This window comes from Carassius gibelio, chromosome A16 (genome assembly GCF_023724105.1).
Source record: "Carassius gibelio isolate Cgi1373 ecotype wild population from Czech Republic chromosome A16, carGib1.2-hapl.c, whole genome shotgun sequence".
NCBI lineage: Eukaryota > Metazoa > Chordata > Actinopteri > Cypriniformes > Cyprinidae > Carassius > Carassius gibelio.
The window spans coordinates 19,151,037-19,295,215 of NC_068386.1; the positions used below are offsets into that span (position 1 = coordinate 19,151,037).

General features: G+C 37.6%; 6 protein-coding genes and 1 pseudogene across 11 annotated transcripts; 4 read left to right on the forward strand and 3 right to left on the reverse strand.

Annotated features, from left to right (window-relative positions):
• Nucleotides 1-1,245: 1,245 nt before the first annotated feature.
• On the forward strand, nt 1,246-10,891 carry LOC128029991 (extracellular matrix protein 1). Its single transcript, XM_052617442.1, has 9 exons — nt 1,246-1,477; nt 1,782-1,826; nt 2,718-2,753; nt 2,897-2,953; nt 3,068-3,127; nt 3,285-3,541; nt 4,242-4,474; nt 10,017-10,278; nt 10,580-10,891. The coding sequence occupies exons 1-9, from the start codon at nt 1,408-1,410 to the stop codon at nt 10,718-10,720; spliced, it is 1,161 nt and encodes a 386-aa protein (XP_052473402.1). The 5' UTR covers nt 1,246-1,407; the 3' UTR covers nt 10,721-10,891.
• Nucleotides 10,892-12,478: 1,587 nt separating this feature from the next.
• Nucleotides 12,479-29,350, forward strand: LOC128030846 (phosphatidylinositol 4-phosphate 5-kinase type-1 alpha). 3 transcript variants are annotated; one of them, XM_052618890.1, is made up of 17 exons: nt 12,479-12,796; nt 14,736-14,777; nt 16,657-16,691; nt 17,821-17,901; nt 19,419-19,549; nt 19,779-19,896; nt 20,177-20,329; nt 21,338-21,637; nt 22,493-22,719; nt 22,879-22,962; nt 23,048-23,096; nt 23,193-23,274; nt 24,338-24,505; nt 25,078-25,126; nt 25,160-25,207; nt 25,320-25,382; nt 25,570-29,350. In XM_052618890.1, exons 1-17 carry the CDS (start codon nt 12,751-12,753, stop codon nt 25,652-25,654), a joined length of 1,761 nt encoding a protein of 586 aa, XP_052474850.1. In that variant the 5' UTR covers nt 12,479-12,750; the 3' UTR covers nt 25,655-29,350. The 3 variants fall into 3 exon arrangements, with proteins under 3 accessions (XP_052474850.1, XP_052474849.1, XP_052474851.1); XM_052618889.1 differs by having other exon boundaries at nt 12,481-12,796; nt 25,078-25,207; XM_052618891.1 differs by lacking the exon at nt 14,736-14,777 and having other exon boundaries at nt 12,482-12,796; nt 25,078-25,207.
• Nucleotides 29,351-29,496: 146 nt separating this feature from the next.
• Nucleotides 29,497-35,924, forward strand: LOC128030847 (26S proteasome non-ATPase regulatory subunit 4-like). Its single transcript, XM_052618892.1, has 10 exons — nt 29,497-29,607; nt 30,124-30,264; nt 30,362-30,476; nt 32,187-32,273; nt 32,396-32,464; nt 32,581-32,796; nt 32,875-32,983; nt 33,415-33,528; nt 33,611-33,675; nt 35,358-35,924. The coding sequence occupies exons 1-10, from the start codon at nt 29,582-29,584 to the stop codon at nt 35,529-35,531; spliced, it is 1,116 nt and encodes a 371-aa protein (XP_052474852.1). The 5' UTR covers nt 29,497-29,581; the 3' UTR covers nt 35,532-35,924.
• Nucleotides 35,925-37,398: 1,474 nt separating this feature from the next.
• On the forward strand, nt 37,399-40,888 carry LOC128030223 (synaptobrevin-like; annotated as a pseudogene).
• Nucleotides 40,889-42,589: 1,701 nt separating this feature from the next.
• LOC128031152 (tapasin-related protein) lies at nt 42,590-47,857 on the reverse strand. Its single transcript, XM_052619390.1, has 9 exons — nt 47,625-47,857; nt 47,205-47,417; nt 46,830-47,108; nt 44,941-45,141; nt 44,695-44,862; nt 43,817-43,920; nt 43,510-43,738; nt 43,229-43,309; nt 42,590-42,857 (listed from the first exon to the last, which is right to left on the reverse strand). Exons 1-9 carry the CDS (start codon nt 47,659-47,661, stop codon nt 42,850-42,852), a joined length of 1,320 nt encoding a protein of 439 aa, XP_052475350.1. The 5' UTR covers nt 47,662-47,857; the 3' UTR covers nt 42,590-42,849.
• A 2,674-nt stretch (nt 47,858-50,531) lies between these two features.
• Nucleotides 50,532-61,057, reverse strand: LOC128030850 (grainyhead-like protein 2 homolog). 3 transcript variants are annotated; one of them, XM_052618903.1, is made up of 17 exons: nt 60,918-61,057; nt 60,641-60,801; nt 59,622-59,808; nt 58,772-58,830; nt 58,127-58,472; nt 57,974-58,032; nt 57,252-57,408; nt 57,044-57,155; nt 55,419-55,513; nt 53,266-53,424; nt 52,912-52,999; nt 52,501-52,637; nt 52,244-52,281; nt 51,829-51,908; nt 51,657-51,745; nt 51,381-51,445; nt 50,532-51,296 (listed from the first exon to the last, which is right to left on the reverse strand). In XM_052618903.1, the coding sequence occupies exons 2-17, from the start codon at nt 60,655-60,657 to the stop codon at nt 51,182-51,184; spliced, it is 1,803 nt and encodes a 600-aa protein (XP_052474863.1). In that variant the 5' UTR covers nt 60,658-60,801; nt 60,918-61,057; the 3' UTR covers nt 50,532-51,181. The 3 variants fall into 3 exon arrangements, with proteins under 3 accessions (XP_052474863.1, XP_052474864.1, XP_052474862.1); XM_052618904.1 differs by lacking the exon at nt 60,918-61,057 and having other exon boundaries at nt 51,657-51,742; nt 60,641-60,900; XM_052618902.1 differs by lacking the exon at nt 60,918-61,057 and having other exon boundaries at nt 60,641-60,899.
• Nucleotides 61,058-63,746: 2,689 nt separating this feature from the next.
• On the reverse strand, nt 63,747-112,238 carry LOC128030854 (neurocalcin-delta A). Of its 2 annotated transcripts, XM_052618912.1 has the most exons (5): nt 112,036-112,238; nt 109,004-109,074; nt 67,588-67,987; nt 67,016-67,121; nt 63,747-65,953 (listed from the first exon to the last, which is right to left on the reverse strand). In XM_052618912.1, the coding sequence occupies exons 3-5, from the start codon at nt 67,963-67,965 to the stop codon at nt 65,856-65,858; spliced, it is 582 nt and encodes a 193-aa protein (XP_052474872.1). In that variant the 5' UTR covers nt 67,966-67,987; nt 109,004-109,074; nt 112,036-112,238; the 3' UTR covers nt 63,747-65,855. The 2 variants fall into 2 exon arrangements, with proteins under 2 accessions (XP_052474872.1, XP_052474873.1); XM_052618913.1 differs by lacking the exons at nt 109,004-109,074; nt 112,036-112,238 and adding an exon at nt 82,873-83,056.
• Nucleotides 112,239-144,179: the final 31,941 nt, after the last annotated feature.

The following is a 144,179-nucleotide window of genomic DNA, read 5'->3' on the forward strand; positions in this document are numbered from 1 at the left end:
TAATCTTCTATTCTACTTGACATTGGTTTAAATCAATCAATTATTGCATAATGTTTAAACTTGTTAGACAGGAATTCAATGTATTATAGAGACAGAAACATTCACATTATCACACCACCCAAAATACATTCAAGACCTGACAACCCAACCCTGCTGATGTCGTATGTGAAACGTGTTGTGTCTCGAAACTAGCAGTCAACAGATCTTCACTGATTGACACTGATACAATAACTAGAGTGTGGGGTGGCTGATGATGACCAGCAGGAAGAGAAAGGCTATAGTTGTTATTTGTCACATTCACAAGATCATCCAGTATCTACAGTAGATTATGAGTAGATTATCAAAGGTCCAGTTACACAGATGTGCTCTTTTTCTCTAGTTTTGTATGTCAGCTTTAAACTCCTTTTCAAAAATAAAATTACCACTTATTAGCTATTGAAAAAAAAAAAAAACTAACAATCAAATTAAGTGTATGACGGAGGTTGATTTTAATGGAAATGTATGAAACTATGGTTCATAAATTTTTCTTAAAGTTTCACATTTTGTTTAATTTATTAATTAGTTGGTAGTGTATAGTCACCTTTAACATGTTTACTGTTATATTAAAATGTTTTTGTGTTTCAGCATGTTGTAGAACAGACTAACAGCCTGATTTTATGTTGTCACAGGACATCAATGTGTGTTCAATAAGCTACTTCTTATTCTGTGGGGAAAAAATGGAAATGACAGGCATATATATATATATATATATATATATATATATATATATATATATATATATATATATATACTTTTTTTTGTAGAAAATAGATATATGCATGAACAAAAATATTGGGTAAATTTTTGAGAGGCCTATAGTAAATAATCAATTAATTGATGACTTTTTGGTGAACTTACCAAGAAAGGCTAGCAGGTAAAAAAAAACAAAAAAAAACAAAAAAAAAACTCATAAGCGTCATGGCCATCATAAGCGATTCCTAGAAAGTAATCTAGATTTCTAGAAAGGCAACTTTAAATCAAATTTGTTAAAATAAATTACATGGAAATTAATGTATTTCTGCCCTCCTTACCGCCTTTTCGTCCTCACCCATTATTTTGTTTGGCCCGGGAGTTAGGCTGGTAGAGGATAGGACGGGGCACGTAGGGTAGACTACTTGAAAATAAAAAATATAAAACACGGAAGCAAACTCCTGTGAAAGGAGCTAAAGTGTCAGCAAGTTTGAGGGAGAAAGGAGAACATCCTCCTCCTCCACCGTAGGATCTCCTGAACTTGGCGCGTTCTGGCTCATGGACAGGAGGCTCTGCCTTTAAAAGCGGACAGGTGAACACAGTCAGAGCAGAGGGCTTCCCGTCTGAAACACGTTAACTTCAACCGAGAAGCGTTTGACTGAGGGCACATCACCGACCATGAGTTCTTCACGCGGCGTGGGATGTTGTTTGATGCTTTTATTCGCTCTTCTGTGCGATGCGTCGGATGGTAACGTTAAATGCAACTTTTCAGGCGTGCGTCACGCTAATGTTTTCGTGTCGCAATTAGTCAGACACGAATCACTTTTGCATATTATATATCTTCTGATCAAGAATTAAACGAAAAAATATAAGTTATTGGGGCATTCACGACAGATGTGTTGTTTATTTAGCATATGGCATGTTCTGTAAGTGTTTGTGAACCGAGTTACATCAAAACATGTGCAGATGATCTGGATCCTCGCCAGTTTTTTTTTTTTTTTTTTATCCTTTATTTTCCTATTGACTAATGCTAATGTGTCCTACTTTTCCAGACCCTACTGTCCAAAAGGACGTTACTGACAAGGTGGTTCATAAAGGTCTGTTTGATTTTATATTTTCAGCTTTATACCTAGGGACCCTCAAATCTGGCCCACGAGATCCACTTTCCTAAACTTAGCTCCAACTCTAATCAAATACACCTGAGCATGCTAATCAATGTCTTGAGGATCATAAGAAAACCACAGGTAGGTGAGTTTGATCAGGGTTGGAGTAAACTCTTGGCCCTTCAGGGAAAGATTTGAGGAGCCATGCAAGCACTCAGCGATTAATCTGCAAATGTTTAGTTAAGCATGATAGAGAGTATGATATAAGCCTATCTGTTAAAAACAATATAAGTGGGCAGTTACTATTAAATGATCTTAGTTAAAGCCTACGATTCAGACAAAAATGGCCATTAACATTGTTTTGTTCCTAAAAAGCATCAAATTTAGCTGTTGCGAGTCCCCAACGCAACAGATTGAAAGCTGGTGTCAAGTGGATGTTTGTCTAATGTATTAACTGTGCTTCATACATAGCCTTTTATTTTTTTTTTTTTTTGTCAGTAGTAGACCGAGAAACTTTATTGCTAATGAAGTTTCGGTTGTTTTAATTCACCCTTCAAGCAAACTATTTCGTGGTCTCCTCAAAAACCATTCTGTTATCACTTGTTCCTGGCTCTGTTTTGGGGTTTCTAGTTCTCCAGGTGATAAAAAGGATTGAAAATCTCCCAACACTCATCCAATCCAACTTCACCACCAGAAGTGTTGTATAAAGTTTATTTTAATCAGATGAATCATATCCGCTATACTGTGAAGTAAAAAATGGTCAGATTTTGTCCAAAATAATTATTTTTACTAATGCAAAACCATGCGGTGTCAGAAGCCTGACCTGATTGTGTGTGTGTGGTGGGGTGTTTGTTGTTGGGTTTTTATCAGTTTATTTTTTTGCAGATGGCCTTCAGCGAGAGTTGCCACCTAACCCTGATGGTAAGGCCATGCAGTGATTGATTTCTCCTGTTGATCAATTAATTGGTTTATATTTCTAATGGATATATTTTGTTAAAATGTTAGCATCAGTAGCTGTTAATTGTTTCACACAATCCAATTTAAAAGTTTTTGTTTTATTTCAGGGCTGAACGTTGTGATTATGCAGGGACTTTTTGTACCTGAACTTTCCCATGTGATTGGTGAGCGATTGCAAGCTGTTTTCTTTGCTGTTTCTTAATGAAAAATCTATTTTAATTAGTCGCATGGTGTTTTACGTCCTTCCCCCGGGTTTCTTTGTGTGTATTTGGTTGCAGGCTCTTCAGACGTGACCCAGGAAGAAGTCCCGAACGTTCACTCGGAGACCGTCCCAATAGGTGCAGTTGCATGCTATGTGTTTGGAGTTGCCAGTGTGTCTCAAAATTTGAGGAAGAAATTAGAGTGGTCTTGAAATGAACTTTTTTTTTTTTATATTTTCCTGTCAAAATCTTGGGTGGGATTTGGTGTTTATAAATTTTAAAAATCTCTCATCAGATCACCCAGTGTTTGGTCCTCGCTTCATAGCACCAGTGGTTGATTTCCCCCCAGCCTTTCCAAATACCGGCAACCTGCAAGATATCTGTCAGTTCAGTAAAGCTCCGGTCCGGTACCCTAAGGACATGTTTCCTCTGGATGGCTTTGGCTATGAGACTCGACAGGCTGATGCTATCAATCAACTCCAGTCCTGGTACGGTGTCTGCTGTGGCGTTAATGGAACACCGGAAGAGAAAATCTGTTGTGCTGAGCAAGCGGTGAGTCTTGACATTTATTATACTTTCTCATGATCTGCTTCCAGCTTTCAAAGGACCTTCTATCCAAGCCCATTTGTACCTCTGGTACTTCTGTTGTAGTATAAATTAAATGCTAAAACTTATTTCTAGAGGTAACATGTCATTCCTGAAGCACTCTGTTGCCTGTTTCCCAAATATGCCTTTTTTTTTTTTTTTTTTTTTTTTTTTTGTCAATCCAGCACCAAACTACTGTTATTGTTTGAAGCAGCGTTACCCCTCTCAAACAATGTTTTAATGTTACAATGTTGGTTTACACTTACATCTGGTTTAAATCTTCTGACTTCGGTTACCCTGCTTTATATTAATTTAGTAAAATACTGCAACAACGTGTGGCTTTTTTTTTTTTTCTTAGTTCTATTGTGTACTTTGTCTTTTTATGTGGACATCGGGTGCACCAGGGAAATACCTGTGCTTTCGAGTACATTCAGAGTCTTTAGACAAATCTTTTTGTTTTCCTTTCACCATTTAGTCTTTGAGAAGGTATCCAAAAAATTGGGGGTCTGAAATGGACCAATGTCAAAGTAAACTGATGTTTGTGGATGTATAATTCTCTCATGACTACTGCAGTCCTTTTTTTTTTTTCCCCGTGTGTTTCATTGCAGATGTACTTCATTGCAATCACTGAGTTTTTACTTTTTCTGCTTATTGTCTTTTCAATCAGTGGAAGAAGAGTCTGGCTGCCTACTGTTTTCATGAATTCTCTGTTAAGACCAGTCACTACGTCTGCTGCAAGATGAGCGAGATGGCCAGATGGAGCTGTTTTGATAAAAGGGCTTCAAATGCTTCATATAACATCTCCTCCGTGGTCTCCTATAACGTCTCCTCCGTGGTCTCAAATGGCAACAGTCCACAAAAGAGTCAAGACTTCAAATATAACTCCAGCGCTTGCAAAGGGTAGGTTTCTACTGGAGTACATGCAGTGTGACTTCAGTTTAGTGGGGGGTGTTTTTTTTTTTTTTTTTTTTCTCTACATATCTTTACCATGCTTGAGGTTTTGATGTGAGGTGAAGATGTTAAGACCTTTTTAACATTTTATTTTATGTCTATATATTTCTGTAAACCATATTGGTTTCATAATGGCTCCCTTTTTGTGTAGTTTACAGATCTGAAAGTCTAAAAAATGAAACGGTTTTAAATGGGTTTTTTATGCCATTTAATGCAGGAATTAAATGTGGTGTTGATATGATGTACCATTTTAAGCTTTAACTTTAAAATGCACATACAGTATTTAGTAATGTTCAAGCTTTTTCATAGATATTGACTGCGAATATGGTCATAAATGCATGAAAATGGTTTACTTGTATAAAAAAAAAAAAAAAAAAAAAAAAAAGGTACTACTAGGAAAAATGCATTTAAATACGAATTATACGAAGGGGAACAAGTGTCAAAGCAGTGTCCTTTTAGGGAGGCTTCAACCTGTGCGGTGATTCACCGCAGGCTGCGTCTAGTTTTAAAGGGGTCACATGATGCGTTTATTTTATTTTCCTTTTTCTTCAGAGTATTACAAGATCTTGGTGCATAGAGAAGATCTGTAAACTTGTAAAGACTAAAGTCTTAAATTCTAAGATTCTTTATTAAAGTTAAGTCCTCCACGCCCTCCTAAAACACCTGGTTTAAACATGTCCCCACATGTCCACGTCACGATGTGGGAAGACGGCGCCAAAATGTTCAGACAAAAAAAGATATGACTCTTTTTTTTTTTTTTTTTTTTTATTTTTTTTTTTTTTTTATTCTTGCTGCTGCCGCCATGTCATGGAGACACACTTTTTAGTGAAAGCGAAACTTTGTTTGGCCTTACAACTTTACCGTGGATTTCTAGTTGTATTTACAACACTTCCAGAATCGTTCAACCCAAATATTCGGGTGTGTGCAGCGCACTTGACAGAGGACAAGGACTGTTTCCTGGGAGAGCAGCCTACAATACGGTGTCTATTTCTGTACAGTTGCGCTATTGCAACTTTGCAAGAAAAGTCTGGTGCTTCTGACTAAGTTTTCATATTAAAAAAAAAAAAAAAAAAAAAATTGCCACTGATTTAAACATGAGTTTGAGTGGTGTAGAGTAGGCTACTGCTTGTTTTGGTTCTCAGATCACAAATGTAAAAACCCGTCGGACGTTGCGTACGCTGGGACGTTTTCAGAATTCGAAAAATAGGTTGTATGTAGTGGGGTTTTTGTCAAAATTCGGGCTTCATTCAATTATTATTCTATAACATCTTGTCTAACATCTCTGAAATATCTTGGCAAAATTCGCTTGTTTAGTACAGTAAAATGGTGATTTTATTGCCGTAAGCAATGTTCTTTCAAGTTAAGAACATGCTGCAGAGGTGCTTTACAGCAAGCGTCATAATGGACTTTCACATCCAGAGATGAAGGATCGGATTAAATTACTTAAACGTGTAGTATGTAATTTTTGGCCACCAGGGGTCACTCAATCAAAATAATAACATAAGACGTACTTTGATGACGTCGGGAAAGAGCGTAAGGCTCATGGGAGTTGTTGTTGTTCATTGGAACACGTGCTCTGTCAAAATACTAAGTTAGAATGAGTGAGGAATGATAGGGAGCGACAATCACGTCTTTTCGAACGGAGAGATATAGACTGTTTCAACGGCAACAACATAAACAAACGTTACTGCGCATGAGCGCTTTTGTGGACATAACTTAACTTCCGGTAGACTTTCAAATAGAATCAATAACAACAGCAAAGTCCCTCTAGAGTAGATATTTTTTGACTAACAAACAAAATGTTTGCTGCGTGGATCAGGCGGACTTAATGAAAATGCAAATTCATTATTTGCCAACAGGAGATGTTTTAAAGCACAGACATAAAGCGCCAGAAATAGAGGTTTCCCCAGTAACAGCTGTAAACAAAGCAGAGCTGGTACGCTCACACGCTGCTATCAGGCATATAAGTCTTCAGAAATACAGTGATATAAAAACACCTGTGCCTCGTTTTGATATTTAAACATAAATGTAAGGAATTATTATTATTAAACGTGCGGTACGCAACGTTACTCAATGAAGCCTTTTTGAAAAAAGATCAGTTTTAAAATTGTGGCGAGTCTCAAATGTATGGGAAACACATCCTGCAGCAACAAACACCTAAGCCCAACTTCAGTCTACTCATAACCTTGCCTTTAACTGCGTTTGTAGAAGGCACCGCAGCCAGACCGATATACACGACCGTGCGCCCGATGAAACCGTCTATATGACTTATGAGACCCCTATCAAATCAATATTCCATCTAGCTAGTAGTAATATGTTAAAAAACACGGCCGCCTTTCGTTAATAATTAGAATTACGTTATACTATGAAATCGAACAAGTTAGAGAACTGCATTTGAAGCTACTTTATTCAGCTAGATATAGAACAAATGTAGATTTACATGAGAGCTAGTCCGTCTGCGTTTTACACAAGACATCATCGTTTCACAAAATATACGGATAGATACAGTTAGCTGAATGGATGCATACCTGTTTATCAGAATGCAAGCGAGTTCGGCATCTCTCTGTAGTTTCAGCTTGTCACGAAGCTCTCTCGATCTTGGAAATGCAACTCCAATATTTACCCGTGTCTTGTTGCTTCTCTTGTCCCAAAACCATCTCGGGTCACTTATTTCACCCGTGCGTTTGCGCTTCACAGAACGTGCAGGCAAAGCATAATCATGATCCATAACTAAGTTATTGATTGAGGTTTAAATATGAATATAAATATAAAATATAATAGTCTCGATAAAGGCTACTACTTTTTCTTCTGCGTCTCGTCTTTTGTTTCTGTTCACCTTTGTATTTGGCGGTTCCGCAGGAAGTTAGATAAACTAGAGGGGTCAAAGTTTATATGACGGCACGTTTCTTTATTTCCGTTTTGTCGCCCGTCTATGACGTGTCTTCGAATTAAACTAATTTTCTCCGGATTTGAAAGTCCGTGGAAACTGTCGGGATGATGTAAGTACACAACTAAAAAATATATATAACATAGATATAGTGATTTCTGCTATTTTTAAAGCAGAAAAATTACATATTGCGCCTTTAAGCGGAGGAGTCCAATGATTGTCTGTTATATGCACCGGTGCACTGCGCTCACTTTTCTAACTACAAGGTAGCCTACACTATTCTTGCAATCCAAACATACAAGGGTTGACCAAAAGTTCAGAGACTTTGCCCATCATGATAAACAATGAAAAACTGTCCTCTTCAGGGTAATATTAGTCGGTTTGTATAATGAAGCAGTAAAGCGCTTCTGATAGACCGTGATCCGTAAGTAGAAGTGAAATCAGTCTCCCTTTGAATCCGTTTTTCAAAATTAATTCCAGAAAATCATAGCTATTAGCCAACATCAGATGTAGTGACCCATGAAAAGCATTATGTCCCCACTGGATGCATCCAATTCCTCGTTCATAATGGTTTTGTTTTTGTCTCGTCATGCCAGGACATTGCATCACATTATGGTAAGAGCGTAACATTTGTCACATGCTTGAGGTATTCACCCAATCACAATGCACTGGATAGCTGGCCAATCAGAGCACACCTCACTTTTCAGAACGATGAACTTTGTAAAAATCGCGTTTCAGAAAGGCGGGCCATAGAGGAGCAACAATAATGAACAGCATGTGGAAAATGTTTAAGTCTTAAACCACACAAACGCATTGCATTACACCAAATACCGTATTTTCGGCACTATAAGGCGCACTTAAAAGCCTTTAATTTTCTCAAACTACTTCTAATCCGGAGCGCCTTTATATATGGATCAAGGTTTTGTTGACATTCCCTTTAGCACAGCTCCATCTAGTGGATGCATAACGCAAACCCAGTCAAACGTTTGACTGCAGTATCTTCTATTCTATGCGTTTTATAATCCGGTGTGCCCTAGATATGAAAACGGTTCTAAAATAGGCCATTCATTGAAGGAGCGCCTTATAATCCGGTGCGCCTTATAGTGCAGAAAATACGGTACTCAATGTTACTTTAAGCAGTGGGATGTAAGAAAATATTGATTACATGTGAGTATTGCGATTTCATTTTGTTTGCCGATACTACTGGATTAAATAGAATATATCTAAAAATTAAATCCTACAAGATTCATGGCAGTTTTTTTTTTTTTTTTTTTTTTCTTCCTGACTGCTAGATGGGAGTCTTCATCTCTGAACTAATTTTGAGTAACAGGAAATGCAAGCATTAGGATTCAGCTTTCTCTCATTTTGGGGCATTTTGTGCAATTGAGGTGGTGCTTGCGTTGTGGTTTTGGTGATTCCATGCGGAACACAAAAACTGAAAAAATGGTGAAATCCAAGTGGAAAGGCTTGGGTTTGGGGAGGAGAGAGAGATTTATTTGTTTGTTTGTTTCACATAGGTTACAATTATGGCACTTCAAAAGATTTTTTTTTTAGTCGCTATAATAAACTTTACATTTCAAAGAAAAATTCCCACCCGGCAGCACCCTATTAGTAGGTCTATATATGCATGCAAAATACTTTAATGTATATTCAATGTCAAAACTAATAAAATCATCTGGTCATGAGTAATCGCCTCCGTGGAAGAGCGCTTTTCGCTGCTTGGAGACCATGGCGCCCATGGTATTTGGATTTTATATGACATCGCATCTCTCAAAGAAAAGGAGAATACAATAGTTCTTCAGCATTGCTTGGGACTGGAAAAGGCCCTGACTCATGGAGACTCGTGGGATGTTGATGGGCATGAATGCCTGCTTTGGGCAGACGCCTGGTTGCTGGATCTAAACCACTGGATGCGCTTAAATTCATCTGTGAAAAAGGGATGGAAAACAATTTTCCAAATGTTTTTGTAGCATTGAGCGTGCTTCTCACTCTCCCCATCACTGTGAGCTCTGGAGAACGCAGTTTCTCAAAGCTTAAACTGATACAAATTATCTCCGAAGTACAAGTTCAACTCGAGAACGCAATCAAAGCGTTTGTCGCTGCGAAAGCCCGACGCGCACGCTTCTGAAATGTAGGTGTGTGTTTCAGTCAAGAAAAAATCGAAACCTCCAGTTTTGTGAGCTAAAGAGTTGTGTGCATATGTTTAGTTTAATTTAATTATTAGCCTATAAAACAGATTATACGCAGCTGTTGCATTGTGTCCCTTCTCACCTTTTTGCAGAATGAAGAAAAAAAAAAAACTCAAACATGCTCGCACGTTTTTATTTGTGTAATTTCATAGATAAAAAAAAAAAAAAAAAAGTTTCTTACATGCATCTTAAGGATCCCTAATTGTGAATGTGAGGTGGGGGTGGCACGATTGTGCTCTGCCTAGAGCAGCATTTGAGCTTGCGCTGGCCCTGGTTGTAGTTGATGTAACCAATACTAAAATACTTTATCCCACCAGAAGCATTTATAGGGTTGCAAATTGGATAAAAAGAAAAATGAATGGAGAATGAATGAATACTTAAACATGCTCAACTTCCTCTCTCGTTAATCCTCCAGCTCATCTGAGGCTTCTCCAGGAGCACTTCCGCAGCAGACCGAAGCTCTGAACATCAGCTTTCCACCTGGCCGTCCTGATTCCTCCAACATCGCCCAAATCTGTGCTCCACACAAGACCCGACCACGATACATGCCCAAGCATCTTCCTAACACTGGCTATGACTGGCTGATCCGTCAGTCGAACGCCATCAATGTCCTGGAGAGAGAATATAACCAGTGCTGTGAGGAGGAAAAGGGCAAGCAACTCTGCGCTGAGAAGAAGGTGAAGACGAAAAGAATAAGAAATGGTTTACGGTTTAATTCTGAACTCATAAAAACACTTCCAGATTAACTATTTTAATATAAGGTACCTAAAATATAAAGCATAAGCTACTTATAAATATGAATATACAAATATTATTCAGCAGAACTATGCCGTAAATCTAACCATTACTTTAAGCTGATAAGAGAGGGGAAAAAACTGGCATTACCTTTTCTTGTTTAATGGTTGATTTTTGTCACTCCATAAATGGTTATATTATCTCTTCTTTAAATGATAACGTTTCTCTTTTTATCTATTTCAGTGGAAGATGATGGTTGATGAGTTTTGTAAGGATGAGAAGAAAGCCGAAGGACAGCAGTTTGAGTGTTGTGCAAAGAATAAGGAAGAAGAGCAGTACTCCTGTTTTGCAACTTCTGCACCAGATCCAGAATATGTCCACTGATGAAGCACACCGCCCTTCTGCTCCTCCTCCAGCCCCCCCAGACATCACGTGATCCACATACAACTGTCCAGGGCATGGAAGACCCGCTTCACTCAAACTTGCACTTGCATGTGGTTTGTGTGAACGTACAGTAAAATACAATAAAAACCACTTAAACTCTTTCCATTTTAATACATTTTGAAGTTTGTTTTATTTATTTTTTCTGTAATAACACAGCTAAACTGTCAGCAGGCATTGCTCTAGTCTTCAGTGTCACATAACTATGACCGTAATACGATTTTTAGGTAACTTTTTCTTTAAATATTGAGATGATACAGTGCTGTTTTTGTGCTTTTATTATCCAAGTTTAGGTTTATCCATTTCCCTTCAGACATCAGTGACCATGAAAGCCAGTCAAAATAAGGATAGTTAAAAATAAGCAGAGCGTGTGATATGGTTAGCCGTGTGCATGGCAAAACATTGATTCAGGACCATGAAAATCCAAATATATATTTAACTAAAAGCTTTTATTTAATTCTAAGATGGCTCATTTTAGTTTTTACTAACATGCAGCAAACTGTAGGCTCTGGGAAATTGAAATATTTCAATAATTAACTGAAATCGAATTATCCCCACAGGAAGGGTTTCTCCTTTTCTGTAGATCAAATAGTGGAACTGTGCTGCCCTCCAGTGTTACAAGAAAGACCTGCATGTATACAGGCTGAAGCAAGGCCGACCTCGTTGGTTAATTTTCTCCATATATTGATAATTTACACATGATAAAATCGGTTTAATCTTATTGTAACTTTTTAAGTGGTCTCTTTTTTTAAAAAAAGTGAATGACTAAAAGATTAACGCCACAAAAATGCGAATTTTCTTCAACTTTTTACATCAAAACGGTCTTTTTTTTTTTTTTTTTTGTAGCTTGACAGCCGCCTGAATGAGAGTTGCAAAGCCAAGGAGCTGCTGACGCCTCATTGTTGCGCACCCAAAATCAAAAACAGTGTCAAAACTGTTCCTGCACTACATGAGCAAGACAAAGAATGACAGTGGGAGGAAGAACTGCCCCCAGCTTCTGTTGGTCGTGGATCATTATTTGCAGAGCGCACATATTATCAGTATGAGTTGAACCAAACCTCTACCAGTTCTTGTTTGTGTCTTTAAAAATGAATGTTTTATGCAATTTTCCTGCAAAATGTTATCGAGAGACGTTTTGAGCATTTTTCATAAAAGTTGAACTGCTTGGACCGTTCAGAATGTTTGGTTCCCTCCCGACAATATAACACATTCTATATTAGTATAAATATAAAGTCTTAGGATTGTTGTTCCCCCACAGCATCATTTACATTCTTCTGTATTATATACAGGTTGTCCACTGTTATTCAAACAACAAAATATATAGAGAAAGCGAGCAAAGAACACCACAAGCTTTTTGAAACTCCGAATATCAGTTAAAATATTGCGTCGCAAAGCGATTCACTGTTTCGAAGCGCTCTAATCGGATCGTGTATCACGAGTCATTTGTTTCAGATCGGGACTTCAAAGTGTGTATCGCGAATCATTTGATTCATTATATATATATATATATATATATATATATATATATATATATATATATATATATAGACAATTTTTACCCCCAGTGTGACTCAATGATGACTTTTAAATAGTAATGCATGCTCAACCTGTGCAAGATGTTATCTGTTCTGTGAACAGTTTTGTTATTTTTAGCTCTGTACATAAAGGCTTGGTTCACAAACTAATAATGGGTCGTTGACAAGGCAAAACTGTCGCGGAGAATATCACATTATATTATTTGGATTATAAATTATTATTTGGATATAAATTAGATCATCGTATGTAATATAAGGTAAAATATCAAATGGTAGCTTATATTGTGGTCAGAAACGCTTTTTGCATTATTAAATGAGTGGTTCAGTCTCGGATAGGTCAGTGACAGTGAAGGGCGCTAGAGAGTCGGTCCGGGCGGAACCGGACACTGTGTGTCGCTCGGGTTCCGGTCAGGATCGGTCCAGTAAACCCGAATAACCATGGCGTCCGCCGGTCCACCCGACACGGGCTTATCCGCCCCTCCAGGTAAATTAAATCATCATGTTTTTATAGTGATATTGAGTCATCTGTGTTTTAATGTTGATCTGTTGCCATGGATCCACTGTTTTCTGACCAGCTCTGGATTGATTCAACATGTTTACTGACTTCAAGCCTTTCGTTCAACAAACAACAAAATACATTTCATATATTATAGTTATTACTTAGTAATATCAGATAAGACTCATATATCTGTTACTTATTAGATATGTGTATGTGTCATTTATTGAATTCAGTTGGTGTATGAAGTGAAGGTTTTACTGAATTGATCCAGAAAGATGATGTGGCTAACATGCTATAAGCGACCTAGCCCAGTCTTATCAAGCATGTAACTGAGCTAATATTAAAAATTAATAACTTTCATTAACAAATACAATTCAGTTACAAAGCGTTTTGGATTTATTGTTTAGAATGAACCCTTCTCTATGGATTTCTCTTTACAAATCTTGTCGAGTTTCAATAACCGCACAGGACGATCATTTATCACTTTATTGACTCTGTTTTTATCTTTATCTTTTTTGTGTGTGTGTGTCGGTGTGTGTTTTGAGAACTTTTTAGAATTATAGAGAAGGTTTGTAGGAATTTATGTAAACATAAATTTGTAAAAAAAAAAAATGTATGTCGTTTTTGGAGCTTAAAGTTATTTTGTCACTGATTAAATCATGGCAAACATGATCTAAATATTCATTACACTGACTGTGTGAGAATGCTATTATATTTCAGCTGTTTGTAACAAGTCCGAATGCATTCATCTCATTGACACTTCAAACGGTTTCTGTTTGTGCATTAGCTAATTGGTGTTTGGGATGTAAATGGCATTAACAGTGCTTGTCCTCTTTGACTCTCTGTCTGTCTTCATTGACCACTGAGTAAAAATATCATCCCTTGGGAAATTAAGTGGATATTCACTAGTCTGAGGTGCTGAAGTCAGTCAGGAGGTCATTATTTGGGTGGTTTTGTCTGTTAGCTCAGAATATCATTGGTTGTTGTGTGGGTAACGCACATTAGGATGTAGTTAGTGCACTATTTGGAAGTATTTTTAGTGCTCTCAGACACATGCACGCTGTCTTGATGATGGCCCAGGCTGTTCATTTGCTCTAAATATAAATGTGAAAATAGGACAGAAACCACCGCGCTCACCAAGATGAAATGGGACAGACTGGTGGACATCTAAACCTCAAATCGCATCTCACAGACAGCACATCATCTTCCCACAGTTCATGACCTCAAAAGTGTGTTTGTTTCCGTGTGCACGAGGTACAAGATTTGGTGCCTACTTTTCTCGAGAGAAAAAAGCTTGACCTAAATATAGACTAGCTCAAGAGATGAGCCATGTGTTCTCTCTTAGTGGACATTTCACTTGCTTTGTGGTTTAAGGATGTAATGCACAACAAAGCCGTAATTTTTATGGAATTTAGCCAACTGAATTTTTAAAATATGTTTTGATAAATCAAATTATGCACTTATAGTTAAGTTTTAATTTTATGATGTGCTATTTAAAATTGTGTTTTATAATTGTTGTTTGGTGTCACTCGTGTCATTACTATGAGACAACCTAAATTTCCCACTGGGAAAACATTAATCTGTCCATTCACTTGTTCATTAATCCCTGCACTCAACTGTGCATCCATCCATCCAGTACTCACTCATCTATCTGTCCATCTTCCCATTCTTCCATCCTTGTACCCATCTGCCCATCCAAACCAACAAGACAACACCCATCCATTCAAATGGACAAACAAACCAACACCCACTCATCCAAATAAAGACCCACCCATCCAGACGAACAACAACCACTCACCCATCCGAACAGACAAACAACAAATACCCATCCAAATAAACCTCCATCCTGTTTCTCATCCATTCAGAGAGTTCATTTTGGGTCACACTGGTTTAAGCCATTAAAATAACTTTCTTACCCCTACAGATCTGAGGACTCCTTTTTGGAGGCTGTTGGCCTCACGGAGAGGTACATGCACGACTCTGTTGTGCCAAATAACCAGAATGGCTTGTCTCTTGCATGGTTTCATTTGCAGTGGTGTTTTAAGCTTGATGACTGGGGGATCAGTGGAATGTAATGAAAGTTAAAGCTGTAACTGTGACTCATCTGTTTATGTTATTAAGACAGATGGGAATTGGAATTGATATTTCAGACTGCTGATGATCAAAGGGCCCAGCAATCTGTAGGAACAAGTAAAAATGTATCGCAGTTTACTGGACACTTTAACACTGGACATAGGCCAAGTACATGTCTTTCAGGCGTGACAGCCGAATTCAGATATTGGAGTAGATCCCCTAATTTATAGTTTTGTGTGTGTATGGAACATAACTTACTCTTGAAACTGGAATGACTGAAACTATGATAACCAAATTTAGCTGCACTGGCCATGAACATTTGGTCATCAGTTCACCTTTTTGTGCTTAATCCTGTTCTTTAGACACACAGTTCAATCATTTATGTGAGCATCAGCCAGATTCTTCAACCGAACTGACTCCTGAATAAATTCAGAATTCACCATTTGCAGAAATTCTGCAGGGTGTACAGAACTGAAATGAACAACTGGTTGTTAATGTAGGAAGGATAGTGCTCATACTCTGTGACGCAACTGCTGACACTGCTGGCAGGGAGTTGCTACAGTCGCAAAGCCTGCGTGTCTCCTGCTCCCCAGATCAACTGAGAAGGGAACGAGACGTTGTGTTCATACCGTGTTACGCTCAAGTCTTATTCACGGCGAAAGATTCTGAGGAAAGTGTTTCCCCAATGCATCAGCATAGCTGCACGCAAGATCTCGTTCCCTTCTCAGGGAACCGAGGTTAGGTTCTGTAACCAGAGACGTTACTATTTCTGTAGGTTGGATTCTAATCCAGATTGTTTAATAATATCAAACTCTTGGCAGGTTGAAGTTGCTATGCTGGTGCATCTCAGTCTGTTTGTGTTGACAACAGACAGACAAGGTTTGTTGTATAACTTCTGTCTCGCCTGAAGACATGCAGTCAATTTGAATCAATGCAAAAAAAGTATACAATTTGAGGCCTCCGGGTGTTTTAGACTGTGATCCTGTCCTGTGTTGTTTATTGAGTAAGTGTCCGGAAAGCATCTGGTGTGACAGTCTGCTGATCGTCTGGCACCCCTGCTGTTCATGACAGATTTTGCCCCCCCGTGACATTGTCAGGTTGTAAGAACTTTAGCTTGTTTTTCCAGAGGAGCAGAGATGAATGACACATTTTGAATGTGAGACCTGAGACGCTTTCTAGTTTTCATTATTAAAGGATGTACAGACTGCATGCATCTTTTAAAAGTTTTGGTTTGGCAAAATTTTTATTTTGTATTTTCGCCAAGGCTGCAAATATTTGATCCAAAAGAAAATGATAATACTGTAAAACAAGCAATGTTGTGAATTTTTTTTAACAGTTTCAAATGTTTTTGATTTTAATATATTAAAATGTCATTTATTGCTTTGATAGCAAAGCTGAATTTTCATCAGACATTATTTTAGTCTTCAGTGTCACATGATCCTGCAGAAATCCTTATATTATGCAGATTTGGCACTTCAGGAGCTTTTCTTATTATTGTAAATGTTGAAAACAGTTTGAGAATCAGTGATCGTGATAATATTTCAGGATTTGTTGATAAATATAAAGTTCAAAACAGCAGCTTATATTTCAAATAGAAATGTTTTACTAGCACTTTCCCTTTTGATGAATTTGATGCATCTTTGCTGATTTCAAGTAATAATTTCATTTAAAAGGAATCCGGAATTGTGAAGTTCATATCTGATTTTTCCGACCCAAACTCTAAAACATATGAATGTTTTTGTTCTTATTTCTCTCTCCCTCCAACATGAAAGGGTCCAGCGGAATTCGCAAGATGACATTGACGGAGGTAAGACTGATCTGATGTGGGACTTCTCAGTTTCTGTAATTCATAAAACTTATTTCTTAATAGCTATTCCAATTCTAAATGTGATGACTGCAGTTTTAGCATTTCATCACTAAATTTGTTTTTCTCCAACAAATCATGTTACTGGTCTTTCTAGATTTACATTAATATTTTTGTGTAAGAATAACCTAACTGGAAGGGAAGTGCATACATGAGTCTTCTCAGTGCATTTATATATTAAATGAAAACTTTGAAATAATTAACATACAGTGTTTTTGAAATCAGGGTTCCTGTTTCTTGAGTTCTAGAGTTTTGTAGCACAGTTGGCACTAGACTAAACGTGCAACTTCAGCTTGAAATATATGTATTTAATAATGCATTATAATTTTCTCTGTAGAGCATTAAATAACTCACTGTGATAGTTGTGAATCGACTGATGTTAATTATGTTATGAATGTATTTATTGGCATACATTTTTGCCCATTAGTGACCAGTTTATAAGTAAAAAGGCATTTGATGCTACGCTTTATAGTAAACATAGTGATTTCTGAATTGTTAACATTGCACTTTAGCCATGAATGCATTCACAATATAGCACAGCCTCTTGCTTTATCTTTATCTGGATATCTTTTGTACGACTGGTTTCTGCACTCGGGGCTTCAGTGGCTCATGCAAACATTTTCACCTTCCCTTGTTTCCTCATCTGTTAGCCAAGCACTTGTAAAAGCTCAGCTCAGTGTCCACACACAGTTTCTTCTGAGTGTGAGTGTATTTTAGTTGCTGGACATTGGTAGAGGAATGTGAACACGTGAGCCCTGCAGGCAGAAGTAAGCTTGACTTACTGTTACTGTGTGTTGATCAAACAGTCATGTGAGACGGACCCTGAACAGGGAAAATATTGACACCATTAGACACACACACACATTACTCTCATTGTCAGCTGTAGATCCACATGTATCAAGGCGGACGGGAATGTGTGTTTGACTCTAGGAAACACCTGACAAACAGGAAGTCAAACCTGGACCGAGTCGAGGCATACTCTAGAATCCTCTCTGTTGACATGAAACCAGATGCTTTTCTCTCTTCTCCCTTTTTCTCTTTCACTCATTTTTGTCTCTGTCTCTTTAAATAGGGGCCGGGATCATCTCAGAGTATGAAGAAGACTATTGGTCACAGAGGAGTTGACCCCACTGGAGAAACAACTTACAAAAAGGTCAGCTCGCAGTCAGATCTGATAACAGAGGAAGGGCAAGAGAGGGGAACTGGGCTAGAAAAGAGGAATAGACTGAAGGGTGGAGTCGGGAAAGGAAAAAGAGATTATCATGACACATTCTGAAATGATGGAAAATTAAGCAACATTGTAAATATCCCGGTGATATTAAAGTTCTTTCCATTTGCCCATCATGATGTTTCATGATGCATCCTTTATTATAAAAGCATTCAGATCTACAACTCTCTCTGATTTAAACTTAAGTAGCAAGAACTGTTGTAGCGTTACCCCGCCAATCGTGGATTTAAATCACTACAAAACTGCGATTCAGATTGCTTCATCTTTTTTTATGTTTATTTTTTTATTTTGTGAATTAGGAAATTATCATTATTATTCTTACTGTTCTTGTTATAATTATTATTAGAAGCATCATCTTTAATACATATCTGGTAAATATTTCGGCTTATTACTATGTATTGTTAAATTGAAGCACACAAAATGTTAAATATTATTTTTAATCATTGTGTTTTAGTCAAAGTGTCTTGAAAACATGGCTTTTTTACTAGAAGGGCCATGTAAACATCATAGAAGCGGTGCAGAGGATGAAGGGAACAAGGTTTATCAGGCACTTGACTTGGTTTGGATCTTTATTTATTTATTTCATATTATTTAAAAACATTTTAGGATAAACCATTATACAGGATTTTTTGGCACATTTGGAAATCTAGACATTTTTTAAGAATGTCGTATTTGGCTAAGATTTTACATTTTTCTGCATAAATTATTAAACATATTTTTTTCTTTTTCAAATTTACTCTTAAAAAACGCGTTTTTATTTATTTATTTATTTATTTGTTTTGTTCTATTAGATTTGAGTTGTTGGTAGGGATGCACGATATTGGATTTTGGCCGATATTCGATATGCCGATATTTTCAAAATAATTTTGGCCGATGCCGATACCGATATCGATATATATACAAATATATACTGATATATTTAAACTTTAATTTTACTGAAGAGAAATCCATGTATCTCTTCTGTACTGATTTTACCATAAATTTATTATTTTACAAATGTAGACAGACATTCACATCTGAAAAACAGGTCAATTATTTCACTCGGAGAATATCGGTTTGGCTCATCGGCAGAAATATTCATATCGGCCGATACCGATAATGGTCATTTTAAGCTTTTATCGGCCGATACCGATATTGTGCCGATATTATCGTGCATCCCTAGTTGTTGGATGAAATTTTTTAAATGAACATTGTTGACAATATGAATATTGTCAAGAGTAGAAAATATCAATATATCTCATAGTTCTCCCACTCATCCCAGCATTTGTTTTTCTGGAAATTATTATTTTTTTATGCATTATGTTCCCACTCCACCTATATAACAACTAATTTGTGGGCTGTTTAAAACAATCATTGTGATGCGTATTTAGTGTTTCCCATCTGTCTTCTCCGTTGCACTTATTTCTCATGCATTCTCACATGTTCTCTTGGTTCGTCTGTAGACGACTTCCTCCGCCCTCAAAGGTGCCATCCAGCTGGGAATCACACACACGGTGGGGAGCCTCAGTCAGAAAGCAGAGAGAGACGTTCTCATGCAGGACTTCTATGTAGTGGAGAGCATCTTCTTCCCGAGGTGACTGTTCCCACATGTTTCCCAGAAATACTCGGCCATGTTGTGTAGATATATTTGAAATAGATTTAAATCGATGTGCTGACCGTTGTTAAGTCTTTGTTTATAAACCAAGTGGCATGCCAACCGTACCAGAGCCTTTGGTCACTACAGGCATCTTCATACTGTATAATGCGCAGCTTGGCAGGTTTTATATTTAATAAAACCCTGTCTCTGTTTTTTCCTGCTGCAGTGAAGGAAGTAATTTGACTCCAGCACACCACCACGGTGACTTCAGGTTTAAGACCTACGCCCCCATCGCCTTCCGTTATTTCAGGGAACTCTTCGGCATTCGACCTGACGATTATCTGGTCAGCTGAACCACAAACACACTCACAGCCTGAGCGCTCTTGTGAACATAGTTTAGAAACTGGTGGTGTGAGAATAAACTCATACAATAAGTTTATTGACCCATTGAAAGTTTATAGTAAAATATAATCTTTATATAAAGATTCGAATAAGAGATGATGAAATTTGTGTTAAATAATATTTTAATACCATGTAATAAATTATTGATCCATCCATATTTTATTTGTTCATTCTCCTAAGAGACATGCCTGATATGATTTTGTGGTTTCTTTCTGTCTGCAGTACTCTCTGTGCAACGATCCTTTGATCGAACTGTCCAACCCTGGAGCGAGTGGATCGATATTTTATGTGACAAGCGATGATGAGTTCATTATTAAAACAGTGCAGCACAAAGAAGCAGAGTTCCTGCAGAAGCTACTGCCCGGCTACTTCATGGTGAGAGTTTCTCACTAGTGTGCACTAGGGCTGTGGAAAAAAAATAGAATTTCGAATATTCGTCGAATTTCAAATAAAAATCCACATTTTATCCAACGTTTTTGCATTTGAATTTTAGGTGTGCATTAAGCCCCGTTCACACCAAGAACGATAACTATAAAGATAACGATATTAGCATCCACACCAGTGGTGCACGAGATGCGATGACGATGTAGGTGTCATTGCATTATAAGGTTATGTTAGCCTATCCAGTTGAAGCCACTAGAAAAAAAAGAGAACATCAATGTGGAGAAGATTTTGTTTACATTACAAACTGAATTTACAAACTGAAACCAAGCACATATTTTGCCCATTTTCTAGAGGGACACTGTTGTACTCGTGTCTCGCACAAGAGAGACGCATGTTTATAAAGAAATGTAAAATTAATTTAAGTTCAACTTTTTAAAAACGTATCTCATGACTTTATGGTGGGTTTTTGTTCCCCATCCCACTGCATCTCATGTTTTTAAATTAAAAAAGGATTCTTGTGTGACTGGCTTTCCGCCCTTTTTATTTAACTATGCATACATACATGACACAGTTTTGTTTATAGTTGTTTAAGCAACTTAATTAATTATAATTGGTTTATAAACATTATTTGAAATATTATGTTTTTTTTCCACAGTCATGTTTTCTTATGCTTTGAATAAACGTGCATTAGTAATATTATGCTCGATGCGCCCTCTTGTGGTCTCAGAAGAGAAGCCAAAAGCTTTTCTTCACCCTAATTGAAATTATGCATTTTAAATTTGAATAGAATCTGAATTTTGATAATACTTAAGTACAAAATTTAAATTTAGTTTTTCAGCTATTTTGACCTAGTGTGCACTCTTACTTTAGATACTGTTGTCTAGAATGGGTTCTGTTTAAAAGGATAAATCATGTTAATAAGAAACTGTAGCAACCATCCAGGCCCAAACTGTGTTATTACCAAATTTGTATTTCTGTTTTCTCTCCTCCTACCCTCAGAATCTGAATCAGAACAAGAGAACGCTGCTCCCCAAGTTTTACGGCTTGTATTGCGTGCAGGCGGGCGGAAAGAACATCCGGATTGTTGCAATGAATAACCTGTTGCCCCGTAGTGTGCCTATGCACCTCAAATATGACCTGAAGGGCTCCACATGCAAGCGCCGTGCTTCCCCCAAAGAGAGAGAGAAGAGCGTCCCCACTTACAAAGATCTGGATTTCATCCAGGATATGCCCGAGGGCATCCAGCTCGAACCAGACAACTACAACGCCCTCTCCAAAACCATCCAGCGGGACTGCCTGGTGAGCATGCATGTGTTTGAGCGTTATCATGTGCTGGTTCTAATGTAGAATCCAGGATTATTATGACCATGTATAATGAATAGTCACAATTTTCTTTTGTATTTATATAAATAAGAAAAAAAAAAAAAAAAAATATATATATATATATATATATAGTTGAAATATTACTACATTTTAAAATAACTGCTTTGTAATTGAATATATTCAATTAACAAAAAGTTATTTGTTGCTGTGATAGCAAAGCTGAATTTCAGGATCATTACTCCAGTGTCACATGATCTTTCAGAAATCATGCTAAAATGCTGACTTGCTGCTCAAGAAACATTTTTGTTACTGTTGCAGTTTAAAAAGTTTGCGTTGCTTAATATTGTGGGAAAATTGTATTTGATTAAGAGAACCGCATTTATTTTAAATATAAGCAACACTGTATGTCACGTTTGATCAATTGAATGTCTCCTTGCTGAATAAAAATATTAATTTATTTAAAAAAAGAAATCTCCAATCTTTTGAATGGTAGTGTGATGTAGTGTAGAAAATGACATAAATCAGTTTTATTGTGCTTTTAATTTAAGTCTCCTGATGACATGTATGTTCTATTAACAACATATAAAATGTAAATGTTGCTGTTTATTACTATGTGTAGTTCTATTGGGTCATATAAATGAAGATAATAATTATTTACATTTTGAATCTATTTGGCTACAAAGGTTTTAAAAGACGCTTCCCGTGTTGAAAGAGAGTAAGAAAGCTTTTAACACGGATATGTAAATATTCACACACACATATTGAATATTGTCAAATACAAGGACTTGTTATTCTCTCTTGCCTCTGTTGATCCATCTCTGCACTTGACAGCTGCTGCAAAGCTTTAAGATCATGGACTACAGTCTTTTGGTGGGAATCCATAACTCCGATCAGGCGTCCCGTGAGCAGCGAGCAGGGGCAGTAGAGGCCGGGGGGTCCGAGGGGGCCGTGACGCCGGACCACAGGAGGCCACAGGCTCAGAAAGCTCTCTACAGCACCGCTATGGAGGCCATACAGGGAGAGGCCAAAGGGAAAGGAACCCTGGAAACAGAGGACCAGTAAGTCAACATCTTATTTGACTCACATCCATCTGCTTTCAATGCATGCCTTATGTCTACCCCTTTGGTTTCATCTCTGTCTCACTTTAAAATCTCATGTATTGTTTCTTCGTTTGGCTGCAGGGTATGGTAGTCATATTTAACACATTTTGTCTGTAGATGGGGAGGAATCCCTGCACGCAACAGTAAAGGAGAGAGAATACTGATTTACATTGGGATCATCGACATATTACAGTCATACAGGTGAATACTCGCAGACAACAGTTGAGAGTGCATTTTTACATGTTTGTGTCCATCATTAATATCTCTCGTTTTGTTCTTCCTTCAGATTTATTAAAAAAATAGAGCATTCCTGGAAGGCCTTGGTTCACGATGGGGTAAGTCATTAGTTCCTACAAGTCATTTTCAAGTAGATATTATTGTTATTTTGCTTCCATGTGAGAGAATAAGCATTTATGCCATTTATGTTGTAGGACACGGTCTCCGTACATCGCCCCGGATTCTATGCGGAGCGCTTCCAGCGTTTCATGTGCAGTACAGTTTTTAAGAAAACACGTATGTCTGGATACTTCACCCAAAAATAAAAGTGCATCATCAATTACACACCCTCGTGTTGATCCAAATGCCAGATATTTGCTCTTCTTTGAAACACAAGTGAAATGATATTCTTAGGGGCCGTTCACTTATCGCGTCTTTTTTAGGTTTCGTTATTTCCAATGTAGGCGCGATGCAGTCGTTACACGCACGCGGTGCGATGTGGTCGTTACGCGCAAGCGGTGCGACGCGTTTTTTCCAGGCGCGTCCGCACCGCAAAGTTAAAAATATCTTAACTTTTCAGAATGCCGCAGGCGCACCGCGGGTCATGTGACAAGAACTATCCAATCAGCTTCATCATTTCCCGTAACAACTTTAAAAGCTCAGGCAAGGTGAAGGAACAGCTGATCATACATACATACATGGATTGCCATTTTAAAATAAAAATTTAGCGATTTTTAGTGCTGCAAATCCATTTATCCTTTGCTGAAATTTCCGCGTCTTCATGGAGAGCAGGTCATTGTTGCTTAGCAACGGCAGACGCCTCAGTAGCGCAACTGCCCGAGAAACTGCTTTGGAAAGAAGGAGAAAGCGGCGCGCCTAGCGTTTTCCACGCGTTTTTAGACGCGACATGTGAACGGCCCCTTAAACCTCTCTATTGAATTTCAAGCTTCAGAAAGTTCATAAATACATTGGAGAAGTAATCCATATCCACGATCGCTTCATATAATGGACAGATCTAATAGAATTTTTATTTTATTCAGATATAAACATTGATCAAGGCACATTCAAAAAGCTCATCAAGAACCCCAAATAAATTCTATGTCATATAAAGCATCACGGCATATATGGCATATATATTGCGTCACGTCGGAAGACTTGCTTTTATGAATGTTTTGGTGGAGTGGACTTTCAGTGGAGGAACAGAGATCTCTGAGTTTACATTAAAATACCTGAAGGTGTATGGGTTTGGAACGACACAACAGTTACATTTTTTTTGTTTATCCAACCCTTTAAGGTTTTAGACGTTTGAGCTTTTAATATTTTTGTGACGTCATCATCCTGTGCCTCCCTCCGTTCCCAGTGAAATCATCACCCTCAAAGAAGAGCCGAAGTGGCTGTTCGAGTTTTGTGAGACGGCTTCCGATGGGAAGCTCTGCTTCTGCTTCTGCTCCCAGTGGACAGACAGTTGCTGACGCCAGACTCCTGTACCGTACTCATCCTCACCAGACCGACTCCGAAGGAGAGAGTGGTGAGTAATGCAACCAAAACTATTTACCGTATCAGTCCAAAAATACATCATGACGAGGAAAAAAAACATATATAAGTCGCACTGGACTATATATCACATTTATTTAGAACCAAGAGAAAACATTACTGTCTCCAGACGCGAGAGGGTGCTCTATGTTTTCAGTATAGACTACAGGAGCACTGAGCAGTATAGAGCGCCCTCTTGCGGCTGGAGACGGTAATGTTTTCTATTGGTTAATTTCTCTTGGTTCATGTCAAATTAATTTTGATAAATATGTCGCACCTGACTATAAGTCGCAGGACCAGCCAAACTATGAAAAAAAAGTGCGACTTATAGTCTGGAAAATACGGTATATATATTTTGGGATGTAACAGTTGGGACACTGCAATCATCCTATCCTTATATAAAATTTTAACCAACAGACGTCACTGTAAAATTCATTTGAGAGTGATGCATTGTTCTTGTGCATGCCTTTCATCTGTGATTCAGATGTACTGCAGATAGGCTTTTATAGTGTGCTTTCTCTGGGGCATAAATCAAATCATAACTCCCTGTGTGATTGTTGTTCTCAGGCATGCACCTGGGCAGACCCGACCTGCTCCCAAATCCTTTGGCTGGAAGCTCCAGTGAATTTGGGGCAACAGATCTGCCAAACTCTTCACCTGGCAGCACAGGAAAGACATCGTCTTCACCTCCTCAAAGGTACCTCCACACATCCTCTGCCTGTTATATTTCATTATCATCTCTCCTGTTGAAATCACTTTATAGCACGCCTTCACCTTCCCATGTATAATTATGGTATATTTATTACCAGGTCTGTAGGGGTGGAGGTGCACAAATCTGCAGTCGCTGAGCCTGACAGCAGCGGCCCTCTGAGGTAAAAACCTAACACACACTCTTCTCATCTCACCACCTCTCTCGATTAAACATTCTTTAAAAAAAAAATTATACTTTTATTCCGCAAGGATGCATTAAATTGGTCAGAACTGATCATACTGTTAAAAAAAGAATTCTATTTAAATTAAATGCTGTTATTTGAAACTTTCTCTCACTCTCTTCTTCAGCTCTGGAGCCGAATGCTTAGATGAACAGTTGAGCAACAAAGATGCCATTTCACTCAAAGACATCATCCCAGAAACTGACATTTGATTTGTACATTTTAAATGAACAAATGTAACGAAAATATTTTCATTCTGAACCCCAAATGTTTTTTTCAGCAAGAGCAGAACTCTTACTGGTGACACAGGAGCCGAGCATCTAAACAAGTGATGGACACAGAACCTCAGAAGAGATGAGGGTCGGTATGATGGGGATTTTCCCTCAGTGGGAGCTTCAGTAAGAACTCCAGGGCCAGAACACAATGAAGTATGTTTTAAAAGTGAGTGAGAGACAGAGGGAATGAAGAAAAGCTACCGAGCGAGGAGTTTTGCCTGCTTTTTCCTCTTCTGTTGCACAGGAAGTGCTGCTAAAACCAGATTTAATCAGAAAATGCTTGGAAAAGTGATGTTAGCATCTCAGTCACACTCTTTACTCCCTTTGTTTGCTCCTAAACGTTTAAAACAGAGCAAGCAGGATGCAAAAACTTATTTAGTTTCCTCTGCCTAGCTGGAGGACGTTACACAGTTGGCACCACTTTATAGTATCGTTGGAAGCTATGTTGCATAGATCTTTATTTATATAGGTCTTTAAACCTATTAAATCTCTCTGAACTGGTGTGATGAGGACTAATGGCTGCTAGCGCTCCAGTATACTTCTCTCAGAAGGTGAGCGTGTGTGGCAGAGATAAGCAATCAAGATCTAGTTCTCAGTGGCTTCTGTATATACATATATGAAGGTTAATTTTGTTACGACTTTTTTTTTTTTTTTTTTTTAGTAAATCTGATAAGAGCATCTCATTTGTGGGTTTTCCCAGCTCTTTCTGTGTTGAGACGGCATGTGCCATAAGAACGACAAAAATATGGGGGGAAAGAAATGACCAAAAATGATTCCAAAAGTAACTGTTAAAAAGTAAATGCATTTGAATGTTACAGATAGGTGTACTATACCTCCTCTGAGGTGCCACTAATTTTTAATATCAAGGTTGAGAAATGCACGGACCTGCTTCCATGCCATATTCTCTCATATTGTTACTGCACATATTGCTGCCATGCCAAGGGCCCTCTAATATTTTGTATATAGTTCTGTAAATATTCATTCTGTGTTCCTGTACGTTATAAAACGTTACTAATGTGCTCTTTTGGCACAGCAGCTATTATCTTTTAACTAACATATCAATGACGTCTTCCGATCATCTGCCTTAATGCAGCCATAAAAATTCCATGGGCTCCAGACTCTTGCTCAAGTCATTTCAGATCTACCTGTTACAGATGATTTTGTGACACAATGCATGTTTTGTTAGTCTTTTTACTGGCCCTTTCATACAAACCTAAGCATTTTCTAGCATTATACACAATCATAGTGTGTAGACAAGACTGAAGCAGTCTGAATTAAAGGAATGTAAGCTGAATTTATATTAAAACAGGATGTTTTGTCGATCTTAAGATCATTCATAGCTGATTTCCAAATTCCAGTTTTCCTTGATTTCCAAGGACGTCAAATCCTGTACAGCCATGAAGATGTTCTCTGGAACAGTTGTACTTTAAGACTCACCCTGAGATAAAATAATCTAAGTAAAGATTAAAAGAATGAAAGAAATAGACACTAGTGGACTTTACCAGGGCACATGTGAACAATTTTTTCTAACAGAAGAGCCTTTGGCTCAGTAAAAGCTCTCAGTGAATCTGCCTTTCTATTTTCGCTTCCATTTGACTCCTAATGTTTAACAGAGGAAATGGTTTTTAATGGATCTATCGTTTGACAGGGATTACTTACAGTTTCTCTTAATAGTCAGAGCTGATTTCAGGCTTGGAGACCTGTGTTAAACACAGATCTGAGACTGACATTGCAGTCTTGAAGTATTTAGAATAAGGGCTGACTGTAGTCTTGAACAGTTTTGTGTTGTCCCAAATGAAACCGCTCTTAAAATCATGCAGGTTTGGGACTGAAGTGATGTTTTCCCAAGGATTTGATTTTTGCAGACCTGAAGAAAATGCAGATAGAATATGAACAGGAAGTACATTGACAGTCTTTCACAAGACTGTGTTGAAGAAATGTTCTCTAAACCTTCAGTGGATGCAGTAGTTATGTTGTTTTTGATATTTTTTCATGTTTGATCAAAATGTATTTAGCATGCCTGTGGACATAAGTTTTGTGTAAATTTTTGCTTTGTGTTTTATTTTATTTTTTGCTCTTTTGATTTGAATCCTTTCAGTGACTTTTTCAAGTCATTGTCAAATGTTACACATTAAATCATGTTACAGAACATTTTGATAATGCACCTTAATGTTGCTAATGTTGCTAACAATCTAATATCTCTGAAAACTAGATCTAAACTCAAAGTTTGTCCTCTGCAGATAACACACATCTCCTTTGGCATTAATATAAAAATCAAATATAAGCAGTTTGCTATTTTGCTGGCTTTTTTGTGTCATATATTGCAGGGTTTTAATGCTATTTCTAAACTTTAATAATTATGTGATTATTGGTGAATGCCGAAAGATACCTATATTCACATTTACACTCCTGAGACCTACAGTACAGTCAGATTAACAGTGCCCTGATTCACATTTTTACATTTTATAGTCAATTTCTATCCCCTTTCAGTTCAAAGATATTGGGTCAAAAATAATGGAACTAAGTTACTTTCATAAAGTCTTGCACACAAGACTTTATGAAAAAGTCTTCATTGTTCTGAATATTCATGTTCCAATAAATCTTTGTTCAGCTCTCAGTGGCTTAATTTCAGTTGGCTTGTGGGGTAGGTTTCTGGAATCACAGATTTTTTTTTTTTTTAAGTCTCACTCATTTCTGCTTCTGTTTGTGGGTTTTATTGCTAAAACACAACAATCACTACCTTTTTTTGATTAACACACAGTACTTTTTAATCTATTATTATTATTATGTGCTAGAATGACGTTCTGTGCCTCTAAAATCACACTAAAATATCTTAACCTCTTGACTTTAATATTCCAAATGTGAATCTTTGGTCTGGAAATACAAATGAAATTAAAATGAAAGTAAAATTGTCAGTCAAACAGAGATAGCTATTTTTCATATGCTTTGTCCAGTGTTTGTATTCATACATGTTTTTTGCACCACAGACACATCAGCCGTGCACAGTGCACACCAGTTTAAATGCTGGCAACCTGGACATTAAACAGACAACCTACCTAATGAAATATGAACGTTTCTGCATGTATGTCAGTGATTGTATTTATTAAGAAATGTCTTGTTTCTCTTCTAATCTTTTTATTTTATTTTATTTGTATTTTTTTTTAGCCCTCTATGAATTTTGGATTCTGTATAGATGATTGTATGTATTGTGTAATCTGGAAAAAAGCCGTGTCTGTGATCTAAGTATATGTATTTTATTTCGGGTTGGAGGGAAGTTCTTGACAATATAAATATATATATATTTTTTTTTTTTGTATTTTATGTGTTTAGGGTATCTCTAATGGTAAATATTCCAATTCGTTGTAATCTGTTAAAGCTTTTCCTTAGCTTTTCTACATTTGAATGTATGCCGTGTCAGGGACAATGACTGACAACTGGAAGTGCTTCGAGGACTATATTTTTACCAGGCCTGTATAAAACGTGTTTATAATATGTAAGCAAGTCACGGAAATGCCTTTTTCTTGTGTGGTGTTTGCAGCATGTTTCTCCAACCATCTTTCATTAATGTGGTGATGCCGTTTTTTCACATTGTCTTTCCGATTTAAAAAGAATAAAATATTTTCTAAACCATTATTTTTTGCTATATATTTTTTTTCCTTTCTCAGGATTAAAATTAGCTTATACCAAACAGACACTGCAGATGTAAGTGAAATAAACTATATCTGAAATTATTTTTACACAAAAACAGTTTTTGAAATAGACAATAAACTACGTTTCCCATAATTCCTATCGTTCAGCGCTACATTAACCAATGATCGTTCACTTCCGTGCTTACGTCACGTAGAGCGACAGAAATTTTTCAAGATGGTGCTCGAAAGTACTATGGTCTGGTGAGAAAAATATACTTTATATTCTTCAAATATCAGATGTAGTTTGCTAAACGTGATTTGTTTTAAATTATTACGCAGTTATTTAGGAAATATTGTTTCTTGGTGGTGAGAGAACGGTCGTGTTGAGCCAATAGACAGTTGTGCAGTTTTCCTTAGTCATGATGTAACATTGAGCCTGTTAAACAGCTTCTTTGTGTTGTCTTGTCATGAGAGAACACGTTATAAAGCTCATAGGCTCTCGGAGTTGTCATCTTATGAAACCAATTTCTGTTTAAATCATAAATGGGTTGGTCGGTTCAATTCCTTCATAATAATTTAAGCTGTTGTATAAATAACCGTCAAGACCGGATTTGAAATCCTTCTTTGTGCTTGCCCTTTGTGTACTAAAACTGCATCTTATATTTAACTATTAAACGGAACACTTGCGTGGAGAATTAGGCTTCGTTCAAAACCTTGCTGAATTATATTTGGCAGGAATGTAGAGAGGACATCACTGTGTATGTTTATGATTTCTAGTGTGGACAACAGTGAGTATATGCGCAATGGAGACTTCTTACCGACCAGACTTCAGGCCCAGCAGGACGCTGTCAACATCATCTGTCACTCAAAGACTCGAAGCAACCCGGAAAACAACGTGGGTCTCATCACTCTGGCCAAGTAGGTTGAAGATTTTCTTTATTTTATTTGACCGGTATAATCTTATATACTTAGTTCTGTACAACATGCATAACTGGAGATCCATTGATCCATTTAGTAACTGTGAGGTCCTGACCACGCTGACCCCTGACACGGGCCGGATCCTGTCCAAGCTTCATGCTGTCCAGCCCATAGGAGTCATCAGCTTCTGTACTGGCATCAGAGTAGCACATGTGAGTGGACGGGATCGTCATGTTTTATTTATTTATTTATTTTTTAGAATGTATTTATTTACACTAGTCCAAAAATGGCATTTATTAATATTAAGTTTTCAAAATGACTCCAAATTTATGTAACCTCCTCAGTTTGACTTTATTACCATTGCACATTCAAATAGGCTGAAAAATCAGAATATGGTAATGTAAATGATAAATTATGTGGACTTTACAGACAGTACATGCATACATATAGTATGTATTGTCCATAAAGTCCACATAATTTATTGTTTACTTGACCAATTTTACATCCTCTGAGCCTGTCTTATCCAACTGTATTTACAACTTATAACATCCAAGTGAAAGTATAACACCAACATGTCAGTATTTTTGTTGAACCACCCTTTTTTTTTTATTACAGCCTTTGCAATATTTGCTCATTCTTCTTTTCAGACCTACTCATGTTCAGTTAAATTTGATGATGATGGTTTGTGGTTTGCAATCTTCAAGTCATTGCACAGATTTTCAGTGGGGTTTAAGTCTGGGCTCTGATTTATCTCCTTTAACCACTGTGTGCTCAGTTCTGCTGTGTGCTTTGGGTCATTGTCATCTTGGAAGGTAAACCTTCTTCCCATTGACAACTTTCTGGCAGAGGGCAGCAGATTTTCTTTAAGATTTTGACGGTATTTCTCCCCATCCATTTTTCCTTTTATCCTGGCAAGTGCTCCAGTCCTTGCTGCAGAGAAACACCCCCATAACAGGATATTATTAAATCCATGCTTTACTGTAGGAATACTGTTATTTGGATGGTGAGCTGTATATGATTTCTGACAGATATATTGTTTGGTGTTGAGGCCAAATAATTTAATTTTAATATCATCTGTGTGTGGTTTTTTTTTGAGGAATGGTTTTTTTTTTTCTTGCAACCTTCCCATTCAAGCCACATTTGTGGAGAAATTGTGATATTGTTGTCACGTGCACACAATGGCCACTCTTTGTCATAGATTCCTGCAGCTGCTTCAGAGTTGCTGTAGGCCTCTTGGTTGCCTCTCTGACCATTTCCTCTTGGGTCTTTCGTCCAGTTTGGAGCACCCTCCTGATCCAGGGAGGATCTGTGTTGTACCAAATACCTTCCACTTCTCAATAATAGACTTAACTGTGCTTCTATGCATTGATAAAGTCTTTGAATTTCTTTTGTTGTATCGGTCTCCTGGCTTGTTTCTGTCCACAACTTTATCCCAGATATCTTATGACAGTGCCTTGCCGTCCAGAGTTGATTGTTTGCTTCAGTTGCACTACCAAGGACTGAAATGCTCCAGGAGAGCTCTTTTCATGCTGAGCAAATCAAAATGACCACAGCTGATCACATTTGAAAGTGAAACGTCTTTGTGTGCCATTGAGTTTACAAGTCATTTTCCGGACGTAGGATCCTTTTTCCAACTCTGATTGTCTTTTTCTGTCATGTTGGTGTTATATCTTTCACTTGTATATAGTATAAATTGTACTGAGTAAATACAGCTGGATAAAACAAAAACTGTGTCTGTCTTCATTTCATATTCATATTATATATATATATATATACACACACACACATATTTTTTCAACTGTCACTTTTGTTAAGTGTTTAATTTAAATCTTTCTCTTTTTTTTTTTTTAATCCTTAAACTTTTGAATGGTAGTATACCACCATTGATGTTTCTGATTCAATCTGCTCCTTCTGTTTCACAGCTGGCACTGAAACACCGACAGGGAAAGAACCATAAGATGAGGATCATTGCCTTTGTGGGAAGCCCCGTGGAGGACCAGGAGAAAGATGTGGGTTCTTTTATCTTCATGTATCTTGGTGTAAAAGTTGCACCACATGAGTGTGTATCTACGAAGGCCAGTGCAATGTGTTATTCACCTGCTCATTTGTGTCTCCGACCTGTCTCACTCAGTTGGTGAAGATGGCAAAACGTTTGAAGAAGGAGAAAGTCAGCGTTGACATCGTTAACTTTGGAGAAGAGGTAAATGCATTCTTCTAAGGGAATGGGGTTCATCACACTCCTCCAGAATGTACTCCTCATCTTCTATGTCTTTTTTACTGTCTGCATCCTTTAGTTTTTGCCCTTTTGCATTGCAGGAGGTCAACACGGATAAGCTGACCGTGTTTGTGAACACCCTGAATGGAAAAGAGGGTGTAGGCTCTCACCTGGTAACGGTGCCTCCTGGCCCGAGCCTGGCAGATGCTCTTCTGTCCTCTCCTATCATGGCTGGTGAGGGTGGCACCATTATGGGCCTGGGTGCCAGTGACTTTGAGTTCGGAGTTGATCCCAGTGCAGACCCTGAGCTCGCTCTGGTGAGAAGTACACAGATTTTACGGGACAAACGTCTTGGCTAGCGTTTTTCTGCATTCTAAACGTCTCTGTTTTTCCAGGCTCTGCGTGTGTCGATGGAGGAGCAGAGACAGAGGCAGGAGGAGGAAACTCGCCGGGTAGCAGTGGCTTCAGCTGCAGAGGCTGGAGTCTCCTCACCCGCTGTAGATGGTGAGAGTGTAGATGATTTTTGAAGACTAGATGAGGTTTCTTGACACCTAATCAAGGGGTTGCTTAAAGGTACAGCGGAGGGTTCTGGATTGATATACACCTGCGTTCAAATGTTTGAAAAGTTTGGTAAACCCACCTCTGAAGAGTTGCATCTATAAAATCACGCAATACAGGCTTACTATGACGATTATTGAAATATGAATTAATGCATATTCCTTATCAGTGGTTAGAGGAGTCAGAGGTAAGAGTAATGTAGTTGTTAATGCCATTGTAATAATGAACTAATATTAATATTTTGTTTGCCAATATAGAATTTGAGTTCCCCATGCTACAGATGTCAGATTAAAACCTTATGTATTTAAAAACATAAGTTTGTTTCATGGGAAGTATATGTTTAATATGACCTGATGTCTTCTGTGCTGTTGTTATAGAGTCTGAAAATGCCCTGCTGAAGATGTCGACGGCTCCTGCTCTGCCTGATTTCAGCCGCATGACGGAGGATGAACAGATCGCATACGCCTTACAGATGTCCATGCAAGGAGGAGGTCAGTCTCTGTGCTCTGCAGAAATGTTACTTCCCTTTTGACTTTGTTCTTTTATACAAACAAATGTTGGCCTTGTGCACAGAGTTCGGCGGTTCAGAGGCCATGGATGTGGACACTGGTGCAGCAGCAGGCAGTGAAGCTCCTAAGGTGTGTTTCCCAGCTCTCGTCCTCAAACCATGACTGCTTTGCCTTTAGAGAGGAGATCAGAATTCTGAACAGTCATGTTGTGAGAATAATCAAAAGCAGCTGTAAAACTTTATACTTCCAACCAAAACCACACAAAACACAAATGGTGGAACATTACATGTAATTAGTAGAGTTGTTCCGATTCCAATACTAGTATCGAAAATATCACCGATACCACAACAAATTCTGGCATCGGTGAGTACATGAACCCAAATACCAATCCGATACCATTTTCTTAAACAAGACCTAGTTATGACCGCTAGTTTTGCCTAACCGCTGCACGATTCTTCTTTGCTGCTCAGAATGCATTGCATTGCTGAAAATGTAAAAGTGTGATGATACCAGCGTCTCTGTAGTACCGGTAGTAAGTTACAGACTCCCGAGTATATTCGGTACCCGCAGCTGCGTTCAGTCGCCTCCGTGTTAGTCTAAGCACAGGGCTCCAGACTGTAGCCGAATATATACTAGTGTCTGTGAATATTAAACTGCAAAATACTATTCAGATATTACTCCTGCAAATTCTACACCTCTGTGGGTGACGGGCGCAGATGCGCGGGAGCTCGCTGTTTTGTAGTCTGTCGTGTGTCAATATCTGAGGACACGAAAGCATAAACCGTGACTTCATGAGAATTTACCGTTTCATTTGAGAAAACTGTCATATCATAAACACAGACACTCAAAGATCTTCATGGCAGCCCATTAAAATAAATGTTTGCTTTAACATGAGTAAATTGACAATATATTAAGCTACTGTTGTAGCCTACAGTAGATTTAGCTATGTCTCTATGTAGTAATAATAATACGTCTCTATTAATAATAATAATTATGCCTAGACGGTTGCTTGTTTTTTACTTGTTTTGTTGTAAAGAGATTATCTGATTAATATATAATTTTTTATTATTCCTAGAATTATTTGATGCAGTTTTTTATACAGTTATATTGTAAAACTAAAATACCTTTTTTAGTTTGCGGTGTTAGATTTGTGGCTGCATTTGAAGTTCTTTTTCGCTTAAGAAAATAAATATTACTGTCAAATTCATGTCAGATAATAAAAATACTGTAAAAAATACAGTAGTTCACCATGTATTTGTTCACGTTTTCAAGTCTGAAGCGCACCATAAAATAATTCTAGCAATTTACACAGGGCTAGTAGTACATACAGCTGTATATACAGATACACAACCAGGTGTCGGATCAGTACTCTGTATCGGCCGATACCCTGAGCCCAGGTATCGGTATCGGGAAGAGAAAAAGGGTATCGGTACGTCTCTAGTAATTAGATTTGCATCTACTGAAGAAGACACTAGTGATTGCAAAGCAGAATACTTCTGGAACCCAACCTACGGAAGAAATTGACAAGTCACTGTTGCGCTCTATGGAGGATTTATAGTTTTGCCAGTTGTGTTCTTGAAGTTGTCTTTGTAGTCAATGAGATATTGACGTTTTTCCAAAAAAAATCTGAAGCTTAACTGATTCAGTTTGAAACTGCTAATAATGCATCTGGGGAAGTGTATAATCTATACTGAGCTGCTAAATTTATTCATTTAATTTGTAACATATATTAGGTACTGCCTTCAATTTGTCAAGAGGTCGATTTATAATCGCCTAAACATCCCAGTTTAAACTCTTTGTGTGTTTTGTAGGAGGATGAGGAAGATTATGATGTGATGCAGGATCCAGAGTTTTTGCAGAGTGTGCTGGAGAACCTTCCAGGTGTCGATCCCAGCAACGAAGCCATCCGTAATGCCATGGGCTCTCTGGCGTCCCAGAACAGAACAAAACCACCTGAAGACAAGAAAGATGACGAGAAGAAATAAAGGAGTAAGATGTGTCTGGACTGACAGAGGACAACTGATGAAAGGGTTCCTACTGGATTATGGATGGAAATGAACACAGAATTCATATATGATTAAAAAAACTGCAAGAATAACTGAGATAATGAGTTTTCTTAACAAATGTTAGAGGGAGGAACAACAGAACAGACTAACAACAAACTCTACTGAAAGAAAAGTATATCCCAAAAATTACTTCTTACATGTAATGGTGAATGAGCATCTGCATTTGTTCCTTTTGAGTATCTTCTAAGTAACATCTGATCCAACCAACTATAATTTCCCCTGTTGTTTTTGGATAACTTGTAAAGGTTTCTTTGTCGATTTTGTATCACTTTTTTCAGTTCCTTTTATAATAAAGGGCTTTGTTATGGTTAAGGGAATCTGAAGAGTGCCATGTTATTATATGTTTGTAATGCATTAAAAAAAGGAGAAATTGTTAAATGAATGTGTAAAGCTAAAAATATTTAATTCCTTTTATAAGTCATGACTGCTCAAAAATAGCCCAGATTTTTAAAAGATAATTATTTAGTTCTAATCAAAACACCATAAATATTACTATGAAAAGTTTTTAAATATGGCTAAAAATGCTAAACTAATAAAAATATTTTTATTAACTATTTTAACTTGATAGATAACTTTACAAAAAGTATTTTTGACACTCACTTTTGTACTCTATGCATACCCAGATCCACATTTTTTAAATGGTTATATCTCTTGAAGAAAAAATCAATATATCTGGAAAAAACGAATGTTTTGAGGGCCTCAACACACTTGCAAATTTTCAACCCCCTACTAAAAACTGCAGTTTTGAGAAATGTTTATATATCTATCCCAGGTCAAAACGGACCCGAATGCGTTATGAGGGTTAAACATCACTGAAGCTGCGTGACAGACCCTCTACATAAATAAATATAACTCTTTATATTCCACTACTCTCAGAATACAGGTCAATTCTAAATTGGTCTAAAGCATGTTTAAATGCACACTGGATTTGTTTTGTGTTTCTTCACTTTTTTACATTTTAGAGAGGAAATTGGTCACCCTAAAAATCCGTTTCCGGAGTTCCCTCGAGGCGAAACTGAATGATTTCTACACGAGCGCTCTTTCGGTCCAGCGCGTGCTGCGCTAATAACGCGCCACTGTCTCTGATGACTCGCGCGCGGGGGTCCCGCTTCAGCATTGCATCTTAGCCTCTACTTTATTTGAAAGTCTCTACCGCTTCTTCGAATTTTTCATTTAAATTCTATCACCTTTTGCATTTTCTCCCTTCAGTGAGGCACTGCGAATCAGCTGCAAGAGAATGTAAGTATTTGCGCTCACTTTGCATTCTGAAAATTTTGTTACAATTACATACATGCCTATGAATTATAAATTAACTTGTGCTTTTTTACCCTTGCATACAGTAACTTTGTTAACAGTTTTCACGCTTAAATTCCTGTCTTAAATTTCTATTTATTTGATGGAGATTTGATGACATGAAGGTAGGCCTATACAAAACCACGGTCATGATTGTTTTTCATAAAAATGATTGACCAATATATAAGCTAGACCACCTTAGTATTGATGCTAATAAGGATTTTAAATGTAAAAAAAATCTATAAAATATTGGACCTGTATTATATGCATGTGTACATAATAAGTTGGTGACATTGAAAAACACATATTGGTCGACCACTAATTCGGAATTACGAATCAATAATATAATTCATTATTTATTAATATAGTAGTCAAACTCTTTTTGGAAACCATATTCTGTTTTGATATACTCTAACTGGAACATCAGACCTAACTTGTGCACCAGTCAGCAATTTTTATTTTTTAAGTAATCTTAAAAGTAATCTTAAAGTAATCTCCAAACACCACCAGCAACCACCGACTGCAGCAGACACAAGCACAAGTGGATGAGGTGAGTGTGTTTGTGTGTAAAGAGTTAATGGAGAAAATATGGAAGCATTATACAGTATTGTTCAAAATAATAGCAGTACAATGTGACTAACCAGAATAATCAAGGTTTTTTGTATATTTTTTTATTGCTACGTGGCAAACAAGTTACCAGTAGGTTCTGTAGATTCTCAGAAAACAAATGAGACCCAGCATTCATGATATGCACGCTCTTAAGGCTGTGCAATTGGGCAATTAGTTGAATTAGTTGAAAGGGGTGTGTTCAAAAAAATAGCAGTGTGGCATTCAATCACTGAGGTCATCAATTTTGTGAAGAAACAGGTGTGAATCAGGTGGCCCCTATTTAAGGATGAAGCCAACACTTGTTGAACATGCATTTGAAAGCTGAGGAAAATGGGTCGTTCAAGACATTGTTCAGAAGAACAGCGTACTTTGATTAAAAAGTTGATTAGAGAGGGGAAAACCTATAAAGAGGTGCAAAAAATGATAGGCTGTTCAACTAAAATGATCTCCAATGCCTTAAAATGGAGAGCAAAACCAGAGAGACGTGGAAGAAAACGGAAGACAACCATCAAAATGGATAGAAGAATAACCAGAATGGCAAAGGCTCAGCCAATGATCACCTCCAGGATGATCAAAGACAGTCTGGAGTTACCTGTAAGTACTGTGACAGTTAGAAGACGTCTGTGTGAAGCTAATCTATTTTCAAGAATCCCCCGCAAAGTCCCTCTGTTAAAAAAAAGGCATGTGCAGAAGAGGTTACAATTTGCCAAAGAACACATCAACTGGCCTAAAGAGAAATGGAGGAACATTTTGTGGACTGATGAGAGTAAAATTGTTCTTTTTGGGTCCAAGGGCCACAGGCAGTTTGTGAGACGACCCCCAAACTCTGAATTCAAGCCACAGTACACAGTGAAGACAGTGAAGCATGGAGGTGCAAGCATCATGATATGGGCATGTTTCTCCTACTATGGTGTTGGGCCTATTTATCGCATACCAGGGATCATTGATCAGTTTGCATATGTTAAAATACTTGAAGAGGTCATGTTGCCCTATGCTGAAGAGGACATGCCCTTGAAATGGTTGTTTCAACAAGACAATGACCCAAAACACACTAGTAAACGGGCAAAGTCTTGGTTCCAAACCAACAAAATTAATGTTATGGAGTGGCCAGCCCAATCTCCAGACCTTAATCCAATTGAGAACTTGTGGGGTGATATCAAAAATGCTGTTTCTGAAGCAAAACCAAGAAATGTGAATGAATTGTGGAATGTTGTTAAAGAATCATGGAGTGGAATAACAGCTGAGAGGTGCCACAAGTTGGTTGACTCCATGCCACACAGATGTCAAGCAGTTTTAAAAAACTGTGTTCATAGAACTAAATATTAGTTTAGTGATTCACAGGATTGCTAAATCCCAGAAAAAAAAAAATGTTTGTACAAAATAGTTTTGAGTTTGTACAGTCAAAGGTAGACACTGCTATTTTTTTGAACACACCCCTTTCAACTAATTGCCCAATTGCACAGCCTTAAGAGCGTGCATATCATGAATGCTGGGTCTTGTTTGTTTTCTGACAATCTACTGAACCTACTGGTAACTTGTTTGCCACGTAGCAATAAAAAATATACTAAAAACCTTGATTATTCTGGTTAGTCACATTGTACTGCTATTATTTTGAACAATACTGTATATGCACAGGACAGCATGAATAGATAGGTCATGCAGCTTTGCACATACACCATTTCGAATGACTAAAATACAAATCAATGCTATTGCATCACAAGTATTCAGTGTTGTTCTTTCTTGTCTCAGGTCTTTCTGTGGCTGTTGTCGGCAGATGGTGGATATCATGCGTGTGAATGTGGATAAGGTTCTGGACAGAGACCAAAAGCTCTGAGAGCTGAGACGACAGGGCCGATTCTCTGCAGGCCGCGGCGTCACAGTTCGAAAGCTGCGCTGCCAAACTGAAGAACAAATACTGGTGGAAGAATTGCAAGGTGAGTCATCGTCACTGCATGAAATCAGGATATTACTTAATAATTAACCAAGGGGATTTACAGGGAAAAAGTTAGATAGGTAAAACAGACCGAATTTAGCAGGAATTGATATGGTGTCTATGATATGGAGCTAAAACTAAACTAAAATATTAATATTAGATGAAAAATGTACACTTAAAAGCTATCTGTATATATACAATATTTAAGCTAAAGTTGCTGTACTAAAAAACTAAAACTGAACTAAAAATAGAAAAATAAAAGCACACAATAAAGCACATAACATGGTAGCACTTAAAAAAATAAAAACTAATAAAGAAAATATGATACTATAATAGTATACAAGTAAGACTAAAACAACACTGATGTACTCAGAACTCCATGTATTGTTAATGAACATGCAGGGGTGAATCAGTCAGTGCTTGTTGCTTATGCTTTGCTCGGTGGTTTTGTTCTGTACAGCTGCTAGTGTTAGTTAGTTTGTGTGAACTGGAGTCTCAGAGAAACATGGGAAATATCACTGCAGCCTTTTTGTGTACTGAACAAGAAATCCAGGTCCATGATGTTTATTACTATGGCACTAGTAAACTGCCTTGACCAAGAGGATGTTTTTAAGATTAATGTTTAAGGATTTCTTAAGATTGTAATTTTAAAATGTGATTTGATGAAGAAAATTTTGTGTAATTGGCGCAATACTATTAGTTTTGCTTTGAGCAAACATCAAACACTTGTTCTTCAGAGAGTTTAGAATCCAGAGGCCTGTTGATGGGCTGCCCCTGCTCTCGCTCCGGATGATGTGTGCATGCACTCTTCTGAGAAAAACGCCCATACAAGGAAATCCGCCCTATATGATGTCATGCAGAGCCATACTTGAAAAGATAAAGATAAAAAAAATACCTTTCTGAAATTTGTACAAACCCTGAAGGAGTGGATTTGGCACAGAAATACTCCAACGTCATACGTCCTGTGCATTTTTCAAACTTTAGCCATGTTTAGCTCGAGAATCGAACTCTTTAACAGTGTAAATGACTCAGAATGCATGAAATAGCATTAGAACTCCCATTTAAACCCATTCTCCAGGTTTTCATCTAAACATTTATAAACAATCCGACTTATGATTTTGACTCTGACATATATAGCAATTGTAAGTCGCTTTGGATAAAAGCATCAGCTAAATGAATAAATGTAAATGTTAATGAATAATCTGATAAACAGGATGTTTGTGTTGCTGTCTTCTTGTAATGTAGCGTGATAAATTGTGTGATTGTAACCAATTCTGTCCTTTCCTTTCGTCCCTCAGATGATGATTATTATGGTTGTCATTGGAGTAATTTTCTGTCAGTTTGGAACCATTTGAATGGCTATAAAGTTATAATTGTTACAAATGCAACTTTAATTCTAAAGGAACTGTTCCCTTTCAAATAAAACCATTTGTAATTCTTTTGTATATCAACAACCTTTTTCACTCTCTCTTCCTTCTTATCTTAACTTATCTAGTGTATTTCTTCTCTTGAGCCGATCCACCGGCAGCGAATGAGAAAACGAATGATTGAATGAAGAAAACACAATCTTGAGCTCTGCCCATTTTCCACAATCTCAAAGTTTCTCCGCTTAGTAAAATCTCCACCTTCTCTTTCTCTTTCCCTCCCTCTCAGAATCTCCCGCATTATTTAAACATTCTCCAGACACACAGACATTCATACATGAATGCACAGAGGGAGCAGACGAAAAGCAGGCCTAGGAAGAGCAACACTGTTTATAAGTTTGTGGTCAGAAAAAAAATTCTAATAATATTTTTATTGATCAGTAGTGTGAATGTCAGACAAGATTTCAAATTTTCTATTCATCAAAGAGTCCTGAAAAAAAAAGTATTGTGGTTTCCACAAAAGAATTACGAAAAACTTGTTTTTCAACATCAATAATAGTAAGAAATGGATCTTGAGCACCTTATTATTTCTGAAGCATCATGTGACACTGAAGACTGGAGTAATGATGCTGAAAATTCAGGAACAAATTACTTTTTTAAATGTTAATATAGAAAACGGTTATTTTGCATTGCAATAATATTTCACAATATTACTGTTTTTACTGTATTTTTAATCAAAGCAATGCTAAGAAATATGGGTCACATGATCCTTCGGGAATAAGTCTCCTGCTCAAATTAACCTTTTGAACACTCAGCTTTGACATCATGAATTACATTTTAATTATATACATTACTATTTGAAATATATTCAAATATAAAACTGTTATATTGTAATAATATTTCACAATATAACAGTTTTTATTTCTGTATTTTGATCACATGAATGCTGCATGAACACGAGAAACATTTTAAAATGTATGTAAGAGAGAAAATGTGTGTGTGGTGTGTTTGTAAAAATGTGTAATGGGGAATACATGACAGTAAAGTGACGTAGACATTCTTTCTGGCTCTTTATTGCCAAAGCTTTCTCGTCTGAGCTTTTAGAAATTAATACTGACATAATCTTAACCCAGTATCACTACTGCTGGTGCCATTACTCTGTCATTGAGATACAATTCATGAGCCATCATTCACTGATTGTGTATGTGTACTTAAGAGATGCAGAAATTTACAGAACAACTAGACATCATAGAATAGTTTTTTTTTTTTTTTTTTTTTACCTAGAGGTACACAAGTAATGAAAATAAACAGAGAAAATACAATGCCAAGTCTGTAATAAAAGGGAAAAGTGAGAATTCTTTGCAGGGTTCATTAGTTTCTTTCTTTGACTTAGAAAAAATAATTTTCTTGTTCTGTGGAAGGGAACAAGATGTGAATGCTACAAGCCTGCCAAAATGTACTGAAACGTACAGAAGTTCACAGATAATCAATACAATTGACAATAATCAATACTGCCATGCAATAGACAACTGTTGGTTTCACATCCTTCGTCAGCACAGACTTTAATATCTTGTTCTGTTGTTGGAGAATGTAGATGTTTCCATTTTTCTCTTTAGTTAAGACAAACTAATAAACTATATGTATAAATATGACAGAATGCAAGCATATTCCATAACAGAGGGGTAATGCAATCAGCTCTGATGCCAGTATTGGATTGTAATATCATAAAAAGCATGCTTGTATGTCCCTGATTCTTTAATGATGCCAGTAAAACCATCTACAAAACCTTTTCTGTTGTTTTTATTTCACAAGGAAAATGTACAACAAATCAACAATGTCCAATAGATTACAACATCAGATTTTTTGTAATTTTTTGTATTAATTGAACATTTATAGAATAACTTATGCAGGCAACTGATTTTAACTTCTATTAAACAAATGCACTATGACTGAATGAAAATACACTAATTTGAAAACAGTTGCAGAAAAAAACAAACGTAGGATGCTTGTTCAAGGACATCACACAGAAGACTGCTCCTCAGTTCTCTTAAAAGACAAATAATGATAATCCAATAATACATTCAACACGTGTTCTCATCACTGTGTGGTCTTATAAAGTATACACTACTTTTTTTTTTCTTTTTTTTTTTTTTGGTGCTCAATAAACATTTCTTATCATCAATGTTAAATGTTAAAAATGTTAAAAACATCATGCATAATATTTTTGTGGAAAGTGACTTTTTCCCCCTGATATATAATATAATATAATATAAACATACTTTCACGCTTTACTGTCTCAATTTAAAGCACCCTTACTGTATAAAACTTAATAATTAAAATAATTAAAAACTGTTTTGAACAGTAGCATATATAGTTAATATTATATATAGTTGCATGTGAATGTTTTAAAAACTCACCTGCACCTGCACCTCTGAATACTTGAGACAAAAACACCACGGATATCGCCAACATCAAGACTACTGTCCAGAAGACTGTGTCTGTTACATGAAAAAAAGTTTAACAGCTTCTTTTGGAACAGTTTTCACGAATATTTAAATAAGGAAACTCCACATATATTACATTCAGTTGTTTTGCATATGAAGATTACTTTTAGTTTTTCATTGACTAGTTTGCTCTAATCATATTTGTGAAAACGTCATGGGTAACTTAACACAAAAAACAAAAACAAATCTCTTACTTGGGTCAGGTTTGTCCACAGTCAGAGTGACATCACTCAGAGTTTCCAGGGCTAGATGAGAGACCCTGCAGATGATAACCGTCCCGGGTGGGTTTTTGTCAGGTCGTAGGGTGAGGTGAGAGGAGAGGGAAAATGTTCCATCGCTGTGCTGCTGATGACTGGAGAGGGAGGATTCTTCTGACAAAGAGACGGGCTCTTCTTCAGAGGGCGCCTGGGAAAACCACTCCACCTACAGGAGCACAGACTGTCAGGACGCAGGGCAACTCCAAAACAAGATCAAAATACGATCATCTGATTGTGAGCCGACCTGCACATCCAGAGGATAGTAGCGATGACAATGACAGCTCAGTTTCTGGGGTTTTGAATCCTGAAATACCAGTTTCTCCTCAGACAGTGCGATACGGGGAGGTTCTGGGTAAAGATATAGAATGGAATATTTGAATTAATTTCAATTAAGGAATTATTTTCCTTCAAATAACATTTTTATGGATTTATGGATGTGTACAATTTTTGGGGTTTCTTCAACTCTGAGTAAGATGTATGTCCCATGAGTGGATTTTATATTAAAACGAACAGATTTCAGTTGACATGAAGTTATTTGAAGCTCAGGATCTAAGAAACATTTTTATGCTACTCTTACGTATGGAGTTTGTTTTGTACCATTGTACCAGCTCCGTACTTTTAATATTAAACTATGAAAATCCATCATAAAATAGGAATGGGAAACTGTTTAAAACTGATCATCCCAACAAAGAACTACGTTTTTTGTGTGTGTTTGAAAGATTTTAATATTTTATAAAACATTTTACTAATGTAATATTTTTCTAAATAGTGTATTTAGTGTATTTGTTTACCAAGTCATGGTTGCCCTTAGGTGAAAAATAAATGAAAAACTATTACAATTTCATGTTCTCTTGCAAAATTATGGATTAATTCAGAGAAAATATAGTTTATGTATATATGTATACAAATATGAAGTGAAATTTGTATTTTCCTAAAAACTAAAATGGAATTTGGAATTCTCCTGTGATGTATGTCCACTGTTGTGAGTTTAAAGATTAAATGAACTAAAAGGCTGAAAGTATTAAGAGTCTATTTTAGTCTAAAATAGCTGAAGAAACACATTTATATACAGTTTTAATGGAAATTTTGACCCCTCTCAGAATATGTCAATGAAAGACTCACGTGTGATGTGCAGCTGCACGATCTGTTGAGTCTGAAACTCCCCAGAGCCGACCGTACAGATGTATGTGCCCTCATCTATGACCTTTAACCTCTTCAGAGTCAGAGATGCATTACCATCCCTCACCAGAAGATCTGCCTCAGCGCTTGTGCCTTCCCGGTCCACAAACACTGCAGTGTACAGTAGTAGTGTGATATTTACCATCCAAACATTTTTAACCTTTAAGTATATGAACATTTCTCACTTACAATCTTGTCCCACGTCTGTCTCTGTTTCCCTCGCTTTTATATCAAGAATTTTACGTCCATTTCCTCTGTGTTGTATGCGCCACTCAAGTGCCACATCCTGCCCGGGGATGGAGTTCTTCTGTCTAAAGCCACAGTCTAACAGCACATCACCACCGATTGGAGCCATGATGGATGGAACGCGTGAAAACACCACAAACACAACTGGGTAGAGCAGTAAAAAAGAGTGAGAGAGAGAGAGAGGGGAAATGGTAAAAATGTCATTACTTACACAAACCAAGCAATAGTTTTTCGAGAGCATGCAAATTTTTAGCAACATAAAGCTTGTTAGGGAATGCAAAGGTTTTGTGGGAGAACAATTATTTTGAAAGAGAATGCAAAGAGCCAAGGGAAGCGCAATATTTTGCAAGAGAAAGCAAACCAAAAGAATGGAAATGTGTAGCGAGAAAATGTTGAGTTTTCATGGGGAAATGCAATCATTTGCGAGAGGACACAAATAGATTGGGAGTGAACACAAATTTTGTGGGTGAACCGATCGTTAGATAGATAGATAGATAGATAGATAGATAGATAGATAGATAGATAGATAGATAGATAGATAGATAGATAAAGACAGACAGACACAGACAGACAGTGAGACAGACAGAAAGAGAGAATGACAGTAGGACATAGACAGAGAGACAGACAGACAGACAGACAGTGAGACAGACAGACAGAGAGACAGACAGACAGACAGAGAGACAGACAGAAAGAGAGACAGTAAGACATATAGACAGACAGAGAGACAGACAGTGAGACAGAGAGACAGACAGACAGAGAGACAGACAGACAGAGAGACAGACAGTAAGACATATAGACAGACAGAGACAGACAGACAGATAGACAGAAAGACAGACAGACAGACAGAGAGACAGTGAGACAGACAGACAGACAGTGAGACAGACAGACAGTAAGACATATAGACAGATAGACAGACAGTAAGACATATAGACAGACAGACAGATAGACAGTGAGACAGACAGACAGATAGACAGTGAGACAGACAGACAGACAGACAGACAGACAGACAGTGAGACATATAGACAGACAGACAGACAGTAAGACATATAGACAGACAGACAGATAGACAGTGAGACAGACAGACAGACAGACAGACAGTAAGACATATAGACAGACAGACAGATAGACAGTGAGACAGACAGACAGATAGACAGTGAGACAGACAGACAGAGAGACAGACAGACAGACAGTAAGACATATAGACAGACAGACAGACAGTAAGACATATAGACAGACAGACAGATAGACAGTGAGACAGACAGACAGATAGACAGTGAGACAGACAGACAGACAGACAGACAGACAGACAGTGAGACATATAGACAGACAGACAGACAGTAAGACATATAGACAGACAGACAGATAGACAGTGAGACAGACAGACAGACAGACAGACAGTAAGACATATAGACAGACAGACAGATAGACAGTGAGACAGACAGACAGATAGACAGTGAGACAGACAGACAGACAGACAGACAGACAGTAAGACATATAGACAGACAGACAGACAGTAAGACATATAGACAGACAGACAGTAAGACATATAGACAGACAGACAGATAGACAGTGAGACAGACAGACAGTGAGACAGACAGACAGACAGACAGACAGTAAGACATATAGACAGACAGACAGATAGACAGACAGTGAGACAGACAGATAGATAGACAGTAAGACATATAGACAGACAGACAGATAGACAGTGAGACAGACAGACAGTGAGACAGACAGACAGACAGAGAGAGAGTCAGACAGACAGACAGAGAGAGAGTCAGACAGACAGACAGACAGACAGATAGATAGATAATATTAAAATATTACAATGTTACCCTCTGTCAGCAATGTTCCTGATTGGCTGAGAGGCAGGTTCAGATTACTCTGCATCAGCGGCTGCGTGTCAGATTGTGTGGTCTCATTGTGAAGGGTCTGTAGCACCAGAGTGAGGCTGATGCCGCCACCCTCCAGCTGAACTGAGCCGATGAAATGAGCGGGTAGCGAATCCAGTTCAGCACCGCGAGGAACATAGCGGCTGATCTCACAAACCACCTCCTGTTCATTGCAATCAGCGTGAAGAAGCAAGTCTGCATTAGGAATCTGAATGGATGGTACTATGGGGTGAGAAACAATGGAGAAAGAAAGATATTCTAATATTTGTGTTTTTATTTTAGGAATTCAGTTGTTGACTTCAGGTTCAGTGCACTTACACGTTAACTCAAAGATCAGATCGTCAGCGTTAGGGGTCTCAGGGGGGTTATATGGGGTCACGAGCTCTGGTGACAGACCGTCATTCCCAACAAGATCCTTGAAGACCAGAGTGGAGGGAATGCGCTTGAACATCGCCCCGCCCATCATGCCCCCCATCCCGCCCCCTTCCTCGATCAGAGAGCAGGACAGGACCACATCAGCTCCCTCCAACCCTGTGATGAGACTACATTCACTGAAACGGCAAGGGGCGCCAAATCTACCAAAACCAGACTATTGAAAATAAAACCGAAAGCAAAAAGACCAATTCTGACCAATCAACATTACACTCTTATAACATATGTGTATATAAAATATGTCTACATATGCATGCAACTTGGATGAAAACAATATAGGAACACGAAAAAATATCGAAAACTCACCATAAACCATCCAAAGGAAGACGAGGATTGTAAACATCACCGAAGAGCTCCTGACAAGAAAGCTAATAATTTTGCTAGATGCCGATTATAATATATATATGCTTACATAAAATGAGGAAAAACGCATTTTTAAGGCAAGAGTCAGCTCTCTGCTTGGCTAACATCAAAACTCGAATCGTGATGCATTCAGTGCGTGATATACTGCTTTCACTTTTGTTCAGTGTTCTTCCTCATTGGGAGATTCAAAATAAGAGTGTGGGATAATAAAAGAAATAAGAGTGCAATATAAAATGTGGTGCTTTTTGTTAAATAGGCTATTATGTATGTATTTTTTTCTGTGATATGTTTTGTCTGTATCCATATTAAAATGAAGCTGATAATCTGTGTGATGGAGACAATACAACAATCCTGCTCTTCAGTAAAACTTACATTCCAGTATGTCCCATACCAGTATGCCCAGTTCAGACAAAAATTCATAATAATATATATAGAATAAAATAAAAATATAAAACCTTATTAATCATCATCATCATTATAATAATAAAAAAAAAATCATAAATAAATATATAAAGGATAAACTGTAATAAATATTTAACACTTCCTGGTCAGATACCTACTCAAGCTCTGGGTCACCTGTTTCTCAAGAAAAAAGAAAAGAAAAGAAAAAAATGTTTATGTGATTGTCGGATGCAGCATAAAGGTTTTAATATTCATATTGTTTCTGACTGGGGATCACTAACACAGCTCCTCAACAGAAATCAGAATGAGTCAGCAGTTATGAGACTCAAAGCCAGGGTTAAAGACTGAACCACTTTACATAGACAGAGATGCATTATTATACACACTCCTAAAGCCTGGGAAACAAATTCGACTCAGAAGCAGGGCGTGTTTGCATATTCAAATTTGAAATCAATTGGAACTTTAAAATTCAGTTCTCTGAAATTCAGGGACGGGATTATTAACATAAACCCGCTATTTAGCAAATGTAGGGACATACAGGTGCTGGTCATATAATTAGAATATCATCAAAAAGTTCATTTATTTCACTAATTCCATTCAAAAAGTGAAACTTGTATATTATATTTATTCATCACACACAAACTGATACATTTCAAATGTTTATTTCTTTTAATTTTGATGATAATAACTGACAACTAAGGACAATCCCAAATTAAGTATCTCGGAAAATTAGAATATTGTGAAAAGGTTCAGTTTGAAGAGAGCTGGAGCCACAGTCTAATCAGCTAATTAACTCAAAACACCTGCAAAGACCTTTAAATGATCTCTCAGTCTAGTTCTGTAGGCTACACAATCATGGGGAACACTGCTGACTTGACAGTTGTCCAAAAGACGATCATTGACACCTTGCACAAGGAGGGCAAGACACAAGAGGTCATTGCAAAAGAGGCTGGCTGTTCACAGAGCTCTGTGTTTAAGCACATTAATAGAGAGGTGAAGGGAAGGAAAGGATGTGGTAGACAAAAAGTGTACAAGCAATAGGGATAACCGCAGCCTGTAGAGGATTGTGAAACAAAACCCATTCAAAAATGTGGGGGAGATTCACAAAGAGTGGACTGCAGCTGGAGTCAGTGCTTCAAGAACCACTACATACAGACGTATGCAAGACATGGGTTTCAGCTGTCGCATTCCTTGTGTCAAGCCACTCTTGAACAACAGACAGCGTCAGAAGCATCTCGCTTCAAAAAGGACTGGACTGCTGCTGAGGTCCAAAGTTATGTTCTCTGAAGAAAGTAAATTTTGCATTTCCTTTGGAAATCAGGGTCCCAGAGTCATGAAGGAAGAGAGGAGAGGCACACAATCCACGTTGCTTGAGGTCCAGTGTAAAGTTTTCACAGTCAGTGATGGTTTGGGGGGACGTCATCTGCTGGTGTTGGTCCACTGTGTTTTCTGAGGTCCAAGGTCAACACAGCTGTATACCAGGAAGTTTTAGAGCACTTCATGCTTCCTGTTGCTGACCAACTTTATGGAGATGCAGATTTCATTTTCCGACAGGACTTGGCCCCAGTACACAGTGCCAAAGCTACCAGTACCTGGTTTAAGGACCATGGTATCCCTGTTCTTAATTGGCCAGCAAACTCACCTAAACTTAACCCCATAGAAAATCTGTGGGGTATTGTGAAGAGGAAGATGCGATATGCCAGACCCAAGAATGCAGAAGAGCTGAAGGCCTCTATCAGAGCAACCTGGGCTCTCATAACACCTGAGCAGTGCCACAGACTGATCTACTCCATGCCACGCTGCATTGCTGCAGTAATTCAGGCAAAAGGAGCCTCAACTAAGTATTGAGTGCTGTACATGCTCATACTTTTCATGTTCATACTTTTCAGTTGGCCAATATTTCTAAATATCCTTTCTTTGTATGGGTCTTAAGTAATATTCTAATTTTCTGAGATACTGACTTTAGGATTTTCCTTTAGTTGTCAGTTATAATCATCAGAACTAAAAGAAATAAACATTTGAAATATCAGTCTGTGTGTAATGAATAAATATAATATACAAGTTTAACTTTTTGAATGGAAATAGTGATATAAATCATCTTTTTGATGATTTTCAAATTATATGACCAGCACCTGTATACATATATTTAATGCAAATTTCAAACAAATAATAAAACAGCTAATAGCACATTATAAAAATAAACAATTTACTTCAAGTTCACCATTAAATATTACAATATTTTACAAAAAAAAGGGGTTTTAAAATGTTGTTTTCGTTCTTGTGTCACATGATCCTTTATTCCTATTCAGAAATCATTCTAATATGCTGATTTAATGCTCAAGCAACATTTCTTAGTATACTGAAAACAGTTCTTAATTTTATGTTTTGTGTGAAAGTTCCTTTTGTTGCAGGTTTACTATGTGACTGAAACTTCAAAGACAGTGAAGATTATTTTGATTTTGTTTATTAAACTGATAAAATAAAACCATAAAAAGTATGTACAAGGTGTTTAAAAAAAAACAACAAAAAAAAAAAACATCAAAACATCAACATACAACACGATGAGGAAAATGTGTAAACTATACATTCATATAACACAAAAGGTAAAGAGTACAATGTAGCATTTGGGCCATTCTTCAGTGTATGCTATTTGTTGTGCATGCACAATATGTTTTCCTAGAATAAGAGTGTCTATATTGATCTCTGTGATGTTCAAATATTAACCAAGAACTGATACTGGAAAAGAGAAAGGATGCAAAAGTCTGGTAATTTTTCATAGGGCTTCACACTGTTGGCCTCAAGGGGGAGACAGCACCTCAAAGAAAAAAGCCAATCAACCTGACTGGCGTATAATAGTGCTTTGATAGAGCATTTTATGTGTTGTTCAGACTGTCCATCATCAAGTTTATTTAAACAAGTTAAACTGTCCCAGCAGGTCCACTCAAGTGCATTCCCAAGTCCACGACTTCCGAAAGCAGTTTCCTCTTCTAATACAGAGCTCATAGGAACCAAACAGATGCACAGAATGAATTGTGTGCTGCTTCAGGGCAACTAAAGTCCTCCCAGTAGAAGTGTGTTATTGTGACACTTAAAATCATTTAGATTTCAGTGAGAGTGACCCGGAAATAGTCTGCCTGATGATCAATGGAAAGGATGAAAGTGTCCTCGTTGCAGTAGTGCTCAATGATGTTGTCGTCCATGTTGACCAGGATACTAGTGGTTGAATGAAAATGACATTTTAATTCAAAATCATTTAATACTTTCATTACAAAATTCATTTTAGCACTGTTTACTCACCCTTTCTTGCTCTTCTTGTAGATTTTAGTCATCTTCTCCATAGGAACGGAATATTTGCCTGATATCTTGAAAAAAAAAAAATTCCTTAATCCAAACAGCAGCTTAAACAGAAAATCATCTGACAAGCCTCCATGGATAGCAGCTTGTTTCTAACTCTATTGTTGTATTCCATGGAAAGTAATCTGATCTGCTATTAAATGCAGTGTAATACCTAATCACTTTTGTCTGTTGCTAATCAAAATGTAAATCCCATGTGCTGCATGGCACAGTACTCACTGCCTCAAGCAAACTTCTCAGTGTTGGAGACCTTAGCATCAGTGCATCAAAAACCTCATCGGTTTCTCTCCTTACGTACAGCAGGACTGCTGAAAAATATCATTAGAAATGTATAATAAGATTGGGACATTCTGTTGACATGTAAATCTCACAGCTATGCAGTAAAGCATACCTCTCTTTTCCTCTCTGCTGTATTTGGCGGGTGGAGAAACATCATCCTCTGATGACCGGAACGGTCTTTTCATGACCACCCTGCATGAGCAACAGATAAACAAATTTACCACTAGAATAATGCCTTTCAATGCAAAAAATACATAAAATACATTTAAAACACACTTAAAGCCAATAAATGGCTGAAAATTTAAATGTTACATTAATGTTTTATTTTAATTTATTTAGACAAAATAAACAACTATAACAGAGCTGCTTTACATCAGAGTTTAATTTCATTCGCACTACCGACACTGTTTTTGCATTTAACCTAGTAAAGCTACTTTGACACAATCTGTATTGTATAAAGCGCTGTATAAATAAAGGTGACTTGACTTTTATAATTAAACCAGGATATTCACAGTGAATGCACTGACCCATCACTCTCCATTTCTTCAACGCCAACACTGAACACCTGTAAAACAAAGAGAGAGAAAACAGGGTACAGAGACTTAAAACTTCACATGCTTTCACATGGTGTTCAAAAGTGTGAACAGAGCTTTTGAGAATTCAGTTCACATCCATTTGAATAGTTTAAGTAACTCACTATGGTCTAGTCATTATTATCACTACACATCAACACCCAACAATTCAGCATCACTCTGAGAACTGCATTCCTCCTCCTCCTCCTCACCTGACCAGCTCTCTGGAGGTTGTTCAAATGGACATCAGGGATGAAGAGGACAGGCTGGGACTCCAGGTCTGCCATAGTTTTGAAGAGCGTAATATCCGGCCTCTTTTGAGTTAAAGTGGCGAAACTTCCCCTCTTACCTAACAGAGTGAAAGAAAACCAATGACAAGTCAAAACCAGCAAGCTGACGCCGAGAACCCATATAGTCATGTTTCACAGACCACAGGCTCATAGCCGTCACATATAAGGTCAAAACTTGCAATGCAAAATAGATTTTAGTCATTCTTATTCATCACAAAATTCCTACTGTACATGCATTTGATCCATAATCAGAGTCAAGTGATAGACAACATCTAGGGATAAATGGCGCTATATTATATAAATGAACGTTTGGTTGATTGACAGAACTCTCACCGTTATGACCTTGGTTGCCAGCCGCCTGACCTTTGACCTTCTTCCGAAGCTGCTTTTTCTCCTCATCACGAATTTTTCGCTCAGCTCCCTGTACAGAAGATATGTTTGTGTGATCATACTGGCTAATGTTACTGTTACACAGATTTTTAAGTAGTTCATTCCAGTGCCAAATTAACTGCAATACAAAAGCAATGACACCACACGAAGGTCACATCAGTACAGTTACTCCAAGAAATGAAGATGGCAAACACAGATTTCCACTGAACAAATTTCAACTGCAATTCTTGTGCAAATAAAACGATTCATGCCCTTGACTCAAATAACCCACAACAATGGCACTGACGCAGCACCAACCTTGTCACAGAAGACCTTGATCTGTGAGCAGGCTCTGTGAATGGGTCTGTTACTCCGGTTGTTGTAACTGAAGGTGTCAATCTGGATCATGAGTGGAAGACCTTTGACTCCCTTTTGTGAGGAGAAATCGGTGCTCAGACAGTTCACCGTAATGAAAACCTGGGGGGAAAAAAACAAAACAAGACGCATACGCAAATCAGCTTGACAAAACATGCATTTCTGAGTCTGGAAAAGGTCAAGTATGGCCAGGTAATCATGTCTTGTTATCTTATGACAAAAGAGCCAGGGGCAGTTTTTCCACCAAGCAGCTCCGCTATAAGGAGCCGTATAAGGAGCCGTTCACGTATAACCCGTTTAGATTTAAAAACAGGAAACAGTACTGTAACGGTCCTTTACACAGAACATGTTTTTGCATTTAAAACTAAGGGGCTGTTCACACAATGTGCTTTTGCATTTAAAACTAGAAAAAAGGGAAGTAAGCAGCCAGTCACACAGAACACTTTGTGCATTTAAACTGAAATACAGCACAATAAGGGGATGTTCAAAGAGGATTTTGTACAATTTATATGTAGAAAACAGTGCATCAAGGGCAACGCAAGTTAAAAACTTCACTCTTTGTCATTCCACTGCCCTGCACCCCTTGTTTTTGTGCACCTATGAGTGTTTTTTTTTTTACACTTCTTTTGAATGAAATGCTAGATCAAATACATCCACCTTGCACATTTACCAAAAAAAAAAAAAAAAAAAACATGTCCTGTGACAGTCAGCCCTAAACTTATAACAACTTATCATAGCATTTTGAAAATGCAAGCTGCCTATAAAAGATGCAAAAATGTGCTGCTATGCTCTAATATTAGCCTCACTTTTTCGACCAATTGCATACTATTGGGGGTAGGTGTGTCTATCTGTTCGACCAATGGCAGACATAGGTCGCTTTTGGGGAAACATGTTTGAAAATCATTATTTTTGCAAATCTGTTTGGTGATGCTAGTGATGATATTAGTGAAACCACACACCTCATTGTGTGACCCATTGTTTAATAGTCTAGTCCTGAATAAAAAGCTATTATTGGATGGCCTCCCAGACTTTGGGAAAATGGTGAATAAAGCACAGCAGCACGTTAAAAATCGTTTTAGCACAAGTCTAGCTTTAATCTCAAAAACACCCATCAAAAACAAACCTTCGATCACTTGTGTCCTTCAATAGTGAAAAGTACACCTTTTCCCAATCTTACACATTCACAATCTCCAAATCTCTAAAAGGGCAGCTCTAAACAAAAACCACACAAGCGCTCTATCATTGGTTTATTCAAATAGTAAGCAAAACTAAATTGATGTGAAATATCCCCAACTGTAACCTGTCTTATGCCAATACATGAAGAGACACTGGAAAAACGACTGTTGAGGGATGAAAGGCAGCGAATCATTCAGCCCGAGGTGAAAATAGTTTCCCACTGACGCTCTCCCGTGCTTTCATGTCTGTGCCTGTAGCTGTTGTTTCATAGAGGCGCTTGTTGTTCGCTGTTATGAGAACCACTTGCTTTCTCAGGGTCACGTGATCAATTCTGAGAAGAATCAGTTAGCAACTGCAACTCTGGCTTTCTGGGTGCATGTGGGTGCATGTGCGCAAACGATGGCTGAACAAATACAAAGTAACGCTCAAATCTTACAACATCCTTCTCCATTATCAAACCATCATCAGTTGGCTCTTAAATTGAAGGCATGCAAATGTTTATATTTCTGCAACCCTTTAAAATTCCCATGAAACACTGTATCTTTTATATACATGATCTCAATTAGGAAACAAGCAAGCATAATCCAATAAAATCAAATAAAATTTCCAGAGGAAGGGGATTTGGAATTAAGTCTTCTACATGCTATTACACATCAGGTTACTTCAAAAGTCTAGTTTTAAAGACAAATATTGACCGTGAGCCCTGGGTGGACCTCCTCCCTTAAGTAAACTTGTTAAGTACTGGAACTAAGAAGGAAAAATGCTCCTGACAGTGAATAGCATGCTGCAGGGAAGAGGAGGAGAAAGGAACTGATGTCTCCTCAGGCTCAATGGCTGTTATCAAACAACTTCAGCCTGACCTGCACACAGCAAACTCAGTATCCAGGTGAGACCTCTGAGAATCGAAGCTGAAGTCTCACCTTTGCCTCCTCATTGATGTCCCAGGTGAAGGACACTGCATTGTAAGCGATTTCTTCAATGTTGCCAATGGTACTGAAGCTCTCTTTATAGTCAGCTGAAGGGTGAAAAATGACATTATTATTATCTTAATATCTGGCATTACATATAATCTTTTCTTTAAGCCCTCAATACCTATAGACACACACACACATACATACACATATACATATATATATACACACACACAATCAAATTTAGTAAACTGATTAAAATAAATATTAGAATTAAATTATTATTAATTATAAGGAAATAAAAATTAATAATAGATTTAATTTTTTTGACTACATAAAAAAATATTATTTTAAAAACTATATTAAAATGAATTAAAATAAGCTAAAAACAATTTAAATAAAAAAAATAGTTGATGCAAGATTGTATTTAGATAAATAAAATACCTAATTAACATTTAGATTTATTGAATACAAAACGGTTAACTTTAAAAAAAAAAAAAAAAAAAGTTGAATTAAATAAAATGCATATAATTTAATTTATATAAAATAATATTAAACTTTATCTCATTGTGAATTGGATTTATTGTTGCAAAGTGAATAAGAAGTACTTAAGATTCTACATCAGGTACGTGTCCCTTTGAAATCCCTTGATTTCACAGCTTTCACTGAAGCACTAAATCCTGTTGTGTTTGATTCTCAGATCATGCTGGATAACATGATCATCAGGTTTGGCCAGCTCAAATGCTGCTCGTGTTAATGCAAAGGCTGGACATACCAAATACTGACAAATTCATATCAGTTTTCAAGTTCAACTTGTCACTCAAATTGTTATGCTGATAATATTAGCTGAAACAAAAGCTAGACTTTACACTGCACTGTATTTTCAAACAACATCAAGATAGGATAAATGTAGCAAAGAGACAAATCTCTTGTTTTGCCCTGAGTAAATATGTATATTATATGCAAAGCTGCAAACAAATTTGAGTACTTCAGTTAAAAAAAAAAAAAAAAACAGAAAAAAAAAAAAAACAGCAGGAGAAATTTTGACCTTAGACGCAGGCGTTCTGTTACATGCTTCACGTCTATGACACGGTACCTGCCTGCTGTGGGAATACAATGCTGTGCTTAAGTGTATGGCAGATGTTACCCAAGCCTTCCATTTACAAAAGAGCAGGACCCTTTCCCAAGCCCTCGCTTGTCTGAGGATCCAGCCTCCCCCCAAAACGGTTAACGCTCCCATTCAGACCCTGATCTTCTGCCTCAGGCACTATGAAAAATCCCTGGATACTGTTATTCAAATCAGGACAACATCATGGTCAGCAGATCGGGTTTCGGTCTTCCCAAATCATACCCAAACCACGTCAGGCTGCCAGCTGCCACAGAGAAGACCATCTCAGCGCCCCTCAGGTGTCAAAACCCCCCTTCCTTTAACCTGACCCCTCATTGTCCTTGCGTTTCCCAACTGGGAGTTACGATGGAATACTTCGCCCTAAGCATTGTGCTAGACACTGACCAACAGAAAACGGCTTGGTCTGAAAGTGAAGGTTTCAATGCTGCACTACTGATACAGACTTTTTGCCTGCAGCTATTGTGCACCTTTAATGATGTTAAAGATATGTGAAGCAGATTCCCACCTATGTCCAGGACTCTCTGTTTGACCGTGTGCTGGCGGGAGTGCCAGTACTTCCAGTGCTTTAACTGCTCATCTCGGCATTTCTCCTGTCCAAACACCACCATCACTACACTCTGAGAGAGAGAGAGAGGTGTTACAATGGTCCCGGCCCTTAATATCAACTATAGTACAGAATTAAGAGTGATTGTCATGGGAACAGCAATACTCACCCGCACTTTGCTGATGGGATGGCGAAGGCCCTTGTTGGCCCCGCTCTCACTGAGAGTGATGGCGTAGAACTGGCCCTTGTTCAAATAGATCATCGGCCCCTCGCCGGCCTTCTCGCGGACTGAACGACTCGCTTCTATACTGTACTGAAACATGTCTCTAGGAGAGGAAGAAATCAAATGTATTCATAAATGCAGCTTTGGTGAGCATAAAGAGTCAGATTTTTGTCTTTTTAAATAAATCTTAAAGGGATACTCCACCCCAAAATGAAAATTGTGTCATTGATCACTTGCCCCCATGTCGTTCCAAACACGTTAAAGGTTCGTTCGTCTTCGGAACACAATTTAAGATATTTTGGATGAAAACCGGGAGGCTTGTGACTGTCCCATAGATTGCCAAGTAACTTATACTGTCAAAGTTCAGAAAAGTTTGAAAAGCATCGTCAGAATAATCCATCTGACATCAGTAGTTCAACCGTTACGTTATGAAGCGACGAGAATATTGTTTGCAAGCAAAGAAAACAAAAATAACTTACAACTTGGCAGTCTATGGGACAGTCACAAGCCTCCCGGTTTTCATCCAAAATATCTTAAATTGTGTTCCAAGACGAGCTAAGCTTTTATGGGTTTGGCATTAATGACAACATTTTCATTTTGGGTTGGAGAATCCCTTTAAGTTAACCAAACTTTTGAACTGTAGTGTAAATGAAGCATGTTGTACTTACATCCCTGAATGCTTCTGGGAGAAATCTTCGGCCCCGAGTGTGGTGGGCACCCTGTACTTCTGAAAAACATTGTATGACAGAAGTGTGAATCTACTGAAGAAACACATTGACAAGTAGCTACCAGTGATTGTCGTAAACTGACAGAAAGCTCACCATAGTCTCCTCAGGGTAGGAGTCCTCAAAGGTGCTGTCTGGTGTACTGCACTGTTCATCCTTCATGTATCTGTCATGGCTGACGCTCGCTGGATCCTGTAAAGGCTGGTGGTAGGGCATGCACTGATACTGAACCCCCTGATGCTGGTGATGGTTGGAGAAAGCCTGAGCATAAACCTCAGCCTTCACAGTGGCCACAACGCCCTCCTCAGTCGGCACTGAACCGAACAGGTCTTGTTTAGTTTCTGCACTGTGCACATCAGTATTCAATGACAGGTTGACAGGAAGTGACTTCAGGACCTGGATACGATTTTCTGTGGAGTCAAGGCCATCTTGACAGATACGACTGAAAGAAAGTGGTTAGTCCAAATGGGTTAGTCCAAATTAACATGGACATTCATTCATTCATTCCCTGGAAATGATGTTAAACATTAAAACAGGAAATTTATGGCATGAAATAAAGAAATATATAAGATTCAACATTCCTGCTGGATGACATGGATCACAAACACAAAGACATATATATATATTCTGAAGTTTGTTCATTCTTCAGTTCAACCTTTCACTCAAACTATTATGCTTTTAATACGAAATTAACAAAAAATTGGTCTCATACTTTTGGAATCACTTGTGTGTTGGACTGACCTTTTTTCATGATCATCTGGAAGTTTGGGTACTGGTAAGAGCCTCTTCTCTTTAGGAACCTAAAGGAAAAGAAATGGTATAACTTCCTGACAATATATTTTCATATACATTGGTGGTCAGAATTGTTGGTACCCTTGGTAAATATGATCAATAAAGAATATGTAAATAAATCTGCATTGTTAATACTACTGATTTTTTTATTTTAAAACTGTAAAAGAAAAAAAAAAATCAAACAATGGAGGGAAATCTCATTATGATATAAATGTTTTCTCTAATACACCTTGGCCAAATTTAACGGTACCCTTAGAAAGTTGTATGAGTAAAATATCTCTGAAGTATATTCCCATTCATATTTAAATTTTTCCCCCCAGCAGGATGATTATGAACATGAAATTATCCAGCCATGGCTTCCTGTTTCACAGGAATATAAATATGGCCAAATTCCCTCAATCATCCATCACAGTGAGTAAAACCAAAGAATATAATTCTGATGTGATTGTTCTGAACAAGATTGTTGAGCTTCACAAAATAGAAAGTGGCTTTCTCATTTCCACCATCAGGGCAATACTTAAGAATTTCCAAGCAACTGAAGATGTTATAAATCTTCCTGGAAGAGGACAGGTGTTAATATCATCCTAATGCACAGTGAGAATGAGAGTTTGAGTGGCTTAAGGCTCTCCAAGGACCGTAGCTGCAGAATAGCAGAGATTATTAACAGGGATTAACAATGCAGATTTATTTTCACTGCCTTTTTTTTATTTGCCAAGGGTACCAACAATTCTGACCACCACTGTATATTCACCAGGGTTACATTTGTTTTCTTCTAACTGCATGACGGAAGATCTCTGACCTTATAGTAATCATAAAGGATTCCCAGGGCAGCCACACTGTCCTCATCTCCATTAATACTCATCATGGCCTTGGTGGCAGCAGTCAATGGATTCTCCAAATAAGATTTCCATGCCTCATCTTCACTTGTGTAGGCACGGCGTGATGGAATATTCATCTCATTAGGGACCACCACCACCATACGCTTACTGAAAATATTAATCAAAGTTAATTAGGAAACACACACACACACACACACACACACACACACACATATACGATCAAGAACACAAAAATAATAATACTGTAAAAAACACATATACATACACACACACACACACACACACACACACAATATATATATATATAAGGCTTAATCCCAATAAAACCACCTCTCTTTATGTTTATGGAGTTTACAAAGGGTTGGAGCATACAACTGAAATTCCCAGCACTATCCTTTTACATTTTCCACACAATTGCTTTTTTTCCTGTCGGACAATGAACTATATCCTGCTGGATATTGATACTACAGTGAGGAAGGGTTGCATGGGAGGGGCCGTAAAAGGATGTTAGCCAATATAAGCCACCTACCCAGGCCCACCGTTATAGATGTACTACAGCAAACAAACACAAACCAGAAGAGAAAAAGGTCATGAAAAAAAAAAAATCAGTCTTTCACATTTATTCTTTAATATTGCTATTTACTGTATAGTTTACAGTTTAGAAATCCTTACACAGGTGATCATCTAAATAAATATTTTAGGGAAAAAAAACAACACAAAAACAAAAAAACTACTAAACATTAAGAATTATAGTAAAATATAATGGAGTTCCTCAAGGTTCTATTCTAGGACTTCTATTTTAATAAAGAACCATGGGATCAAAGCATGCTGAAACATATTTACACAAACAAAATGACCTGCTGCAATGAAGTAACATAGAAAGATAAACGTCGTGAAATTCAAACAACTCGTTGCTATATAACTCACTTAAATTTGCCATTTCTTATAAATTTCATTAGTGTTTACATAAGCGACTTACTTCTCCTCCTGAGCCATGTGCACTGCTGGGCTCCCACGGTGAAACTGGACTTTCAGGTCGGTGAAGATGCGGCAGGTGAGTAGCAGGGAACGGCTGGAAGAAAACTCGGACTACAGGTCAAACAACTTCTCGCATCCGACTCTCATTACAGCATCCTCCGTCTGTCCGCACAAAGAAGAGCAGCCAAAAATTTAATTTAAAGCGGAAAATTTGTGTTAATTCTGGGAAGTCTCAAGGTGACTGTTATTGTGAGCAAGCAAAGGTGCGCTCTCATTACCTGGAAGAGGGCACGAGCCAGCCAATCCCCGCACAGCGGCTTTGATTCGGCGACGGCGATTGGCTGTAAAGCAAAAAGAAGGCGTGGCAGCCACCTGCGCGCTTATAATGTTAAAACATGCATCTGAAATAGAAAATCACTTTCTGTTCATGGGAGGTTTTTATTGATTGCGCAAAGAGATACTCGAGAGGCGTGTTTTATGGGAAATGTTTAAATACTGTTTAATCTCCAAATAAGCTTTATTTATATATATATATATATATATATATATATATATATATATATATATATATATATATATATAAATAAAAGAGGTTTTGTTGGTAAATGATTGATTGGAAAAGATACTGAGGAGCAAGATGTTTACGTATGTGCATTACATTGCATCTGGCAGAGCAGTTTACTATATCAACCAACGGAGTAACCTATAATAATAAAATATGGTTTTAGTTTCCATTGAGTTTTTCTTGTTGGGAAAAGGAATGTTTGTTCACTTTACCCTGTCTGAGCCTATCCAAATACAGGTATTGTTGACTAGCAGACTACTATTTGTTTGTTAGGGCTGCAAATAAAATGTCTGTTAGACTAACAGGTGTGGCTCTATTTTAAAAGCTTCAAATGTGCTCTTTCTTTTATCGCATCTGGGATTTGGCTGGTCTAGGATGAGCTTCTGTACCAATTGTGCTTTTAATGAGTAGAATAGTAAAAAAAAAAAAAAAAAAAAAATGAAAAAAGAAAAGAAAAAATCCTGTTTGTCTTTCTTATGAAAAACCTCATGATTTCAGTGAGTACTAATGTAGCTAATAGTGTGGTCAAGTGAAATCATTAATGACCTGCATTTATCAGTCATGGGAACAGAAACTGACACCAGAGTGCAGAAAAATACATAATTTGACCCATAATTTATTTTATTTTTTTTGTAGTTTTAGATTGCTTGTCTTGTTCCGTCATGATGTTCTTTTTTTTTTTCTTTTTTAAACCCATTCGGTTCTTACTTGATCCGCATCTTTATCTGACTTCATGGGAAATTTCACAAGAGGTGTGGCATGCCTGAGTACTCAAAAGAAAACGAACCTGTTTTGACCTGGAGAAGGGCTTCAGCTTCTACCCGTCTGACAGGTAACGATTTTGCATTGTTAGCAAAATGTTACATACACATACACACACTGAATTGACACATTTTACCAGGTTTACCAATCCAATAAAGGCTCAGCCCTCTGGAGAAGGTGTCCTCTGATAACTTAAGTATGCTCGTGTTGGGAACCTATTCATTTTTAGGAAATTCAAATAAAGCTGCACCACTTTTTAAAAGAGTTTATGGTTGCGAATGCTCAGTCACTTGCATGTATAACACATTGAATGCAGTCTGATGGGAAAATATCAGCAAGCAATTCTGGACTAATCCCGCTAACTCAGATGATTCCCATGATGTCATGTCTTCCCTGAGCATAAGAACAAAGCACAAGAACAATATATATATATATACAGTGGGGATCGAAAGTTTGGGCACCCTTTGCAGAATCTGTGAAAATATGAGTGATTTTCAAAAAATAAGAGAGATCATACTAAATGCATGTTATTTTTTATTTAGTACTGTCCTGAGTAAGATATTGTACATAAAAGATATTAACATTTAGTCCACAAGACAAAAAAATTGCTGAAATTATTAAAATAACCCCACTCAAAAGTTTGGGAACCCTTGGTTCTTAATACGGTGTTCTGTTACCTGATGATCCTCGACTGTTTTTCTGTTTTGTGATGGTTGTGCATGAGTCCCTTGTTTGTTCTGAACAGTTAAACTGAGCAGCGTTCTTCAGAAAAATCTTTAAGGTCCTGCAGATTCTTCAGTTTTCCAGTATCTTTGCATATTTGAACCCTTTCCAGCAGTGACTGTATGATTTTGAGATACATCTTTTCACACTAAGGACAATTGAGGGACTCAAACAAAACTATTTAAAAAGATTCAAACATTCACTGATGCTCCAGAAGGAAACAAGATGCATTAAGAGCTATGTACAATATCCTACTCAGGACAGTACTAAATAAAAAATAACGTGCATTTAGTATGATCTCTCTTATTTTTTGAAAATTACTCATATTTTCACAGATTCTGCAAAGGGTGCCCAGACTTTCGATCCCCACTGTATATATATACACAATTTTTTTTTTTTTTAAAGGAAAACCACTATGCAAGTCAATGGGGACCAGCAACTGAACAATCCCTTTAAATGCTGTAATTACACAATGGTTATACTTTTCAGGAATGCTTCTCATGTGGTGGGTAGGAGTGGAAATTTCTAATTTGTTTCCCCACCCATCTAATCTCACATCAACTCAAAGACAGTGATATAGAGTTGCCCAGAGTACCACCGAGAGTGTCAGACATGTGGAAGAGTTCCTCATTGAAGCCCCTGGACTGGACAAGACCTTCAAAGAGCACTCACAACACTGGGAAGAATAAAACGCTTTCGAAGTGATGGGAATTTTAAATTAATATTGCTTTAGGAGATGCACTTTCAGGAAACATTTATTGGGAATAAAAGTAACACACTAATATCCAGGGAAATAAATATTTTAGAATACACTACTACACTAGAGTCAGATTCTCTGAAGTCTAAACTGGCTTTTTATTCATTCAGATTTGATGCTTGATCTCAAGCATGTAAACAATTATTCAACATACGTAAACGTAAGCTGACATCCTGTGGCCAAAGCAGGTACTACTACATTTCAACCCATTTTGAGTGAGTTTCTATTAGTGGCTGCCACTGAAGACAACAAAAGCAAAAAGGATGACTCTCAAGAGTAAATGAATGCAACACAACAACGCGCTGTTCTCTCCAGATTTAATTTCTGCTCAATGTGATAACCAAAACAAATCTCTAGGTCTCAAATCTCTACAGCCACAAAATACAGATTACCATACAAAATCTACAAAATGCAAGAATTACAAACAATTTGTTTGACAAATAACAATTGTACAGTATAAGTTTCCACAATACTGCTTTCATATTTTTGGCACACGACTGCATGATATTATTGTCATACAGAAATGTAATGTCAGATGTTTAAAAAGAAAACGGGGGGAAAAAATGACATAAAATATGCATAAACCATGAATTAACAGAACACATTCTGATATGCCTCTGTTTTAATATTTTTACAAAAACAGCAGTTGTTCAACGAGTAAGATAAAAAGTAAAATAACAGTATAGCAGAACCGAATGCACTGTGGTGAGGCATTTGGCATTAACAGGGACATTCAAGAACACTGAACATCAGTAGAAGCAGTTGGCACGTTTGATAAAAGCAGGGCAGAGGGTGATACGGAAACTACTAGAAGCTACTAAATGCTCTCTACCTATCGTTGAATTAAATTTGTGCCGCAAGTGCTATGGATACAGGTGTGAATACAACATGAATGCAAGGGGCATTTGAAAAGCAATGGGTCCTATTTCCTCTTACACTCTTGATGTTATTTTAGAAATGAGCGTGTTCGACAAATTAATATATTGAGCAAATGGCCGTCAACATAATTACATCTGCTAAAGGAGTGAACGGGAAGAGCATAGCGGGTAAACTCAACAACAGATGGATCATTTTCATTTCGAGTTCAAGCAAATTTACTGCAAATGAAGCTTGATTTAAAAAAAAAAAAAAATTAACTTACACACAGAAACGCTTTGGAGTGTGTTTAAGGCAATTCAGTAACTCGATGATGCTCATGTGTACAATCCAGGGTTAAAGACTGCCTATAAAGCAGATTAAAGTGAGTCTAAAATTATATTAGCTTTGAATGAATAAAGCTTTAGTACTTCTTCAATAAAAATGTTCTGCAATAATGCAAACAATGCAACACAACATCTAGAACCAGGGTGAGCAAACAGGGCTGTAACTGATATTAACCAAACACACACACACACACACACACACACAACACGTGCATACAAATTACACAAATACTCTCCTGTCCACAAATGCAGATTAATTTATTAACATGCTTTTGCTAAAAATAAAACCGATTGCTGCATCCTAAGATGGAACTCTGAGTACAGTTTTGCATGCGTGTCTGATATTTCACATTTATATACAAGCCTACAGTTACTAGAGTACAAACATTAGAAAACTGGAAAAAGAGAATGCAGTTCAGTTCAGTTCAGGTCTTTTGAATGGCAGACTTTCTGATTCAAACCAAACGAATCCACACGAAACTGGATGTGCGCTTCCAGCAGTAAGTAATAAGGCTCTGTAGATTGTAAGCACAACGTGGGGAATCATACAACTAGAAAATCTGCATGCCTGTTTTATTGGTCCCACTGAATAATAATACTGTGATCTGCCAATAATAAAGCTGGCCTAATTATGAATTGAGAGAAACTACATAGTCTAAAAGTTAAAAATAAGCCAAATACTGAAATCACTAAGGCTGAGTTGTTTACACACTATTGTCACCCGTTTGATCTAGGATTCAGGCATCAGATATTAAAAAATAATAACAATAAAGGACACAACTGTGTTTTATTGAGTGCATAAACTATTTCCCATCTTATATTCCGGTCTTGGTCATGCTTAAACTGCTTCAGCTAATAGAATTGTATTTTTTACCACAACATGAAACCTCTTTTCTAATCAGGAAGTGATTGGAGTTCAGATAAATACTCTAGTAACCCTAATTCACTCCATCACAGGCCTCATGCAGACCTGGTGTGGCTCCCTACAGAGAAAACACAGCCAATAACTCTGTGCGCGCATGTGTGTGTTTCTATATCTGGCCAAGCTCAGTCTGATGAGACCCAGATGCCCTAGTCTGGGAAAATAGAAAAAAAAAAAAAAACCCTGACCCTCCATCATTTCCCTGTGACTGGAAGGAGCGACTATATCAAAAAACGAAATTAAAACCCATAAATAAATAAAAGGTTGAAGCACGAGACGCTGATCTCAGAACTGTCCTGCACTGCTGGGGTCACACTGTAGCAGACGCACAATGGACGGGTCGCTCTTCGCCCCTTTGATGAACTCCTCCAGAGACAGTTTTCCTAGAATAAAATGTAAAAAATTATGTTATGGAAACAATGGAAAAGATTTGAGTATTTCTATTAAATCAAATAAAATGGGTTAAAAAAGGGCAAGTATAATCTAACAGAAGCTAAACAAAATTGTGCCTGTTAATTTTCCCCTTTTTACCAAGGTTTTTTCGTCACTGATGAAGTTTTATTTATTTTGGTATAGGGCTAAATTTTACTATAGGGACATCCCTAAAAAAAAAAAACATGCAGTTGTGCAAGAACCACAAAAGTGGCAAGTACCATATTGGTCAGTAGGTGGCACTGCAGTCTCCTTGCATTTAAAAGTAAGAGGTGGTGTAAGAAGGCTAAGAAACGTTTGATATTCAGGAGTGTACAGGCAATGTTACCCAAAATGGCTCAAGAAGAGGTCCTCTCACTCATAGATGTGACTAACATTAGCATTCAACACACACCTCATTTTAGTCAGCATGGTATAATTTGATCAGATGTTTTTGTACTTCAATTTCCTCACTGTGATTATTAAAGTATCTGTTTAAGGAACACACTTAAGCTGCGTCTGATCCGTCAAATACGCAAACATGCACACAGTCTCCATCCCTTGTGACTCTAGTCTTTCTGTATACTCCATCGTTTGGTTTTTGATCATCAATTGCATGCACACTCATTCACGCTGAAGTAGACAGTCCTAAACCTTGTTTTAGTGTTAATGGGGCTCTTCAAATCACTCAACTAGTTTGTATTAGAGAGCAAAAAACAAGCACAGAATTCACAAAGAATGCCCAGATTGCACACAGCCAGATTTATATATATATATATATTTTGTAATAAATGTAATGTAAGAGTAAAAGGGTAAACATTTTGAACAGTAGAATGTTATATTTAACGCACTGATTGATGCCTTTTAGTGACATCTTTCCACGACTGAAACAATGATTGAGTGATAACACGAGACACCGTGACATCAGAGAAGCGCTGTTAAACTTCAATGTTTCTGTCATGATTTTAGCCTTGAAAGACCATCATATACGACTGCTTAAGAAGCTTTATGTTAAAGGGAGAAAAAGGCTTTACCATCCCGGTTGGTGTCCATTTGTCTGAAGATCTTTTCTGTTCTCTTCTCAGGTGTGGACTCATCCTCCGGCATCTTCATTACTGATGACACCATCTTATAAATCGCCTGAGGGAGACGAAACACAAAAGATTCCGGTCATTCAAACATCTCCTCATAATTGTTGCTGATCACACTTATATATGTGATATATATTCGATAGGCCCTCAAGAGCTGATGCTAAAATTACTCTTATCAGCAAGAAAGCTGCAAAAGATAAATCAGGCAAATTGCAATGACAGCAAACATAACCATGTGAAGGAAAACCTGTTTTAGAGACTTGGGCTCTCTTTACAGTATGGAGCTTCCTGACAGTCTAACACCACAGCTATCCTTGCTGTTACCGCAAGTGAGAAATAACAACATATGCGATGTGAAAATTAGGTAGGAGGACTGGGTTGGGTTCTCTTTTGTGTCTCCTTAAGTGATATCTGATTCTATTTCAGACTTCCGCACTCATGGTGATGATTAAACCAGGATTTCAAGAGTGAAAAGATTAGGTTGATTCATAAAAGCTTTAGGCTGCTTGACATACCTGCACGATCTCTAGCATCTCTGCTTTGCTGATGTATCCATTTCCGTCCAGATCATACATGCTAAACGCCCACTTGAGCTTCTGTTCCAGCTTCCCTCGTGACGTGACGCTCAATGCAATTATGAACTCCCGAAAGTCTATTGTGCCATCGCCGTTTGCGTCAAAAGTACGGAACACATGCTCTGCAAACTTTGAGGCGTCTCCATAAGGGAAGAAGTTTCCGTAGATTTTCTTAAACTCTTCCATGGAGAGGTTGCCGCTGGGACAGTCCCGTAGAAAGCCCTTGTACCATTCCTGGATTTCATGCTCCGTAAAGTCTGTGCTCTCCAGCAGGTCCTGCATCACCTCAGGGCGGAGCTTGCTGTTCTGCTTCCCCATGGTTTCGTTTCACGACACAGCACTGGAAAAAGGAGGCAAGTGAAAAAGCATGGTAAGTTTGGCAGACTCAAGTCATAATGGTATACTGTGGTACCATATGCTGCCATGATCCTTATGTAAAATGAACACCTAATGACTATAATATGAAGCACAGTTAAGAACAAAATAACAGCCCTATTTTGAACTGCTGTCATCTACCTTTGAATTTTTTCATACAATACCATAAGATATATCCATGAAGCCTGAAGATTTTTGAGCTATAGCTATCCATGTGTTTGTCCATCTAGAGTTGCATACAATGGCTCTGCTTGCAGATTTTTTCCAAACGGAGACATGCCCTTGCCAATCAAATACATCTTGATAACAAATAAAGCGACAGATGAAATAAAGCCATGTACTGTAGTAACACCATGATGTCATTCTCAATGAAAGCTGGCGATTTACAGTAACATGAGAGTTTAGCGACTGAGTGTCAAGCGTGTCCAGTCATGCAAGTTGATAAGTTTATCTTTAACTATGTCAAGGAGTAATGCAGTGACTACTGATAAGGACAGATACTGTAGTGTTACGTAGGCAACACAAAAGAGAAATTGGTATTACTGTTACTAGTGATTCCACTAGTAGCATGGTTCATCTCTGCCAACATGCAACGATACTTTTAAATGTGGAAGCATACTAGATGAGATTGATTCGTGCACTTAATTGCTCTTTTTTAGCAGCAGGAACACCCACTGTGACCAATAATACAGTGGCTGAGCGGCCTGCAGCGGTAAAATCACTGTATGTCTGATTTCCCACAATACCCATTTAAGCCAGTCACAGAAATAGTTACGGTGTCAAGCCATGAAACCTACTGGCTTTAAATGTTTTAATTCAGAGAAATGTGTTCTGACAGTGCGGCTGTTTTGCGTCTTATGTCCTCATTAGAAGTATATGACAAAGTCTGAGCAGCAATCCAAAACTGCATTAACTTTTGACTAAAAAACTTTTCAAAACACTATCAACAACAGAATTAAAAAACAAAAAGCCATACACACGTTCTCTGCTCAATAATTCACATTGCATAGCAGCTGCATCATCATCTAAAGACGATGTAGGGCTGCAGAGCGATACCAGAAGCATACTACATGGGAACATGAGGCAGTTTTACAAGAAAGGATGGCTTTTATCATGCAAACAAATATCCCTAAAGATACTCCCTTTCTGCAGAAGAATATTCCTAAAAATACTGATAATTAAAAAAACCACAATCATGAACACCAGGGCACTTTTCTATCTTCCTAATGACTAGATCTAAACACTGAGCCTTCGGAAGCAGTTTGAGTCCAAATTTCAGTATTACATAAGATAAATCATAAAAGACTTCCACTTCCATATCTCAAAAGACTTGACGCTCTTCCCTTGAAAAAAGGTGCAACCGCTAACTACTAACACATGTCAGGATTTACTAGGAGTAAATGAGCCAGAATATGAAAAAAAACTTGTCAAAACAAAACCAACAAAAACATTCGGATAAATCTCAAGACGACAAAACATGTCTAGACCTAAATGCCTAGCAATCAATAAAAATGGCAAAACAAAAATGAAAAATGTGTCCATGTGATGGGTCATTAACTGTCCCCAGCTGTAGAGTATCTACTCGGGCCGGACGCTCTGGACAGGATCAGCTGTTACGTGACATCTGATGCGTCTCTCTGCAGGAAGTGACTCCCGTTTCTCAGATGGGCCATGGATCTTTGCACTAATCAGACAACCGTCTTACTAAAGTTCTAGGCAAACATTTAGACGCACACACGCATGCACGCACACACGCACGCACCAATATAGTCACAGCATAAAATGTTTTAAATGAGCCGAATGAATCATGTGCATTAGCGCTGTGTGGTGAAGGTTAGGGCTGAAGAGGAGACACTACTCACTCTTTGATTATAACTGGAGTGTAGCTCTTCAAACTAAAAGGAAAAACAGGAAAACAAACAAAAACAGAAACTGCGTATGCTGTTCTGTGTCAGCTGTGCCACGAGAATACTTTTTCTAAAACAACGTATCCGCGTGTCGCAGCTGACACAAAACAGCATACACTGTTTGCGTTCAGTGGATACTCTCCAAAATGGCACTAGGGTGATGAGGTGGAAACAAATTGAATAAAAGGGGTTATTTTTGTTTTCTAAGTATATAAAAATAATTCTTGTAGCTTCGTAAAATTAGTTGAACCCTGATGATTACTTTACAGATTTCCAGACCTTGATCGTGGTAGTGCCCTTGCGGTCTATGGGGGGGTCAGAGAGCGCTCTCTGCTGTTTAAACTATCATTTATTAACTTTTGCACACCAATCTATTATTTGGTAACACAATGACATGTAACAACAAATATTGTTTGATTATTTTACATAAATGCATAACCATATTTAACTGTGATCCCAAAGACTGGAGTAAAGCAACAGGAATAAATAACATTTTAAAACATTATAAACAGTATTAAGAAAATAGTTATTTGAAAATGTAAAAAACACCGTATCCGTGTGTGACCCTGCACCACAAGACCAGTCTTAAGTGTCAATTAATTATTATTTTTTTGAATGAGATTTATACATCATAAATAAGCTTTCCATTGATATATGGTTTATTACGATCGAACAATATTTGGCTGAGATACTATTTGAAAATCTGGAATCTGAGGGTACAAAAAAAAAAAAAAAAAACTAACAAAAAAAAAAACCCACTTTGAATTAAAAAAATTAATACTTACAAATGTATATTACTAATCAAAAATTAGATTACAAAATGGAACATGATCTTCACTTAATATCCTAATGATTTTTGGCATAAAATAAAAATATATATTTTCGATCATTTTGACCCACACCGTTTTTTTTTTTTTTTTTTTTTTTTTGGCTATTGCTAAAAATATATCTCGACGATTAAGTCTGGTTTTGTGGTCCAGGGTCACACACACATGTATTATAATTATGATTTTCACAGTATTGAAAATCAGAAATCAGAAATAAATGCCAGGTACTGACATTTATGCCAGGGAACAAAAGGACATCACTAACCCCTTCAGGAAAAACTCAAGACTCACATTTTCATTTGACATGCAATATTTGAACTTCATGCTATTTAAACATAGAAGGAGATTTAAAGCAAATGGAAGAACTGGAAGCAGATGAGGATAGAATCAGAATAACCAATGCGTTCTTTGACTACATATAACCGCAGACAAGAACCAAATCCCGTATTGGCCCAGGAAACTGGCCATTCAGTCTGATGACAGAAGCCATTAGCAGTAAACACAGAACAACAACTAAAGTGCTTCTTCTTTGGTCTCTGCGCTCTGAACTATTTCATATGACAAGACTGAAATGGTTGACTGTTTCTCTGCAACTGAATATTTATAGTGCCACATGTGTTTAATCTATCTTTAACTGCAAATTGACAAGGAAAGCAGTTGTTGAGGTCACATTGGATTAGCTGTGAACTACATTTACAACATTCTTTTATATGTCATGTGCTGAGAAATAGTTCTCAGCTGAGAGGTGTCATGGCCGACAGGCATGTATTAAGTATTCAGCATTAACCCTCCTGATTAAACTGAACATCAATTTAAACACGGAGGACAGACTGGGGCTTAATTACAATGCAGTTAGCAATGCTGTCTTCATGTACAATAATGAATCTCTGTGACCTCTTGCCATGTTGCTATGGAAACAGACACTCCAAGCAGCATTGGTTGGCAGAGAGAACACAATAAATCAATGTTTTCATCTCTAGACCGAACACTGCTGCACTAAACGGATTTCCTTAAAATATCTGGATTTCAGCCATTTGGAAAGATGACTAATTGCACAGTGACAGTGGGAAACTACTGCATTTCGGATTGTTCCAGCCCACAGTTCACTTTGCTTGTGATCAAGCTCAAGCAAACGTAATCTACAAATCATTAGCCAGTAAAATGTTCAAGAAGACGACATCTCAGGCAGCTTGTTACTTCGCCTTTATCACACCTCAACCTTTCACTTCCACAGTAAAGCAGAAACAGATCCAAGCTGACAATAATAAGCCAAGAAAAGGCAAAAATATCTAGCAGGGCACTAGTGTTTTTATTTTTAATTAAAAATGTATTTAAAATAGTTTTGAAAAAAGATATATATGTATCTATACAGGTGCATCTCAATAAATTAGAATGTCATTGAAAAGTTCATTTCACTAATTCAACTCAAGTAGAAGTGAAGTAGTTTAAGTCTTTGGTTCTTTTAATTGTGATGAATTTGGCTCACATTTAACAAAAACCCACCAATTCAATTCAATTCAATCTCAACAAATTAAAATATGGTGACATGCCAATCAGCTAATCAACTTAAAACACCTGCAAAGGTTTTCTGAGCATTCAAAACTACAAAACTCAGGAAAGTCTCTTGGTTTGGTTCACCTGAAGCAACACCTGGAGCCTCATCACTGACACTGTTAAAATGTTGAGTGTGCCTCTCCTCAAAAGACCGGTCTCTTCCCACGTGCATCCATGTTGGTGTCCTCGTGGGTCCAGGAAGGGATTGTTTAGGCATCTCTGTGCCGCTGAAGAGGTCCGGATGAGAATCACACCCGTTACATGCCCGTTGGGCCAGTATATCAGGCCGTCTAGTCCCTTCGAGCACTGTGGTCAAAGAAAAGGATGAAGCCACTGGAAGAAGCTGCCGCCGCTTGTGCCCCAGACCAGAGAGGGGAGCCAATGCGGCCTCCGGACTCGCCCGTTACCTGCACCCATCTTCCTGAACACTGCCCTACCTTCACGAACACCACAGCATGACAAACACAGCAGACCCCCCATTTAATTTTAACACACTCACCCTTTGGACACTTTTACTCTTTTTTACACTTTTACTTTTTTGAACTTTATGTAGATTTCTGTTAATAAACGCCTGACGCCACACCCACTATATACACACACACTTCTAAAACAACCCTGCAGGCCACTGGGGGGAACAACATCCTGTTTTCCCTTCTTGAAACTGTGTATACTGACTACAATCATTCATATCGGCAGCATGAAAGCAGAGCTTTAAAAAAAAAGAAAAAAAGGCCTTTAATTTGGGTGGTAATTTGCTAACGACAGACAGAATCTAATTAAGCTCTTGCGGAGCACTTTCTAAGAGGCTGATCTTTGATGTCCACACTGATTGCTGCTTTGGCCAGTGAATCCATGGCATTTCCAGTTGTTCTTGATTAGTGGATGAGGCAAAATCCAAATAAATATTTCAACAAAACTAGAAAACTTGACATTCATAATGATATTTCCAATCTTCCTTGATAATTTCTGAATTTCCATGACTGTGGGGACCTTATGGAGGTATGGAGGATGATATTTCAGCCGACTAAAATTATTGGAAATGGCATTTTCAGTTTTCGTTCTGTTTAACTCACTGGAAAAACAAAGTCTGGTCAAATAAAGTGCCAGCAGGAAATTTCTATGTAGAATACATGTTCCTGTTTGCAATAATGCTTCTGTGCTGTAACATGGCAACGGTAAAATGATGGTCCGTGTTGACATCACACTTACGTTCCCATTCATATTTAAACAATTTTGTGCAAGAATGATTCTGATTTTAATTGCATTCAGTTTAAATGGCAATTGATAATACATTTACGTCCAGCCAGATGAAGCCCGCGCAACAGCACACACACAAAGTAACTCACAGAAAGTTACATATGCATACTGGGATAGAAAAAAATATCTAAAATATGATTTAGGTGAGCAACATTACACGACCAAGATTTTCCCCCGAACATCAATATCAACATGATTGCAATGTGACACTGATATAGAAGTTCAATAAAGGAAGTTAAAATTAAGTCACTTATATTTTATACAATATTGACTTTTTGCTCAATTTCGCTGATAAAATTTTTTCCAATCAAAGCCATCGCAAAATTGTAGTGTGTCTCCGAGTCAATGATTCCGCATTCCACTCATAAACACAGTCGCTTGCCACATTGCCGTTAGAAAGAATTGACTACTAAATGACTCACTCATTAAAACATTAGTTTGCCACCACCTACTGGTGGTTTGGTCATATTTAAAATTATCACTGCATTTTTCACAACATATATTTTTAGGTTTAAAAAAAAAATGTAATTTTTTACAAAAAAAAAAAAAGACGTAATTTCCTTGTCTTCAGCTGGAATGTTTCATATTAGTTTTTATACATTATGAATGTTTATTTGCAACAGTTATGCTAACAGAAAAAGATTTATGACAGTAAAATAGCGACATCTGCTGACGGAGACCATGCTGCTTTGTCACAGAAACATGCCAGATAAAGACAACTATAAAAAAATGTATTGATCAAGGTCAGATTTTCAGAAATAAGAGTGTGTGAGATCATACTTAAGAAAAGGGAACTGAAACCAAGGAACTGGCCTAAAGAATTACTAATATAATATCAGGGATTTCATGTTGGCATGCCAACAAATAAACAACAGTGCAGGGATAAACAGTTTCCCACAGAGAGAGGAGAACCAAGGAAACAAACAGAATGACTTTTAACATTTCCAACACATCAGAAATAGTGCAATCTAAGGAGGAATGCAACAGTATCTGTTTCCAAGTTTTCTAAAAACTGTATTTTTAGCAATGGGAATGCATTTGATGTGAGAAGTACCAGAAATAAGGCATTAATATAAGTAGAGTTTAATAATTTCAGTTTTCTCTAGGTTAGGCCCTTCTATCTTTGAGGGCAATACAAATAAAAACCTGTCTAGCAACATTAAAGCTATACACATTTCTATAAATTAAAGCATCTCTAACAGAAATGTACAAAATGGGAGAAAAAAGCAAGAGCGTAACAAAACAAGAACAGCTGTGTCCAGCTCTCAGCATGGTGAAGGATATTTTCTGACATGAGTGTGCCCTGCAGAGAATGAGCCGGACACAAACAGGGCAAAAAATGACTCCCATTTATTTCAAACTGAGAGCAAATACATACTATCTGACAGTTTTTTCCCCCCACTTTGTGTAACTGAAGGGGAATTAAAATGGAAACAGTAGACATACTAACAAAGTTTATCATGTCTACTCAAAGACACGGACATTTAAAAAACCTAAAGATCACTGATAAAAATGATTCTTTGTTTAAGTAAATATTACAGAAAAACAAATGCAATTTCTACATTAATTTATTTCAGGCAAGAATAAAAAGTAAATTCTATATTAGTACCCAATTCAAGCTTGTAGAAATAAAAGTTTGATTTTGTTTTGGAATTTTTGGAATTGTTTGTTTACAAGGATTCTCTGAGTAAATCATTTTCGTATTGTGTACCAAGAATTGAGGTCTCTGCACTCATTTGGCTAGTGAGGACTGGGGTGTTAAGATTGTATATAATAAACCCCCTAAAATTCAACTCATTATATACAGTGCCAGAGACTGACATGTTTTAGAGGGATGAATACTGTTAAAATTACACCATATTTATTGCATCAAAATACATCTTCCGTTGGACACCACTCGCAAGGGAAAGTATTATGTGATATTTTGCTTTGCTAATACATTATATAAAGGTGCTGGTCATATAATTAGAATATCATCAAAAAGCTAATTTATTTCACTAATTCCCTTCAAAAAGTGAAATTTTTATATTATATTTATTCATTAAACACAGACTGATATATTTCAAATGTTTATTTCTTTTAATTTTGATGATTATAACTGACAACTAAAGGAAAATCCCAATTCAGTATCTCAGAAAATTAGAATATTGTGAAAAGGTTCAATATTGAAGACAGCTGGAGCCACACTCTAATCGGCTAATTAACTCAAAACACCTGCAAAGGCCTTTAAATGATCTCTCAGTCTAGTTCTGTAGGTTACACAATCATGGGGAAGACTGCCAACTTGACAGTTGTCCAAAAGACGATCATTGACACCTTGCACAAGGAGGGCAAGACACAAAAGGTCATTGCAAAAGAGGCTGGCTGTTCACAGAGCTCTGTAACCAAGCACATTAATAGAGAGGCGAAGGGAAGGAAAAGATGTGGTAGAAAAAAAGTGTACAAGCAATAGGGATAACCGCTCCCTGGAGAGGATTGTGAGACAAAAAAACATTCAAAAATGTGGGGGAGATTCACAAAGAGTGGACTGCAGCTGGAGTCAGTGCTTCAAGAACCACTACATACAGACGTATGCAAGACATGGGTTTCAGCTGTCGCATTCCTTGTGTCAAGCCACTCTTGAACAACAGACAGCGTCAGAAGCATCTCGCTTCAAGAAGGACTGGACTGCTGCTGAGGTCCAAAGTTATGTTCTCTGAAGAAAGTAAATTTAGTATTTCCTTTGGAAATCAGGGTCCCAGAGTCTGGAGGAAGATTTTTTTTTTTCCAACAGGACTTGGCACCTGCACACAGTGCCAAAGCTACCAGTACCTGGTTTAAGGACCATGGTATCCCTGTTCTTAATCGGCCAGCAAACCCCCCTGACCTTAACCACATAGAAAATCTAAGCATTGAGTGCTTTACATGCTCATAGTTTTTATTTTAATACTTTTTATTTGGCCAATATTTCTAAAAATCCTTCTTTGTATTGGTCTTAAGTTATATTCTACTTTTCTGAGATATTGAATTTGGGATTTTCCTTAGTTGTCAGTTATAATCATCAAAATTAAAAGAAATAAACATTTGAAATATATAAGTCTGTGTGTAATGAATGAATATAATATACAAGTTTCACTTTTTGAATGGAATTAGTGAAAAAATCCTAATTATATGACCAGCAATTTTATATACAGGGCTCTTCTCTGGCATTCATATGTAAAAAAAATTTCAGTAATGACAGTTTATCAGGGTAACTGATCTCATACTTATAAGTGCTACTTTATACATTTTAAATCACTTCATTATAGGGCTGCACAAACAACTGGAAAATAAATGTGACTGAGACTAGAGGTCGACCGATATATCGGTCGGGTGATATATCGAACCGATATTTGTCTTTTTTTTTTATATATATATCGGCATCGGCTGATATCCGTGTTAGTAGCGCCGATTTAAAGTCAGGCACGTCAGCGGGGCAGCCCTGTGTTATTTGTGCGGTGGAAAGTGCTGCTGCCACATGTGAAGGACCCCAAGCCAAAACTTTTGGAAGATTCAACAACACTCCTGGGAGATAAAGGTTAGTCAGAGAATTACACACTGTAAATGGGGTGGAGAAGTTGGCAGCTTTCACAAACACTGCAGCGTGATTGAGGGCTCCGTTACTATGCCCCGCTCACAGACAGCACTGCGCTCAGAGAGACAGCTGTCCTGGAGCTGCCCAGAATGGTGAATGACATTTGTTCGGAAGCATGGTTTGATGCAGACAATATCCAGGTTTCCATCCAACTCATTTGCAAATAGGGAAGTCAATATTCTATAATTTCTATGATCGATCGTTGTTTAAATGAACGATCAATTAATAACCTTAATGCTGCAAAAATGCGTCTGCAGCGGTATTATTATTATTATGTACAAAAGCCACTTGGACAAAAAAAGCTTTCTCACCCTAATTAAAGGGTTTTTAGTCTGAATAAAATGATTGTAGCAGGACTGTAAAATGAATAGACGTTGATTATGATCATTTGATAAAATGAAGAGAGGGTGCCATACGTTTTTTACTTTGTTGACTGTTTCCTGTCAAGGAGACCGCTGAATGCGTCTCTTCAAATGGTTTCGTGGTGCTCGTTGTTCTATTTAAAAATGCAATTGCAATGTTTTCAAATGACAAAATATATTGAAATAAAATGATCCCAAACGTAACTGTGGCGCTTGTGGCTGTGCTGCGCAGTCAGTGAACTGCTTTTTTTTTCTTTTTTTTTTCTTATAATACTTATTTCATGCAAGTATTATGACCAGTACTTTTTTGTTTGATCCTGTTCTGCTAAATATTTGATTTTGAATTTTTGTGTTCCGATATGCCTATTTGTTTAAAAAAATCTGGCATTTACTGTGCATTAGATCGAGACACTGAATGAGTGCGTGCATACGAGGATGAGCGAGCATGAGTTTGACGATGTATTTGGAGGTTATTGCTCACGTCTTGTTCTGCACATATCCAAATGTTTCCATATTCCCAATGTATATGAATGTTAAACTATAATATTTTTGATTTTGTAATGTTAACTAGACGGAAAAGATCATCCTCTTCACATGAGCAAAAACGTCCTTGGCATAACAGCAGAGTGAACTGGTATATAAACTGACCAGTGTAACCTTGTATATGTTTGGTTGACTGTATTTTAATAATGAACAGCACAGCGAGTGTGCTGGTTGCTAGTGTTTGCAGCCCTACTATTTTTTATTTTTTATATATTTTATTTTTTATACTTTTCAGTTTAATTGAGTTTTATTTATAAAATTGTATTTATTTTATTTAAATGTATATTTAAGTTTACATCTATATTCCAACAAACTTGAAAAATCCTGCTTGATAAATGCTCAAAGTTTTATGTAAATGATTGACTTGTTTTATATATTTAATACTTGGTCAGTTTATTGATTTGTTTGGTTAACTTTTGAATTTTTTTTTATTTTAATACCGGGCAGTGCACAAAATTAAGATTCGAGACTGGTTTAAGTCAGTGCTCAATAAATGATGATTAATTTAGACATTTTGTGCATTCACGTATTATTAGTGTGACATCTCAGCATGCAAACGAAGGGGAAAACTTCAAGATATCAGCCCTAAAAATCGGCAGCACATATCAGCCATCGGCTGACCCTGACCTCTAAACATCTATAGAAAAACCCATATCGGTCGATCTCTACACCTGCTGTGATCGCCTGATCTTGAAACCACAGACATGTTTGTTGAGTGGATAAACATTATAGCCACTCAAAGGCATTTAATTCATTGAAGCTTACGGAGTTCTGCACTTTTGCAAAGTGTAGACACAATGTAAATAAGATATTTATTGAAGTGTAGTCAGCTTCACTGTAATAATCCCTTGAATACAAGTGAACAGGAAACACTGAACAAGAAGATTGTGTAGCAGAAACATTAGCCCAACACAAGTCTAAACTTCTCCCATTGTTATTCCTCTTATCTAAGCAACAACTTTAGCACAGACATATGAGGAACTTTCTTAGGTTACAAATTCACACCAGTATGGTATAATAGTACAAAAGGTTATACTATTTCTTTTTATAAAAAATAAAATATTATACTAACCTGTGATAGCAGAACTTCTACACTGGTAAAATTTTGGATGATTCCTTAATAGTCAAGATTGTTTCAGTGCCAGTGCTGCCTCCTCCCTCAATTTAACATTTTAAGAATGAATAACAACCTTTTAACCAGTTCCTTAAAAAGCCTGTGAATGGTCCGAACTAAAATAAAACCCCGCATGTTTAAATAAGCTGCATCTTCTGCATAAAAGTTGCATAAGAATAATATTACTCAAGTCATATGCGTGGCAGAAATTACCAATCATTAAAACACTAGATAGTCTCTAACAGTGAGTGGTTGTGAAAGAGCCTTTCACAGACAACACAGCTGGTTTTTCAACCCTACAATTAATGTTCAACAAGTAGAGGTCTGCCACCAAGCCTAAGCTTGACAGGATCAGACAAATATTAAAATTAGGCGTAGGTCAGTTTTTCATTTCAGATTAGTCTGCAATAGGTCAGGTTTAATACAAATAAAATATTATTATTATTATTAATATTCATTTAAACAATCACACTCTCACACGCTGACAAAGAAATGAAAAGAAAGTTAGTGACTTTTTTTTTGTGTGAAGGAATTGATTGGTTCAGGTGACCAGATGTCATTTTAGAGCCAGGTTGAAGTTACTGCAGACTAGAGCAGATCTCTAACTGAATGTCATTTTGGATGAAAAGTACCTGCTAAAAAAAAAGTAAAGGCTTGTTCACATCCAGATGAATGTTCAATGCAAACATTTAGCGTGATAAACATTTAAGCTTTAAGGAAGAGTTGTTAATGCATCTGTTCAGACTTAACACAAACATCCGCATGCCATAAGATCAAGTGATTTATTTATTTTTATGGAGAAGCATTCTAATAAATTCCATATTTCAATGTAATATATTCCATTGGATCTCACGTAAAACTGGTTAACCAATAAGATCTGCGCTTTTGCATGAAATCACTAGTTCATAAAACTATAACTTTGTGGTGATGCAAACAGAATTTGGCAGTGACCGTGAATAAATGAAGAATACAGATTGCATGTCTTTGTGTGAATAGGCCTTAAAGCGATAGTTCACCCAAAACTTTTTAATTCTGTCATTATTTACTCACCCTCAAGTTGGTTCTAAACCTGTATAAGTTTCTTTCTTATGCTGAACACAAAAGTAGGGATGTCCCGATACCACTTTTTCACTTCCGATACCGATGCAGCAGCTTTGGCTATTTGCCGATTCCGATATCAATCCGATATATTTTTTTTTTAATCTTGAACTAATACTACTACTAATAATAAAATGAAATGGAAGCACTTTAGCCTCCAATTAGCCACCTAAAAACTAAAATAGAACAAAGATACACATTACAAATACACATAACACAAATGAAAATAAACTGTGTTTTGCAGGTACAATAGTATTCAGCAGTAGCATTCAAAAAAAATAATGAACAAGTAATAATAAAACAATTATTATTTACAAATTAGTTCATCATAATATAATCATGCAAACATGAGGTGAGAGCGAGCCCGGCCGCGGGAATGGCTCATCACGTGTGCTTCATCTGTCTACTGTCTTCACTGTGAAAGCATTTTTTATAATTACAGATTTCATAATTATACGTTAATATACACATAAAACAATTTTTTTTTTTTTTTTTATACAATGGAAGTCAAAGGCTACAGTCAACTGTTTGGTTACCAGCGTTGGTCAAAATATCTTCTTTTGTGTTTAACAGAAGAAATAAATAGATACAGGCTGGGCGAGTAAATTAGGGGCAAGTAAATTATTTTTATTTTTGGGTGAACTATCCCTTCTACCGTTTTTACAACATAAAAATGCAACATTTATTTAATAAACGGGAAAATGTATTTTTCTTCTTGAAAATGAAAGAGCACTTTAGTAAACACTAGTAGCGTGCGTAGGTTTGAGATGCATACAGTATGCCATTAAGTGGTTATCAGAGTGATACTGAATTTGAGAATGCTTTTAAAACAGCACTTAAGAGGCCAGATAATGAAAAAAAATAAAAATAAAAAATAAAATAAAAAGTTAATTTGGCACTCTGTGATTTTAAGCTGTTTAATAGATACACACAACACTCAAGCACTACCTACACACTGCACGCGAACACACAAAAACACAGGCTGTATTAACAGACAAGGCAGATAACACACAATAGCAGTGGTAGTGGTGAGGATAATCTCCTCCCACACACGTGGGCTGTGCCGAACAAGCTGCCAGCAGTGTCTCTCATCCCTACAGCCAGCAGGCCTCTATCGCAGGAGTGTGTTTGTCTTTGGTGCCATGTGTTTCTGAACTACCAGTAGGCCATGTGTGCATGAGTGTGTCATCTAATAACCAATATGTTCTACAACAGTCAATCCGAGTCGCTTCGGGTCTGCTCCTCAAGTAGGTTGTTGCATTAACTTAACTGTTGGTAAATTACCTAGTGATGTATATTATGACCCTTCCTTTAAGAGTGGAAAGTATATTTTGCTTTAGCTAAAGTGCAAAATGCACAGTCTTCTAGAAATCTCTCTGACAGGACATCTTCTTGGGTTTAAAATGATAACACAACTAGCTTTCAAAACATTCAAGCAATTAGCAATAAATGTTTTCTTCCTGCCACAGATCGCCCTCCACCCACATGCAATGCGACAAAGGGGATGGGGCTATTCTGGTATTCAGTGCAAGTGTGCCTCCTCAGAGAGAGCATTCTTAACACACGCTCACTCACATGTACGAGTTAAGCGAGGAGTGAAAGTGTGGGGGAAGGTGAAAAAGAAAAGTTGGGAAAGAGTAGAATTTGAACAGATTATGCCAGCTCCCTCATCTCTCATCCTTTCCCACGAGGCTTTCTAAAGCCCCTTTCACACAGTGCGTTGATCACGAAAAATTGCCGGAGTGCCTTCTGTTTGAACACAAACATGTCTCAGGATTGATCCCGGGATGAGTACCTAGAAACACTGACCCGATCAGTCCCGGTATGAGCCCCGTGTCAACAAAATGCAGGACATAAAGGGTGTGTCGTAATGATGATGCATGTTATCGTTCAACTCGATCACCGGGTGTTTTGAAGGCAGATCAACATTCATGACAAAAATGTGTGCAAACTGGAATGAAGCAGAGATCAGGAAGCTTCTCACTATCTGCCCTGAAGCGGAGATCGTTCACCAGCTTAGAGAAATGGTGCGCGGTCACATGTCACATGTCTCTACGGGATCCTTATGGGATGTATGTGAACGCATGCACAGATTGCGGAAAATCACTGGCAGTGTGAATGAACCAAAATTGAACGATCCTGGGAGAAATCACGGGACACATTATCTGTGTATTATCCGGAATCTCTGTGTGAAAGAGGCTCAAATGTAGCCGTTTCCACTATGACTAAATTCAGAGCTGGTGGTGGAGATAGCTGGACTCTCTTAATCCAATTCATTCAGCCCATCTACAAAGCAACTGATAACAAGAGATGGATAGGACCTGAAAGGGCAGGGAAACACTGACAGGGGAGTTTATCAAGTAAAAGAATGCTTAACTACATCCTTTCTCATGTTCACAGAACCCCAGTGTGCTGATCTCGTGTGACGGAGCGAGAGAGCATGCAACAGCTGTGCACAAATAATCACACGGACATCTTGGATAGCCGAACCAATTCAATCTCACCACTTCGAAGATATCACATACTGAAATAAAAAAAAGAACATTCCTACAGAAGAAAAATAAGTATGACTTACCTCTTTTTCTAGTTCTATTTTCCCTGCAATCCACTGCCTTCAACTGTCCATAACCCAGCTATTTATACCCGAGGACGAGGCTGGTCGCTAACAGAAATATACCAAGACTAAGACTAACGGTTTCTATTCAACAAGTCCTCAAGATTCCTCGAAGCCCTTTGCAGTAAAGAGTGGACGAAACTCTGGCAGCGTCCCTCCCCCGATGACGTCAACCCCCAGTCACGTGAGCGCATGAAAAGAGAAGTGATCTAGTGTTGCCCTGGCAACAGGCAGAGAGTTCTATAGTGATTTCAATAGTCATCTGTCAGAGCTGCGCTGAAAGAGACCCTCACAAAACCAGTCTAATCCGCAGAAAATGAGTGTTTTTTTAAAGAAAAGCTTCAGTGTAGACAGGAAGCTGCATTCAGTGATGAAAAGGAAACTAGAAAATGATAAATGTGAATGCACAACAGTCATCAGATTGCTGCAGTTTAATGTGCTGCATGAAGAAGCATTGAGGTATGAAAAGCAGTGTTATGTGCAGGGATAGGCAATGTTGGTCCTGGAGTGCCGCTGTCCTGCAGAGTTTAGCTCTAACCCTTATCAAACACACCTGAACAAGCTAATTAAGGTCTTCAGAATTACTCGGGCTACAGGCAGGTGAGGGTTTCTTTCGAGGTTGGAGGTAAACTCTGCAGAACATTGGCAATCCAGGAGCGATGCTGCCTATCCCTGTGTTGGAGTTTCCAGCATTTTCAGACACACTTCCCTCAATCATGGCAAGAACAGGGCCGGTCTGGTGCTGAGTCAATGGTTCCCATGAGACTTTGGACACAGATTATGAACATTCTTTGGTAATCAGAACCACATAGGAAGCAGAACATAAACAGACTTCAGCTTCATGAGGTCTACATTACAATCCCAATCAAATTCCCTGGAAAAAATCATTTGGCTTTTGTGTGATGCAATGACAGTTGGTATGTCATCAAATTCCTTAAACTAAAAGCGGACCTTTAATGGTCACAATCCAGTTCGAAATCAGATACAAGTTACAAGCCAGTTTTGTCACAACATGCCGTGTGCCTTTAAGGTGAATAGCTGTATCTTTTCCAGTATCTTTTCTTTACACTTTTTTTTTCATTAATGGTTAGAACCACAAATAACAAATAAAAAGATGATCTCTGAATAATGACCAAACGACAAAGTGAAAACCACAAATAAAGCAGCAATTTATACACTTCTGAATGACAGAACCAATGACAAATGGTATTGCATCTGTTTGCATTTTTTTTTATATAATTTTTTTTCACATTGCTGGTTTTCAATGGTTTATCTTCTACTTACTTTTGCTATTAGTTCAAGAAGCACTGTCAGCAGTGAGACATGTTGCTGTATATATACTCAATCCACCTTAAAGGGCACCTATTATGCTGAATCCACCTTTAGATGGTGTTTGGACAAATGTGTGCTGGGAGTGTGTGAACACAACCACCCTACAATGATAAAAACCCGTCCACTTCTTATTTTTGAATCCCTATTAAACTAAATCAGTCTCATTAGACCTGTCATTTTGATTCTCTGAGCAATGTGACTGAGTGAGCATTTGAAAGCAGCATTTAAGTAATATATGTCTTCTTATTAAAGCCATAGAAGTTATTCAGTCAAAAGCAGTGAGAGATTGTGTTTTTATTTATTGTTTGGGTCATTGTTGCTTTTCAGTATTCCTTTTTCAATGTAATCATTCAGGCATGAGAATCCCAATTAAACAATAACATTAGGTTTTTCAGCAGCTGTGTGGTTAAACATAACTTTGAAAAACAGGCATTGCATTTGATTTGTCTTTCAGAAACACACAATTTTCTTTGGGCTGCACTGGACCAGCAGCCCATGGGGTGATTCCTAGTCTCTGGATTCTTTTGAAGACACTGAAAGAGAAGCACAGGGGGCTTCTGGGTCACTATTTCAGGGTAAACCACCCCTCTCTCCAGCCCAAGAGCGTGGAAAAACTCTGCTATAGTGCAAGGGGTCTAATTTGAATACCATCTGGTGGCTAGATGAATAGAGGTAACCAAGCCTCTAAAATGAGGCAAGAAAGGAAGACAACAGAAAAAGGGCAAGGTCAGAAAATAAGAGCATCACGGGGGGAGAGTTTTGGGGGGGGGATTCCCCAAAGAGTTGATGGGTAGAGAAGGGGGAGAGGATGCTTGTGAGAAACAAGAATGTTTGTTCAAGACCATACAAGGAATACAGCTTGGTCTCATTGTTTGTACATAGGTATTAGTACGTACATACTTTTTTGTATGTTTTGAGTGATGAAACATACAATTTAGACGTTTTTTTTTTTCTCCAATAATTTTTTTTTTTTAATTTTTTTTTTTTAAGAAAAGTAAAATTAATGTCTTCTTCCCTTTGCCATGAGGAGCTCATGACAATGTGACTCCCTGAAGGGCAATGACATTTTTGCACAGATTAAAACTTTTTAAGGCTATGTTCTTAAAACTTTTAATCAGCTGATGAACTGCTTGTTTGTGTTTAAATGCAGTTTTTAAAAATTGCCAACAGTCTATTTTTTTTTCTCTTGCTCCTGTTTCTTCTTTTATCATTTTGATGCAGTACTTACAACTTGGATACAATCATGCCAACACAAAATGCAAATACTTGTAATGTTTCCGCTGGTCTTAAGATATTGTTCAGAAGTGTATGCAGGATAATGAAAATTTTAATAATATAGTTACATATATAGTCTGATGCAACTGTCATATCACACTATAAGTTACAGTTACTAAGAAAAAAAATAGTAATTAAATTACAGTCATTTATAAAAATTATTATGATTACAAAGGGGCTTACATTTGAATATTTACACATCCAAATACAGATTTAACTAAGTTCTTTCCCATAATTTCCCTGATGCAGAAAACAGTGTGGTTCATTGAATCCAGTCATAAAAACAGAATTCCTATAGCCTAATGCAGACAAAATTTTGGATGTATAAATCAAAAGTAGGTCCATACACTTGAATCAGAACGCGATAGAACTACTGTCTGTGAATATTAAGCACAAAAAGACAATATATGAATCCTGCATGTTCTGTGTGTCTGGAAATCAGGCTCAGACTGGACATTGGGAGAACAGGGACAATTCCAGGTGGCATGGCAGCCAATTTGACCCACTATTTTAATATATTTATTGTATAATTGCCTAAATAACTGACTAGCTGCACAAATCCACCTTCATTATCAGTGTTTATTTGCGCAGCTAGTCCGTTAACAATGGCTTTGTGTAGTAACAACTGCTCTATGTGAAATCACGCACCTGATGGGATTTACCGCTGATTAGAGAACCGGCTTTACTGACGAGATGCGCATTAATGATCGGCCGATCTTAATCGGTGCACCCTCTAAACAGCATTACATGGAAACATCCAATTCCTTTACTATATCCTATGCACAAGCGCATTAAGTCAGTGACCTGCAAGAATGACCATGACAATATCTAAAGCCCAAAGTATACAGTGGCCAACTACATCAAACTAAACTGACTACCAGATACATTCTATTATTGGAAAACCAAGAAATGTTTACTCAGTGACCAAACCACAACTGGTTAATAAACAAGGACTCAATCTTCAATACAACCTAAAGAAAGCTGGTGGCTCAATGAACTGATAGTTGTCAACACTGCAGAATATAAGGTTTCTCTTCCCTTTTGAGAGTTTAAGTCCAATTGATTGAATTGAGCGAACTGAAAGAGTAGGAAACAGAGTTCAACGATATAAAATTCTGAATGTTTTACAACGGCCTTTACCAAACTGTACTTTACAGTTTGTGGATCAACAATCACTATAAACTAAATGGATGACAGAGTCTGAATAAGGGTGTTCACACTCGTAGTTCAGTTTGTTTGGTTCATTTGGTCAGGAACAAAAAGAAAAATGATGCAATTGGTCCTGGTCTGCTTAGTGTTCGCATTGGCATTTTTATTAGCGAACCTAAAGACACCGAACCTAAAGGCATAGTAATACGTTCGCAACCTGACTGGTCAGATTGAATGATGTATATATTGTGACTGAACGCACTGAACACCAAACATAAAATTATATGTACACGCAATAATGAGCGCGCTATGTCCAGCAGACGGCATTAGGTGCATTAGACTTTTGCATTAGACAGTGTTTTAAATCTAATGCACCTAATGCACTAACGCTGCAGTTTTCCACAAGTTCATCAAACAACCGCAGTAAGAATATTTCATGAAGCACGGTGAGTAATGGCTTCTCCTACAATTGTTATTTGCACCTCTTGCCACATGTACAGTTTATCTATCTCTGTCGCTGATGAGGGATTCACATGTGATAAATGCAGGGAAATAGTTAGGCTGACAGAGAAGATTTCAGAATTAGAGACACGCATCCAAACTTTAATTGAGGACAGTAAGAATGTTAGGGATCTAGATATGGCTTTGGATGCGTCTAGCTCAGTGACTCCTGTACATTGTCCGGTTCCAGCAGAGCCCCTGCAGCAGGGCAACTGGGTGACGGTGAGGCAGCGTAGTCGTGGGTCAAAACACCGCTCTTCTTTTCCGATCAAAACATTAAACAGGTTCTCCCCACTCAGTGATGCACCCACTGAGAAACCTGATGAAAGTGCTCTAGTTATTGGCGATACTATTGTACGGAACGTGAATATAGAGACACCAGCCACCATAGTCAAATGTTTACCGGGAGCCAGAGCGCCTGACATCTTGGCAAATTTAAAAGTGCTGGCTAATGCTAAACGTAAATACAGTAAGATTGTTATTCATGCCGGCGCTAATGATGTTCGACTTCGCCAGTCGGAGATCACTAAAAATAACTTTAAAGAGGTGTGTGAACTTGCAAGCATGATGTCAGACACTGTAATATGCTCTGGTCCCCTCCCTGCTTACCGTGGTGACGAGATGCATAGCAGATTGTCATCACTCAATGACTGGATGTCTAAGTGGTGCCCACAGAATAACATAGGTTACATAGACAATTGGACGAGCTTTAGGGGCAGACCTGACCTGTTTAAAAGAGATGGTCTTCATCCCTCCTGGGGTGGCGCCACTCTTCTGTCTAGAAATATGGCACATAGTCTTAGTGTTTATACTTGACTAACTGGGGCCCAGGTCAGGAAGCAGACAGACTGGCTAAACCGACCGTCTGCTAGCTGCCTCCCGTCACAGAGGTCAGTTAATTCTCACCACATAGAGACTCTTTCACCTAGATATCACACTATAGAGACTGTGTCTGTTCCCCGAACTAGAAAATACAAAAAACGTCCAAACCAAGTTAAGGTTAACAATTTAATTGAGGTTCAACAAATAAAAAACAAATGCAATATGGATAAACCAATGATAAAGATTGGCTTATTGAATATCAGATCCATTTCTACGAAAACACTTTTTGTAAATAATATGATAACGGATCATAATATAGATGTGCTCTGTTTGACAGAAACTTGGCTAAAACCTGATGATTACATTATTTTAAATGAGTCCACCCCCCAAGATTATTGTTATAAACACGAGCCGCGTCTAAAAGGCAAAGGGGGAGGAGTTGCTTCAATTTATAACAACGTTTTCGGGATTTCTCAGAGGGCAGGCTTCAAGTATAACTCGTTTGAAGTAATGGTGCTTCATATAACATTATCCAGAGAAACCAATGTTAATGATAAATCCCCTGTTATGTTTGTACTGGCTACTGTATACAGGCCACCAGGGCACCATACAGACTTTATTAAAGAGTTTGGTGATTTTACATCCGAGTTAGTTCTGGCTGCAGATAAAGTCTTAATAGTTGGTGATTTTAATATCCATGTCGATAATGAAAAAGATGCATTGGGATCAGCATTTATAGACGGTTTCAATGGCATCAACATAAACAAACGTTAATGCGCGTGAGCGCTTTTGTGGACCTAACTTAACTTCCGGTAGACTCCAAATAGAATCAATAACAACAGTCAAGTCCCTCTAGAGTAGATATTTTTTGATAACAAACAAAATATGTTTGCTGCGTGGATCAGGCGGACTTAATGAAAATGCAAATTCATTCTTTGCCAGCAGGAGATGTTTTAAAGCATAGACATAAAGCGCGAGAAATAGAGGTTTCCCCAGTAACAGCTGTAAACGAAGCAGAGCTGGTACGCTCATACGCTGCTTTATCAGGCATATAACATGCAAGCCCTCCTTCAGAAATACAGCGATATAAAAACAACTGTGCCTCGTTTTGATATTTAAACATAAATGTAAGGAATTATTATTATTATTAAACGTGCAGTACGTTACGTAATGTTACGTTACTCGTGTTTATTTAACGAAGCCTTTTTGAAAATCGATCAGTTTTAAAATTGTGGCGAGTCTCCAAAAATAAATAAATGTATGGGAAACACATCCCGCAGCACAACCACCTGAGCCCAACTTCAGTCTACTCATCACCTTGGCTCTAACTGCGTTTGTAGATGGCACCACAGCCAGACCGATATACACAACACAGACCGGAAGTTAACTTAGGTCCAGGCGCGTGCGCCCGATGAAACCGTCTATAGACATTCTGAACTCTATTGGTGTTAGACAACATGTTTCAGGACCTACTCATTGTCGAAATCATACTCTAGATTTAATACTGTCACATGGAATTGATGTTGATAGTGTTGAAATTATTCAGCCAAGTGATGATATCTCAGATCATTATTTAGTTCTGTGTAAACTTCATATAGCCAAAATTGTAAATTCTACTTCTTGTTACAAGTATCGAAGAACCATCACTTCTACCACAAAAGACTGCTTTTTAACCCTCTGGGGACGGATTGGGCGGTACCGCCCAAAATGGCATACTTTTACAAATGTGTAGTTATCTCAAAAACTATTAATGCTAGAGAGATGCGGTTTTTTTTGCCGTCTTCCTCAGATTCCGCTGAAAACAGCGGTGTTCAGTTTGTATATTAAACACTTCCCTTATTGCGCAATACCACTGCGTAAACAGGCCAATGAAAACGATTGTGTTAGGCAGATTCAACACGCAACAGCCAATGGAAAAATTGCCGCTGGGAGGAGTCTTTTTCTAACCCAATCAGAGGAAGGTTATGTCTTCTAGCCTTTCAGAGGACTGTGTAGCTCTGCTGTAGCCTTGTAAAAGCTGGCTGGACTATAGTAAAAGACATGTAATCAATAAGCGTTCAGAGAATCAGTGTTACAGAGAGCGATCGGAGTATTAGCGAGCAAAAAGAGGTAAATTCGAGCGATCGGAGAATCCGCATCACGTGGAGAAAGCAGAAAGCGATCGGAGTGTTAGCGAGCACAAAGAGATAAATTCGAGAGAGATACAGCATTATTACAGAATTGTTTTATCAAAATGGCAAGCAGTAAAAGATTTACGGCAGAACAAGCTCTGGAACAATTACTGGAAAGGCCTGGAGAGGCCTTTCTTTGCTCACTGGCATGCCTAGGACTGTTTTTAAAAATAGTTAATTATTTAATTGTTCTTTACACATTTGATTAAACAATAACACATTTCTGTCAAGCAAAGAGTTTGAAAAAATATATTTTCTTTTTTCAAAAACTGTTCTATATTGTGTGTTTTTCAGTAATAAATGACAAAAATCTAATTTTCGTTTTTGAAATTCTCTAGTTTATTGTAAAATGTTTCACTCATACTTCCTTTATATAAACATATTGCATGCATGCTTATGGTAGCTTAGGGTCTTCTGAATCCATAGATACCAAACACAGGGTGTTCCATCTCCTTTACATATGATTTATAAGCCCAAATATAAAAATAGAGAAAACAGACCAAAAAGGGCTTAGTTCCAAAAATAAAAAAAACGCCTAGGACTGTTTGTAAATAAAGTTAATTATTTAATTGTTCTTTACACATTTGATTGAACATTAACCCATTGCTGTCAAGCAAAGAGTTTGAAAAATATATTTTTGGGTCAAAAACTTTTAACTATTGTTGTGTGAGGTAGGATTTTCAGTAATAAATGACAAAAATCTAATTTTCGTCTTTGAAATTCTCTAGTTTATTGTACAATTATTCACTCATACTTCCTTTATAGACATATTGCAAGCATGCTTATGGTAGCTTAGGGTCTTGTGAATCCATTGATACCAAATACATGGTGGTCCATCCTCATTACATATGGTTTATAAGCCGAAATGTAAAAATAGAGAAAACGGACCAAAAAGGGCTTAGTCCCCTAAGGGTTAAGTTATCTTCCTGATTTATCCTAATTCCTTAGCATATCCAAAACCTCAGAACAACTTGATGATGTAACAGAAACTATGGACTCTCTCTTTTCTAGCACTTTAAATACAGTTGTTCCTTTACGCTTAAGGAAGGTTAAGGAAAACAGTTTGACACCATGGTATAATGAGCATACTCGCACCCTAAAGAGAGCAGCCCGAAAAATGGAGCGCAGCTGGAGGAAAACAAAACTAGAGGTATTTCGTATTGCTTGGCGGGAAAGTAGCATATCCTATAGAAAAGCATTAAAAACTGCTAGATCTGATTACTTTTCTTCTCTTTTAGAAGAAAACAAACATAACCCCAGGTATTTATTCAATACAGTGGCTAAATTAACGAAAAATAAAGCCTCAACAAGTGTTGACATTTCCCAACACCACAACAGTAATGACTTTATGAACTACTTTACTTCTAAAATCGATACTATTAGAGATAAAATTGCAACCATTCAGCCGTCAGCTACCGTATCACATCAGACAGTGCACTATAGACCCCCTGAGGAACAGTTCCACTCATTCTCTACTGTAGGAGAGGAAGAATTGTATAAACTTGTTAAATCATCTAAACCAACAACATGTATGTTAGGCCCTATACCATCTAAGCTCTTAAAAGAGGTGCTTCCAGAAGTCATAGGCCCCCTTCTGACTATTATTAATTCCTCATTGTCATTAGGATATGTCCCCAAAACCTTCAAACTGGCTGTTATTAAGCCTCTCATAAAAAAGCCACAACTTGACCCCAGAGAACTTGTTAATTATAGACCAATCTCGAATCTCCCTTTTCTGTCCAAGATACTAGAAAAGGTGGTATCCTCACAATTATATTCCTTCTTAGAGAATAATGGTATATGTGAGGATTTCCAGTCAGGATTTAGACCGTATCATAGTACTGAAACTGCTCTCCTTAGAGTTACAAATGATCTGCTCTTATCATCTGATCGTGGGTGTATCTCTCTATTAGTTTTATTGGATCTTAGTGCTGCGTTTGACACAATTGACCACAACATTCTTTTGCATAGACTTGAACACTTTGTTGGCATCAGTGGAAGTGCATTAGCATGGTTTAAATCGTACTCATATGACCGCCATCAGTTCGTAGCAGTGAATGAAGATGTATCATATCGATCACAAGTGCAGTATGGAGTACCTCAAGGCTCAGTACTAGGGCCGCTACTCTTCGCGTTAAATATGTTACCCTTGGGAGATATCATCAGGAAACATGGTGTTAGCTTTCACTGTTATGCTGATGATACGCAGCTCTATATTTCCTCGCAGCCCGGTGAAACACACCAATTTGAAAAACTAATGGAATGCATAGTCGATATAAAAAATTGGATGACGAGTAATTTCTTACTGCTAAATTCAGAAGAAACAGAGGTGTTAATCATAGGGCCTAAAAACTCTGCTTGTAATAACCTAGAACACTGTCTAAGACTTGATGGTTGGTCTGTCAATTCTTCGTCATCAGTTAGGAACCTAGGTGTGCTACTTGATCCCAATCTTTCCTTAGAAAGCCACGTTTCTAGCATTTGTAAAACTGCATTTTTCCATCTCAAAAATATATCTAAATTACGGCCTATGCTCTCAATGTCAAATGCAGAAATGTTAATCCATGCATTTATGACTTCAAGGTTAGACTAATGCAGCAGCAAGAGTTCTTACTAGAACCAGGAAGTATGACCATATTAGCCCGGTCCTGTCCACACTGCACTGGCTCCCTATCAAACATCGTATAGATTTTAAAATATTGCTTATTACTTATAAAGCCCTGAATGGTTTAGCACCTCAGTATTTGAATGAGCTCCTTTTACATTATACTCCTCTACGTCCGCTACGTTCTCAAAACTCAGGCAATTTGATAATACCTAGAATATCAAAATCAACTGCGGGCGGCAGATCCTTTTCCTATTTGGCGCCTAAACTCTGGAATAACCTACCTAACATTGTTCGGGAGGCAGACACACTCTTGCAGTTTAAATCTAGATTAAAGACCCATCTCTTTAACCTGGCATACACATAACATACTAATATGCTTTTAATATCCAAATCCGTTAAAGGATTTTTAGGCTGCATAAATTAGGTAAACCGGAACCGGAAACACTTCAAATAACACCGTACTTTCTACATCATTAGAAGAATGGCATCTACGCTAATATTTGTCTGTTTCTCTCTTGTTCCGAGGTCACCGTGGCCACCAGATCCAGTCTGTGTCCAGATCAGAGGGTCACTGCAGTCACCCGGATCCAGTACGTATCCAGACCAGATGGTGGATCAGCACCTAGAAAGGACCTCTACTGCCCTGAAAGACAGCGGAGACCAGGACAACTAGAGCCCCAGATACAGATCCCCTGTAAAGACCTTGTCTCAGAGGACCACCAGGACAAGACCACAGGAAACAGATGATTCTTCTGCACAATCTGACTTTGCTGCAGCCTGGAATTGAACTACTGGTTTCGTCTGGTCAGAGGAGAACTGGCCCCCCAACTGAGCCTGGTTTCTCCCAAGGTTTTTTTTCTCCATTCTGTCACCGATGGAGTTTCGGTTCCTTGCCGCTGTCGCCTCTGGCTTGCTTAGTTGGGGTCACTTCATCTACAGCGATATCGTTGACTTGATTGCAAATAAAAACAGACACTATTTCAACTGAACAGAGATGACATGACTGAATTCAATGATGAACTGCCTTTAACTATCATTTTGCATTATTGAGACACTGTTTTCCAAATTAATGTTGTTCAGTGCTTTGACGCAATGTATTTTGTTTAAAGCACTATATAAATAAAGGTGATTGATTGATTGATTGATTGTACTCTCAATCACACTTTCAGTGTCCTTTTTGTGGTCTGAAATACGCTGCATATACTTTCTTATGTCCATTTTTGAATATTAATGATAATTCACATTTTAGCTGAAACTTAATTGCTGATTTTTTTTTTTTTTTTGAATTGCTGATATCACACGTTCATATATTTGCTCGACGGACACCTTGCTTTAAATTTAAAACAACTGTATTTTCCATGTGACTTAATACCCACATCAGGAAATCACACAGTCGACAAAAGATAAGCCAGCGTCATTTATTATGAATAATTAACCCTTTCACACTTAAGTTTAAAATATTCTAACTTCACATTTTAGCTGAAACTTAATTGCTGATTTTTTTTTTTTTTTTGAATTGCTGATAATATCACACGTTCATATATTTGCTCGACGGACACCTTGCTTTAAATTTAAAACAACTGTATTTTCCATGTGACTTAATACCCACATCAGGAAATCACACAGTCGACAAAAGATAAGCCAGCGTCATTTATTATGAATAATTAACCCTTTCACACTTAAGTTTAAAATATTCTAACTGACTCCCGAGAGTAAAATTTTTCAAGGCGACAGTTATTTTAGAACGTTCCCCCTTAATGTTTCCATGGCAACGCGTCATATGTCACGTGAAACACCGCAGTCACAATAATAACACTGTATAACAGATGTAGGCTATCCTTCATTTCGTTTTTCCTTTTTTATTCGAAATATTCACAAACTTACTTACCATGTCATCAACTATCCTATATTCCGATTCTCAAATATGTGTAAGTGAGTGTGTTTGGTCGTTTAAAAATCTTTATAACAATAGAGTAAACTTTATAGTTAGCATTCTTCCAATGTGTTTATCTGATATGAAAAACACACGTCATCAAATTATATTTGAATATATTGTTTTTGCTGCTTTCACAGACTCCAAATGTAGCCTATTGTTTTACCAGTGCTTATGTGTAGCCTATTTAAATGTATGAAATCTAAAATAAACATTATGAGGTTGAAAACACCGCATAGTTGTGATATATGACATCGTTGAGCTCGTCCGTATCTGGCTCAGCGCCAACCAACGCGACACTAGCACTTGCTTCCACAGACATCAGTGTGTATTTTACAAACTCCAAATGTAGGCTGTTGTTTTACCAGTGCTTATGTGTAGCCTATTTAAATGTCTGAAATCTAAAATAAACATTATGAGGTTGAAAACACTGCATAGTTGTGATATATGACATCGTTGAGCTCGTCCGTATCTGGCTCAGCGCCAACCAACGCGAAAGACGTTTGAATCTGGCAGTAATGTCACGAGTCACAACACTGAACATTCTAAATCCCATGGGGATAAGGTTAAATTATTATTTAACTCAAAAGGTTGACCATTTATTTTTAACCATGAATACAAAAATGAAACAGAGGGGGCACAAGTCAGATCTGAGGGGGCATTGCCCCCTTTTGCCCCCTCGTGGCGCCGGGCCTGGGTTGGAGCATGTGTCCTTTTGAGTGGTGTTGAACACATCACTCATGCTCTAAAGCAGGGTGTCCAGTCCTGCTCCTGGAGGGCCAAAGCCAGATCTTGGGAACAGGTTTGGACACCCCAGCTCTAAAGTCTTCAGCTGTAAACTATGTACTTTGTCCCATTTCTCACTCCTTAAAAGAGGATGTCTTATCACATACAGTATGAAGACGAGAAGAAGAGGAACCAATAAAATAATTTGGGGCCTAACATAGAGAGTGTAAGTCCCCTCTTTAAGTCAAAAGACCCAGTTTAGATTTTAATAGATCCATTGTCTATTTGCTTTCTTTTAGATTGTGAAGGCACATTCCGTGAACGAGTCAAAACAAAACATCAATTTGTTTTTGAGATTTTCACTACAGAATCAAGCTTTATGGTGGCCAAGCCCTACTTTGTTTGCACCTATTTCTACCTTCCTGTTTAACTTCCTGGATGCTTATATCCTTTTCACCATTTATTTTAATATGAAAATGATCATATACAGTATGTAACTTCTCAAGGTGTCATCTCACCCTCTGTATTTGTTACAGTAACATTTGCCAGTGTATGAAAATCAAATGTTTAGGGCTGGATGATGCCTAAAAACTTTCCATTAGCAGTTTTTTTTTTTGGCATAAAGTTTAGTCATGTTTACAGATAAGACTGCTATCAGAAGGGTAAAGTTCATTCAGGATTTCAAACATTCACTGTGTCTTGTACATTTGCACTGTGCAAAAGCTGAATGCTAGTTCCTGTGCTAGCTGCTCTTTCCCAAAGTTCACTGGGCCACCCCAAGAGGGGGTGAGGGGAGATGTTCCCATTAGTGATGTGCGGGTCGTCTCATAACCCGCGGGTAGGCCGCGGGTTGGGTTGGGGTTAAGAAATTGGCACTTTATTGCGGGGCAGGTTGGGGCAGGTCACTAAAAACAAAATTTTAAAAAATCCATTTATGTTGCATGGAATTTAGTGAAAAAAAAGTTGGCATGCGGTGATCCGTAGCCTACTGTATTTATTTTTTATTTTTTACTTTAACTGACAGATTCCAGCCAAAAAATATTCCCCCCCCCCCCCCCCCCAGTTTTTTCGTGAAATTGGGACGGGACAGGTTTTTTTTTTGCAGGAGTGGGACGGGACATTTGAAAATCCACTCCCGTGTCACCCTCTAATGCAGTGCTCACATTTTTTCAATGACATCATTGCCTTTTAAAGTTTAATCCAGCCATATTGTGACTCTTGTATTTCCGTCCCCAACTGTAAGACCTCTTGAAACTATAATTAAGACATTTCTTATATCATTTAACATATGTAAAACTTTTTGTGGCCTTAAGTTTGATACTACTCACTTTAGGAGTTTAAGGACCCGTGGGAGATCTGTATTTTAAGATAGTCAGCCAGAGTGTTAATACATTTTTGTAGCCAGACTGGAAAACACAATAGCCCCGGGAAGTCAGGCTAGCAATTTTGTGAGCCCAGTAGATTAATATATGTATTTTACTAAGAATAAGAAAAAGTTGGGCACTGTAGGGGAGACAAAGTGCACGAGACCATCAAAAATACAAAGAATATATAAAAAAACTGCTTACACTTCTGCTAGTTATGCCACAAATCCATCTTCAGAGTGCAACTGAAGGTGCAGGACCAACCAAGATGCCACAATGTGACATAAAGTATGTTACAAAAAGTCTAAACGGTATAAATTAACATGCAAACATTTGCGCTAGAACTATTTCCATTACTATAAAGAGCAAATTGCATAATATTTGCACAAACATTTGGCCTACAAGCAAGCAAGCATAACCACAACAGACGCGTATGCATGCAGTGTTAAAGAATAAACCATTGTGTGCCCATCTCCTTGGACATCTGCTATGGAGATGTGGGTGACTATTGAGGTATTCAGGTTGTACAGTTGTGGATGCATACAGGTTTATATGAATGTGTGTGGGCAGCTGCACTCCTACGAGTGTTGCAGTTTTCTTCCTCACGGCAGAGACGACTGTCATGACTTTGCCCACTCTCACAGCAAAAACTCCCATTTCATATAGACAGGCAGGGAAGGAAGCAAAAATGCACTGGATGTATTTGTTACAGTGTTGCTGTTCAGTATGTGGAGTCTAACAAACCCCCCTCCACCACTGTACCTTACCCAGAGTGCAACTTGTCATGAAACAATGAAAGAATGAGTGAATCATCCCTCTGCAGCGGTTCTGTTCTGTCAACAGAGCCGCGTGGGTAATGCCTCTTATGATTCAATTTACATAAATGCACACAGCTGGCATTAAAAACTACAAATGACTTCTGGATTTGAACATTATGGGTGTTTGTCAATCCACCTTACACTATGCCCGCATGTGGCAAATCATATTGAGATCATTTTTTTCCAGTGTCATTTGACTCTGTAATTGCAGTACTGGACTTTGTTTGCAGTACATATACAGTGCAGAATCAGCACACACCATTGTCCTTTCACATAAGATGCATTTGCAGAGCGCTACTGATCCTTCTGTGTGCCATAAATTCAACAACTGATAAACAATTACTTGTCAGATTTTAAGCGTAAGTGGGATATAGGCAATAAAACAGCAAAACATGTTTATGGAGGTTTGATATTTGAGAGATCTCTCTCAAACTTAGAGAAGAATGTGATTTTTTTAAATATAATTAAGGTCTCTCCTGCCAATAGAGTGGGGGAACTATGACGTCACTTTGTAGATGGATCGGCTATTATCATTACACTGTGTAACGAGTGGGGTGGGGCCGAGGGCCGTGGGAACGAGAAGCGAGGCCGGTGGAGTGATTGGAGATGAGCGACACCTGCTCGACCCACCGGTTTCGAGTCCCACGGAGGAGTCCTCTTTTCAGATTGAAAGTAAATTTAGCATTTCATTTGGAAATCAAGGTCTGGAGTCTGGAAGACTGGAGAGGCACAGAATCCAAAGTCCAGTGTGAAGTTTCCGAAGTCAGAGATTATTTGGGGTGCCGTGACATCTGCTGGTCTTGGTCCATTGTGTTTTATCTATGCAGCCATCTACCAGGAGATTTTGGAGCACGTTATGCTTCCATCTGCTGACAAGCTTTATGGAGATGCTGATTTCCTTTTGCAACAGGACTTTAGCACCTGTCCACAGTGCCAAAACCATTTCCAAGTGCTTGATTGGCCAGCCAACATGCCTGACCTGAACTTCAAAGAGAATCTATGGGGTATTGTGAAGAGCAAGATAAGTGACATCTGAAAAACAATTCAGAGGAGCTGAAGGCTGCTATCAAAGCACCTGGGCTTCAGTAACACCTCAGCAGTGCCACAGTTTGATCGCCTCCATGCCACGCTGCACTGAAGCAGTAATTCCTGCAAAAGGACAAACAAAGTATTGACTGCATCATGAAAGTGAAAGTGACGTGATATACATCCAAGTATGGTGACCCCATACTCGGAATTTGTGCTCTGCGTTTAACCCATCCAAAGTGCACACACACAGGAGTGAACACACACACACACCCGCAGCAGTGGGCAGCCATCTATGCTGCGGCGCCCGGGGAGCAGTTTGGGGTTCGGTGCCTTGCTCAAGGACACCTCAGTCATGGTATTGAGGGTGGAGAGTGCGCTTACATTCCCACAATTCCTGCCAGCCAATACCGTTAGGCCACAACTTCCTCCAAATACATAATTTAATTAAACCTGCTTTGGAGATCTTGAACATTTCTGGTTTGTAAATATTTTTTTATTATTTATCTTTCAGAAAATATTCAAATGTTCTGAGATACTGAATTTTTTATTTTGCTAAACTGTAAGTCATAAACATCAGAATTAAAGCAAAAAAACTCTTGAAATATTTCAGTGTGTGTGCAATGAATCTAAAATATAAAGAAAGTTAGCTTTTTGAATTAAATTACAAAAAATAAATAACTTGTCCATGATTATAAATTTTTTGAGATCAGCTATGGATCTAATCTGTCCCCATTTCTGCAAGCATCTTCTTTGGCCTGACGGAGCTGTCTGAGGTTTGGAGTGAACCATGGTTTGTCATTGTTGTAAGTTAAATAAGTCCTGGTAGGAATGCACATATCTTCACAAAAACTGATATATGATGTTACAATCTCTGTAAGCTCATCCAACAGCTTAAAATAAAAACTTTAACAAATGTAATAGCTAAAATGCTAACTTGCTTTCAGGTTTTCGCTTACAAAGTGACATCATAGTTCCACCACTCTGTTGCTTTTTTTCAAAAAAATAATTTTCTTACTATAGAATTTTTTTTTTTTACTACATTCATGATGTATTATGAAAAAATGAAGTTTGAGTGTAAAAGGGGGTGTGATTTTGTGAGCTAATGTATTTGGCGTTAATGGAGGAATAGCATCAAGTACTTTTAAAATGTGGGAGTAAAGTAAAAGCTGTGGTTTTCTCATAATGGACAAGGTTGGTGTTTTTACATCGCTGGCCTGTGTTGCAGGGCAGCGTTTCTTTGTCAGGTCTTACATAACTGCTCTGCAGATTTAAAAGATACTTACTCTAAACAATTCTTCAAACAAGACCTATAAGATATTTGATAGTATTAGATATATGATAGTATCCAAAACTGGTTTAACAGGTTGATCTCACACAACTAGATTACATTTTGTTTTATTCAGGAAACATTTTAGAAATAAGCCCATGGTTTGCTGCCACCTACTACAAGAAACCAAAGGGTGCTCCTGCATTTTAGAGTAAAATCAGTGTAGCTAATGTTTTAGTAACAGACTCTGATACTCCTTGTCATCTGAGTGCAATGACCTAAAACATGTCTGTTATGCCCCAGGACTCTTTCGCCAGCTCAGGAGGGTAAAGCTAGAACCTGTCATATGTGAAGCAAGGGCTGTCAGCACCACTTAGTTACCCTTCTCAACTCTGTCTCAACAGTATGTCACGCTCGCTGTCACCACGCTTCATCCATTCTAGAGTAACAGTGAAAAGGCCAACATGAATCAACTCAGCTGTAATCAACCTGATGTTACACTTTAGCAAACTTTTCATGTAACGGACCAAAAAAAAAACACTTAAAACATTTTAAGGGAGAGTTGCCAAACCTATTAACATTTCATACCACAGACTGATTTAAATCAGCTCAGTTTCACAAAACACAACTTTTCACTGAATTAATTCTGATTCATGAAATATACAACAGGAATGATCAAAATATGAAACAGGACCACATTCTAATCCAAAACAATGTCTACAAAACTCTTTTTTTGGACCTGGAGACAAAGTAGGTGTACAAGGACTGCATCATCAATTTACACAATAAATCACAATTATGCTGTTTTGATTAACTAATGCAAAAACAACATACATACTAGGGCTGTGCAATTAAATCGCATGCGAATATCATGCGCATCTCATCAGTAAAACCGGTTCTTTCAGATGGAGCGGTATTTAATACACATAGAGCTGTAGTTCACTGAAAAGCTAGGCAATATCATGTTCATAATCGAATGTGATTCATCTGTAATTATAAACATGATATTGCCTAGCTTGTCTGTGAACTACGGCTCTGTGTAGTAAATGTCACTCCATTTGAATGCAGGTGATGGTGGTTTACTACCAACCATGGAAATGGCTTAACTGAGAAGATGCACATGATAATCGCATGCGATTAATTGCACAGCCCTAAGACATACAGCACTGTAAATGGCACTTTGCATCTACTCCCAATCCATTAATGGTAAATCTGTGATTTTTTAAGGGTATAGTTCACCTCAAAATCTAAATTCTGTCATAATGTACTCATAACAATGTTATTCAACGAATGGGCAACAATTATGAAGGAATATAAAAAATATCTTAATTTGTCAAATAACATAGGTCTTGCTGAATAATTGTAATTGAGTAAAGTGAGCACATTTTTTTAATGACTCCATAAGTCAATTAGTAACATCCAATACTGAGAGAAGGTTAAACTGTCTCACCTGTTTTAGGTTTTGCTTCCATTCGTTGTGCAAGAAACATCACCCGACACTCACAAAAAAAGCATTACAAGATGTAGCTACCCAAGACATTTCCACAGACACACAGCCATTAAACCTTTGTAGACATTAAATACTAGGGTTGGCCCTCATATAATAGTGCTGGTTCTGAGACAGAGCATAGGTACAAATTGTTTCTTTGTCTTTCGACACCCGAAGCACCAGCTCAGAATCAGGAAGAGTAGCACCAAAACATTGCTGGTCTATATCAGGGCTTGGACAGGGCACCTCTAATGGATCAGCAGTCTGTGTATCCTGTGTGCTCATAACATTATACAACGCTCAGGAATCTAGGAATGAAAAAAAAAAAAAACAGCACAGATTGTCGTTTGTGGTTAGAGGATACAGCTACTGCTGAAAGATAACAATAAATAAAACCTTTTACTTATTAGATTGTGCTTTATTAACATCTACTTAACCCCCAACCCTAAACCTAACCCAACAGTAATGCAAATACAGTAGTTCATTGTTCAGCAAGACAAAAATGACACAATATTGATGTGCACATGCCCAGTAGGACAATCTGGCACTAGCGGTTTCCCTTCTACCTAACCCACAATGCCTCCTCCGTCATGCTGCCATCAAATAAAACACTTGCCATGATTGCTATTGTAAATATAAGCTTGCAACGTTCGCCCTGCCTCCGTGGTCTTTTGACTGGTCCACTGTTTTGGAACTGACATTGACGAGCGGTGCGGTGTGTAAAAGCTTAAATTCTTTTAATTTGACACGGCGTCTTAAACGCAGCACTCATTCGAAATGCTGCAAAAGACATGAGCATGAATGAATAGTATGAAAACGTGTCAGTGCTAAAAGTGTTCCACCACACATTCCATCCACACAATATCCAAAGACATCAAGCCCAGATTCTGCCAATAGTCGACATCATACGCTGCAGTGATTGATTAGTTTTAGTGTGTAGGCAGAGCTCTGGTGGCATGTGTCTGCTCACAGAGTTTGTGCTTAGGCTAAGTCATCTGTTATTGACTTCCTTTCAGCAGACCACCTTGAAAATAATGACATCTACAGACATCATTATTCATTCAATGACGGCATCAGCTCAGGTTTTGATGAAACATTATCGATGGATGTATGTGTCTGTATGCCTCCTACAGAGCTTGGCACTATCAGACTCAGAGTGCAGTCTCACGCTTGATTAATTGTTCTCTGCAACCGTTCATGATGAGCAGAAGAAGACAGCTTTCTTATAGTGGATCAAAACATTTCTACCCTTAAATCCTACTAATTATTTAACACCAATTTTATTTTTCCAACCACCAAAAACACTTTTTTTCATGTGGCATTTGAGTTTTCATTGATTCCACACAGCTGGTTTGAGATGACATTTGAATGTGTGAATGGCTCAAAGCTTAATTCATGTAAACATCCTCAGAGAGACTATTGTCGATAGCCAACAAATAATAATTTTATTTAATAACGGAGATGACTGGACCAATGGAAACCACATGCCTATCAAGGACTAATAACGATGTCCTAACAAGGGATGACAAGGCCAGATTCCAGAGACAAACAATTTGTCTGTTCAAACAAAACGCGAAAAATGGGGCATGACGCAAGATCAATCATTCACAAAACACAGTCGATTAGAACGGTTTCTTCCATTTGGGTCTCTCATCCTCACAATGCACTGCAGCTGAAAAGCAGAGTCAAAGAGAATATGACTGGATAAATGTCTGTAAAGTTACATTTCCACTATAAAACTGCAGACTGATTTTTCTTAGAATAAATTGCAAACTTCTTTGTGACCCTTCTGGTCACACACTCTTAGGACCCCCAATGATTTAAAGCAGGGATGTAAAACTTAAGTTTCTGGAGGACCATAGCCCTGCAGTTTAGCTCCAACTCTAATTAAACAGATTTACCTGAAAACTAAAGGCCTGTTTACTCCCGGTCATTTCATGCGATTTCTCTGATCGGATATCTATCTAAAACGGATATAAAGTCGATATTCAATTCCTGCACTATATTTAAGTTTAACGGAGTTCATGTCAACGAAATCAAAAGATAAGGGCTGCATTTTATTAATTATCAGCTCATTTCTAGATCAAAGCTCACAAATGGAGAGCGCGCGGCATCAGCACCGGAGAAAAAGTTTAGTCACACTACTTTTAATAAAAATGATTGTGTGTTTGGCATCTGCGTCTTACTTCCAGTTTCTTTCACGGCAGTTTGTGCTTCCGCTTGCTGAAGAGATGCTCAGCTACTTGTCTGCGGCAATGCGGGTTGCGTTAGCACAGCCATATCTGACTAATGTCATATAGTCTATAACACGCTCTCACTATTTTAACGTTTTGGGAGGAGTAAAGTTTGCATTTGTGGTTTCAACAACCAGATACATTTACACTTGTCCAGTATTATCTGGAATGTGTCCCAGACCACCTCCTGAAATGGTTTGAGCAATCGGATTTATATCAGTCTCGAATGCATTTCAGAGGGCATTTACACCTGGTCTTTTCAGTGACCAGGTGTAAACAGGCCCTATAGGTAGGTCCGTTTGAGCAGGTTGAAGCTAAACTTTGCAGGACTGTGGCCCTCCAGGAACGGAGTTTGACACCCCCGATTTAGATTCATTAAATTTATGAAGTATTAAAGTCAGCAAAATTACAACATTCAAAAATGTATTCGCAATTTTTTTCAAAAACAAAACATCAGGTTACCGTGAGTTGTTGTCATGTCTATTAAACCTGACCCACACAGAAAAGGACAGGAGTTCGGAATAGGCCTTGAGCTAATATTTTCCACATATTTGAGGTGAACAAAAACAGATTTTTTTATACTTGCATGATTGTTTCTATACTATGATATTTTGATTAACCAATTTTGCATGGATGCATTTGATCAACTTTTATATTAAAATATCAATCTCAATGACAAGACTGCTATTATTTACAAGGACTGAAATGAAAAAACCTTAAAATGTTAAAGGAAAAAAAAAATCATCAAGACAAATACTACAGTACAAGCAGGCGCATTTAGCACTATCCTGGGCATCAGTGCAATACTGGGATTCAATTATGACAACAAAGTACCCGCAGCAACAAAAGGTATTGCATTTTCAGAGGCTTGTTGACTGAGCCAAGTATTTTAAACCTGGACAGAAAAACAATGTTTCACTGCCTTAGCAAAACCTTTTCAACCAGCGCACTGGGCAGAGATAGTGTTGTGTGGGCTAGATCAGTGATGCGATAACACAACCACGGAGTTAAATGAGATCAGCTATAGAGTTGAGCCAAGTTTTGAATACCTCTGTCCTGCTGAGACAAAGTTGAAAAAAAAGATCGGGTTTAAGATTATTTATAGAATGCCAAACTGTCTGGTTTGGTTCAGCAACAAAATCAGACATCAGAAGACTACAGAGAACTGTTCGGACTGCTGAAAGGATTATTGGTGCTCCCCTGCCCACCCTTCAAGAACTGTATACATCCAGAGTGAGGAAAAGGGCTCAGAAAATCACTCTGGATCCCTCACATCCAAGTCACCCCATCTTTGAACGTTTGCCATCTGGCCGGCGCCTCAGAGCCGCAAACACCAGAACAGCAAGGCACAAGAACAGTTTCTTCCCCCAGGCAATCTACCTCATGAACAGTTAAATGTTCCCTACTTATGCTTATAAACGTGCAATATCCTTATATTTATTTGTTAACCCTCCATCCTAGAACATTCCCGCATCTCACTCAATCCTATTCCATTATCATTTATAGCACAATTGTTTATACACTTATTTATTTGTCAATTTGTAAATCTCTTTTTTTTTTTTTTTTTTGTCTCTGTGTACTGGAAGCTTATGTCACTAAAACAAATTCCTTGTATGCGTAAGCATACTTGGCAATAAAGCTCTTTCTGATTCTGAATTTTCTGATTCTGATTCTTAAGCTATTTCTCATCTTAGATTACAGAATGCAAAATCTAGCTAAATACCTCTTGACAAACCACTGTTTGCACCGCATTTTTACTATGAGCAATGTATCTGCAATACAAGATGCATAAAAACACATTTTTCATGTCAAGAGTGATTTTTTATGATTAGTCAGAACACTGAGTATTTACATAACATCTCACTTGTGAAATAAAGGCATTTTATTTATTAAAGATAACTGTTTAAGTAGAGACGTTCTGGAAGCTGTGTAGTTTTCATTAATATGGTTCATGCTGCGATAATGTTACACGTCATTGTTATCTATTTTTTATTCAGCCAAAACTTTTTGAAAGCTTCTTTACATCACAAATTTTTTTATAAAAATCAAACTGTTTTTTTTTTCTTTCTACTGGATGTACTGTGTTAAAAGTCTGGAAAATAAGTCACCCAAACCACATGTTCTGAGACTCTAATGCAGGGAATTGGATGCAAAAAGAGGTAAAAAGATTGGATGCAAACAGCAGTTCAGCCATGCAACAAGTGAAAATACAGCAGACGTGAGACTTCAAGCTCTCCAGGCATTTAGGATTACGTATATGAATGTCAGTAGGCGTATTCATTCAGGCATAGCAGTACGATTTGTGCAGCGGCACGCCGGCACTACAATGGTTTTCAGAAGAAAATTCCTGTGAAAGTCACCTGATCTTCACTGGTTTTGAGAACATGAAATAAGACACAGTAAGGATTAGCCAATAATTGTCCAATATTCACAATTTCAAGATCTGCATATAAATCAGCATGCCAATGAATTTTTGTCAGCTTAAATCTGGATGTTCTTGAGACATTCTTGGTTATGACTTTGTCATATTAAATGAATACTGCTTCACATCATAACCTGTCAATTCAGTGCTCTCAACAGACAGTCACCATGCTAGAAATGTACTGATTTGAGTGACACAGGTGGGCTTTTATTTCCTCTCTGTAACTAGGCAACAGCAGCTTATAGAAAGTTCTAAGTTTTGTTCTTGAAAGAGTCATTACTAGTGGGTTTTGACAAAAATCTATCTTTTTCTTTTTCTTTTATGATTCTGGCAGTTTCATGGTTTATCCCTGACTTTCATATGATTCAGAATGCATGAACAAGAGAACCACTGCATTTTTAATAACTATTTAAAAAAAAGCTACATGAAACATGAGCAGTTTTATATTTAAATTAAAGTTAAAAATAAAAGAAAATGGTCTGACTTTAACGTTGATGAATTCCACTGCATAAGACATAGCTACACCAAACAAAAGCATCAGACAGGCTGACTGAGACTGCACAATCACTCTCTGACAGCAGGTGGAGCTTATGGAACAGTAGTGACAGAACAATATTTAGGATTTTCATCACACATCACTAACGGTGAGCTTACTTTGCCTGCTAACAGTATTTTCTGCTCTTTGCGTTGCGACCTCTGCCTGGTATGAGATGTAATATTCATTATTATTTTAACATTATTCTTTTAACATATTTTTTCAGTGTTTTCCATACATTGATTTATTTGTGGCGGCCCACCACAATATCAACACAGCCCGCCACAAATAGATATTCCAAAATGCTTTGACTTCGTTGAATAAACATGAGCTCTGCACATTACAAAGTCAAAAAGCGGTGCAGGTGTTTTTATATGAATGCATCTTTGAAGGGCGCCAAATGTCTTTAGAAAAGATTAAATGTTATTTTCATTTTATCTTTCCTATAATGCCTGATAAAGCAATGTTTACTAAAAGAGCGCTGCTTTGTTTACAGCCAATACCAGGGAAACCCCTATTTCTGCAGCTCCTAAAGCACCTCCTGCTGGCAGAGAATGAAAGTGCACTTTCAATAATCCCATTTGCTGTTTTATATAGCCTATATTCCCCCGGTGAAAGTGCTGCTATGCAGCTATGTGAAAATTACCATCACTGCAACCAGGTTTATCATAAATAGTGGTCAAATATCAATGCTGAAGTCGTAAATCTATCTTATGACCAAGGCCGAGCCCGTAGCTAGGGTTAGCGGTGCAGGTTGTACCAGTGGGCTCTTTTTTGAAATAGTTTAATTTGTACTGTACGTTCATTCTATTTATTTATTTGTGCCATTTACACAATATTTAAGTTTTTTTCATGTTTGTAGATGTCCAGGTACAACAACCATATAATTAAATGTAAAATAGCACTGAATAGTCTTCAATGTAAAATAAAATATACAGTAAAAACATTTCTCACATTATCAGATTATATGCTATAGTTTAGAAATTGGTAATAAAATGACAAAAACTCAGAGTTAAACTGTCAGAACAAATTAATCTTGATAATGTCAGATAACTTTGATAGAAAGATATGTAATGGATTACAATCAACCAAAACTTCAGACAACTGCAAGTATGACAATATTTACACAACCATCAGTACTTTGTTGACCAATTACAAAGCAATGCTTAATTTTGTTCAGACTGTGGTGTGAAAAGGTTGCATTAGCAATTAAAGAAAAAACACTTAAACAAAACATGGTCAGGTCAAAGTGTCTAAATAATGTGTTCACTAATTTATTTATTTTTAATCAATTTCACTAGTAGTCTACAGTATAAAGAATGTTGGGGTATAATACGTCACAGCTCGCTTTATTTAGCTATAATCACTTACATAAGTGAACTATAGTGTCCTGCACCAACTAGTAAAACAATATAAACAATTACATCTGGTGTCTGAATAATTTTTGATTTGACTGTGGATAAATTAAATCAAGAGCAGTAAGGGATTTTTTTGTCTTTCATTTTCTTAAATTAACATTAAAGACACCAACAGCACAGCTAGTAAATTAAACGTGGTCACTTTAAGAGACAATGCATGCATTATAATGATACACATACGATTTCTCTCTCAACTGCTTACTTTCACTTAAGAGATAAATGACAGTTTTTCCGATTACACTTTTCAAGGAGGGTATTATGACATAAGTTGTATCATGTACAAAACCAAGAAGAGGCTTTGAGACACATCTCTGCATGAGCCCTAAACACCAGAACACCGTGGGTGCTGAACTGGGCTCTTTCACATCCTTTTCTCTTTTTGTTTAAAATGCAATTTGTATTTGTTCATCAGGTGCAGGAGGACGCGAACTTCCTGAAGGAGATCTCATCAGTCCGGTGTTGGTGTCTGTAAGAAGCGGCTCTCTGCGTGCGCACCGAACATAACGCACGAGTAGCATAATCAGTCGAGCTTTCCCACGTCTTGTGTTTGAATGCTTTAAACTCATTAAAAATTTTTAATTGGCAAGGTTTAAAAACACATGAAAATGATAATCTTTCGTGGCGGTGCGCGGCAGTGGCGAGTCAACTGTCTTGAGCAATTTTTAGGCTGGCCTCAGTCAGTCGGTTGAGATCGTCGGGACCCCCCCCCGGACCCTATAATCGTCACCACCTTCACCCCACTAGCGACGGCCCTGCTGATGACACCCAGTTTGTCAAGATCAAGTAAGAGTGTGATGTTGTAATGTGCTGTGAATGTGAAAGAACGCCCATTGTCATTACTCACTCACACAAAAAAAATGCTACTGTTTAAGTAATTCAGCAACATAAACCTCAAGGTCACTTCCTTCCTTTTTTTTGATGACGACCAGTCTGCAAACCCACCAAATGTTCTGTAATAGATTTACCATGAAAGCTATTCTTAAAGAAACAGATCCTCACCGAGTGCCAGAAGAAAACAACAGGCTTGACCAGCTGCTATCTTAAGCTGCCGTCCAGGGAACTCTACACACCTGAAAAGACAACAGACAATTCCATTAGTGATGCCATTTGTTTTATGCAAGACATTTCTATCAATGTTTGAATTATATAAATGAAACCAGAAAGAGACCAAACATTTTATTGAAAGGATGGGTTAATGGGTTTAAAAAAAACAAAAAAGGAGTCTGGTGTCTTCTGGGTGGGTGCTCTTGTTTCCAAGCAACAGAAAGCTTGACTCATCCCCTTATTGTTCTTATGCGGTTTAACCGATACAAAAAATAAAACCACAGAACATACAGCTCTGACTGCTTTTGTATGTACATCTGCCATCAGTTCTTCATCAGCCCTTTGATGTTTACTGAACCTGGCTCAATGAACACCTCAAATACAGAAGCTGTGAAAATCAATATATTGAAGGAATAGTTCACTCAAAAGTTAAATCTCGCTTTACTTACCATCAGGCCATCCAAGATGTAGATAATGTTTCTTCATCTTAACAGATTTGGAGAAATTTAGCATTACATCACTTGCTCAGTGTCATCAGAATGAGAAGTTCAAACAGCTGATAAAAACAATCATAATAAGTTATCCACATGCCTCCAGGCCATCATTTAACATCCTATCCATATTATTTGTTTCTCCCTTGAAAAAGTAGTCTTGCCTGAATCGGGAAAAAATGCACGTTTACAAGTGAAAACAGTCCTAAATGGATATGTTGGTGTGAGAGGACAACAGGGGATGAACTGAAGGAAGTTTTATTATGGATCATGGACTGGTATTTTGTCCAGAAGTTAAAAAGCCTTAATGGCGGATTTATTACAAACACAGCTTTTCAATTCAGGAGATGTTAATTGATGGACTGGAGTTGTGTGGATTATTGTGATGCTTTTATCAGCTGTTTGGACTCTCATTCTGATGGCACCCACTGAGCAAGTGATGTAATTCTAAATTTCTCAAAATCTATTCCAATGAAGAAACAAACTACTCTACATCTTGGATTGTCTAAAGTAAGTCAGTTTTCAAAATCAAATCCCCATCATTTAAGACTGATTTGATGTTAAAATAGGAACACTGCTGTCAATTTTTAGGAGGCCTCACATTTGCATGTCATTGACCATAATCTGCATTTTTTCATGCATGCTTCAAGGTGAAGCTTCATGTCCGCAAGATTTCCACACCTCCACAACATATTACACATGTTCTAAGTGGTTCTTCTTCACATGAATTGACAGCAGGACGGTCAGCCGGCTTGGATCCTGTATGCCAACTCCCTCTCTCACTGAAAATGATATGCGTTAGTGAAATTGGCCAACAGATAGCACAGACGTGCATGTTTGTTTAGGGGGTGCTATCTGGCATGGGAACACACGGTTGTGAGTATTATCTCTTGGCTTGCATCAGTGGCTCTAATTTCCATCTGGTCTGAATTAGTGGAAAATGAGGGAGGAGGAAGATCTGGACTCCTCAACCACAGTCATGAAAGTACACAGACCAAAGGACTTCATCTTTTTAAGGAACTGTAATGGGCAAACTCTTTCAATATTGGTAGAAAAAAAAATGTTGAATGAATCAAAAAAATTTCACATACAGTACATCCTAGGGTTTTTCATAACCAAAACTGCTTTAGGCAGCATCCTTGGCATTCTCAAACAAAGACGAAAACAATGACTCTTTCAGTTCATGACACTTGAGAGCTATTTAAACGTGGTCACCGTGATTTTGCCAAGCAAGACATGTTCCTGGATCAACATCTTTTTTTCTGATCCTGGATTAAACGTTCCTATTCAAAAATATAGGCCTAACCCCTAAACCTTACCCTTCCAATAATTCATTCCTAAAATCAGAGTGAAATGATAAGTGAATAACAAGGATGTAAGGCATCAAACCCTGACTGAAAAAAGGTAAATTTGTTGAAAATGTATTCCTCCATTCTGATTGGTTGATGGGTATGTTATTCTGGAACATTTTGTAGAGCAGGGACATGTGTGCATTTTATTTTGTAATTTCACCAGAACTAATAGAGTCTGCACAACAGTTAGCAACAGATGGAAGCTCTCGTCTGTTTAACACAAACGAACGAAATGAACACTCGGTGAGTCAAATAGAGACGTTTAATTTGTAATGGATGTATCTTGCGAGATGTTTCAAAAACATTTGACATCCAACATTTTGCCATTAACAGGGCAATAACCGCTCTGACCGTTTACAACATGGCAGGCGCAAATGCACGTAACCAATCCATATCAGATTTATTTCCACATATGAATTAGGCTTGAAACCGATCAGAGAATATTGGAAGCCTTGTGCTTTTGTTCCTTCTTAAAAGTTCATGGGGTCATTTCCGATCTGTTCCACACGGGAGGAAAACATCTGAAATTAGGCCAATGAGAGTACTAGAGAAATCCAAGACGCAATTGAATTAAAACGAACTAAACTCATAATGTGTCAACATCCATAAACAAGCACGTTTAAATAAGAAAACTTCAGCAGACTCTTCAAGTGAAGAGCTCACAAGAGGAACTGCCATTTATGATTTCACGTAACGTTACCGCAGTAAGTTAAAGATAACAGAGGTCCTAAGAAACACTCCGGATCAACTGGTCTTGTTGGTGTCTAACGGTTAACGTATTCATGACAAACTAATCGCTCTCCGAGTCAGTCAAAATCTTTGACTCAGGAGTTAAACAGAGTGTAATTAGTTAGCCCTCGGTTTAGCGTTAAGTTTACAAGCTGAAGTTTAAAGAGACTTCCTACTATCAAGCTAACTGGCTAAAAACACACGTTATGTCAGTTTAAAAAGAACCGAGATGTGTTAAGAAACCACGGTTATTGATGAGAAGAAACGCTGTCGTTTGTCATCCTCTTCAGATAGTTTTACGTTGTTTATCATAGACAACAAAACACAGTCCAGAGTTGAACAATAAAACAAACACAGAGTTCAAAGTAAGAACGACAAACAGCGGCAAACTTTAAGAAACTATAACGTTACTCACTGCAACAAACTTTCAGCAGACGACTGGAGGAAGCCAAGGAACAAAACAAGCCGTAGGGTCCTACGCAACAACGCAGAACAGAACGAGAAGAAGAGTGGAGGAATTAAACCGAAAACGCGTGCTTTCTCTCAACCGTGGCGCCGCTGGGGGAATGTGGCAGTGGCACGAGAACTGTTTGAAGACGTCATCTGCGCGCGGCACGCCTTCCCCCTGAGAGAGGAGTATCAAGACTGTGGATGTTGTTGTTATCATTATATATACTTATGCTTTTTGTTGCATATTTAAGGGAATATTGGTGCGTCTTCAATGGCGGTAAAGTTAGTTTGATGTTTGACATTTATTAAACATTGGTTCAGATAGTCATAAATACAGGTGCTGATCATATAATTAGAATATTATCAAAAAGTTGATTTATTTCACTAATTCCATTCAAAAAGATAAACGTGTATATTATATTCTTTCATTATACACAGACTGGTATTTCTAGTGTTTATTTCTTTTAATTTTGATGATTATAACTGACAACTAAGGAAAATCCCAAATTCAGTATCTCAGAAAATTAGAATATAACTAAAATTAGAATATTATATATTAGAATATATAAAAAGTATGAAAATGAAAAGTATGAGCATGTACAGCACTCAATACTTAGTTGGGGCTCCTTTTGCCTGAATTACTGGAGCAATGCGGCGTGGCATGGAGTAGATCAGTCTGTGGCACTGCTCAGGTGTTATGAGAGCCCAGGTTGCTCTGATAGTGGTCTTCAGCTCTTCTGCATTCTTGGGTCTGGCATATCACATCTTCCTCTTCATAATACCCCATACATTTTCTATGTGGTTAAGGTCAGGCGAGTTTGCTGGCCAATTAAGAACAGGGATACCATGGTCCTTAAACCAGGTACTGGTAGCTTTGGCACTGTGTGCAGGTGCCAAGTCCTGTTGGAAAATGAAATCTGCATCTCCATAAAGTTGGTCAGCAACAGGAAGCATGAAGTGCTCTAAAACTTTCTGGTATACAGCTGTGTTGACCTTGGACCTCAGAAAACACAGTGGACCAACACCAGCAGATGACATGGCACCCCAAACCATCACTGACTGTGGAAACTTTACACTGGACCTCGAGCATCGTGGATTGTGTGCCTCTCCTCTCCTCCTCCAGACTCTGGGACCCTGATTTCCAAAGGAAAAGCAAAACTTACTTTCTTCAGAGAACATAACTGTGGACCACTCAGCAGCAGTCCAGTCCTTTTTGAAGCGAGATGTCTGTTGTTCATATAAATCCATAAAACCAACTGTAAAATATTCAGAATATTATTCCTTATAATGCACAAGGCTTAGTTTTTTGATTCTGCCTGTAATGTTTTTATATACAATCCATATTTTTCATATGTTTATTATACTGTACCCACTTAAATTAATTAATCTCTGATGCCGTTTGAGATAAAGGTATCAAACCAATTGTAAAATATTCGGAATATTCTCTATGATGCACAAGGCTTTGTTTTTCATTTTATACCTTTATTGTTTTTATATACAGTACTGAATCCATATTTTTTTTATGTTTTTAATACTGTACCCACTTAAATTGAATAAACTCTGACACTATTTGAGATAAAGTTATCAGACCAACTGTACAATATTGAGAATATTATTCCCTATGATGCACAAGGCATGTTTTTTTTTAGATTATGCCTTTATTATTTTTGTATACAGTACTGAATCCAAATTTTTTCATATGTATATTATACTGTACCCACTTAAATTAATTAAACTCTAATGCCGTTTGTGATATAGATATCAAACCAAATGTAAAATATTCTGAATATTATGATGCACAAGGCTTGGTTTTTCAGATTATGCCTTTATTATTTTTATATACAGTAATGAATCCATCTTTTTCATGTTTATTACACTGTATCCACTTAAATTAATTAAACTGACACTGTTTGAGATAAAGGTATCAAACCAACTGTGAAATATTCAAAATATTATTCCCTATGATGTACAAGGTTCTGTTTCCAGATTATTAATCCGTGTTTTATATCCATGAAATTTGAACACCATTTAAACTAAAGATATCACACCAACTGTATATTTTTCAGTTCATTACCTTTATATATGTAATCTGCAATGCAGATTAATTTTCACAGCCTTCTATGATCATATTTACCATGGAAGCCGATATTTTTGACCACGACTGTAAATCTTAATTAGTTATAAATCTGAATATATAGAATTAATATGAATATATAGATATAAATCTGAATGTATAGAATTAATCTGAATATATAAATGAAAATCTGAATATATATAATAATCTGAATATATAGATATAAATCTAAATATATAGAATTAATCTGAATATATAGTTATAAATCTGAATATATAGTTAAAAATCTGAATATATAGAATTAATTTGAATATATATATATACAGTACAGACCAAAAGTTTGGACACACCTTCTCATTCAAAGAGTTTTCTTTATTTTCATGACTATGAAAATTGTAGAGTCACACTGAAGGCATCAAGGGCTATTTGACCAAGAAGGAGAGTGATGGGTGCTGTGCCAGATGACCTGACCTAGTTGAGATGGTTTAGGGGTGAGCTGGACCGCAGACAGAAGGCAAAAGGACCAACAAGTGCTAAGCATCTCTCGGGGAACTCCTTCAAGACTGTTGGAAGACCATTTCAGGTGACTACCTCTTGAAGCTCATCAAGAGAATGCCAAGAGCAAAAGGTGGCTACTTTGAAGAACCTAGAACATTACATATTTTCAGTTGTTTCACACTTTTTTGTTATATATATAATTCCATATATAATTCCACATGTGTTAATTCATAGTTTTGATGCCTTCAGTGTGAATCTACAATTTTCATAGTCATGAAAATAAAGAAAACTCTTAAATTATAAACTATAAGTCTGAATATATAAATGTAAATCTGTATCTATAGTTATAAATCTGAATATAGAAATGTACATTTGAATATATAGATATGAATCTGAATATATAGAGTTAATCTGAATATATGGTTAGAAATCTGTATATATAAATGTAAATCTAAATATATAGTTATAAGTCTGAATATATTAATGTAAATCTGAATATATATTTATATATCTATATATATATAGAATTAATTTGAATATATAGTTATAAGTCTGAATATAAAAATGTAAATCTGAACATATAGATATAAATCTGAATATATGGAGTTAATCTGAATATATAGATATAAATCTGAATATATAGTTATAAATCTGAATATAGAAATGTAAATCTGTATATATAGTTATAAATGTGAATATATAGAATTAATCTGAATATATAGTTATAAGTCTGAATATAATGTAAATCTAAATATATAGTTATAAGTCTGAATATATAGAAGTAGATCTGAATATATAGTTTATTCTGAATATACAGTTATAAATCTGAATATATAAATGTAAATCTGAATATATAGTTATAAGTCTGAATATAAAAATGTAAATCTGTATATATATAGTTATAAATGTGAATATATAGTTATAAGTCTGAATATATAAATGTAAATCTGTATAATTGTAAAATAAACATTTGAAAAATATGGATTCAGGATAAAAACAATAAAGGCATAATCAAAAACAAAAAAACAAAAACTAAGCCTTGTGCATTACAGGGAATAATATTCTGAATATTTTACAGTTGGTTTGATACCTTTAGATCAAATGGTGTTGTCGTTCTATTTATTTATATTATTGCATACATTAAAAATAATAAAATTATTATATAACACATAAAATGGTAATTCAAAAAGTAATTGGTAATTTTTTTTTTGCAATAACAAGGATGTTTTTCTGAACATTTTAATATTGGTTTTATATTATAATGTCACGTAGTTAGATTATGTAATTAATTAAAATGATTGTTTTTTTCTCTCTAGAAATTAAGCCTTGTGCAACGTGAAGGACATACCGACTATTTCGAGTTAATTTGGGCTCAAAACATAACAGCCACAAAGAGTTTATTTATTTTTTTTAAATATGAATGTCTAATGAATTTCAAACATCTTAATATCTACCGCCTTGCATCTTCGCTGATCTATTGTTTTCTAATGTTTTTAGATTTCCATAACAAGTCTTAGTATTAGTCATTAGGTGTGTTGGAATGTACTTATAGGCTAGTATTTAATACGACAACAAAGATTAAATATGCAATTTGTAAGAAGGAGCCGATTGATTTGATATTTTGCATGTTTTGGATATAATATAGCCTGCATTCTGCCCGACATAGCCAGAGTCAAACGTTAAACGTTGAGAAATATTTTCAAATCTACGCTTTTACTGACATCTAGTGGTGTTACAGTAACAACATAGAACAGTTCCCGGTCTGCAGTGGTCATTATCTACCAAAAGTGGACCAAGGAAGGAACAGTAGTGAACAGGCGACAGGGTCACTGATGCACGTGGGGAGCTACTGTAGCTCAAACTGCTCAATAAGTTAATGCTGGTTCTGATGGAAAGGTGTCAGAATATCAGAATACACAGTGCATCAGTTTGTTGCGTATGGAGCTGCACAGCCACAGACCAGTCAGGGTGCCCATGCTGACCCCTGTTCACCGCAGAAAGTGCCAACAGTGAACAGATGAGCATTAGATCTGAACACGGAGCAATGGAAGAAGGTAGCTTGGTCTGATGAATCACATTTTCTTTTACATCACGTGGATGGCCGGGTGCGAGTCTTCGCTTACCTGGGGAACACATGCACTATGGGAGGAAGACAAATCGACGGAGGCAGTCTGATGCTAAAAGCCTTTGTCTGTGAAACTGGGAGGTACTGTGTGTTCTAACATTTACTTTACTATAACTATAAGCTGTAATGACCTTCATAAAAATCTTAATTACTGTGCATAAAACATATGCATTATATTCTCTTAAAATTTCTGCTATTCAGCCCAAACCACATAACTTTACACAAGATTCCACGGATGTGTATTAGTTAGATTTACAACTTCTCTCATTTTCCCAAAAGCTTTTGATACTATTAAGTTTATGTCTTGCAAGCCCTGGGATGTATTTAGTTAGTTATATAGTACTCTTTCTGTAAAGTTAGATCTCTTGTGTAGAGTAGACAGTATTGTATCAAGCAGTGGCGGTTCTACATTGAAATACACCCTGGGCGAGACCCCTTTCGAGCGCCCCCCCCCATCCCACACACACACAAAAAACAATAGCAAACAAAGTTCTGCACAAACAGCAATATTTTATTATAACCACTGTTTTCATATGATGTGAGATCATTGCATGCATGTTTCCAATTTGCCATTCCTGCACTTGTTAAATTGATGTTCCTCTTGGAAAACAATTTGCAGCAGAAGCAAAAGAGGCTGTTGTTCTTAATTGAAGAAATCAGCCAACTTCTTGCCATCTTTTCACCACTTACTAATGTCTTGTTAAAATATTAGTGGTGGCAACTTCTCCGATTACTCTCATTCCTACGGAAAACAAAGCCAGGTGGCACTTTACTTGGTCCTCTGTGAACCAGCTCAGTCCGAATCCTGTCAGTCAGATGTGAGGGCCAGTGGGGGTTCAGCTCCAGGCATTTCTATCAGACAGCATATTGGCATATTACTCAAAACACATAGCAGTGAAAAAACACAGTCCTACTCATAGCAAAAAGGTTAACAAAGAGTTATACCCACCACCAATTAACATTAGCCCTTCATTCATGAAATGGATACTGTAATCATACAGAGACAATAGTTGCATACCTTTATCTTTTGCTCGTTTCTCCTCTTCTTCTTTTCTTTTTTTTCGAAATTGGGCACCTGGCTTTGACCTTTTCTTCTCCATCTCTGTTTATTTGGCACTCGACAATCAGCAGATTTCCCATCCCCCCAACTGTCACTCAGGACCAGAAGTCAAGACTAAACCAATTCACCTTGATGACCGCATAATCGTCTTGTATTACCTAGTTTCATTTGCAGGAACTATAGGCCTGTATTATAACATTATGAATGAAATGTGCTTTATTTGGAAGAAAGTCGAGGTGTGTGACTGACTTTAGCCTATTATTAATTATATTACTAGTGTGGATCCCCCGTCCCCGTCCACCCCCGCCCTGTCCGTTCCATTTGAGAGAGACCCAGAGGTGAAATGTCGCACGCGCCTCTCGCCCCACCCACTTACACTTCTCTCACAACACAAAACTTCTGTTTGCATTTTCAGTGTACATTTTCAGCAAGCAGGGGCGCCGGCAGCTGCAGGGAGCGCCAATTTGCCAATTCCACACACAGTGAAATGATATAAATGACGAAAAACCGCTTCGCGACACAGAGGATTTTTTGTTTATCTGCTCGTGCTGCCGCCCCCAATGTGTCACGAAAAAATGACGCCCCGGGCGGCTGCCCGGTTCGCCCGTGCCTAAAACCGCTACTGGTATCAAGTAAAAAAGTGCTGTCACTGGTACAGAGCCCTAAGGTACAAAACCCTAAAGGTGCCGTCTTTTTTTTTTGCTTGTAAATAGTCACCCTGTTTTCAACATTAGAGGGAGCTATTACTCTATTCTAACAGTTGGAAGCTGAAGCAATCTGTGCTTGTTCTGTTCTTTTAAATGTGAATGAATTAGGTATATTAGAAATATATAAAGATTTAAGATCACTTCAGTTTGCAAAGCTCTTTTGGAATCTGAAAGATACTTATATTTATATTTATCATTTACACAGACACACACTTTGTTTTTGTGAAAAGTGAGGACATCCCATAGGCGTAATGGTTTTTATACTGTACAAACTGTATATTCTGTCGCCCTACACCAACCCTAACCCTCACAGGAAACTTTGGGCATTTTTACTTTCTTAAAAAAGCTCATTCTGTATGATTTATAAGCGTTTTGAAAAATGGGGACATGGGTTATGTCCTCAGTCACCCTCTCCTTGTAACACCTGTGTCATCATACCCATGTCATTATAGAGTTGTGTCCTGATATGTCACAAAACATGCACACAAAAACAATAAATCATGAAAGTTGCATTTGGTTTTATATAATTCAGCACCGAAGTTATCATTTAAAGGATATTTATTCCTGTTGAAATGAACCTATTCAAAAGGGGTACATATTTTAGTGTGTAGCTTCGTTGATGAACATTGTGTGCACGTTTTGTGATAATAACTCTGTTCTAACAGTTGGAAGCTGCAGCAGTCTGTGCTTCTTCTGTGCTTTTCAATGTGCAACTAACCAATATAGGAAAGTATCTCATATCAAAACCATGTGCCACATCACAGGCTTTATTTTTTCCAATTTAGATGAATTTAAACAATGTGGATGTTAAATCGATAACAATGGCAAGAGAAGATTATTAGCACTTTCTGTCATTGGCTACCTCACTGATTTGATATGCAGGTGGACTTCAGTGTAATAAACTTTGAGATTTCCTTTTGAATTTGGGCCTGTGTAAGGTATACATACAAATGTATATTAGAGAATGACTCATATTTTAAACAATAATATTTTTTTGTGCACACACCACTCTTGTGCCACTTAGAAATGACATGCAGAGACATGAGACACATATTGGCAGTGACACTGGTGATAATGAATGAGCACACATTATCATTGTTGTATATGATCCCACCTCCTCTTTCTGCATGGCTGCCAGGCCCCAGGCTGATGCCAGGCGCTGATAGCTGGCAGACTGTCAGTAATTTGTGTTAATTGTGGGAAGTTTCCATTGCTGGCGACCAGTCAGCTGGCACCACTACAGACTGGTATCCATGTGGCCCAGGAGCTCATTCATGCTTTCTGCCTGTCTGCTTTCACTGCTGATCAACCATCAGTGTCTGTCACTAAAATATCTTGCTTTTACATTAAGGCGTTAAAAACACAGCTTAAAAGAGGCTCAGACCAGCAGCTGAGAAGCTTAATGTCACAGTTTATCTAGATTACAGATTAATAACTGAAGATGCATTCTGCTCATTTTTAAATTGTCATATATTATCTGTTCAAGTCTTTAATATATTTTCAACTTTCACCACGTAATCAAATTATTTTAAGAATAACTGTATTTCAAATGCTGTGAAAAATGAACGCAGTGTATGTGAGGAATACGCTTATGCAAGGAAAATATATTTCCTTATATATAAATATAGTTCTTATACAAGTCAATATATTGAATCATTTAGCGTACGTTGAAAATATACAGCATTAAATATTGTGTTAATATATTGAATAATACATGAGGAATTGCTGCTTTCCATATATTGAAATATATGTGACAATATACTCATATGTCGTAATGTATTAAAATTTATATATTTTATGAATCAAATGATTAATATGTAACCATACATGATCCGTGTGTATACTGCAGTACATTGAAAAATATAAGCAGTAGTTTCCCATTTATGGAAAAAATATATATTTTTTAAATATTGCATTTTATTTTTTGCAGTATATAGTATGTTTCATAGGTGATAGTATTAAATGAGAAAAAAGAGGAAACATAATAGCCAAAGTTATATTAATGCAATTTAATCTCATTAATTTCTCTTACAAGCAATTAATTTTACCAGTATTTTAGCAATTCATTTTTTTTAATTAACCACAATTAAGTAATTACACTAATTAAGCTAATTAAGACCAATGATGAAGAGCAGAGAGTCAAATAGAATTTTTGTTTTTCTATCTTTCCAGACTAAGCACACTGCAGACTCATCATAGTTGCCCAGACAAAAAAATAAAATAAAATAAAATGCACTATTGGCTCTGAAACAAAGGGGAATGCACATAAATGAATTCTAGAAAAAAAAGCATTGTAATTATTGAAGCTTTATTGTGACACGTGCAATTGCTAATTATGTCAACAATGTTGCCATAAAATTGTTATCTTGGCAAAAGATTTACGCTTCCTTCTTAACCATTCAGCGTTTTCCTTTTTTTTTGCCCGTTTTCAATGAATTAATTAGGCGATCACTGTAATTACTGTTTATATTGTTGTTAATAAGCCCAAAGGCAAGCGAGCAGTACTCATCCAAATTAGACTCACTAGGCACAGAGCCAAGGAAGAGTCCAAAAGAGAGCAGGGGGAGAATAACATGCTAAATGCTCTCCATATCTGCCTAATCATCAGCCAGCCTTTTATTCTACAGAAACTTCCAACTCATGAACAAATGCACATTATTTAACAGTAATCTTGTTGAAAAGATGCTTTGGAGATCGAAAGGTCATAAGTTGGTTTAGAGTTGAGCTTTAGTGAAGTATAGGTGTGCTTTCACAGTTTGCAGGTGTTTGCTGTAGCAGAAAAAGAATCACTGTACAAATGTATTGTGTGGTTAAAAAATATCTCATGTAGCATCTGAAGGGCAGCAGTAAATGAAAAAATACATCTTTCATCCCTTACATTTGTAAAAACTCTGGTTTATAAACTATTTGAAAGTCATCCAATAAGCAAATGTATTACAATAAGCATGCGACATTCATGGAATGTTTAATTTGAACTTTTTTATTTTTATTGTTTAGTTATTTGTTAAATTAATTAAATTGTTTTTGAAATTAATAAATATCTATCAATTTGTCCCAGGGTTTTCGAACCCCATGCATATTTAATGTTGCATTCAAATAAATTGGCCAAATTTTCATCACACTGTTATACACTGAACATGTGCATATTTCATAAAAAAAAGTGATTTTTAATAGTATTTTTGCAGTTCTCACAGTAGTATTAGAGTGAATGCTCTTAGTTTCTTTGTGTATAGGCATTCTGCTCCATTTTTTGCAGCAGTAATGAATTTATTCTATACAGTAAGCTCCGCTCTGTGATTGCTGCAGCTCTATCTATTGTACTTCCTGTGTCAGGAGCCTGCCCTCACTGCTCATACTTCCAGGCTTTCTTTCATTCATCTGTTAGTTCTCTCTTTTAAAGGTCAGGGGTGCCTTTTATGCTATTGAGTAACAGACAGAAGAAAGACAAACTGTTAGGCTTGGCATTATTTCTCCAAATGACACCAGCATGACTAAAGGCTGATAGAAGCATTAGAAGTGCTACACACAGACACAAGTGGGTACACATACACACACACATACACACACATATACGCACAAATGATCTCCAGTCTCCCTGGCAACCATTTAGCTCTTTTTGGTCAGGGGAAACAGAGAACTGACCTCCCACACAAGAGACAATGGAAGCATTTAAGATTTTTGCTGATGGATTTGAACCTTGAAGAGATCAGGGGCACAGAAGTGCTCTACAGTGTGATACTGCGGAAAATGAGATCGGAAAAGGGACGTCGACCGGAGATGAGGGGAAAATAAGGCTAAATTAGAATTGTATTGAAACAATTGCGGAAAGTACCATGGCAAAAATGTCTTTTGACAGATGTAGTTACCTATTTGATCAAGGATGGTCCATGTATTTGGGTTCACACACACACGTACGCATGCACACACACACACACACACACACACACACACACTTCCCATTTACACATGCAGCAAGTGACATTCGAGCTGTCAGCTCTTTAATTAACAGTCATTTCCTGCACTTTCTCTCCATGTGGCATTCTGACCCAATCGGTGTTGCAGAGGGAACACTGCAAGTGCAAGAGCAGGAAAATAAATGAATAAAAGGCTTTAATAAAAATGCATTCACAGGAAGGAGGTAAGAAGAGAAAGCAATGCACGCTAATGTAGATGTTCTATTTCGCTCGAATGAAAAATTGAATTTAATTATTTTAATATGAAATATTAATAACTACCTCACGTTCGCTCGCAGACATTTATCTAAATAGAGCGTCTAATTAATGTGTCTGGTGCCCTTATTATTCTTCGAGGGGGTTTGGAGCAGAGAGGAGAGGCATTGAAGGTCATTTTTAACCGTGGCTCATGGGAAATGAAGAGAGCCAATAGAGAAGAGTCGTGGTGGTGGTGGCTATGGCTCATCTCTCTTAAACGGTTGAAAATGAACTATTTACAGTTACGCTGTTTTATATGTTGCACAAAACTGAATGGCTAATTTTAGACGTTCCACACAGAAAATTCTTTCTATTCCACTGATTGCACAGCGCTGAGTTTATGTGGGCAGGGACATATTGTGTTTTGTCTTAAGATATGTTTTGACATTTGCTATTCTGCTAAGGATATCTGATTATGCTAAAAAAAAGTAATTTATATAAATATTTCTTAAGTGACAGGAAAAAAATTATCATAGCAGAATTTCAATTATTGTTGATTGTCATTTTGTAATTAGCCTTCCCCCCAAATAATTAATTGTTAATTGAATCATATTGAAGCATATTATTCAGCAACCTTTGAAATAATAAACACATAGATGCCTAGATAAAAGAAATAACAATATTAATACACCTTGTAAATTAATATAATAAATATCAGATCTGTTACATTAAGGGTCAATGGTAAATAAATGTCCATGATTATTCATGTTAATTTCATATGATTTTCAGAAATATTTACACAATTTTCAAGAAATGTTTTTGGTAACACTTTCTATGAAGCCTGTATTTATAAAACATTATAAGAGTATTCTTAAGGCATTTTAATGAATGCATAATGCATTATATATATAAAAAAAGTATAATATGTTATATCAACTCATGAATAATCATAACAACAATTATGATGCACTTGCGTATTTGTGGTTTTAAGTTTATTATTTATAACACCCAATGAACACCATAGTAAATCTACTTAATTTACAGTATAATGGACTGTATCATATCACATTGTTTATTTAAGATCTGCACAGTATCTTACTAGAGCTTGTGAGTAGTTAGTATGTTGAGTGTTATTTGAGTGCTTTTGTGGAGCTAATGTTAATTCATTGTTGTGAGCTTAAAACACCAATTGAAAAAAATCAGCATTTTATATGGTTAGATTTTATTTTGATGGTCCCCTTAATCAGTCGACCTTAAGCAACTCGGCAACTACATGCCAACTAACTCTCATTACAGTATCAGTATGCTCAAGAATAGTAGAATCTAATAAGTTGATGTACTTGCAAAGACACTTCTAATCATTTTATCTGTTGGTTGACCATCAAAATAAAGTGTTAGCATATATTTTCAGTAGCAGATATACTAATACTCCAGTGACCACTAGTTGATAAAGTTGCAGAGTTACTTATCGACAGCTGTCTAAAGGGTACCATCAAAATAATCAAACTGATATTACAATAAAAATACTTCAAAGCACATTCATATGATCTGATATATGATCTTATGGCAGTTTGAGATAATTTGTTATTATTATTATTATTATTATAACTACTTATAAGTGGTATTTGACCACTTTAAGTAAAATAGCATCAGAAAAATGGCAAGATATGAGACTTATAATGCATTATAACTATGAGAAATATAATCCATTGTAAATGTGGATGCAATGTGTCCATTGTGTTATAAATCTTCATACTCTTAAAAGCTATAACCAGAAATAAGTAAATATTAAAATATATTAAAACTGTTTTTATGAATATTCATGAGATGATACAACATATTATACGTTTTATTATATATAATGCATTATGCATTCATTATAATGCCTTAAGAACACCTTTATAATGTATTATAAATACAGGCTTCATAGAAGGTGTTACCGCGTTTTTTGTTTAAATTTAATGAATGGGTTCTATTAATCATTTTTACATTTTCCTTGCACTTTGAACACATGTGAATGCGTGCAGTTATTATATTTTTTGATTGTATACATACAGTATATTTTTCAAGATAATATAAATGAATTATGAATTATTCATACTGTAAATAGCATCTACCTGTTTATTACACCAAATGAGGTGAATTTGGTAGACTACAGTTTTTCAAATATTATTAAGCAGTTAAAACTATTTTCTCATGAATATTAAATGTAAATATTACAAAGATAAAAAGATAACTTAATATTACTTAATATGGCTTTCCCTTTAACTTTTTTTTTTTTTTTTTTACAGTTTTTTTTATTATAAATATGATAAAAGGACAATTATAACTGTATAAAAGTATAAAAATCTTAAAAAAAAAATTATTTCGAAATAAACTCTAAACAAGCACACACACACATTTATATACATTTCAAAAGGAGAACAAAGAAATTTAGCATGACTGTATAAAACTGAAATAACGAGGCCTTCAATTAGCAGTGGCCAATCCATGTGGTAATTGCAGTGAGAGGCTGATGTAGAGTTGCTAGCTGCAGTCCCTTATCGATTTACTTTGAGGCAATTAGACGCCTTCCCTCCACCATGGAGCTTTAGTCACCATCTGCTCCAAACACACAGCGCAGAGGCTTGGTAAATATGCTACAGGAAATAAGGATATGAGGATCAGTGAATTGTTTTTTGTTTTTGTTTTTTGCACATTTTCTCTGCAACACAGTTATGTGAATAAAAATAAATGCAAACACTACACGAAGGACTTAATACACACACAGAGACAAAGAAATAGACCACATGGGCGAGAATGACGAAGACACTGCAAACAAGAAAACAGTACACTCTTTGATGAACATTCGCGGTCCACAGATGAAAAATAATGTAATGCTTCCATCATGCTGCAGGAATTTAGGAGAGAAAAGTGTGCTGAAGATGCCCAACAGCCTCTATATCGCAGTTATAACCATGAGTACATCCATTTACAGTTTATCTGTATTGGTGATAAAGGAGAAATGTTATATACAGTATTACCTATACAGCTCCCTCCACTTTCCATCACCGTCGCCATAAAAGACTCTACACCCTGCTGCTGAGTGCATAATAATAGATGCTAGCTAATATTGATTTTTGAAAGCTTTTTTTTCTATTTCCGAGATGTCTTTTCAGTTTCAATCTTCAGGTTCGTTCTAATGTATTTGCCTGCAGTCACGAAAGAGCCACTTGAGTGGGCTGTAATGATAATCCAGCGGTCACTCGACACAGTCGCAACCGTTGATCTGTGTCTTTGACTGGGAGAAGCTAAATGCTGCTCTAATTGTGGTGACCTTCATTGCAGAGGGGGACTCCTTAATTGGAAAAACAGCCCTGGAGTGAGTCCATCTTCAGAAGAGCCTTGGAGAGACTGGGCAGGCAGCAGAGAAAGAGATAGAGATACAGAGATCGAGAGACCAAAAGGGACAAATAAAAGAGGATAGAAGAGGGCTGTAGATATTAATAAGCAGGTTCGCTAATGCATTGTGAGCAGAGCAAGAGTTTATGAGAAGACGTGTGTCGCTGAATAAGTAGCTTGAGAAAAATAAGTGGCATCCAGAGCCCCGTGCCTGCCAGTTTCCCAGAGTTCACTTCACCCGGCGGCTGATTATGTCAACGCATGTCAAGATCAGGGCAGTGCTCATTTGGATGGCGGTTGTCACTAAGACGTATGTCCATTAGCAAGACCACCGCTCCGCTAGACTGCACAAACACAGACGCAGACGTCATGCTGGATAATGTGCAGTGTGCCAAATATACATTTTCGCTTAATAATCCCGATAAATAAATAAATACATAGACATTTCAATTGACATTATTTAATCATTTTACCTCTGTTTTACAACTGGCCTATCTCCACTGCAACGATATAAAAAAAGTGATATCAATACCCAATCACTTATGCTACCCAAGTCATTTATTTAATCAAACATAAAGTAAAAGCACTATTATTGCAGTTTAAAGTATCTGTTTCCAATATTCAACCATTCCAATATTTTCAACCATTATTTCTCCAGTACTCCTGTGTCAAATGATCCTTCAGAAATCATTCTAATGTGCTGAGTTGCTGCTCAAGAAACATCATTATTAACATCTTATTATTATGACTCTTGAAAAAAATAATTATTTAATATTAAAACATATTTTTCTGGAAATCAAAAAGGATTCTTTGATCAACAGAATGTTGAAAAGAGCAGCGCATATATTTGAAATATGCACATATTTTGAAACAAAGTAATTGTCTTTACTGTCACTTTTGATCTATTAATGATCATCCTTTCTAATCATTTGAATGGTGCTGGATATGAAGGCTGAATTCTGCAAATCAGAAATAGTTTGAGCTCAAAATATGAAAAACTGGAGAGCTGACAATATAGGATAACCGCTGCTGTTAAATAAGCAGATTTTCAGCCAACTCAAAATGATTTTATTTAAGTTTAGAGCAGATCTTTTTGAGTTATTCAGTCAGACACAAGGCACATTTAGCATCTTAGTTTCTTCTCTCTTCAGCAGTACTGTAATTAATTAACACCATCTGAGCCACGTTCATAACAAAGAGATCAAGAAATCACCTCAAGCTTGTGATATCGTCTGACGGTGGTCTGCTTTCAGTTTGCTTAAAAAAATTAATGAAAAAAATCCCCCGCAAAAATGCCTCGCAAAGACAGTCTCTTTATACTTCAACGGTTTGAATAAAGCAAGTTTATTAAAGTGTGGGGTGGAAAAAAGATGGAACGAAAGCACTTTTGGCTTTCATTTTATTTGGTGGAAACTAAGAGGGAGAGAGGAGGAGGAAAAAGAGAAAATCAATTACTGAGCAAACCTGAATATTATTTCCTGTCCTATCCTTCCTTCTCCACAGCATCCTATTCTAGCAAAAAATAAAAAATAAATAAGGAAAAACTAAATTACTCAGCAAACTTATCGCTTGCTGTAGCAGGGCCGATATTAAAGAAAACAATCAAGGCTGGTGGGATTAATCTCTGACAGGAGCCTTATCTTTAACTTGCACCTTTGTTATTTTCTGATGAGCTGCTTCTTTCTGTGCTGCCACATTGTGCCATACCTCAGTGCTCCCTTTCATTGGTTCCCCAGGCTGTGGCGGAGGACCTTTTCAGTTTATTAAAAAACCTTTATTTGTGAAGAACAAAAAGGAAATGAAGGCAAACAATAAGGTCAGACAATCTGTTTTCTGCCAGCTCTCTCTCCTCTCACCTGATATTTGCAGCATTATCAGAGTGTCTGCGGCGATGGAGGCAGTGACAGCAAACAGCCTCCAAAGGGTGACTGACACATATCAACCTCTAGCGAATAACCTTTTCCCTGCTCTTCATATCACAAAGGGCACCACCATCTCCTCGTGCCACCACGAGGACATGTCAGTGTGAAACTGGGGATGTGGCATGCACAGATATGCAGAAATGAAGGTAAAATGGTTTTATTCTCATTTTAATTTAAGATCTCCATGCAGGTGAGAAAATGAGTCTCAGTGAAGAGTCGCTAATTTTTGGTTTATAATGTGCTTTCGTATGTAATAGTGGTCCTGGATTTCTACTGACACCTAGGGGTGTGGATGCAGCATCTTGTGTGTGTGTGTGTGTGTGTGTGTGTGTGTGTGTATATATATATATATATATATATATATATATACAACACTTGATTTGTGGGAGAATGAGAATAATTAGGGTGTGCTTGATGGAATGATGCTTGAGGAATGTTTGATGTTCAGTAGTTTCGAAGTTAAAGGGATAGTTAACCCAAAATTTTAAATTACCCCATGATTTACTCATCCTCAAGCCATCAGAGGTGTATATGACTTTATTCTTTCAGATATATACAATCAGAGTTATATAAAAAAAATGTCCTGGCTCTTCCATGCATTATAATGGCTGTGAATGGTGGTCAAGATTTTGAAGCCCAAAAAAGTGCATCCATCCATCATAAAAAGTGTTCCACATGGGATGGGGGTTGGGGTTAATAAAGGCCTTCTGAAGCAAAGTGATGTATTTTTTTGTAAGAAAAATATCCATATTTAAAACTTTATATACCGTAATCTCTAGTTCACGCTTACGCAGTGCTGAATAAAGTACTTGAAAGCCACACTTAAGTAAAAGTATTGATTTGACTTTTACTTAAGTGTGTTGAAGTCAAATTTATTTTTGTGTTAAACAACGTTGCCCCAAATGCCGTTGATTGACCTTAACTTATATAGAGTCCGGAACATTCCTCTAATATTTGGCAGAAGAACTGTTGACCTTATGAACATGTTATTCCATGTCTTCAGGGAACAGTGATGTCCCAGATTTCTGCGAGGAGGACCTTACAAATTTGGCCGCTGCATTATGTCCATCCACACTCGTGAACATCTTCCCTCCCGCTCGGAGAAATCAAGGCCAACATCTACAGTGACAAGTGTTCCTGTTCACCTCTTTCCGCTTATCTTTCGTTTTCCAGCTCTCTCTCTCTCTCTCTCTCTCTCTCTCCAGGGCTCTAATCTCCCACCCTCCTCCTTCCCTTCTGTATTCATCAGACTTGGCCTGTCCACCCAATGGCTCTTTTTATCTGACTGAAGAAGGAAGAGCAGATACATGAATGCAGCTCCCTGCAGTGGCCCGCTCCGGGTGTGCTTCTTCTTCTGGCCTGTAATGGAGGTCTCTGTTGGGGAAGAGATTTGTCCTTTATTATTCAATGCACTCTGAGGCCATTTCTTCCTTAGAGGGTATAAATGGAAGAGACAAAGCTAACAGCTCCTGCTTTGGGAACATTGCGATGACTGTGTTATTGTTTGATGTTGTTATTGAAGCATGTAGATGGGGCAAACACTTGACACAGTTGTTAAACACGAAGCGCCTAAACGTCTTCTAACTCAACATCAAACAATATGCTAATGTTGTGTTGCATTAGCGGCACACAGCGGAGGCAGAGCGGAAAAGGGTGGTGAGGCTGCTGAGAGACACGCAAATAAACACACACACACACACACACAAACAATCTGAGGCTCTGTTATGTAAAGTGTTAATAACAATGATAATAGGAGATACTCAGACTAACTATCCAATGCATGCAGGAGTGCTCTCTCATTCTGGGCTAGTTTCAGATCACTTGATGGGAAGTGGTCTTTAGGAAATGAATTCACCCAATCAGACAAGCAAATAAACACATCTCTGTTATGCATACAGACAGACAGACACAATGCTACAACTGGACCTCATGCAGATCACATTCAAAGCAATGATGCATTGTGTGGGTAAAGATAGATGGAGGTGAGATGCTAATGTTGATGTCTTGGGCTTTGTTGTGATTGGTGTGGCTTTTTTACAAGCCTTAAATTCTTGATGAAACATAAAAAAAAAAAATATATATATATATATATATATATATATATATATATATATATAAGCAACCGTTTCAAAGTAGGTTCTCCAAAACAGCTCTTTTCTATAAAACCCCTATGACCTTGTGCTTAGGGAAAAATTATTATAATACACTGTACTTCTTTAGACTAAATTTGTACAAATTCTGAAGAAAATGTGAGTGGTTCTTGCCCATGCAAAACAATTGAGCATTGTGGTTGGTTGCCAGGGTGTTGTAAGGTGTTCTGAGTGGTTTTAGCATTTCAGTTTAAAATCATTCAGTTACTCAGAATATGTTTACGCAACAACGTTTAAAAAACAGAAAAGCTTTTCTGTTTTGAACAGGTAAAGCCAAATGAATAGCCTTTCAAAGTACTCTGTGTGTGATAGCTTGCACAAACACAGGTGGTTGACAAACGCGTACTAGTATGTGTAACTTTAACTAGTTATATTCATTGGGCTTTAGGCTTGTTGCATGGTTACTCATAAGGAAGCACCAATGAATACATTTATATGTAAAATACTGAATAAAATAGTGAAAATTTGTATGAGCACATGACTACTATAAGTAAGCAGGACTGCTGGACAAAGTTTGATGTTACACGTGTATGAATAAAAACTTAAAATGAGGTTTTCTGCCAACTTCATGATACCAATATTTCTGATATCCCACTGTTTTGTTCATATGTTATGTCTAGAATCTGGGACACATTAAACCTGAAGGTGACATCTGGGCCTCAAATAAATGACTGTTTTTCTAGAAGCTGAAGAACATGGACATACTGTCAAGGTTGGTAAACCGTGATCTCGGGGTGTTTGCACTTTGTGGTGAAATCTGTGTGTTTTGTGTCTCCACTGATTAGCTTGTGGGCGTCTCTGTTAATTGTCAGAGAAATTGTCATTTCTCATCCACTATATATTGGCTTGTCTCACATCTTGTGTTTGTGAGATTGTTGTTACATGTTTGATGTGGTTACCCTGTTCGTTTGGCTTTAGTGTTGTCTGTATGTGTTTTCCCCAGAACCTCATCCACTCTCCGCACGTTCACTCAGCCACGGACACATACCTTCGGCTCAATTCCCCGCAGTTCCTGTGCCATCCTCTCCTGCTGCCTACTCGCCGTCATCATCCGGATTCCACACCTCTTCACCACCCCCACGGAGTGTCGTCTTCTCAGCCTCTTTGTTTATTTGTATCTTTGTATTCATATCAGCCCATTAAAACTGTTAACTCTCATCTGCTTCCAGACTTTCCTTAATCCACCGTCACACATACTAACTCTGTTCATGAGGATAAACCAAACCCTTCTCAACAGTCTTAAAACTGTCTCTAATGGCACCAAATGGAGCTAATAGCACCTGGAATCATTGCTTGCTCAGTTTCCTGGCATTATTTCCTTATTTGCCTCAGAGTTGTTACTATCATCTGGACCATACATACTAAGGGACGCACCCATGCTCCTATAATTGTCTTGTGTCCTTTGTTTGAGGGGTAATGAAGCTCCTAGCAAGCTTCTGTCAGGTGTTTGCGTGCTCTCCTTGAGCTGGTGTGTGTGCGTGTGTATGTGGGTCCCAGCTGGAGTTCTCTACTTGCGCGCACACACACACAAGGCTTTGGTTAAGAGAGAACAGGGCTCATTATTGCTACCTAACTGTGGTGTAAAGCCTCTCAGACACCTGTCCCATCCATGTGTGGCAGGATAATGACCTCACACCTGACACCAGTAGGCCATATACACAGGGCTAATTCAGTCACCAGGAGGTCCAAAGCGAGCATTTACTGTGCGATGACACCCGCGGAATCAGACCACTACACCTGGACCCAACACAGATGGTTGAAAGGAGAAAGCGAGGAAGAGAAAATGAGGCAGAGAAAGGTCATTAATCCTCACTCAATGTTTATTTTTACACTCTTCATTGCTTCTCAAAGACAGCAGGTCATTGTGTTGTTATGCATTTGCTAAAGTATTGCATGTATTTTTTTGTACATTGTTTTGTGAATGCTGGGACACTGCTAGGTTATTTGGGCTGGTTGCCAACCTCAAATCTCTATAATTCTGGTCAAGAAAATCCATCCAAATGAAAATCAGCCCGGCGATTTCTGGCTTATTCTTCTTAGTCACTGATTTTGCAATGATGTTAAGTCCAAAATCATTTTCTGTAAAGTGGTTGTTTTGGACAGTTTGCTTCAAAAAGGAAAAAGAAAGAAAGAAAAACACGGTGAGTTCACAAAGTTTATTTATGTTTACTGAAACTGAAGGCCACCCTGGAAGTTAGCATCTCCCTGTTTCCTTTACAGTATATATATATATATATATATATATATATATATATATATATATAACTTGAAGCCTAAATACAATCCAGAGGTTTAAGTGAAAATCTAACATTATGCAAAAAGCAAGCTATACCATGGTCACATGACTTGCATTAAGCTTCCAACATCTCTGTCAATCTTTGTTTAAAATCTAGATGAGTTTTCAGTCGTGCGAGTAATACCACTAAAACTGTAAAATTAGACTATAGAAGTAGATGAGTTTACCTGGTTTTGATGTGTCTGACAGCCTCTAGTCTCATTTGTTCCCATCACCACTTGTCTTTTTCAAAAAACGTAAAAATATAAAGAAATCACGAGTCAGGTTTTACTACTGTGTTTAACACACTTACAGCTGTTGAATTAAATTCAAATGTTCATCACCGAATTAATTATCTTGACAAACATGCCTTTAAATATACTATGTTGAACTATGAGTTTAGGTGTTTTCATATGATTCATTGGGAATTTTGCTTATTATAAACATCTATTTCAAACAAAAGATATAAGATGTTATTTCCATGCATTTTGTTTACCAGCTGATCATTCTAATCTTATCCCAAATGAGTTACAAAGATTAGTAGTAATAGAAATAATAATGCTTACCTTATCAGCATTCAGTCTTTCTTTTGCAGCAATCTAAAATCCAGAATGAAATGCAGGGGAGCAAAACTCCGGCCATATGTCTGTCCACTATGATTAATTATGACCCTGAACTGTCCTCAGCAATGTGACTGTGTTCAATAGAACACTGTGCAGCTGTTTGACTGTCTGCCATTGACTTGAAGCAACACATTTCAATTTTTTTTATTTATTTATTTTTATTTTCTATACCCATGTATGTGGATAAGAAGGGTATAACTACATTCTGAGCAACCACTGGAAGGAAAAGGAAACTGTAAAAATGAGTTATGCATGTGTACTTAATGTTTTCCTTGTTCTGTTTATGCCTCATTAATGACTAATTTCTAATGCTCTTCATAGGCAGCACACTTTGTTGTTAACATATTTTAAATACCATACATTAGTATACATATTTAAATGGTAAAACATATAAAAGTATGTTTATAATCAGCATTTCTTTTTAAATGTTTTTGGTAACACTTTGCAATAAGGTTCCAATGTTAGCCTTAACAATAAGGTTAAGGTTGCTAACATCGGTTACCTCCATTAGTTAACATGAACTTACAACAAAAATACTGCTAAAGCATTTCAAATGTTGGTAAATGTTAACGTTTGTTAATACATTACCAATGTTGTGTCTGTTAATAATTATTTTTTTGGACCCTGGTCAAAATGAACACTTGTATTTTTAATAAATAATAATAACAAAGATGCATAAATACTCCAACAGATTTATTCCATTTTATTTAATATCAGTCAATGCATTAACAAATATTAAACTAATGTTAACATTAAAATACTATGTTCATACTGTCACACCACGGTCTGTCCAGCAGAGGGAAACCTTGAGCACAAGACCTTCCACAACTTCCTCGTGATTTCCTGTTAATGATTAGCTCAATGATATCACCTGTGCCTGGCTTGTTAGTGTTTGTGTGTGGGCATATATAAGGCCTGCATTTATTTGTATCTTTGCTCAGTCTTGAAGTTCTTTTGTTCAGACAGATCCTTTGGCACTATGTTTTGGATTTCTTTGAGAGACTTTTAGCTCAGAACTTTGACCTGCTTTTTTTGGAGGCTTTACTTTGTTTTTTGAACCTTTTTGCCTTGTGGATCTGTACCTTCTTCAGCCATGCTTCAGAGTTTAACTCTCATGTTTATTCAAGAAAGTCACTAAGTAAAGACAGTTTGTTTTTCTCCAATCCTGCCTTGTGTGGTTCTCTGCAATTTGGGTCTACACTGCTCTGTGGTGTAGTGGCTAGAGCATTGGGCTACCTGCAACACATTCTGGGTTCTAGCCCCGGTTGTGACAGCAAGACTGAGCCACAAAATGATGGACCCAGCAGAGGCTGAACAGATTCATGGAGCCCTTAGCAAACAGGGAGTATTGCTTGGAACACATGCATCACAGCTACAGAGGCTGACAGATGCTGTTAACCAGATTGGGGAATCTCTGCAACAACTACAAGCCCGCTTGCCCCGAGAACCTGTAGCAGCACCGGCCTCTGATCCTCCACCAATAGCTGCACCTATTTCCCAGGAACCCAAGATCCCAGCCCCTCAGCGCTATGATGGGAAGCCTGGTACATGTAAGGGTTTCCTGACTCAAGTCTCTCTGATTTTTGAACTCCAACCCTCTTCCTTTGCTTCTGAGAAGGCTAAGATTGCATATATAATATCCCTGTTGTGTGATCGTGCCCTGGATTGGGCCTCAGCTCTTTGGAGACAACAGTCCCCCGTTTGCTCAGATCTAAAGGTGTTCACCGAGACTCTCCAACAGGTGTTCGACCATCCAGTCAGTGGCCGTGAGGCAGCAAGAAGGTTGCTTGACCTACGCCAGGGGCATCAATCTGTGGCTGATTATGCCATTGAGTTCCGTACTCTGGCTTCTGAGAGTAAATGGGATTCAGAGGCTCTTCTTTCAACCTTCTACCGTGGCCTTTCTGAAGATGTTAAGGATGAATTAGCCAGTAGAGACTGGGGTTCAAGTCTGGAGGAACTCATAACCTTGGCCATCCGCATTGATAACCGTATTCGTGAGAGGAGAAGAGAGCGTTGCTCTCCGCAAGTCATGCCCATGTTATCACCTACAAATGTTCCAGAAATCGTCCATCTCAGTCAACAGACAGAGGAAGAACCAATGCAGCTGGGCAGGACTCGTCTATCACCTAAAGAGAGAGAGAGACGCATGAGAGAGGGTCGTTGTTTCTACTGTGGAGGTACTGGCCACATGCGCTCTTCCTGCCCTGAATTAGCGTTAAAAGCCAAGGCTCGCTAGGGTGTGTGGGGACCTTAGCGAGTGGAACTGCCCAGTTTAACACTCCTCACTCCCGTTTACTGTTGTCCGCTACCATTACTTGGGGGGATGCGAAAGATAAGAGAATATCATTGAAGGCATTTGTGGATTCAGGTGCGGCTGACAATTTTTTGGACATTGAACTGGCAAAAAAGATGTGTATCCCCTATGAGACTTGTCCTGCATCCTGGAAAGTTGAAGCCCTGGATGGCAGACCTATTGGGTCTGGAGTGATCAGGTTTAGAACCGTTCCTCTGTGTTTAACCATTGAAGCTAACCATCATGAAACAATCTCCTTTTATCTTATTGAGTCTTCCAGAGAACCCCTTATTCTTGGTTACCCCTGGTTGCGGCTTCACAACCCTCAATTTTCCTGGACCTCGGGAACTCTTCTTGACTGGGGTTCAGCATGTAAGGACTCCTGCACCTTTCCTGCTTCCTTTGTGGCTGGGAATAAAGAAATTCTGGCAGCTATTGAAGAGGTGAGTGTCTGTTCATTGAATAATCTACCAGATCTGACACTTATGCCCCTTGAATATTATGAGTTGAGAGAAGTGTTTAGCAAACAATGTGCTACCAAACTACCACCTCACAGACCATACGATTGTGCTATTGACCTCCTTCCTGGCACACTCCCTCCTAGAGGTCATCTATATTCCCTCTCTGCCCCAGAAACTAAAGCCATGAATGAATATATTCAGGATGCTTTAAGAACTGGCTTCATTCGCCCATCAACATCACCAGCTAGTGCAGGTTTCTTTTTTGTCCCTAAGAAAGATGGCAGCCTTAGGCCTTGCATAGACTACCGTGGGCTCAATAAAATAACTATTAAGAATCGTTACCCTCTCCCACTCATGTCATCTGCATTTGAACTGCTTCAGAAAGCTAAGATTTTTTCAAAATTAGATTTGCGGAATGCATACAACTTGGTACGTATTCGGAAGGGTGATGAATGGAAAACAGCCTTCAGTACTCCAACTGGCCATTGGGAATACCAAGTCATGCCCTTTGGATTGGCTAATGCCCCAGCTGTGTTTCAAGCTCTCATTAATGATGTCCTGAGGGAGATGCTGAATCGTTTTGTGTTTGTCTATCTAGATGACATATTAATCTTCTCAAACTCTCTACAGGAACATATTCATCCATGTTCCTTCTTTTCCAGACGCCTGTCTTCAGCAGAAAAAAATTACGATGTGGGTAACCGAGAACTCCTAGCTGTGAAACTAGCACTAGAAGAGTGGCGCCACTGGCTAGAGGGGTCCAAGCATCCTTTCATTGTGTGGACAGACCACAAGAACCTGTCCTATCTACAGCAGGCTAAGCGCCTTAACCCCCGTCAGGCTAGGTGGGCCCTCTTTTTTACCCGTTTCAATTTTGTGATCTCTTACAGACCTGGATCAAAGAATGTAAAGGCTGATGCCTTATCACGGCAGTATGATTGCTCCCAGAAGGACCGTTTCCCAGAATTCATCATTCCCAGAGACCGCATACTGGCACCTATTTGCCGGTCCATCGAAGATACTGTGCGTGAGGCGCTACATGGCGTGCACATTCCTGATGAGGTTCCAGCGGGATGCTTGTTTGTCCCCAAGGAAGCAAGATCTGAGGTCCTTCAGTGGGGTCATGCCTCCTCCCTTGCTGGACATCCAGGAGTAGAGAGGACATTGGATTTTATTCAAAGACGGTTTTGGTGGCCAGAGTTGTCAAGAGAGGTCCGATCTTTTGTACAAGCCTGCCCAGTCTGTGCTCAACAGAAGGCTTCTAATCAGCGCCCTGCCGGTCTTCTACACCCATTGCCAATCCCTCAACGTCCCTGGTCTCATATATCCATGGATTTTATCACGGGTTTGCCAGTATCTGAAGGTAACACTGTTGTACTGGTGGTGGTGGACCGCTTCTCTAAAGCTGCACATTTCATTCCGTTACCTAAACTTCCTTCTGCTAAAGAAACTGCTGACATTGTCCTGCAAAATGTTGTAAGGATCCATGGAATTCCTGTGGACATCGTTACGGATCGGGGTCCCCAGTTCATGTCTCGTTATTGGAAGGCATTCTGGTCTCTATTTGGCTCTTCTGTCAGTCTCTCTTCAGGTTTCCACCCTCAGTCAAATGGCCAAACAGAACGGGTGAATCAGGAGTTGGAGAAATATCTTCGCTGCTTCACATCCCATCAGCCATCCTCTTGGAGTCGGTTCCTGGTATGGGCAGAGCTGGCACACAACACCTTACGCAGCTCCTCCACTGGATTTTCTCCATTCAAGTGTCAATTTGGATTTGAGCCACCATTGTTCTTCAGTCAAGAAATAGAGGTTGGAGTTCCTAGTGCAAAAAGGTTTGTTGAACGTTGCAGGAAGACATGGAAGAGGGCTCACTTAGCCTTGAAAAGTGCTTCAGCTCGTTTCAAGAAGTATGCTGACAGGAGAAGAAGGGTGACCCCATACTTCAGAATTGGACAAAGGGTCTGGCTCTCAGCTAAGGATTTGCCTTTAAGAGTTGAGTCCAAGAAACTTGCCCCAAGATTTGTTGGCCCATTCAAGATCACTAGAAGGGTCAATCCCGTTACATACCAGCTTGCTCTACCAAGATCGATGAGAGTAAGACCTACCTTCCATGTTTCTCAACTGAAACCTGTAGTAACCTCTCCTTTGTCTCCCCCAGGTCCCGTCCCTCCCCCCCCTCGTATTATAGAAGGTGGCCCCACGTATACAGTGAGGAGGCTGTTAGACTCAAGACGCCGTGGCCGTGGTTTTCACTACCTGGTCGACTGGGAGGGATATGGGCCTGAGGAGCGTACCTGGGTGCCAGCACGACACATCTTGGACCCAGACTTGATCAAAACATTCCATCACCTGCATCCTGACCGTCCAGGGCCGTCTGGAGCCGGCCATAAAGGGGGGGGCCCTGTCACACCACGGTCTGTCCAGCAGAGGGAAACCTTGAGCACAAGACCTTCCACAACTTCCTCGTGATTTCCTGTTAATGATTAGCTCAATGATATCACCTGTGCCTGGCTTGTTAGTGTTTGTGTGTGGGCATATATAAGGCCTGCATTTATTTGTATCTTTGCTCAGTCTTGAAGTTCTTTTGTTCAGACAGATCCTTTGGCACTATGTTTTGGATTTCTTTGAGAGACTTTTAGCTCAGAACTTTGACCTGCTTTTTTTGGAGGCTTTACTTTGTTTTTTGAACCTTTTTGCCTTGTGGATCTGTACCTTCTTCAGCCATGCTTCAGAGTTTAACTCTCGTTTATTCAAGAAAGTCACTAAGTAAAGACAGTTTGTTTTTCTCCAATCCTGCCTTGTGTGGTTCTCTGCAATTTGGGTCTACACTGCTCTGTGGTGTAGTGGCTAGAGCATTGGGCTACCTGCAACACATTCTGGGTTCTAGCCCCGGTTGTGACACATACTATGTTTTCGATGAACCTGTCACAATTAATGTTCTTTTCCATTACAATGTTGCCTTGGAAATTGTCTGAAACCAAATATTTTCTTAGGCGCCGTGATAGTTTTTCCAATATTTTGTAACTTCTTCCATGTAAGGAGTGAGCATGTATCTTTAAACGCTATCGACGTACTGTAGGCAGCTTACTACAGTAGGTTTTGCTTCTGTCTTTATTTGCCTTTCTCTTTCTCGTTCTGTCTGTCACCTCTATATTGTAGGTGACAAAGCTTGGAGGAAGTTCTGTGTGCCTCACAAAACAGATTCGCTCTTTAGCCCCCATTTACTTTTGTCTCATGGCAATCATGACTACTGACAAGCTGCTACTGTGTGCTCACTCTTCTTTACTTTCTCTAAAACATAGTATTGACTATACTAATATTGATTAGTAGATTGAATGTACATATATATACAGATAAATATGATGTTTTTGGTAACACAAACTGTGATACATAAGTAAATAAAGTAATATTATTTCGGATAACCAACCCGATCTCACGGCAATTCACGACTTCATACGACCACACGTACAATTTCATAAGATTTTTGCCAAATCTTACGTATTTTACGAGTTGCACAATTCGTAAGAATTTGTACGAATGACCTACACCTAACCCCTCCCCTGAACCTAACCGTTAGACAAATTGTACAAAATCGTACGAGTGAGGTCGTACAAATTCGTACGAATAAGCCACCTCGTAAAATACATACGAATTGGTCGTGAGATAGCGTTGGGATAACATAGGCTTCTGTTCAGTTTTCTTTATTTATCCCTTTATGTGCTAAACGACTTTCTGTTCTATACTTTATATGTGGACTCCAAGAAAAGCAAATCTCTGTAGTTTTAATATGTATGTTTTCCTTCCTCTCTTTTCACTGAGAAAGGCGATCACTGAGTTCTAAGCTCTGAGTGATTTTGTCTGCGTTGAATGTAGATGTGATCAGGGAGTCTCAGTAATAAACACTGTATGTGTGCTCGTGTGTGTTTGCTACTGTACTCTCAGTTTGTTTACCTCTCAGTCACTGCTAATGAGTGATCAACTTTCCCAGCGTGAGTGTCGCGTGGGTAATTCGATGGCGCTTCACGTTCCCAAATGCCAAAGAGGAGCTTCATTAAAGAGAAGCCCTGTATAATCAAACAATTAGTGCACTGCCTGAGATGAATGCATTCCACTCATCAGTGAAGAATCATCTCTGTCTGCCACGCTTCCTCCTCCTTTAAATCCGTTCAGATGATAAAACCTGACAACACAAAACTCAAAGAAACCAACAAAACAAATATACCTTCAAGCACATATAATATAAAATCTCTGAAAATAAGTCAACTGTAAAATTGTAAAATGTAATCATTTTTTACTGTGATAATAAAATTGACAAAATAATTACAATATAATTCATGCAAAATAATTACACATGCATGCACATTATTTTAAAAGGAAAAACTGAAAATTCAAAACAACAAAATACTACTAATACTACAGTTTCTACTAATTATTATTATTATTATTATTATTATTATTATTATTATTATTATTATTATTTATTGAATTATGATTAGAAGCAAAAACAATTAAATCCCATATGGATGTAAGTGTTACAAAATAAAAGTGAAAAAACACATGCAGAAGATTTGATATTTTTGTAATCATGATGGATTACATTTCATAAACCATACAAGCGTTCTCATTAATTCCAGAATAATACATGGATGAACCTCTGATATTACCTCATCCTGGAGTGTGCCACCATGGCTATATGAAAGAATTCCAGTAGTATGAATAATACATGTTTCTCAGCTGTCTAAGCATATTAGTGATGGGCCTGAATAGCTGATGAGATTTACATGGGCCACACGGAGCAGTGCCTTACTGAGACTTAATCTAACCAGTGTGCAAATGACAACAACTGAATAAATATCTGCACTGTGATATGAATTAATAAGTCAGACTGTTGTGCTTGACTGCATGAGAGCGTGACTATGGTGCAAGTGTACGAACGGATACTCCTCTAATAAAAGAAAACGTTAACAAAGGGTTGAAGAAACCGTTTGCTAATCTTGCACTGAGAAAGCATATGTGAGGTTTAATCAGGATTATGTTTTTTTTTTGTGGGGGGGGGGGGGGGGGGGGGTTCTGAAAGCACAGGACGATGAGGCAAAGGAGCTTTTAGTTGAATCAACATAAATTAGCATTGATGCACCTTGCTAATATCCCGCAGCTGCACCAGTGAACCGAATGTGGTCGCTGGGTGGAGGCCCAGAGGAATATATGACCCCTCTGGGTCTATTGAAAACTGGCAAAATGCAGGGCATCACTTTAGCCAAGTATCCTGATCCCACTCGGCTGGTTCCTGCAGAACATGTTTTTATTGTCATAAATGAGACATTTAGAGCCACAGCAGAGTTCATTATTGCCTTATTTGGTCGGATCATTTAAGAAGGAAGCCTTTATCGTCACATAAAATCTATTATTTTATAAGCATCATACACTCACTCACACATATTCTTTTAATGCTAATGGATGATGTGACGTATAAAGAAGTGTGGTTCAAGGAACACACACACACACACACAAATCCACACACGCACACAGCTGTCAGCTTTTCAGACGCACAGCTGTGTTATGTCAGACAAGCCTGGTCCAGCAGTGTCCCTGTGGGTCTGGACTTGGCGCCGGTCACTGAAGAGCTTGGCTGATAATTGAAAGCGGCCTGATATTCTGTCAACACCTCGTACTCGTACATGACCAACCGATGTCTCCACTCATATGAATGGAGAGTCCTGGTCTGTACATTTGCCAAAACAGCAGAGTGACACTCTCTCTGTGCGCAAGCTAATCAAGTATGCTAATCTGTTAGCATGCTAAAAGAGGCTTTTAAATAGAGACGTTTTCTAAGAGCAATTAAAGATGTTTTGAAGGGGTTGTTCAGCCAAGGAGGACCATTCTGTCATGATTTACCTTCCCTCATGTCCTTCCAGACCTGTATGGCTTTCTTTCTTGCGTGGAACGTGAAAGGAAGTATTTACTGCCCGCTATTTTCCATGGAGCTAAGAAAAAAAGAAAAGTATCATTAAAGATAGTCATGTATGTATACGGATACATCACACATATATGTATACACACTGCTGTTTAAAAGTTTGGGATCAGTAAGATTTTTTATGTGTTTTAAAGAGGTCTTCTGTTCATGAAAGCTGCATTTATTTTAGCAAAAATACAGAAACAATTGTAATATTGTAAAATATTTTTAGAATTTAAAATAATGGTTTTATATTTTAATATACTTTCAAATATAATTTATTTCTATGATGGCAAAGCTGATTTTCATCCTCATTACTCCAGTCTTCAGTGTCACAGGATCCTTCAGAAATCATTCTTGAATGCTGATTTATTATCACTGTTGGAAATAGTTGTGCTGCTTAATATTTTATTTTATTTTATTTTATTTTATTTTATTTTGGGACCTGAGACATTTTTTTCAAGATCATTTGATAAATAAAGTTAAAAAGAACAGCATTTATTTAACCCTTTAACTGTCACTCACATTTTTGAACATAGACTTGAAAGTGCATGATACAAACCCACATTTTTATAATTCATGCCTGAAAACATATTGTTACATGATTTTGATGTGCCATTTACATGGTAATGCAATGTTTGAATTTAAAATGGGTTTCAAAGGATGAATTTTGAGATTTTATGTTTTCAACTGATATTTAATTTCTAATGATTTCTAAAGTGTGATAGAGAAAAAGGCAACAAAGAATACTTTTTTTTGACAAAGGTCAGAACTCCTGTTATGATGTAGGTTTTTGGGGTGCACTCTTGCCATAAATTAATCTATTACCTTTTCTACATAATTTTTAACAAAAAAGATTGGTAAAATATCTATATCTAAATATATAGGAATATCTGGTTGTACAACCATTTTTACCACTGATAATATTGTTTCTTGAGCACAAAATTAGCATATTAAAATGATTTCTAAAAGTGACACTGAATATTGGCGTAATGGCTGCTAAAAATTCAGCTTAACTATCAGAGAAATAATTTACATTGTAAAATAAATAGAAGAGAAAAATTTTAGGCTATTTTAAATTGTAATAATATTTCAGAATATTATTTTTTTTATTTTTACTAAATAAATGCAGCCTTGGTAAGCATAAGAGACTTCTCTCGAAAAATATTTTGAACAGTATTATACTGTATATCAGGAAAACAAGTCCCTCGCATATAGCCTACAGATTTCAAGAATAGAGAGTTTTTAGTAAGTAAATACGCAAGTTTATTGATTTATTTTTATTTTAAGTATACAAAATGATACAACACTGTCAAGAAGCTAATGAAGAACTTATAGTGGAGTTCTGTGAGAATCTAAAGCTTGACATGTTCTCCACTTTACTGTATGAGCACAGTAAAGTGCTCAGTGAGAGATGGTGGCTGAGTGGGACTCATTTTCATTACAGCTCCTGCCAACTTTAGGCCTCTTTCATTTTCTTAATACCAATGAACTGAAGATGGAGTGAGAAAGAGAGGAAGAGAATGAGACAGACAGACAGAGAGCGAGACAGGATGGTTTATGTGGCAGCCCATCTACCCTCACTCCAGTGGAGATAAAGTGGTGGGCGATAGGAGCGTTGGAGACCGCCGATGTCCTCCCGCCTTCAGATATGGCCCGTGATAACACTGGAGTGCAGTGGAGACTGTGCTGAGCCGGGCCTGGATACCGCTGATGAGAGCAATTCAGAGAGGATTATAGGAAACACAGAACCATCCTGCCCTCTGTCTGTCTGTCCTCTGAGCTTACAGAAATACTATATTACAGACTTACTGGGTTGTGTATCAGGCAGTTAGCATATGGTCGTTAACTGTTTTGTGTATTTAAATACTTTTAGTTTTTCAGTCTTGGTTTCGGTTTAAATTTCAGTTATTTTAAGCATTACTTTTTTATTATAGATAGATAGATAGATAGATAGATAGATAGATAGATCTCTCTCTCTATACAGTATATATGTGTGTGAGTGTGGCATGAGCTTCCACAAAAAGTGTCAAGTCAAATAAACATTAACATTCAGAATGTGTCCATCATAGTGTAAAAATATAAAAAAGCCCAGTTATTACTTTCTTTATTCTTGAGCATGCACTCATTTAATTAGTTTATTTACGCACTGAGTGAATGCATTGAATTAACTTCCTAAGTTTACACAAATAGCATGATGTGAAGACGACTGAGACATTATTTCAATAAATCTACAAAAATGATGCCACATAGGGTGGAAGATTTTTTTTTTTTAGATGCATCTATAATAACATGCATTTAAGTTACGATAAATGCCCAAATTCACTGTCATTTTATTATAGCATCCCTGCTATTTATGCATAATCTGCAGTTCGGAGAACTTTAATTGATGTTGTTGTTAGACTGGTTTGTCGAAGTGACACCCGCTGACTT

Bases quoted from the DNA above. Each gene is read 5' to 3' on its own strand.
- LOC128029991 (XM_052617442.1), top strand. From the start codon at position 1,408: ATGAGTTCTTCACGCGGCGTGGGATGTTGTTTGATGCTTTTATTCGCT. The intron at 2,954-3,067 runs GTGAGCGATTGC...ATTTGGTTGCAG, and splicing joins TGAACTTTCCCATGTGATTG to GCTCTTCAGACGTGACCCAG. The intron at 3,542-4,241 runs GTGAGTCTTGAC...CTTTTCAATCAG, and splicing joins TCTGTTGTGCTGAGCAAGCG to TGGAAGAAGAGTCTGGCTGC.
- LOC128030846 (XM_052618889.1), top strand. From the start codon at position 12,751: ATGGCGTCCGCCGGTCCACCCGACACGGGCTTATCCGCCCCTCCAG. The intron at 19,550-19,778 runs GTGACTGTTCCC...TTCCTGCTGCAG, and splicing joins GAGAGCATCTTCTTCCCGAG to TGAAGGAAGTAATTTGACTC. The intron at 20,330-21,337 runs GTGAGAGTTTCT...TCCTACCCTCAG, and splicing joins TACTGCCCGGCTACTTCATG to AATCTGAATCAGAACAAGAG.
- LOC128030847 (XM_052618892.1), top strand. From the start codon at position 29,582: ATGGTGCTCGAAAGTACTATGGTCTG. The intron at 29,608-30,123 runs GTGAGAAAAATA...TATGATTTCTAG, and splicing joins CTCGAAAGTACTATGGTCTG to TGTGGACAACAGTGAGTATA. The intron at 33,676-35,357 runs GTGTGTTTCCCA...TGTGTTTTGTAG, and splicing joins CAGGCAGTGAAGCTCCTAAG to GAGGATGAGGAAGATTATGA.
- LOC128031152 (XM_052619390.1), bottom strand. From the start codon at position 47,661: ATGTTTACAATCCTCGTCTTCCTTTGGATGGTTTATG. The intron at 47,418-47,624 runs GTGAGTTTTCGA...GTCTCATCACAG, and splicing joins CTTCCTTTGGATGGTTTATG to GGTTGGAGGGAGCTGATGTG. The intron at 43,921-44,694 runs GTGAGTCTTTCA...ATCTTTACCCAG, and splicing joins CGTGCAGCTGCACATCACAC to AACCTCCCCGTATCGCACTG.
- LOC128030850 (XM_052618903.1), bottom strand. The intron at 52,638-52,911 runs GTGAGAGTTCTG...TCACTCTGTTAG, and splicing joins TGGCAACCAAGGTCATAACG to GTAAGAGGGGAAGTTTCGCC. The intron at 51,746-51,828 runs GTATGCTTTACT...GATATTTTTCAG, and splicing joins CAGCAGAGAGGAAAAGAGAG to CAGTCCTGCTGTACGTAAGG.
- LOC128030854 (XM_052618912.1), bottom strand. From the start codon at position 67,965: ATGGGGAAGCAGAACAGCAAGCTCCGCCCTGAGGTGATGCAGGACCTG. The intron at 67,122-67,587 runs GTATGTCAAGCA...CGTCTCCCTCAG, and splicing joins AGATGCTAGAGATCGTGCAG to GCGATTTATAAGATGGTGTC. The intron at 65,954-67,015 runs GTAAAGCCTTTT...ATTTTATTCTAG, and splicing joins AATGGACACCAACCGGGATG to GAAAACTGTCTCTGGAGGAG.